The 107,518-nt window shown below is 41.9% G+C and overlaps 1 protein-coding gene across 3 annotated transcripts; it reads left to right on the forward strand.

Annotated features, from left to right (window-relative positions):
- Positions 1 to 249: 249 nt before the first annotated feature.
- On the forward strand, positions 250 to 58,710 carry BLVRA (biliverdin reductase A). Of its 3 annotated transcripts, XM_057550512.1 has the most exons (9): positions 250 to 653; positions 3,950 to 4,018; positions 14,982 to 15,014; positions 34,636 to 34,757; positions 37,697 to 37,816; positions 39,356 to 39,453; positions 52,643 to 52,750; positions 54,836 to 55,007; positions 58,349 to 58,710. In XM_057550512.1, the coding sequence occupies exons 3-9, from the start codon at positions 15,003 to 15,005 to the stop codon at positions 58,605 to 58,607; spliced, it is 891 nt and encodes a 296-aa protein (XP_057406495.1). In that variant the 5' UTR covers positions 250 to 653; positions 3,950 to 4,018; positions 14,982 to 15,002; the 3' UTR covers positions 58,608 to 58,710. The 3 variants fall into 3 exon arrangements, with proteins under 3 accessions (XP_057406495.1, XP_057406494.1, XP_057406493.1); XM_057550511.1 differs by lacking the exon at positions 3,950 to 4,018 and having other exon boundaries at positions 306 to 658; XM_057550510.1 differs by lacking the exon at positions 3,950 to 4,018 and having other exon boundaries at positions 323 to 653.
- Positions 58,711 to 107,518: the final 48,808 nt, after the last annotated feature.

Genomic DNA, 107,518 nt, shown 5'->3' on the forward strand with positions numbered 1-107,518 from the left:
AACTGTACACTTAAAAAATGGTTAAGATGGAAATTTTATGTTATGTGTATTTTACGAGAGGGCGGGGGAGAGAGAGAGAGAGACAGAGAGAGAGAGAGAGAGAGAGAGAGAGAGAGATGGAGAGAGAGAGAGGCTTCCCTGCTTGTTCCACCAGGGCCGGGGCTACTAACCCAAAAAGGATCTAGCGGGTTCCACGTGGTGTGAGTGGGGCCGGAGGACTGGGAGGCGATGCGCACCACTAGCGGACAGGGCACACCGAGCACAGCCCCAGACGCCTCTATAGGCCCGGGAGCACGCGCCTAGGGTTCCCCCTCCCCTGTGAACGCGCGCCCTCGGCCCACTCGCGCAGGGACAGGGCAGGAGCTGGGTTGCAGACACTGCCCGGACAAGTTCACAGCCAGTCCTGCGGGTTCCGTAGGCCAGCAGAGTGCTGGGGCCGTGCAGTCCCGGGAGCAGGCGGAAGGCGGGACCCCTCCCCTCACCCCACTCCCCCGCCCCGTTTCTCCTCCTCCTTCCCCGGCTCCCCTCCCCCCGCGCCCCCGAGTCCCGTAGCCGGGCAGCCAATCCCAGCCGCGCTTCTGCCCGGCTGCTCAGGGTGGTGGCACGGAGCCCGGAGGCGGCTTGGAGAGCTCGAGCTTTGTGCCCAGCGGCAGGTAAGGTGCGCGGGGGGATCTGGGTCGCGTCGGGCTTTTCTAAAACCCTCAAGCAGGAGCCTGAAAACTGATGCTAGTGGGAGACCCGGCGCCTGCCCCGCTGCCGGGCCCGCGAGCCCTCGGCGCCGCCCACCTCGCCCCGCCCGGGCCCGGCGCGGAGCTGGCTTTCTGGAGGCTCCGCTGGCCCGGGATCCCGACGTGCTCCCCAGGGAGGGCCTGTCTCAAGTAAACAAAGACCAACTATTAAAAACATTACATCTATGTTTCATTTGTAAAATGGTGATGGTTTCGGTTTTTATGCAGAGGTATTCGGCTCCTGCTGCGGGCGGGTGTCGAGGGCTCGGCCGGAAGGGAATCCGGGGACCCGCCGCGCTGGGGTTCAGCTTCTCGGTAGGAACCCTGCGTAGGTCCCTTAAGCTCTCCTGGCCGCGCTATCCTCTTTGGAAACTGGAAACTCTTATGATGTCAGATGTTGTTCTGAGGGTTACATGAATTAAATGCACTCTTTAAAAAAAAAACTAAGGCTGAGCTCCCAGCAACAACAGGGTTATCTAGACACAGCTATTTCAAAGTACTGATAACCCTGAATTGTTCCACAAAGGAACTAAGGTAGTTTGCAACAAAATCACGTAGAATAGTAACAAGTCAACATAGAATAAATGTAACCAGATATTGGGAGCAGAGATAATGTAAGACAGAAAATAAGTCCAGCAGAAAAAATAAAGTGTGAACTTGCTGTGAAAATGGAAATGTTCTGTATTTAATTAATTTACATTTAAATAGTGTGTGTCTATATGGAAAACAATATGGAGGTTCCTCAGAGAACTAAAAATAGAATTATTGTATGATCCAGCAGTCCCACTCCTGGGCACATACCGGGACAAAACTATAATTCAAAAAGATATGTGCACCCCGTGTTCATAGCAGCATTATTTACAATAGCCAAAACATGGGAGCAACCTAAATGTCAATCGACAGGTGAATGGATAAAGAAGATGCGGTGCATATATACAATGGAATACTACTCAGCCATAAAAAAGAGTGAAATAATGCCATTTGCAGCAACATGGGTGCAACTAGAGACTATTATACAAAGTGAAGTAAGTCAGAAAGAGAAAGACAAATACCATATGATATCACTTATATGTGGAATCTAAAATACGACACGAATGAACCTACCTACAAAATGGAAATAGATTGACAGACATAGAGATCAGACTTACAGTTGCCAAGGGGGACGGGGAGGGAGAGGGTTGGACTGGGATTTTGGTACTGGTAGATGCAAACTATTACAGTTAGAATGGATAAACAACAGGGTCCTACTGTACAGCACAGGGAACTATATCCAGTCTCCCAGGATAAACCATAATGGAAAAGAATATTTAGAAAAGGAATGTACTTATGTGTATAACTGAGTCACTTTGCTGTATAGCAGAGACTGGCACAACATTGTAAATCCACTATACTACTTCAATTTTAAAAAAGTGTGTGTCTAGTGGCTGCCTTATAGGACATTGCAGGTCTATATTGTTTTTCTAGTTGAGTCTCAATTTTGTCTCTAGGAAAGTAAACTTGGTCATTTGCATTGTTCCTGTTGTTTGAAACATACTTCATTCATTCATTCCTCAAATATGAATGGCCTTGGAGGAAGTAGAGCCATTCCTTATAATTAGCTAGAAAGACAATTTTCTGTACTTCATTATTAGAGCACCCTGATATATTGCCATGTGAAAGTCTACTCATTTGAGGAACTGGGGCTGGGAGGGATGGAGTCAGTGAATATGGCATAATTTATAACTTTTTTTAGAGTTTTGAATGAAAATATGTTAACTTACCTTTATAGCAAAATTTAAAATATATAGATAAGCAAAAAGAAACAAAATCACTAAAAATGTCACCACTCAGAGACATAATTGCAGTTAAGATTTTGATGTGTATATTTCCAGACCTTTGCCCCATGTGGCCATTTTATTTTGCTTGGTAGGCCCCAAAGTATCAGCTCCCTCCAAGAAAGGAAAATCCAGTCTGGGGGCAAGGGTCACTTTTACCTTAAACTTTGGACCTCTCAGGCCAGCACCTGGCCCCATCCGAGAAGATCACTGTCTCCCTAATCCTTCTCCCGTACTTCTGCCAGGGGCCTGGCTTTGGGGCAGTGGTTTATAGGCATCTGAGAGCATTTCGGAGAGGAGTCACAGCTGTGGTTCATTCCGCATGAGGAGTAATCCAGGGTTTCTCATCCTTGGCACTGTTGATATTTGGGGCTGGATAACTCTTTGTTGGGGGAGGGCCGTCCCGTGTATTAGAAGATGTTTAGCAGCATGCTGGCTTAACCCCCCCCCCCCGCTTCTCATCATGACAATCAGCAGTGTTGGTTGAGACCACTTGGGTTAACGGAAATTGCTAAATTATTCATGACGTGCACTAAAGAGGTTCATATTCCAGTTTGCACGTAGGAGAAGGACTGAGATCGAAAGAGAGGCATAGCTTAAGCTAAGGAAGCTGTTTAGTCCTGGCTGTACGATCCACTTACGGTGAGATTTTGGTGGGCAAGTATATCAGTTAGGATGGAAACAGGAAAAAACCACAAAAATGCAAGACACTTTTGAGGGGACTCCATAGAAGAGGGGGTAGGATTCGGGGAACCAGCAAATGACAGTGCGACACCCGGGGAGGACGGCTGGCGGGATGCCATCCCCACCCTGGCCGGAAGGGGCAGGGAAGGGACTGGGATACCAGAGCTTGGAAGTGGGGGCCGGGTGGGTGGGTTGGAGCACTGGAGGAGGAGCCGCCCTCCAGGGCAGCTGTGGCCCTGGCAGAATGTGGCCACTGTCAGAGCGGCAGCCCAGCAGATGGGGGATAAGTTCACCAGCCTCTCCCTTTGTTACGAGTCCAAGTTCGTACTGCTCAGCCGCATGAGTTCGTACTGCTGAGCCGCATGACAGGCCACTAAATTGAGAGATAAAGTGTTAGGGCAAGGCATAGCAGCTTTTTTTGGAAAGCCAGCAGACAGAGAAGATGGTGGACTTGCGTCCCAAAGAACCATCTTACCCCCAAGTTAGAATTCAGGCTTCAGAGGGGAGGGGGTGTGGCAGGTTGTTTAGAACTTCTTGGTGGGCCAGACCCGGAAGGGGATGTGCTTGCAGCTGTACAGGTAGGTCTGCTGTAAACCTCCAACAAGACCAATGTGATTCTCTGTTGTGCAACTTTTTATCTCTGTATGAATGAAAATTGTTATACATTTAAAGGTCAAGCCTGGGAGGCAGAGCCTTGAGAATGTGTTATCATGTGTATTTCAGGCTGTAGGCAACATTCTTTTACAAAGAAGTAGAGCCAGCATAAAGAAGCACCCGCAGCTGAGTGCAAAGGTGAGAGCTAAAGGAATAGATCCAATATGGAGTCAGGTTTGTTCTTCTCTGTTACACCTTTCCCCTCCTGTACCCACGGATCTCCTCCTCTGGCCAGTCCCTAGTGGAAGCTGGAGGGCGAAGCAACCCAGGTGATGCAGCTTGGGAAGGTCAGCCAGCTCCCGAGGGGGTGGGGGCAGGGCAGATGGAGAGCCACCAGAACCACGAGTAGCATGTGATCTAAAGTCTTCTGCCTCTGTAGAATGAAAGTTTGAGGGCTCTAACTCTTAAGGGTTACCAGGGGAGGAAAAGGAGATAGGCAAAAAATGTTTTTGAAAATTAAAACATACAACACACTCAGGCCACTGCTGCTTCTGACCTCTGACTCTGTTTCAAGCAGTAAGGTCAAGTCATGCTGTTTTAGCAACTACAGGATTTTTTTTTTTTCCAGCTTTATTGAGGTATAATTGACCAAAAAATTCTGAGATGAAGTATACAGTGTGATGATTTGATATACAGATACATTATGAAAGTATTCTCTCCGAGTAAATTAACACACATGTTTACTGGTTTTGGTTTTGGTGAGAACATTTAGGTTCTACTCTCATCAGATTTCAGTTATTCAAGACAGTGTCATCAACTATAGTTACCATTAGATCCTCAGACCTTATTCATTTTGTAACTAAAAATTTGTGCCCTTTTATCAACCTCTTCCTATTTCCCCTATACCCCAGCCCCTGGGAACCACTTTTCTAATCTCTGTTTCTGTGAGTTTGGTTTTTTTTTTTTTCTTTTAGATTCCACATATAAGTGATACCATGCAGTATTTGTCTTTCTCTGCCTGGCTTATTTCACTTAGCATAATGCCATCCGGGTTCACCTATGTTGTCAAAAATGACAAGATTTCCTTCTTTTTTAAGGCTGAATAATATTCCATATATTGTCATCCCTTGGTATCTGCAGGGAATTGGTTCCAGGAGCCCCCGTGGATACCAAAATCCTTGGATGCTCAAGTCCCTTATATAAAATGGTATAGTCAATGAATATAGTTGGTTCTCCCTATCTGTGGATTTCACATCCTCACGTATGGAGGGCTGACTGTATATGGATCACATTTTCTTTTTCCTTTCATCCGTCAACACTTAGGTTGTTTCCGGGTCTTGGCTGTTCTCATAATGCTGCAGTGAACATGGGAGTACATATATATCTCTTCAAGATAATTATTTTGTTCCCTTTGGATATATACCTAGAAGTGGGATTGCTGGATCATACAGTAGTTCTATTTTTAATTTTTTGAGGAATCTCCATGCTGTTTTCCATAGTGGCTATACCAGTTTACATTCCCATCAACAGTGCACAAAGGTTCCCTTTTTTCTACACCCTCACCAGAATTTGTTATCTCTTTTCTTTTTGATAATAGCCATCCTAACGTGTGAGTTGATTTCTCTTTATGGTTTTGATTTCAGTTTCCCTCATGATTAATGATGTTGAATGCTGAAAACCTTTTTGTGTACCTGTTGACCCTTTGTATGTCTTCTTTGGAAGAATGCTTATTAAGTTTCTCTGCCCATTTTTAAAAATTTTTTTGGCCGCAGTGCGTGGCATGTAGGATCCTAGTTCCCCGACCAAGGATCAAACCCATGCCCCCTGCAGTGGAAGTGCAGAGTCTTAAGCACTGGACCGCCAGGGAAGTCCCTCTGTGCATTTTAGAATTGGACCATTTGTGGTTTTTGCCATTGAGTTGTATGAGTACCTTGTATATTTTGGCTATTAACCCCTTATCAGATATGTGGTTTGCAAATATTTTCTCCCGTTCCATGGCTTCCTTTGCTGTGCAGAAGCTTTTTACTTTCATGTAGTCTGACTTGTTTATTTTTATTTTTGTTGTCTTTGCTTTTGGTGTCAAATCCAAAAAAATCATTGCCAAGACCAATGTGTAGGCGCTCACCCTTTATGTATTCTTCTAGATTTACAGTTTCAGATCTTAGGAGGCACCATACAAACTTTAGGATTGCTTTTTCTGTTTCTGTGAAGAATACCATTGGAATTTTGATAAGGATTGCTTTGAATCTGTAGATCACTTAGGGTAGTATGGACATTTTAATAATATTAAGTCTTCCAATCCATGAGCACAGAATATCTTTTCATTTATTTAGGTCTTTTTCGATTTCTTTCATTCATGTCTTACAGTTTCCATTGTAAAGATCTTTTTTTAATTGAAGTATAGTTGATTTACAATGTTTTGTTGATTTCTGCTGTACAGCAAGGTGATTCAGTTATACATACATATACATTCTTTTTTTTTTACATTCTTTTTTTTAATGTATTCTTTTCCATTATGGTTTATCACAGGATATTGAATATAGTTCCCTGTGCTATACAGTAGGACCTTGTTGTTTGGCTCAGCCTTTCTTACCTGTTTTGATGTGGATATTTTCTCATTCACCAGATGTGTAGGAGTCGCTCAGCTAGTTTCTGGATCTCTTTCAGAAGGGATTGCTCCCAGTGTAGCTGTACATTCAGTGTGTCTGTGGCAGAAGGGGAGCTCAGAAGCCTTCTGTGTTGCCATTTTGGTCAAATTTACTGCAGGATTTCTTTAAACTTCTTAATCCTGCATATTCCAACTCAGTTGTGCTGTTTGGTGTACTATTATAAAACATATCTTTGCTGGTGCCTGAATAAATAGTTGGATATTTTCTATATATCTTGTACAGAATGATTTTTCTTGTAGCTTAACTGTTTACTTTTTTTTAATCATCACAGAAACCATATCATAATACCTCAGAGTTTGAAAAGGCCTTATAGTTTCTCACCTGATATCTGAGAATTTGCAGGGTCTTAAAAAAAAAAATGCATGAGAAATATATACATGTATCAAATTATCATAGGTACAGCTTAAACTTATAGGATGTTATCTGTCAATTACATGTCTATAAAGCTGGAAGAAAGCTGCATAGGAAAACAAAATAGGCACAAAACAGCAGAAAAGCATCATATGCTCAGTGTAGAGCATAACATGATTTATGCAATTAACATCAAGGTCACAAATAACACACTGTGCAATCTTGCTTATAAAAAAAAAAATCTTGACTGAGCTGCTAAGGAAAGAAAATACATTCTTTCTAGCGAGTTTTTAAACTGTTAAAGACAAAAGTTACATTTACAGGGATTCCTTCTGGGTGGAAGATTTATATTCCTTTGGCCCCCACCACACACACTTGTCATTTGTGCTGTGCTCGGATGTTCCAGCAGTTTGTTGTTTCCAAAAGCACTTGGCCAGAAAGAACTAGTCTTTCAGCAATAGGAGACCAAGGTTTTGACCTGGACTTTCTGGGGGATCAGTGCCTAACGACATGTATGGGCCCCCCTGGAATGTCCTGGTCTCACCCCACTTTTAAAATTTAGTTGCACTCCAGTTGCATTGTTTGCAATTATTTGAGTTAATAAGCTGCTCTTTTAAAGAATGGGCACACCCTGATAAGCCTAAATACAGGATACCAGATGTTCATTCCTTAGTAAGAGTGCTTTGACTCCTGGTATAACATTTCTCTTCTGTTATGTCAAGATCACTCTCAGTAAAAGGCAAAAGGTTTTGAAACGGCCACGAGGAGAAACATGGAGCAGGTGGGAGGGGCTTGAAAGTTGGGGTGGGAAGGACAGTGGCTTCTGTTTGGAGAGAGTGCCAAGGAGAGCTTTACCTGTTCAGCACTGTTGTGCCTGGCGTCTCAGGGCAGCAGCTTTACTAGCTCTGATACCCTGAGCTTTGTCCTAGTTCACGTGTGTCTGTCTGCCCCTGAGAGAACCAGAAGAGAAGCTAATAACCTCCAGTTAACCAAGCCAGACATGGAAGAAAGCTGAAGCGAAGGAGAACAAAATAATAGAAGTGAGTTAGAATTTATGGTACATCAGCACCGGAAGAGTGTGAAGGGGTCATTTAACTTTGTCTGAGCTCATCCCCCCGACCCCCAGCTTTTTCAAGGTGCAGGACCCGAGTTGCTCAGAGACCATGTGCCCTGGCCTCTGTCACAGAGCTAGTGGGTACCCAGGCCAGGTCTAGAACTAGTCTCTTTTTTAAAAAATTTATTTTATTGAAATATAGTTGATTTACAATGTTGTGTTAATTTCAACTGTACAGCAAAGTGGTTTAGTTATACACGTATACACATTCTTTTTCATATTCTTTTCCATGATGGTTTATCACAGGATATCGAATATAGTTCCCTGTACAGTAGCACTGTGTTGTTTATCCATTCCATATATACTAGTTTGCATCTGCTCACCCCAAACTCCCACTCCACCCCTCCCCTATACCCTCTTCCCCTTGGCAACCACAAGTCTGTTCTCTATGTCTGTGCGTCTGTTTCTATTTCGTGGATAAGTTCATTTGTGTCACACTTTAGATTCCACATATAAGTGATATCATATGGTATTTGTCTTTCTCTTTTGAACTTACTTCACTTAGTATGATAATCTCTAGGTCCATTTCCCAGAGGGTAGCTTGTCTGCTGCAGGAGATACTGGGGAAGGAGAGGCCTATTTGAAAACGCTTTAAGCAGGTTATTTATGCAAAAGTGCTGACTTTTTTCCTTTAACTTTCTAGTGAACCACCGCAGCCTGAGCTGTTGTTTGTAATTATGCAGTAATTCAGGAACTAACTTGAGATTCTTCTCTTTTCTTTAAGTGGCTTCCCCTAGAGAGGCATACCATATATTTCTGGGTGGGAAGGCTGAATGAGCAATCCTAATTTAATTTACAGATTTGATGCAATCATAGGTACAGTTCCTATGGAATTTTTTTTTTTTTTTTTTAACTTGACAGAGCTGTTCTAAACTTCATCTAGAAGTCTGAGCGAGCAAGACTAGATAAGAATACTGAACAAGTTAGTGAGAGAACTTGAACTACCGGATAGCAAAACATACTGTAAAGCCACAGTCAGGTAAACAACATATTATAGGCATGGGAAGCCGGGTCAGTGGCACAGCCCAGAAGGTGAAAGAAAGAATAACCATATGCATAAGAATTTAAGTATGAGCCATTGGGGGAAAGAATGAAAGAGTCAATAAATGATGTGAGAACAACTCAACTATTTGGGAAGATTACAGGAGAGTCTTATCTCATGCCGTATACCAAAATATAATTTAGATTGATTAAAACTAAACATATAAAGGGGAAAAAAGTTAAAAATCTAAGTGAAAATTAAAATGTATATATAAGTCTTTCTAAACATAATACTAAAAGTCAGAAACTTAAAGCCTTTTAGGCTTTTAAATATTATTAACAATATTTTCAATATTGTTAAAAATATTAAACCCTTGAAATAAAAAACAAACAAAAGTAAATCTTCTTGCACCCCAATGTTTATTGCAGCACTATTTACAATAGCCAAGACATAGAAGCAACCTAAATGTCTACCAGCGGAGGAATGGATAAAGAAGATGTGGTACATATATACAATGGAATATTACTCAGCCATTAAAAAGAACAAACTAATGCCATTTGCAGCAACATGGATGGACCTAGAGATTATCATATGAAGTGAAGTTAGTCAGACAGAGAAAGACAAATATTATGTGGTATCACTCATGTGTGGAATCTAATTTAAAAATGATACAAATGAACTTATTTATAAAACAGAAACAGACTCACAAATTGCTAAAACAAACTTAACGGTTACCAAAGGGGAAACGTGGGGGGAGGGATAAATTAGGAGTTTGGGATTAACATACACGCACTACTATATATAAAATAGGTAACCAACAAGGGCCTACTGTACAGCACATGGAACTCCACTCAGTATTCTGTAATAACCTTATATGGGTAAAGAATCGAAAAGAGAATGAATATTTGTATGTGTATAACTGAACCACTTTGCTGTACACCTGAAACAAACACAACATTGTAAATCAACTCTACGCCAATAAAAATAAATAAATAAAAATAAAATACACTACAGCACAGGGGAAAAAAAGTAAATCTTCTTGTTATAGGGTTAGGTCTTAGATCTTTTAGAATGTATTAAATGTAGAATAAAGTTCTCCCTGGGTTCTGTTCAGACTTTAACAGGTCTTGGCAGGACAGTGGGGAGGAAGGGAGAGATGTGTGATGGGCAGGGAGGGTGCTGAAAGGTGGCCTGGGGTTGCTGCCTACCACGACAGTGCCATCTTATTACAAGGGAAGTTGAAAGCTGGAGAAGGAGGAGTATAGAAAGAATCCTGGCCAGGATACCCCTGTTAAACGTGCTTTATAAGTAATAATGCAATTCACCCTTGGTAATTGACTGCTGGTGCCTAAGGTGGTAAGGTTTCTAGGTGGGGTCCTTTCTCATCCATGTGCATCTCTGCAAATTGGTTTGGTTTGGTTTTGCTTTCCCCAGATTCTGTGGGAAAGGTAGTAAAGTTCATAAGTAATGTTTTATTGACTTTTTATAGGAAAGCTTTTCTGGAAGTTCCTATTAGAAAGGGAAGGCAAGCAGCAGTAATGTTTCTACAAGAACAAAGGACTCAGGGCAATGTAGTGATTTCTCCTGTGGAGACTGGAGACAGAATTGGAAAGCAGTGGTTATTACAAGATACTGAATATGTCAAGAGTTCCCTGTGCTCTACAGGAGGTCCTTGGTTATCTATTTTACATATAGGAGTGTGTATCTGTTGATCCCAAACTCCTCATTTATCCCTCCCCACCCATTTCCCCTTTGGTAATCATAAGTTTGTTTTCTGTGTCCGTGAGTCTATTTCTGTTTTGTAAATTAGTTCATTTATATCATATTTTAGATTCCACATATAAGTGTGATATCTTATGATATTTGTCTTTCTGTGACTTACTTCACTTAGTATGATCATCTCTAGGTCCATCCATGTTGCTGCAAATGGCATTATTTCTTTCTTTTTTATGGCTGAGTAATATTCCATTGTGTATATATATACCACATCTTCTTTATCCATTCATCTGTTGATGAATGTTTCGGTGGCTTCCATGTCTTGGCTGTTATATACATATCACATATATGTATAATATATATATAATATGTATGTATATGTGTAAAGATAACTAAATCACTTTGCTTTACACCTGAAACTAACACAACATTGTAAATTAACTGTACTGCAATAAAAAGGTTAAATCTTGGGGCTTCCCTGGTGGCGCAGTGGTTGAGAGTCTGCCTGCCAATGCAGGGGACACGGGTTCGAGCCCTGGTCTGGGAGGATCCCACATGCCGCGGAGCAACTGGGCCCGTGAGCCACAATTACTGAGCCTGCGCGTCTGGAGCCTGTGCTCCGCAACAAGAGAGGCCGCGATAGTGAGAGGCCCATGCACCGCGATGAAGAGTGGCCCCCGCTTGCCACAACTAGAGAAAGCCCTCGCACAGAAACGAAGACCGAACACACAAATAAATAAATAAATAAATAAATAAATAAAAGGTTAAATCTTGAAAAACAAATTTTTAATTAAAAAAGAAAAATGGGAAGCAGTGGAATTGCTAGGTCAGAGTTCGCTTGCTCACATTTGGAATTTTAATAGATGTTGCTAAACTGCCATCTGTAGAGATGATACCTACCTATAGTTCCCCAGTAATAGGTAGGAGGAGTTCCCTGGTGGTCCAGTGGTTAGGACTCTGAGCTTTCACTGCCGGGGCCTGGGTTCAATCCCTAGTTGGGGGACTAAGCTGTGCGGCAAGGCCAAAAAAAAAAATTTAAAAAAAATCAGAGATATTTGACCAACATGTGGGAAATGTTTTGATCTCTGTCAGTCTGACAGAGCATCTAGGTAAAGTCATTTCACAACTGAGGTTGAGCACTATTTTAAGAGTCACCAGATTTTCCTTTTCCGGGAATCAGAGAGCATTTTAGAGTTGGAACAAACCTTAGAGATGAAGTCCAGCCATTCAGCCTACACGTGGAGAACCTGTTTGGCTGTGGTCACTTGGCTAGTCCGTGACTGAAGCCAGACCAAAACCCCAGGTCTTTTATTTATCATAAAAGCTCTCTGGGTGTGTGTAAGACAGCCCTGGAAAGGTCTCTGGGGCAGTCTGGGTTTGGCTCCATAGCCAGGAAGCTGGAAGTTACAGCACAGGGCCACAACACCGTGACTGTAAGGCCAAGTGCTTTAACCCACCCTGAACTTCAGATCCCTCATCTGTAAAATGGAGTTAATATTAGCCTTTTTGCCAGGGTTTTAAGGATTAGGGATCATGTAGATAAAGCAGCCGACACAAGCTGTCTCACAGCTGTTACCATCCTCCTCATATTTCGTTGTCTGACTTCCCCACCCATGTGTAAGGGACACTTAACACTAACATTTTTTTTTTTTTTAAGTTTTATTAGGACACAGCCAGACCCATTTGTTACACATTGTCTACGGCTCTTCCCGTGCCTCTTTTTTTTTTTTAATAAATTTATTTATTTATTTATTATTATTTTTTTGGCTGCGTTGGGTCTTTGTTGCTGCGTGCGGGCTTTCTCTAGTTGCAGCGAGTGGGGGCTACTCTTCGTTGCGGTGCGTGGGCTTCTCATTGCAGTGGCTTCTCTTGTTGCGGAGCACGAGCTCTAGGCACTTGGGCTTCAGTAGTTGTGGCACACGGGCTCAGTAGCTGTGGCTCGCAGGCTCTAGAGCGCAGGCTCAGTAGTTGTGGCACACGGGCTTAGTTGCTCCGCGGCATGTGGGATCTTCCTGGACCAGGACTCGAACCCGTGTGTCCTGCGTTGGCAGGTGGATTCTTAACCACTGCGCCACCAGGGAAGCCCACCACTAACATTCTTAACAATATGAGTAAAGCGCAGTAGAGTGTTGGAGTGGGCATCTGTGCACGGCGGGCAGCCCGGCCAGGCCCTCCGAGGAGCCCCTGCAGTCCAGACTGTTGCCCAAGATGCATCCTTGACTTACTTCTGGCTTTGTCGGCAGCGTCCTGGTTATCCTTCGGAGGTATTTTATGCACGAGAAGACATCACACCCATACTGACTCCCCAGGACCTGAGAAGAAAGCTCACCCGCTTTGTCCTCACTCTCTGCTTTATTTAGTGTCTGGCTTCTAGCAAGTTCCTTTTTCTCAGATTTTCCAGGAAACTTGAAAAGGCTCCAGATGGCAAAAGGAAAGACAGCATGTGTGCTGGCCAGGTTGGGTCACGAGACCCACTGTCAAAGCAGGAAGGAGGAACGGGAAGGGAGGAGGGAGGGGAATTGCTGAAAACGAGTTATTTTCAACCCACAGCCCAGGTGATCAGCCCAGGTAATCTTAGGATTGCCAAGAGTCGAAGTTTTTAAAAATGGGTGCTATTTTCGCTATTGCTAGTCACGGTTAACTTCACTATGCCTAGTCCTTCCTATGTTTTGAAAGAGAATAGGATCAAATGCAGGGCCGGGTCCAAGGATGGAGGCTGCCTCAGCCTCCCTTCGCGGAGGCCCTGGAGGGCCCTCCTTCCCCTCCTCGGCTTCTCGGGTGCATCCTTTATGTTGGCTTCTCGGACAGCCCCCCAGGTGGAAGAGCCAGAGCGGCTTCCTTAGACCCTTCTCCGTCCCCTCTGGCCACCCACCTACCATCCTAGTCAAAATAAAGTGGCAGTTCTAACAGCTCTGAAAGTGAATGAGAACGTTCATTCTTAGGGGCCCATCTGTTCTACTCTCAATTCTAGCGGTGCTCTGAGAGTGGCTCTCGGACCATCTGAGCACGACCTCCTGGATGCCTGTTGAAAATGGACATTCTTAGCCTCCCTCCCCTGTAGAAACTCTGGGGGTGGAACCCAGAAAAGCACATCTCCAACAGGCCGCCCCAGGAGTCCATTAATGTTTGGAACCCCTGTTATTCCGCGCCAGTTCCTTATTTCTTTTCCTTCTCTCTCCTGTTTCCCATCATCTTCCCGTTTTCTTTCCCTGTGACTCATGCTTGCTTGTTTACTCTTCCCTTCCTCCTCCTCAATGCTAAGGCTTCAGAGTAGCCCACTGAACTGGTGGGGTTGTTTTTTTTTTTTTAATTTTTATTGGAGTATAGATGACTTACAATGTTGTCAGTTTCTGCTGTACAGCAAAGTGACTCAGTTACACACATGCATCTATCCCCTCTTTTTTAGATTCTTTTCCCAGATAGGCCATTACAGAGCACTGAGTAGAGTTCCCTGTGCTATACAGTAGGTCCTTGTTAATTATCTATTTTATATATAGTAGTGTGTGTATGTCAGTCCCAATCTTTTAACATATTTAAGTCCCTTGGAAACTCAGCGAGGAGAGAAGAAGTATGTATTTCTTACTGCCTTGCTTGTCCCCATGAAAAAAGGACAGACACAAAGCTATCCTCTCCAAGCACCGACTTTGGGGAATGCATCATTCTTTTTTTTTAATAAATTTATTTTATTGATTTTTATTTTTGGCTGTATTGGGTCTTCGTTGCTGCACACGGGCTTTTTCTAGTTGCGGCGAGCAGGGGCTACTCTTCATTGGGGTGCACAGGCTTCTCATTGCAGTGGCTTCTCTTGTTGCAGAGCACGGGCTCTAGGCATGTGGGCCTCAGTAGTTGTGGCACACGGGCTTAGTAGTTGTGGCTCGTGGGCTCTAGAGCACGGGCTCAGTAGTTGTGCTGCATGTGCTTAGTTGCTCCGCGGCATGTGGGATCCTCCCGGACCAGGGCTCGAACCCGTGTCTCCTGCATCGGCAGGTGGATTCTTAACCACTGTGCCACCAGAGAAGCCCTGCATCATTCTTTTAAGTATACAGAAGCATCCCTTCTAGTATAAGAGGGGGACCGTGGGGGTTGGCAGTGTTCTTTAGAGAAACATTACTGTTGTAATGTCCCGAGGGGGGCCAGCGACCACCTGCCTCAGATCAGTCACCGGCCTGGGTGCCCTCACTGGAGGGCACAAGGTGGTGAAGGCATTTGGGGAAGATGGGGCCAGTGGGACAGGAAATGGGGGGAGAAGGGGGGTAACCAGGGAGAGTGTCAGCGGGGAGTTTGGGGCAGTGCCCCCAAGGTCCTGAACTTCTGCTTTTGTCTTCACAGCTCCTGCAGAAAGAGACCAAGATGAACGCAGAGGTGAGTCCTCTAAAAGGACCCGTTTAAGGATGCTTTTTTTGCAGTGTCCCTCATTTCTCCTTCACAGAGTGTCTTCTTTCCTCCAGAGTTTTCGGAAACATCAGCACAAGCTTGAAAACATGTCCCCTCCTTCCTGCCACCACACGTGGCTCCAGGTGATATGGGAGGAATTAGGTCCCTCTGAGTTCTTATCTGTGTCAGTCCAGCTTCAGTGAGATGAGGATTTATCTACTTCAGTTAATCCTGAAACAACACTCCTGGGTTAGGGGTGGAGTGGGCTGGGCCATGGGGGCTGCTGGGCCCTTGTGTTATTCTGGGGACACTTAACTCTGCTTACAAGGACCTTTTTCTGCATCATCCCCCTGTCGTCTCACTTCCACTGAACCTGTTCTTCCATCCAACGAGATGCCTAGTCTCTCTGTCCCTTTGTTTTTTCCTGACCAATCAGCCCCTTCTGCTCTCTCTCCCTTCCAGGTCCAGCGTAGATGGTGGGGTCCACCTCTTCAACTGCTCTTGTGCTCACGTCTCCAACTCCTTTTCCCCTTGTCCTCTTGATCCCCCATGGCCAACCCAGAGGCTGTCCCCACAGGACGGTGGTCTTGGGTGACTGGCGCAGCTTCATGCTGTTTGCGGCTGGCAGCGGTCTCGACCTCATCTGGGTGCTCGGCACCCCACCAGCCCCGCTCCGTAGCCCCAGGCGGCTCTCTTTCCCTTTGCCCTGAACAACCAGGTCTGGTCTTCCTCACTCCTTCCAGCTCCCTCCTCACTCTTAGCACCTGGGTCACCTTTTACTTGACGGACAAAAACTGGAACCATCAGCCATCATCTCTCTCAATTCCTGACTCCCTGTTTGTCTTGTTCCTTTTTTCATGGTGGAAGGGGTGCTTATCAGTGACAGAGCTCCAGGCTGCGAGTACAGGAAAACGCAGTTTAACGTGGTTTTTATCCTGGAAGTCCAGAGGGAGGGCAGGCTTCAGGGCGGGTTGATCCAGTGGCTCAGCCATCTTATCAAGGATGTCCAGGGTCTTGTCATCTCTCTCCTCTCATCCAAGTGTTGGCTTCATCCTTGAGGTAGCGCCCCTCGGGGCTCTAGGGTGGCTGCCAGCAGAGGTTGGGACTACACGCTTTCTTGTTCACTCTGAGCGGGAGAAAGAGATGGCTTCCTGCAGCTCTCCCAGAAAAGGGGGAAACTCCTTTCTTGAAGCCTCCACCAAACTCCTGCTTAGGTCTTACTGGCCAGAACCAGGTCACATGCCTGTTCCTGGACTGATTCCTGTGTCAGAGGAGCCAGGATTTTGCCAACTGGCTTAGACTAATCAGTCCCAACTGGTGCAGCTTCCCCCTCTACTCCAGGGCTGGATCTGGGAAGAAGGAAGGGGAGTGGACACTGGGAAAGGACCCATCGCATCCCGTCCCAGACATTTCTGGTGAAAGCGTATTGACTGAAAAATATGCACAAATAAAGTTGAGAATTATGTTTTATTCTGCTGACTTACGGAGGACTTAAGCCCGGGATACAGCCTCTCAGGAAACTCTGAGGTACTGCTCCAAAGAGGTAAGGGACAAGCCAGGATATATAGGGTTTTTTGCCCCAAAAAAAAAACCCCCAGGCAATTGGAACATCAAAAGATTACTGTTAAAGGAAAAAGGACATCTCAAGTTAATGAATTTATCCCTTTTCTATGTATGGGAAGATGCAAGAGTCTAGGCTTATTGAAATCATTCCCTTGATGTGCACCTTAGCTATCCAGGGTGCCTAAGAGCAGTATCCTGCTGTTTCCCATCCTGAGTCCCCTCTGGATGCACCTCGGGGGCGGCTGCAGTGGCTGAGGGCTTGATGGCCTCAATAGCCTTTCTTCACTGAAACAGCAGGCGACACTCTTTGTCCGCACTCTGAATTGCAGACTCTGCTGCCTGTTCAGACCTTGTACTGCCTCCCTGATTACCTCCTTGACCAGCTGCACTGCTGGGCTCGTTTCTCCTCGATCTTTCCCGTCAACATTTCCAACTGCTTTAGTTTTTACTTTCTTCAGAACAAAGCAACACATGAGGTCTTGTCAAGCTACCGTCATCCTATTTTTCTCATGCCCTTCAGAAACTCATCTTTAATAGTAGTTTTTTAATATAATTCAAAAAAGATACGTGCACCCCTATGTTCATAGCACTATTCACAGTAAACAACCTAAATGTCCATGGACAGAGGAATGGATACAGAAGATGTGGTACATATAGACAATGGAATACTACTCAGCCATAAAAAAGAATGAAATAATGCCATTTGCAGCAACACGGATACAACTAGAGATTATCATACTAAGTGAAGTAAGTCAGAAAGAGAAAGACAAATACCATATGATATCACTTATATGTGGAATCTAAAGTGTGACACAAATGAACTTTTCTATGAAACAGAAACAGACTCACAGACATAGAGAACAGACTTGTGGTTGCCAAGGGGGAGGGGGTGGTGAGGGAGGGATGGATTGGGAGTTTGGGATGAGCAGATGCAAACTATTATATACAGGATGGATAAACAACAAGGTCCTACTGTAGAGCACAGGGAACTCTAGTCAATATCCTGTGGTAAACCATAATGGAAAAGACTATAAAAAAAGAATATAGATATGTGTAAAACAAAAAAAAAATAGCTTTTAAAAAATTTAGTTTTGTAATAATGTCAATACACAGACCTAGTACAAAACTCAAAAGCTATATACAAAACATTAAATAGTCAAAAGCAAGTCTCCCAACTACCCCATCCCCCCAGCCTCCTCCACCCCAGGGCTGACCTCTGTTAACCATTTTCTGGGGCCTCTGCCGCCTTATCCGAAGGCCCCGTAACTCACTCTAATTCTCATGTTCTTGGAAGTTGTGAAAAAAAAAAAGAGTAAAAACTTAGCATTAATATTAAGCTCATACAGCCTGGCCCGGTAAGAATTCTATCAATCATCAGCCACCCCTTCTGTTGTATAATTTCGACCTTTCCTTCTTTGGTGCCTTTTGTCTCTCAACCTTTTAAAAATATTCCCAGACCTTGGGTCCCCCTCTAACTATTCTGCCTTCTCTTCTGCCTTCAACACCCTGTGACCACCTTCTAGTGGTGGTGGTCACCCTTCTCACTTCCCTCTCCTGTCTCATCCCAGGGCAGCCTGACGTGGTCCTCGCTGCTCCAGTAAAACTTCTCAGAGCTCGCTCTCTGGAAGTGGTACCTCCCTCGTGTGAATTTCCATCACCCTTTATGTATCACTTCTTTTGTTACCTTCCGTTCTTTGACTGGGAGTAGAACTGTCTGTGTGCCTTGTTCATCTTAGCATACCCATAGCACCTGGCGTGATGCCTCAGACACCGTGTGTCCTCACTAAATGGCAGTTGACTAAATGATGGGATGATTCAGAGACTGTTTAGTCATCTCGTGATGCATTCCAGAGCTTGGGTGGATCAGTAAAAATGTAGAGGAAGGAAAACTTGCAGAGACTTGAGGCTGGCTGGAGAGGGAGAGAGGAGCAGGATCTCAGCCGTAATCAGCCCTTGGGTCTCAGAGGATTTGTCCAGTGCAGGAATGACTCCCAGGATTTCCAGCATGTCAAGCTGGGTGCCTGACAGAATTTGCAGAGCCACTGACCTTTGCCCAGAAGTTCAGAGCACAGCCAGTCAGGTGGGGTGGGTGGTTGGAGTCTAGCACAGAACGTGATGATCTAGGTCAGGGTGGGACGGCCAGGTGGAAATGCCCAGTTTGCATTCCTTCCTGGGACTGGAGCTTGGAGAAGAGGATGGTTCACAGTGCATGATGTGGGAGACTTCCACATAACGGTGGTCCTGGAAACCTTAAGAGTGAGAGACACCCCTCCCCCACTCTGGGAATATGGGGAAAAGAGGAGAACAGAGGGCCAGGATTGAGCACTGGGGAATGTGCAACACTAGGGCGCAGGATGAAGTGCGAGAAGGAAACCTCGCCTTGAGACGAGGGAAGACAGGGAAGGAGTGAATTTAAAGAAGGTCCCCTTAAGTGTCAAATACGAGTTGAGGTCCGGGAGAATGCCGCTGAGGGAAAGCCCTTGAATTTGGCAGTGAGAAGATCTGAGATGCCCTGTGATAAGGCAGAGAGGTGCGGTAGTGAAAACCAGCTTACAGTTGGGCTGGAAGGGTGAGTCGAGAGAGCAGATGCAGCCCCGGGGTATGAGGAGCCGGCTGATTTGGGGGCAGTGGACAGGCCCCAGGCAGGGCCAGAGCGTACTGAAGACCAGGCAGCAGAGGACGCCCAGCTCTGTAGCTGGAGCCTAGGACGGGAGCAGTGAGTAAGCCCAAGGCTGTACAGACTGTAGCGCTCTGATCTGCTCAGAGTATCCCTCGGATTTTTATATCTATTTTAAGTGTTTGTATTTTGGATAACATGCGTTCACATGATTCAAAATTTTACAAGAATTTAGAAAGAAAAAAGATTTACTCCGAGAAGACCTCTTCTTTCCCAGCTACTCTGTTATGCTCCCAGGCAACCAGTGCTACTGGTTTCTTGGCTATTCTTTCAGAGAGATTCTAAACATACACAAGTATTTTTTCCCTTCAGCTGCCTCCCCCCCTTGTTTTTTTTTTTTTTTTTACACAAACTAGAGCGCACATCTTACACTGGTCTGTATTTTGCTTTTCTCAGCCAACAATATATCTTGGAGATCAGTCCCTTCCAATACATAAAGAACTTCCTTGTTCTTTTTTATAGCTGTGTAGCATACCATAATTATATAACCAGTCTGCTATTAACAACATATACATTATTTTCAGTCTTTTGCTGTTACAAGCAAGGCTGCAATAAACCTGAGTCATTTTTCTTGCATATATGCTTTAGAAGTGGATTTCTCTGAGCAAAGAATATTTGTGTGATAAACATTTCCAAGTTGCTCTCCACAAAGGTTGCCTGTTTTTCTCTCCCTCTGGCAACGTACGAATATGCCTGTCTTCCCAGGCCAGCCAGTGTGTTATCAAACTTACTGATTCTTGTAAACAAGTGAAAAACATTAGGTTGTCCTTCCTGACTATTTGAAATCTTCATACCCCTTCCTGGAGTGGAAACCCAGCACCTGCCCTCAAACCTCCCACCTTGAAGTTCTATAGTGATTTTACATTTTCTTCTACTCTCACCTCAGAATAATTTTTTTTCCGAGTTGGCCTTGCATGTGTTCTGAATCCGAACTTTCTCTAAATTCCATCGTCAGATCTTGAGCTCCAGACACTCAGCTTCTCTGAGTCCAAGACAGGGAGAGCAAGCTCACTCTGTGACTATAATTTGGTCCCCAGTTAGTTTTTGAGTCACTTTGCTGTTCCTTATGTCTGTCCCTTTTCTACTGTCTTGAAACTGCTGCTGTTCCTTTGTTCCTTAAAATACCACGTGTACAGGACTGGATATATAGTGCATTTGATCAAGGGTTCAAGACAGCAGAGCACAGCAGACAACTGAAATGGAATTTTAGACATCCTGGCTTCTAGAAATCCGTTGCCCACCTGTCTGCTGGGCATGTCTTACTGCCTTCTTTCTTGCCATACTTCAGCCTTCTCATAATCTGTGTGCACGTTCCCCTTCCGGCTCATCTTTCTTCCCCTTTCCTCTGCTTTCTGCTGGTTCTCGCCGCCAAAGTTTTAGCTACTAAATTGCAGAGCAGTTTAGGCATCTCTTTGACTTGTTTAATCTCCTATAGTTGGGGATTTTCCAGTTATTGTTCTAATTTCTAGTTTAATTCCACTGTGGTCTCAGAGCAGACATTGTATGACTTCTGTTCTTTTAAACTTGTTGAGGTGTATTTTATGGCCCAGAATGTGGTCTGTCTTGGTGAATGTTCCATGTGTGCTTAAGAAGGATGCGTTTTCTGCTGCTTCGGGGTAAAGTAGACTATGGATGTCAGTTATGTCCAATTGACTGATGGTGTTGAGTTCAACTATGTCCTTCCTGGTTTTTCTGCCTGTTCAATCTGTCCATTTCTGATAGAGGGGTGTTGGAGTGTCCAACTATGATTTTGGATTCATCTGTTTTTCCTCACAGTTCTATCAGATTTTGCCTCATGTCGTTTGGTGCCCTGTTGTTAAGTGCACAAATGTTAAGGATTATTATGTCTTCTTGGACCCCATTATTATTATGTAATGCCCATCTTGCAATTAACATAGCTATTCCTGCTTTCTTTTGCTTATAGTGTTAGCATGGTATATTTGTCTCCATCCGTTTACTTTTTTTTTTTTTTAATTTCTTTATTTTTTGGCTGCGTTGGGTCTTCATTGCTGCCTGTGGGCTTCCTCTAGTTGCGGCGAGCGGGGGCTACTCTTCGTTGCGGTGCACGGGCTTCTCATTGCAGTGGCTTCTCATTGTGGAGCACGGGCTCTAGGCGCATGGGCTTCAGTAGTTGTGGCACACGGGCTCAGTAGTTGTGGCTTGTGGGCTCTAGAGCACAGGCTCAGTAGTTGTGGCACACGGGCTTAGTTGCTCCGCGGCATGTGGGATCTTCCTGGACCAGGGCTCAAACCCGTGTTCCCTGCATTGGCAGGCGGATTCTTAACCACTGCACCACCAGGGAAGTCCGATCCATTTACTTTTAATCTATATGTGTCTTTGTATCTAAAGTGGACTTATTTTAGACAATATACAGTTGAGTCTTGTTTTTTAATCCGCTCTGACAATCTTTATCTTTTAACTGATGCATTTAGACCATTAACATTCAAAGTGATTATTGATGTAGGTGGATTAATATTTGTTACTGTTTTCTATTCATTGCCTTTGTTCTTTGGTTCTATTTTTCTCTTCCACTCTTTTTCTGCCTTTTGTGATTTAAACTGAGCGTGTTCTATGATTCCATTTTCTCTTTTTTCTTAGCATATTGGTTATACTTCCTTTTTTTATTGGTCGCTCTAGGGCTTGCAATATACATTTACAACTAATCCAAGTCCACTTTCAGATAATAACTATACCACTTTACAGACAGCGTGAGTACTGTAAAATAACATAATAACCCCACTCCTTCTTCTTGTCCTATGTGTCACCGCTGTTACTCATTGCACTTATGTATAAGCATACATAAGCATATAAATACATACAAAGTATATACATAAGCATAAATAATTGAATACTTTGTTGCTGTTATTATTTTATTCTTATTCAGATCAATTAAGAATAAGAAAAATAACGTTTTTGTTTTACCTTCACTTAATCCTTCTTCCTTTCTTTAGGTAGACCTGAGCTTCTGACCTGTATTATTTTTCTTCCTCTCTAAAGAAATTCTTTTAACATTTCTTGCAAGATAGGCCTACTGGCAACAAACTGCCTCAAATTTTTGTTTGTCTGAGAAAGTCTTTATTTCTTCTTCACTCTGGAAGGATAATTTCACAGGGTACGGAATTCTAGGTTGGTAGTTTTTTTTTTTTTTCTCTCAACACTTTAAATATTTCACTTCACTCTCCTCTTGCTTGCATGGTTTCTGAGGAGAAGTTGGATGTAATTCTTATCTTTGTTCTTCCGTAGGTAAGGTTGATTCCCTCTGGCTTTTGTTTTTTTTCTTTTTTTTTTGGCTGCGCCACGCGGCGTATAAGATTCTAGTTCCTATACGTGCCACACGGCATATAGGATTCTAGTTCCCTAATCAAATTTGCGCCCCCTGCAGTGGGAGCACGGAGTCTTCACCACTGGACCACCAGGGAAGTCCCGTCTCTCTGGCTTCTTTCAGGATTTTTTTCTTTATCTTTGCTTTTCTGTAATTTGAAAATGATATGCCTAACATCATTTTGTAGGGGTCGGGGGGTATTTATCCTGTTTGGTGTTCTCTGAACTTCCTGGACCTGTGGTTTGGTGTCTGACGTTAATTTGGGAAAATTCTTAGTCATTACTGTTTCAAGTATTTCTTGTGTTCTTTTCTCTCTTCCTTCTCTTTCTGGTGTTCCCATTACATGTATGTTACACCATTTGTAGTTGTCCCACAGTTCTTGGATATTCGCTTCATTTATTCAGTCTCTGTTCTCTTTGCTCTTCAGTTTGGGGCGTTACTATTGAGATATCCTCAATTTCAGAGATTCTTTCCTCAGCCATGTCTAGTCTACTAATAAGCCCATAAAAGGCATTCTTTGTTTCTGTTACATTGTGTTTGATCTCTAGCATTTCTTCTTCATTCTGTCTTAGAATTTCCGTCTCTCTGCTTACATTGCCCATCTGTTCTTGTATGTTGTCTGCTTTATCCATTAGACCCTTAGCATAGTAATCACAGTTGTTTTAGATTCCCAGTCTGGTAATTCCAACACTCCTGTTATGTCTGGTTCTGATGCTGCTCTGTCTCTTCAAATTGTGTTTTTTGTCTTTTGCTATGGCTTCTCATTTTTTTCTTGATCGCCAGACATGATGTATCGTGTAAAAAGGAGCTGCTGTAAATGGGCCTTTAGTCATGTGGTGGTGAGGTGTGGGGAGAAGGGGAAGCATTCTCCAGTCCCATGATCAGGTCTCAGTCTTTTACTGAGCCTGTGCCTCTGGACTGTGAACCACACAAGTATTTCTCAGTTGTTTTTTTTCTTCTTCCCCTCTTAGGTGGGAGAGTATGGCTAGAATGGGCTAGAGTTGGGTGTTTCCCTTCTCCCAAATGGAATTCTAGAGTAGTCTGGAGTTTTGTACAGTTGACCCTTACACAACACCAGGGTTAGAAATGCTGACCCTCTGTGCAGTTGAAAATCTGCCTGTAACTTACAGTCGGCCCTCCATATACACGGTCTCTCCATATCCACAGTTCTGCATCCACAGATTCAACCAGCTGCAACTGTGTAGTACTGTAATATTTACTTTTTAAAAAAATCCATGTGTAAGTGGACCTGCACTGTTCAAATGCATGTTGTTCAAGGGTCAACTGTTTTTCCCTTCCCTGCAGTCAGATAGGGTCTGATAATTCCCCAGCAGGTTAGGGTCTGGTTAGCTAGCTTTCTGTGAGGTCAGGCCTTATTCGGAAGAACAGCACACTCTGGTATATTTCAGAGTGGTGCTTTTTCCCCACTCCTGCTAGAAGCACAAGGGGAAACATCTCCAGTATTTACTGTGGGAACCTGGTCAAGCTCTTGGAGGTAAATCTCACAAAATTGAGAGGGTCTCCCCGTGACTGGGTCCCCCTGGAGTTTTTAGGTCTCCAAGTTGTCCACACTGAGCCCCCAGCAACTCATCCATTACAGTTCAGGCTTTCCTACTGGTTCTGGCGTCTGGTTCCTGTGGTGGTTTTTACTCTTGAATCTCTGCTCCGCTAAGTTATTCTCTGCATTAGTCCCTCTGTCTGTCCAGTCTTGGGGGCAGCGGTTTGCCTTGTGTCCTTACCTCTCTTAAGGATCCTGGAAGACTTAGTTTTAGTTAGTTTTTCAGTCTGTTTAGCTGTTTACCCGTTATCAGGATGGAGTAGCAACTTCCAAGCTCCTTCCATGTGCAGTGGGAAACCAGAAGCCCTCACCTCTTTGATTTGCAGTTTCCTTTCAGAACATGCCTTGAAGAAGCCTCGTGTAAAATAAGCAGGTGAAGGTAAAATGGTCTAGCAAAGTCATTTTTCTCAAAAACAAAGTTCTTTCCCACAGAAGAACTCAGCTGTTAATATGTCAGCATTTTCACCCATATCTTGTCCCTTTGTGTCAGTTTTGCAAAGGAATGTTGTCTAAACCAAACTCAGAAGCACTTTCAGTCTGACACCATGCAAGCCAGGTTTTGTACACAAGTTTGTGTGTATTGTTAATTACTAAAATAGAAAAAGTAACTTGGCTTCTTACAGATAATGAAGCTGTTTCTTAACCTCGTGGCTCTTTTAAAGCTAATAGAAACTTATGTTCCTGGTTATTTTCTGAAATGTAGTAATTTAGTAGTTAATCTTAGGAATGCTGTAAGTATTCAGCCTCATGAGGAGATTGCTTGTTTCCTTTTCTGGGTGAAAGAAGAAACAAATATTTGATCAGGCGTGTGTGTTTTGGCTGCTACAGTACAGATTTCACTAAAGACTGTCTTTCTGCTTTTTGTATATGAGACTGTCAACAATTAAAATTAAAAGGGTGAACTTGTAACCCAGAAGGTACTCACTGGGCTAAACTGCCTGTTGTCAGTTGGGCATTGTGGCCTCTCCTTCCCACACTCTCCCTGACTCAAGGAAGACAAGCCTGGAACTACATTGCCCACTGGTCCATTTCATGTGTGAAGCTGGCCAGTTAGAAGCAGTCTTGGGAGATTTGGAAGGCTGAAGAAAGAGACACTGTTATTGAGAGAGCACAGTTGCTTCTTCCCAGCTGCAGGCTGCAAAAGGCTGCAGATGCTTTCCCTGAGGTCTTGGCGTCCAGGCAAGCTCTTGAGAATCACTTGCTTCAGTACGGCAGGGAGATGGTCAGTGATGGCTTCTCTGGCTTTAGCTCCCCCGTGGTGGCAATGGTCATGTAACCCAGGGGTCCCCAACCCCGGGGCCGCAGACCAGTACTGGTCCACGGCCTGTTAGGAACCGGGCCACACAGCAGGAGGTGAGTGGCGGGTGGGCGAGTGAGCGAAGCTTCATCTGCTGCTCCCCGTCGCTCCCCGTCGCTCCCCATTGCTCCCCATCACTTGCGTTACTGCCTGAACCATCCCCCCTCCCACCGTCCGTGGAAAAATTGTCTTCCGTGAAACCAGTCCCTGGTGCCGAAAAGGCTGGGGACTGCTGATATAAGCCTCTAATTCCCCGTGTTAAAACTCTGTGCTTAGAACACACTGAATGGTTTCTCTTTTCCAGACTGAACCCCGACTGGTACCTTGAGGGGTTTATGAGTAAGTTGTGGAACAACAGTAGTACAAAGTCTGGGAGAGAGGAGGTGGAAGTAGCTGTTGGAAGGTTCTCATGTGTGAAATGGTATGATGTTACCTTAAGGCAGGCTGTGCTAAGTAAAATATATATCATATAAAGGCCTTAATAAACCACTAAAAACATTACAGCTACTAGCCACCAGGTGAGATTAAATGGAATCATTAGAAATACTTTATTCATCTGAAAAGAAGTCAGAAGGAGAGGGAAAGAAGCACAGATTGGACAGATAGAAGACAACAAGACGGTAGATTGGAACCCAACCATATCCGTAATCATAGGGTAAATTGTTTAAACACTTCACTGAAAGGCAGAGATTGTTAGACTGAATGAAAAGCGAGACCTGACAATATGCTGCCTACAGGAAACTCACTTTAGATATAAAAGCACACATTGGTTAAAAGTGAGGGGTTGGAAAAAAAATGTACTATGCTAACACAAATCAGCGGAAACTGGGAGTAGATTGATGATATCCGACAAAATAAATTTCGGGGCAAAAAACACTACCAGGAATAAAAATGGTCATTTCAGAATGATAAAGTGGTTAATTCATCAAGACACCATAACCACCCTAAAAATTTATATTCCTGACAATAGAGCTCTGAAATACATCAGTCAGAAAGTGATAGAACTGTAAAGAGAAATACACAGATCTACAGTTATATTCAGAGATTCTAGTACCTATCAATGATTGATAGAACAAGTAGACAGAAAATCAGTAAGTATATAGAAGACTTGGATATCATTATCTACCAACTTGATCTAACAGACCTGTGGAACAGTCCAGCCAACAACAGTAGAATACACATTCTTTTTAAGTGTGCTCAAAACATTTACCAAGATAGACCATATTCTGGATCATAAAACATGTTTTTAAAAATTTAAGGGTTCAAATCATTTAAAGGATGTTCTCTGACTGATACTTCTCTGGAATTAAATGAGAAACCCGTAGTAGAAAAATATCTGGAAAATCCCTAAACATCTGGAACTAAATAACATACTTCTGAATAATCCATAGACCAAAGAGTTAATCACAAGGGAAATTAGACAGTATTGTTAACTGAATGAAAATGAAAGCATGACATTTTCCAGTTTGTGGGATGCAGCTAAAGCACTGCCATCACTTACAGGGAAATTTATAGCACTAAATGTCTGTTTTTGAAAAGAAGAAAGTTTTTGAATGAATAACTTAAATTCCCAACCTCAGAGTTTTTTTTAAAAAAGCATATTAAACCCAAAATAAGCAGAAAATTTGAAGTAATAAGGATAAGAGCAGAAGTCAATGCAATAAGGAAACAAAAAACAATCAAGAAAATCGGTGAAACCTAAAGATAGTCTTTTGGGGTTTTTTTGACATCATTAGAATTGATAAAACTCTAGCCAGGCTGCTTAGGAAAAAGAGAGAGAAGACACAAATTACCAATATCAGAAATGAGAGAGAGGATATTACTGCAGATTCTACAGAGAGTTAAAGAATAATAAGAGAATACTATGAATACCTTTGTGGCTAGGAAATGAGTAATTTAGATGAAATGGGCATATTCCTTGAAAGACTCAAACTTCCTAAGCACTTTGAAAAAGAAGTGGCATTCCAACTATACCTATTAAATAAATTGTCTCTGTAGTTAAAACCTTTCCACAGAGGGGAATTCTGCTGGATTGAAGAAGCAGGCTGCTATGATGTCAACTGCCTATATAGAGGGGCATTTGTCAGGAACTTCAGGTGGCTTCTAAGAGCTCTCCATCCCACAACCAGAAGGAACTGAATTCTGCTGGCAACCACATGAGCTTGGAAGAGAACCCTGGGCTCTGGTTGGGAACGTAACCTGCCAGCTCCTGACTGCAGCCTAGTAAGACCCTGGGCAGAGGACTCTGTTAAGCCACATTCAGATTCCAGACCCTCGGAAACTGTGAGATAATAAATTTGACAAAGGATCAGAGTGCTCTACTTGGGCAGACTCCTTCCTGATCATTTGCCACTGAAAGATGATCAGAAAACAAAATGAGTGTCATATGGTTTATCATTTGTGTATTTTTCGTGAACTCATCCCAGTACTCCAAACCCAGTGCCAATAGAGAAAGCCATGAAACGCCAGCATCCAGCAGCAATTCTAGCCCAGATGATTCAAGATCAGCCGCTCCATCATGCAGTCAAGAAATCGTGTCTAGAGCTGCCAGTTCTTTCTCAGAAAGACTGAGACAACACACGCTTCCACAAGCACAGATGGATTCCTGTATAGTTATCTGTTTCCACACATAATACAAAGAAACGTAGACAACCAGTTTCTCGGGCAAGCTGTTCCAGCTAGATTGCCAGTGTATCTTGCTTTTAGTCCATTGCAGATACTATGGTGGCAAACATCTGTATGCTCATTAGTGATATGTGATATTTTGTACAATGTCAAGCTGCCGTTTCAGCTCAGGCCACATCAAACGCCAACCCAGCCCAAACTACTGCTTCACAGCCTCTAAATTGGCACATGTTCCTGGAGAATAATCGCCACCGGCTCCAAACTCAGTGGTCCAAGAAAGCTAACCCATGAATGAGAATGCTAAACAAAGAAGATGTCAGTTTGAGACTGGCCGGATTGGATGTACATGTCCTCACAAGCTGCAGTTCTCTTTAGCATTGTGTATTTCTTTTCTTCCTTTAGTCAATTTATACGGTAATGGAAGCCATGCCGCTGCTTTTTGTACAGCAAGTTGGATGATTTCCTGTTAGGCATGAGGAGGTTGGCCGCAGGCTCCCTAAAATAGTGCCAAGTTAAGGATGATGGGAAACAAGTAAACAATCTAAAACTTGAAGAAGTGTGTCATTTTATGGATGATGGGCATGGCGATGAGGGTGGGAGTGGGGAAGGTGCAGGTGAGGAAGCCAGTGCAATTCAAAGACCTGGATTAATGGTTTCAGCTTGATCTTATCACCACCTTCTTTACTTCACTAATGCCAGAGGGCCACCCCCTGTCAAGAGTTAGGCTTGAAAAACCGTGCCAGCTGGAAAGGAGGGTTTGACTTTAGGAAAATGTTTAAACAGTAGTGTAATTTAAAAGTATATATGAGTATAAAACCTTTTTATTATCGTGAGATTTTTTTCCTTTAAGCTCATACGTATGAATATTGTAAGCACAAATGGATTACTAATTGTACGATTAAAAAAAAAAAAGACTAACAGAACATAGTGTTACAATATTGGTCTTCCAGATTTTATTCATTTCAATTATGTATGTTATCCCAAGACAGACATATTTGTGGGTCTTATTTCTTTAAAGAGCTGCTTCATACATAAATTTCTATAGTTGTAGATTGACCATTCAGTGTGTAATTTAATATATTATCTATTTTCTATGAATTATTCTGAAAGTTTCAAATGAATGATCTCACAGTGTTTAGTAAAGAATGTTATTTAGGGCTTCCCTGGTGGTGCAGTGGTTGGGAATCTGCCTGCCAGGGCAGGGGACACGAGTTCGTGCCCTGGTCCGGGAAGATCCCACATGCCGCAGAGCAACTAGGCCAGTGCGCCACGGCTGCTGAGCCTGCACTCTAGAGCCCACAAGCCACAACTAGAGAAAACCCGCGTGCAGCAGCGAGGACCCAATGCAGCCAAAAATAAATAAATTGGAAAAAAAAAAGAATGTTATTTACCTAAAATGTGCTAGTAGCAACTTGCCCAGCCCTAAAGCCAAGAAACTTATCAGTAATCTTAATTTTATTGGATAAAGGAAACCTATTTTAAGGGCATGTATTCCATCAGTCGGAATTCATACCGTAAAGAAAAAGCAGTTCTTCAGTAGAATTAACAGTGATATAAAATGTTTTATACAGGCAGTATAAAAGGGAATACTTTTATAGAATCAGAAATACTAGAAATAGTTTGGCATTACAAGAAAAGAGAATTACAGACCAGTAACTCTCATGAACACAGATGCAAACATTTTTAATAAGATTTTAGCAAATAGAATCAACAATATATATAAAGGATAATACATTATGACCAAGTGAGGTTTATCCTGGGAATGAAAGATGTCACTATATCAACAGACTTTAAGAAGAAAAAGATCACTCAATCATCTCAATAGACATAGAACAGGCACTTGACAAAATTAGACCATTTATGGTTTTTAAAATGTAAGCAAAATATGAAAAAAAGGAAATATCCACATCCTGATAAAGGGTATCTACAAAAAATTCTACAGCTAAGATAATTCTTCTTGGTGAAAAGACCAAATGCTGTCCTCTAAGATTAAAACGTGAGCAAGAATGTCTGCTCTTGCTACTCCTATTCAAAATCATACTGGAGTCCCACCCAGTGCAATCAGGCAAGAAAAATGAATAAAACACATACAGATTGGAAAGGAAGAAATAAAACCATCTCTGTTCACATCTGACTCTGTGGTCTATGCGGAAATCTAATGGAATCTACAAAAATGCTGCTAGAAGTAATAAGTGAGTTCAGCAAGGTTACAAGATGCCAAGTCAGTATACAGAAATCAATTGTATGTCTATATACTCACAATGAACAATTGGAAATGGAAGGTTTAAAAAATACTATTTATAATAGCACTAAAAATCATAGGAAAAACAAGTATAAGTCTAACAAAATATGTGCTAAACCCATATACTGAAAATGACAGAATGAAAGAAATCAAAGACCTAAATAAATGGGGATATGTACCACGTTCATGGATTAGAAGATTCATTATTGTGAAAATGTTGGGTTTTTTCTCAAACTGATCCATATATTCAACATAATCGCATTCAGAATCCTGGCAGGAATTTTTATTTTATTTCATTTTATTTTATTTATTTAATAATTGACAAGCTGAGTCTAAAATTTATATGTAAAGGCAGGAGAACTATAATTTTGGAAAAGAAAAAGTTGGTGGATTCACAGTAATGGACTCCATACTTACCATAAAACTATAGTGATCAAGACAGTTTCCTTTTGTACAAAGGTACAAAGGCATTTCAATAGAAAAAGGATGGTCTTTCTCAATAAGTCATATTGGAACAGTTGGGTATCATATGCGGAAAAAGAAAAAATGAACCTTGATGGCTTCCAGAGAAGAAGGCACATGAGCTGGGTTTAAAGTCCTGGTACGTTTAAATACAGGGCTGGCATAGCCCTGCCTAGTTGTAGATAGTTGATACAGCCTGTGGAATGAATACATATACTAGAAGCTGCCTCTCTGCTCTAAAAAAATTTTTTAAAGAAACTGATTCATACCTTACTCCATATGGAAAAATTAATTCAGAACATAAACTATAAAAGTAACTAAGGACTTCCTTGGTGGCACAGTGGTTAAGAATCCGCCTGCCAATGCAGGGGACATGGGTTCGATCCCTGGTCTGGGAAGATCCCACATGCTGCGGAGCAACAAAGCCCGTGTGCCACAACTACTGAGCCTGCGCTCTAGAGCCCACAAGCCACAGCTACTGAAGCCCGCATGCCCTAGAGCCCACATACCACAACTACTGAGCCCTCACGCCACAACTACTGAAGCCTGCACACTCTAAGGCCCGCATGCCACGACTGCTGAGCCCGCATGCTGCAACTACTGAAGCCCGCGTGCCTAGAGCCCGTGCTCTGCAGCAAGAGAAGCCACTGCAGTGAGAAGCCCGCGCACCCCAACAAAGAGTAGCCCCCACTCGCTGCAACTGGAGAAAGCCTGTGTGCAGCAACAAAAACCCAACGCAGCCAAAAAAAAAAAAAAAGTAACTAAAACTAAAGTAAGCTAAAACTGTGAATCTTAAACTATAAAATGTCTAAAAGAAAACATAGAAGAAAATATTTGTGACACTGGAGTAGCCAGAAGAATGATCCATTGAAAAATTTTTTTGATAAGTTGACTTCATCAAAATTAAGAACTTTAGCTCCTAAAAAGTCACTCTTAAGAAAATGAAAAGACAAACTACAGACCAGGAGAAGTTGTTTGCAAATTACATATCTGACAAATGAATTGTATCAAAAATATATAAAGAACTCTAAAAACTCAATAATAAGAAAATAACCCAGTAAAAAGTGGCAAAAGATTTGAACAGACACTTTACCAGCAAAGATTTATAGACGGCAAATAAGCACACGAAACAGTGCTCAACATCACTAGTCATTAGGGAAATGCAAATAGAAACCTCAGTGAGAGACCACAACACACCTGTTACAATGGCTAAAACAAAAAGAGGAGAAAACCTGATAATACCAGGTGCTGGTGAGAATGCAGAACAGCTGGACCTCTCAGACATCAGTGGCGAGAATGCAAAACAGTATAGGTGTAAAGGTACACTTTGGAAAAACTCAGTTTGACAGTTTCTCATAAAGTTAAGCCTACACTTGCCATAGGACACAGCAAACTCATACCCAGGTATTTACCCAAGTTTGAGAACTGTGCTGACACAAAAAGTAGGACATGACTATCTATAGCAGCTTTATTCATAACTGAATTATGAGTTCATTTGAACTGGAAGCATCAGAAATGTTCTTCAACTGCGAAATGGATAAACAAGCCATTATGACTAGTACTTAGTAATAAAAAGAAAGAAATGATTGATACATGCAACAACATAGTTGAAAAATGCCTTGTGCTAGGCAGAAGATAGACTCAAAAGACTTCATATCGTTTGATTTCATTTATATGACATTCTAGAAAAGGCAAAACTGTGGGGATGGTAAACAAATCAGTGGTTGCCTGGGGTTGGGTAGGGGTTGACTACAAAGGGGCACAGGTAATTTTGGAGGGGGTGATAGAACTGTTCTGTATCTTTTTTTTTTTTTAATTGGAGTATAGTTGATTTACAATGTTTTAGTTTCAGGTGTACAGCAAAGTGAATCAGTTATACATATGCATGTATCCACTCTTTTTTTTTTTTTAGATTCTTTTCCCATATAGGCCATTACAGAGTATTGAGTAGAGTTCCCTGTGCTATACGGCAGGTTCTTATTAGTTATCTGTTTTATATATAGTAGTGCATAGATGTCAGTCCCAGTCTCCCAATTTATCCCTCCCCACCCTTATCCCCTGGTAACCATAAATCTTTTTTCTACATCTGTGACCCTACTTCTGTTTTGTAAATAAGTTCATTTGTTCTATATCTTGATTGTGGTAGGTATATGAGTTTATGTTGGTCAAAACTCATAGAACTGTACACTAAAATGGGTAGGTTTTATTATATGCAAAAAAAAAAAATCTAACTGATAGTATCAGGAAAAGCTTCATAGAGTGTAAGATGCCCAAGTCTTAAAAGCTTTGAAGGTGTGGACATCCACCCTGTGGACAGCGGGGAAAAGCTTGTTCCAGGCAAAGGGAACAGGATTTGCAAAGACTTAGAGGGAGCAAACAGTCATGTGTGTTCTGCGTACTTTGAAGTTGTTTGGAAGGTCAGAAGCCTAAACTTACACAGTGGGGGAGTTGACCAGAAGGTGTTGCTGGAGAAGCAGGCTGGAGCTGAGTTGTGAAAGACCTTATGTGTTTGGTAAAGAACGTGGACTTGGATTTTTTTTTTTTTTTCCCCTTTAGTTGGTGTCCTACAAACTCTCTTACAGTTTGGGCTGCTGTAATAAAGTACCACAGAAATTTCTCTCAGTTCGGGGTCTGGAAGCCTGAGATCAGGCTGAGATCTGGCGGGAGGGCTGCCCTTCCGGGCTGCAGACTACCGACTCCTCATCCTGTCCTCACGTGAGCGGAGAGCAAGGAGAGGAGGCATGCTCTCTCGTGACTCTTAGAAGGGCACCAACCCCATTCATGCAGGCTCCACCCTCATGACTTCATCTCATCCTAATTACCTCCCCAAAGCCCTATCTCCTACTACCATTATGTTGCGGGACAGCGTTCTCACTTCTGGGGGGGAATAATCATTCAGTCTGTAACAGCTGGGAAAATGAAGGGCTTTAATCGGGGGAGGGGACTTAAGTTTTCATCTGAAGCATCTCCTCTGGCAGGCCTGGGGACGACACATGGGAAGGGTGAGACCAAGTGGTGGTTTGTCACGTCGTCAGGCAGGAGGCAAACAAGTCCTGGGCCAAGACTAGAGCAGTGGACGCAGGAAGAGGGGTGGACTCAGTGGGAAATGGTGACACCCAGATGACAAAGGTGAAAGAAAGGGGCTAGATGCTAGCGGCTAGGGAGACATTGGAGTTTCTGTGCTTGGAGACGTCCAAGAAGAACTGGGTTTGAGGGATGTGTAGAGATAATTTTTATCAGTTTGGATTATAGTGAGTTGCTGTATAACTTGAAAAAGTCGACTTGACTTTTCATTGTAATGCTGTACGCATCCAGCCTCCAGCAGTGTACCTGAATGATGAGTACGCTGCCACGGTAGGATGAGTGACATTGGTTGGAACCCAGAAAGCCATGGTGAGGAGTCTGAGTAAGGTGACTGTGTCTGGTACCCATGGGCCCTGTCTGCCCACATCTCACTGAGCAGCTGTGGCCTCTGAATGACTCCCCGCTGTATCAGATTCGCACATCCACTGGAGGAGGGATTTGGGGAGGACAGAGGTGCCAGACTAGGGCTGGGTATGGCTTAAAGAGGAAGATCTCTCATCCTGGGGGAGGTGGCAGTAGAAGCGGAGAGCCTTTTCCGTGGACGACACAGGTCAGCGCACCCACAGAAATGTTCTGGGGGGAGCTGACTTCTCTCCGAGCCCGCGTTTCAGGGAGTGCCTCATCCCCCCTTACCTGCTGCAGCTTCCTGTGTGTTCTGGGTTGGCTCCTTGCTTGCTTGTCTGGACCCTGACTGGTCCTGCCCACATGTCTTTGTTTTGCTGCACTTTGCTAGACGCCTGGACCGTTTCTAAACCCCACCTCGATCCCTTGCGTTTCAGCCTGAGAGGAAGTTTGGCGTGGTGGTGGTTGGCATCGGCAGAGCTGGCTCCGTGCGGATCCGGGACTTGCGGAATCCACACGCTTCCTCGGCGTACCTGAACCTGATTGGCTTCGTGTCCAGGTGGCTTTGCTTTGTGCCTTGTAATTCACGGGAAGCCCGGTGAGATGGATTAGGCCTTGGGCCACGGAGCTCCTCCAGACCCGGGAGAGAGCGAGCCAGCTCCAGGGTCATTCCAGGGAACCGTGCAGGGTCAGCCCCACAAGATCACAAGTTTGGACGGGTCTGGGAACTGACGAGTAACTAGACCTGCAGCTGGGATGTACAGTGAGTGTGACCACCCTCAGCTCCTCCGTAGAGGGGACTGTGGGCAGAGGCAGGGAAGATGAGCACAGGGCCTGACGGTTACTGAAGCGGCACAGTGAACACATGGGGGTCGGCCTGAATGAAGGCTTTAGCTGTGATACATCAGTTACCGTGTAACTGTCACATCAGTTACCATGACAGCCACCCATGCAGGGCCCTGGGCTTTCCAAGCCTGACCAACTATTTGACGTAGATGTCAACCCACTTGACAGGTAAAGAAGCTGAGCCACAGAGAGGGTAAGTAATTTGCCTGAGGTCACACAGCTGGAAAAATCTAAGAACTAGACGTCAGCGCAGGTCTGTCTGATTCCAAAGCCCATCTTTTAAACACCATGTGTTCTTTTCCCCTTCGATAATTCTGAGCCCCGCTTTTAAGGAGTACCATTTATCTCCTGTAACTCAAAACCAAACTTTTCAGCGCATTTCTTCTTCCCCGCCCCACCCTCAGCTCCTTCCTCCACCCCGACCACTTCCTCACATACACACCATTCACCAAACTAACGCCCTGTAACATCACTTACCAACAGTCATTGGGAAGCAGAGGTAGGCCCTGTGTCGGCAGGTGATGCGTCAGGGAGCAAGTCAGGCACGTCTCTGCTTCCTCGTGCTTTAGAGGAATCAACTAAATATCAATACTTAAACAGAGCGTAAGTAACTATGCTGACGGTCCTCATAGAAGTTCTTTCAAATTTTAATTTATGGGACCTGCTTTCTTCCAATTTGCCTGTCTCTCTCGAAACCTGGCCCTTCCTTAAGGATTTAAAGTGGCGGCACTAAGGTGACCCAGAAGCGCTGGGAATCTGCCCTTGGTCAGTCTTCCCCTCCCAGTAAGATTCTAAGGGAGGGCTTCCCTGGTGGCGCAGTGATTAAGAATCCTCCTGCCAATGCAGGGGACACGGGTTCGAGCCCTGGTCCGGGAAGATCCCACATGCCGCGGAGCAACTAAGCGCATGTGCCACAACTACTGAGCCCGCGCACCTAGAGCCCATGTGCCACAGCTACTGAAGCCCGTGTGCCACAAGTACTGAAGCCCATGTGCCACAACTACTGAGCCCGCGCACCTAGAGCCTGTGCTCTGCAGCAAAAGAAGCCACCACAATGGGAAGCTCGCACACCACAACAAAGAGTGGCCCCCGCTCGCCGCAACTAGAGAAAGCCCACGGGCAGCAACAAAGACCCAACACAGCCAAAAATAAATTAATTAATTAATTTTTTAAAAAAGATTCTAAGGGAGCAGCACAGATGGGAGGCTTGACAGGACGATTAGCCGGCACCGTTCCTCCTGCCGCTCCCCTGCCGGCAGCTGGGATCGTGCACGACACGGGCTCCAGGCTGAAGTGGGCCTCTGCTCCCCCTGCAGCCCCGCCCTTGGCAGCTGGCGCTGTAACTGCTGCAGCGGGAATGCCGAACCTACCCAGGTCCCTCGGGAGGACGGCCAGCTCACCCCCATCCCTGCTTTACTGCACCCCTGCGGTTATTACACTGTCCCCTTCTCACGTGCCCTGTTCCTCACGACCTACCTGCTATGTCCTATCACCTCCCCGGGAAGCCTCTCCTGAAACCCTGAAGCTTGGGGTTCCTTGCCTTCCTTGACCCTTCACCTGTACCCCCGGCACGGCATTCCTCCTGTTGGTCTCGTGTTGTTGCTATAGGTGTGTACGTGTCTTCCTCCCTCTAGCTGACTTGTTGCTATAGGTGTGTACGTGTCTTCCTCCCTCTAGCTGACTGAGCTCACTGGAAGCTGAGGACTTTGGTCCGCTCTGCACATACTCCCTACAGGGCAGGCACACAGGAGACGAGCAGGGAGCTCTGGTCAGACTGAGCCGTGTAGGTCGGTGGTCCCCACGGGAAGAAACCCGCCGTAATGTCCTTCCGCAGCCCCGCTTCCCCAGACGCCCTCTGGCTGCTGCTCGGGTGGAGCTCTGAGCCGGCCCGAGCCTCCTGCCGGCTGCCGCGTCTCCTGTGTGGCAGCCGCCGTTGGAGGACTGGTCCTCTCCAGCCTCCGCTCTGGGGCAGTGCGCAGACAGCCAGGGCTCTCAGCTCTCCTAAGGCAGGGGTCCTTCTGAATGTGCAGGAGCCAGAAGGCTCAGCTCCTGTCCTGCCTCTGCTGCTCGTTAGCCGTGGAGCCCCTGCCTCTCTGGGCTTTGTCAGCTCGGCTGTAAGTGAGGCAGTGACACCCACCTTCCACTTGACCATCACAGGCCATGATGAACATGAAGGAGCTTGAAGTCACATGGCCGTTTGCCCCTTAAAGATGTTAGTGTCTTGGATTTGGATTAGGTTAGGCAGTCCTGGTGTCTGGCCAAGTGCTTGAAGTTGGCAGTGACCGTGGAGATCGTGTCTCATGACATTACAGGAGATCAGTTCTTTTTATCTTAGAGATGAAGTAATGCAAAGAGTCCCATGTCATATGGGCTGTTAGCGGTGGTGTCGGCACTCTATGCCAGGTCCCCGACTTCACCCCAGAGGCTGTGTTTCTCGCTGCGTGCTGAAAAATGCCCTGGAAGTGGGAGGCAGGAAGTTCATCGCTTCATTTCCGAAAGTCGATCACCAGGACATTTTTGGGAGATGGGGAGAAGGATGGCACTCATGTTTTCTCAGCCGATGTTTTCTCAGAGATGAGAAAACATGTTCTCAGAACATGTTTTCTCAGTTCTGCCTACTTTGAGCTCCACTTGTCTGTTCCTCTCAAATAGACGAAAGCTGGGAAGCACTGATGGGGTGCCGCAGATTTCTTTGGAAGATGCTCTTTCCAGTCAAGAGGTTGAGGTTGCTTATATCTGCAGTGAGAGCTCCAGCCACGAAGACTACATCAGGTGGGTGTTCAGGTCCTTGCGTTGCACAGGAGTGCGGGACGATAAAAATGCCTGGGCAGGCTGACATCTAGCAAAGGGGTCTTAATTATTGATGGGAAGACTACATTGGATCCATGACCTTTAAAAACTGTCAAAATATGAACTTTCACTCTGGGTTATAAATGTATAAGGACACGAAAAATATTGTAGAACTAATATTTATTTAGTACACCATAATTTAAAACATTAAAAACATTAACAATTAAAGTATCTTATTTCTTTGTAAAAAACTTATTGAGTGTGGTTTGAACAGTGCCTGCCTTTTTCTGGCGGTTTAACTTAGCCACCATCTTTTCTGTGCCTTAGGAGAATTGCCATAGTCCTTTCAGTTTCCAACATTTTATCCTTTGCCCTTTCAACAACATGAGATCTCTGAGAAGGTCTCTAGGAGTTGCTTTAATATGAAGAGTTTTTGCCACGAGATGAGTAAGGAGATAGTGGTGGCATCAGGGTGGGGAGATCGCATTATTCGTAGAGCAGGAGAAGTGAAGTGTTCCCCCGCCCCACCTTTGAATGCAGAGCCTAGAGCCCTCCAAGCATTTGGTAGGACTGAGCCTGGCAGGAGGAGCCCCACTCAGGACCTGGCAGTTGACAAGGCAGGGCCAGCCGCCCCCAGAATCTCAGCTTCCCTTCTGGGTCCTTACCTTAAACTACAGCTGCTTCCACCACGCCGTTCCCCAGAATCAGCCGCTCCCTGTTTATCAGGCCCACTCTTAAGTGTGGCCAGAAACACCTTTCTGTCGTTCCCCTTAAACTTCTGTGGCCCCAGAGGGTATGTCCTTAACAAAGTGATCACGTAACTCCCATGCTTATCAATGTTTGTTTCCTGGAATATCTAGAGAATAAAAGCCAGACTTCTGAGCACAGCACTCTGCGTCCTTTACATCAGGCTCCCAGCTACTTTTAGGACCTAGTTTTCCCTCCACTCCCTGTAGCCCACTCCCCTGCCATGCTGAAATGCTGAAATTCACACCACGTCCCAGTGGACAAAGCCCCGTAAACACCCAAGCCCCCTGCATGTGCCGCTCAGAGTGCAACATCCCTGTCCCCTGGCACCTGGAAAATGCCTGTTGATACTTCAAGACCCAGTTCAGCGCCTTAGTGAAATCTTTTCCGATTGCCTCAGGCAGAGCTGGCTGCTGTGGGTTTTTATTTATAGCCGTCATGTGGTACTAGGCAATTTCCCTGCTAACATGGCTGTATTTCTCCTCCAGAGTAACTGGTACATAGTAGCTGGTTGAATACGTGAGTAGACGAATGGGTGAGTGTTCAGATGAACACGTGACTAGAAAGCCTTTCTCTTACCGCTTAGTAGAAAATCACGTGAGACGCAGTTCATTCTCCTCATCCTCTGGCCCTGACTCTCACCCGTGTTCCGTCATGACACATTTACATGGAGACTTATGTGCATTTATAACATTCTGTTCTCTGTCATGCGGGGCACTTAAGTGAAGTTTAATTGAAGTGCATTTTCTCTGTATTTATCCCTTTTTTCCAAAGACAGTTCCTAAACGCTGGCAAGCACGTCCTTGTGGAATACCCCATGACACTGTCTTGGGCAGCAGCTAAGGAACTGTGGGCACTGGCTGAGCAGAAAGGTGACGTATGTTCTGTGCATCTAGAGCACAGACCCTCTTCCTAAGAATTCCTGCCTCTAAGATTTCTGTGGTACCATCTTTATGCCTTTAAAACTTAACCCCATGTCAGATATGTTACTGGTCCCATGGGCTCCCACACCGCCACCCCACACCCCATACTGTAGGCACATAAAGGGGGCGTGTGTGGAGGGCCCACAGGGCAGAGGGATGGGTGGGAATTTGCAAACTTTTGTTCAAAACTTAGCTTCTTTTACTCTTATGAAAAGTATGAATTAGCTTCCACCTATGCTAGTGTTATAGATTATATATTATTAATATTTATATATTATTTTATATAATAATGTATATAATTATATTTCATTTTGGTTTTATTCATGTGATAGTTGTATTGCTAATGGAAAAATGCCCAGATCAGGGTAATTGATTGTCTTATGTACATAGTTTGTAGTTTTCATTGTTTCTCAAGAGGAACACTGTTTATTAAATATTTATTATATGCCAGGAACTTGAAAACTCTGCTAAACACTTCATATGTTATTTTGCTTAATTCTCTTAGAAATCGTTGGAGGTAGGTATTTTCTCTAGCTTATGTATAGGAATCCATGGCTCAGAGAAGTTAAAAAATTGTGCCAGAAATGGGGTATAACCTTTAAAAATTACGAATCTCTATATTGTATACCTGTAACTTATGTAATATTGTACATCTACTATACTTCAAAAAAATTTTTTTGTGCCAGATCACAAAGCTAGTAATATGACCACTAAATGGGAGATGGAGATTTGGTTTCAATCTTTCTGGGCTCTGAAGTCCACATTCATTCCTCTGAGCCATGCCGCCCTCCAGAGATTTTTCTGTTTTTATGGTAACTGGACAAGTCCCTCTACGGGGGGCAATTAGAACTAACTAGAATGTTTAGGGATTAATGGAGCTAGTTAAATGAAGTTTAAGTCAAAAACTCTCTCTGTTTCAACATTTGCTATTTTAAATCTTTAAAATATGAACAAAGTATGGTGAATGAAAATCACCAAAGAAAGGACCTTGTCCTTTATCACCAGTATAGACAGATCACACTACTGAAACTCTTGATTGCCTTTCTCTAGTACTAGGCCGTGCTGCTGGAGGACAGAGCCCATCTTTCCTCTCTGTAGCCCCAGCAGCTAAAGCTAAACACCGCCCAGAACTTAGTAGGCCTTCAGTAGATGTTTGTCAAATGAAAAGATGGATGAATGACTACTGATGTGAACAAGAGGTTGGGGAGCTCTGGGGCCATCACCTTTGTATAGTACTTCTCATGACACAAACGTCCCTGGACAAAGTACAAGACGCCAAAGATTTCTTGCTGATTGCAAAGGAAAAAAATGTCCTTTTACAATGAAGAGCTCCACTGTTACCATCCTAACCAAGTGATTGCTGGGTAAGAATGACATCACAAGCCATCTGGTGGGATGTGTGTAGCATCAATCCTGTAACTGAGATTTTAACCAAACTTCTTACTTCACAAGAAATACAGGGATGAAGGAACAAATTAAATGACAGCAAAAAAGATTAAGTGAATAGAATGTGGAACACTTTACAAGATAACAGACTAAGTGTCTTCAGGAAGATAATGTCCTGTGCATAGTGACTTCCTTCCAAAGAGCACAAGATGGAAAGAAGGGGAAAAAGAGTTAACTCTACACTAGAGAAACCAAACACTACCCCTCAGCCAGATGATTGAGGTCAGTGTGAACAGTGATAAGTCATGTTAATAGGATGTACTTGTTGACTGAAAACAAGTAGACTGCCACTTATTTCTCCAGCAAAGATGAGTTTATTCAGAATCAGCAGAGAATTATAATTCAAGGTCTGCAACCGTGGCAAGCCACGTGCAAATCCCTGCACAGCCAGGGCAGGAGAACACTTTTATAGGGAAAAGGAAGTTTGTGGGGGGAATAGTAAGCAAAGAGTCCGTGGCTTTTCATTGGCTGAGTCCTTGCCAGGACAGAAGAGGAGTCGTCTTCTTCCTGTGGGGCTCTACTATCATCGCAGGGTATGGGAGCTCCCTGTGCTGGTCTCCCAACTCTATTTAATGGAGGTTTCTGTTTATTAATGTCTTATGTACGCTTAATATAATGTGATGAGAATGGCCCATTACTTCTGTAGTTTTCCTGTCCAAAACACATAACCCCAGTCTAACCATGAGAAAAACATCAGAAAAATCCCAGCTGAGGGGCATTCTACAAAATACCTAAACAATACTCTTCAAAACTATCAAGGTCATTAAAAAACAAGGAGATTTTGAGAAACTTTCTAACCTAAGAAGGGCCTCAGAAGACATGATGACTAAATGTAAATGAAACACAAAGAGCACATTAGGTTAAAACTATAGAAAACTGAATCAAATATGGACTGACTTTTTTAAAAATGAGAAACAAAATATTGTTATATTGGAGCCTGGTATTAGCTCCTTAAGCAAACAGAATCTGGATGGCTTGCTTACAGATCATGCATGGCTATGAAATAGAGAAAAGCCCTTAACACCAAGAGTGACCTTTGTTCTCTAGGCAAGTATTCATAACTCATACTAGAATATTCATTAAGCAGCGTTTACATGATACTTATCACTATGTACGAGATACTGTCCTTGATAATAGGGGATAACAAAAAGATGACCCTTGCCCTTGAGGAGCCCACAGTGTCAAATGTTCACAGCTAGCAGTATTAACTTAACCTGCTGAAAGTGAATTGACACAGTAATTATAGCAATTACACTGTAGCACAGGAAGGAATAATCTTATTCAATTCAGCATACCTAATGTTATATCATTTTGGACGGCAAGAGTTATGGATAATTTGGGAGTGATGTCAGCAAGGTGGTGGACTAAGAAGCCTCAGAAGAACCTCATTCCCCACAGAGACACCAACTTAACAACAATATATAGAACAAAATACCTTAGCAAGTACTCCAGAAATCAATTAAGTGGTTGCAGTACCCCCAGGCAAGCACAGAGCCAAGAAGAGCTGCATTGAAGTGGATAAGAAAATTCATTGCATTTGCTCACCATAGCCCTTCCCCTTCTAATTCTTAGATTAGAAGAATCTAAGGGGGGGAAAGGAAAGAGTGGAACATGTGTCCAATGTTCTGGCTTTTCAAGGGCTGCTTGAAGGACTGATTTCTGTCTCTCCTGACTGGGAATGCTGAAGGAAACAGTAGTAGACACTGGATGCCAGGGTCAGGGCAGCTAATAATGAAGTGAGCACTGTAGTTTGTTATAGCACCAGGGAGACTGCAGTACTTTGAACAGACACCACAGGGAGCAAGAGATTACAGGTTCTTGAGAACAGGGGCAAGCCTCTTTAACTTGGAAATTACATGTGCAAGCCCAAAGAAGATACATCTCCAGAAAAGGTTTGAGTGGCCTCCAGAATTTCTGGCCTGGCTGATTGGTGAAGGTCTTCCCCTGTACAAAGCAAGTCTATAAAGACTGGGAGAGGTGACTGTTTTTTCACATACTCAAATCTCAGTACAGGCATATCTTGGAGATATTGCGGATTCAGTTCCAGACCACAGCAATAAATTGAATGTTGCAGTAAAGTGAGTCAAATGAATTTTTTGGTTTTCCAGTGCATATAAAAGTTATGTTTACACTGTACTATAGTCTATTAAGTGTGCAATATCATTATGTTAAAAAACAATGTACATACCTTAATTTTAAAATACTGTATTACTAAAAAATGCTAACCATCATCTGACAAGGCAGGGTTGTCACAAACCTTTAATTAGTAAAAAATGCAATATCTGCACAGTGCAATAAAGCAAAGTGCAATAAAACGAGGTTTGCCTGTAAATGATCACAAGGAATACAAAGAAACAGGGAACTATAGCCCACTAAAAGGAATGAAATAAATCTGCAGAAACTAACCTTAAAGAAATGTAGACCCAAGAATTACCAAAATAACTGTCTAAAATTTGCTCAGTCAGCTAAAACAAAACATAGACAAGCAAATGAAATCAGGAAAACAGTGCATGAACAAAATGAAAATATATCAACAAAGAAATGTAAACTATTAAAAAGAACCAAACAGGACTTCCCCGGTGGCGCAGTGGTTAAGAATCCCCCTGCCAATGCAGGGGACATGGGTTCGAGCCCTGGCCTGGGAAGATCTCACATGCCACGGAGCAACTGGGCTCGTGCGCCACAACTACTGAGCCTGTGCTCTAAGAGAGCCCATGAGCCACAACTACTGAATCCCGCATGCCTGGAGCCCGTGCTCCGCAACAAGAGAAGCCACCACAGTGAGAAGCCCGCACACCACAACGAAGAGTAGCCCCTGCTCGCCGCAACTAGAGAGAGCCCACATGCAGCAACAAAGACCCAACGCAGCCAAAAATAAATAAATAAATAAATAAATAAATTTATTTTTTAAAAAAAGAACCAAACAGAAATTCTGGAGCTGAAGAATAAAATAACTGAGTTGAAAAATTCACAAGAAGGGTTCAATAGCAAATTTGATCAAGCAGAAGAAAGAACTGGCAAACTTGAAGGTGGGTCATTTGAAATTTGAGTCAAAGGAGCAAAAAAAAAAAAAAAAGAATGAAGGAAAGTGAAAAAGGAACCTCCCTGGCAGTCCAGTGGTTAAGACTCCACACTTCCACTGCAGGGGGCGCAGGTTCGATCCCTGGTTGGGGAGACTAAGATCTCGCATGCCACGTGGCGTGGCCAAAAAAAAAAAATGAAGAAAACTTAAGGGACTTAAAGGACACCATCAAGCAGATCATTATATGCATTATGCAAGTCAGAGATGGAGACGAGAGAGAGAAAGGGACAGAGAACTTATGTGAAGAAAGTATGGCCAAAAACTTCCTAAATTTGGGGGAGGAAATTCAAGACAATGAACTCCAACTAGAATAAATCCAGAGACCCACACCAAGACACATTGTTATAATGACAACTTGGAATAGAAAGAAACTACCTCGGGCTTCCCTGGTGGCGCAGTGGTTGAGAATCTGCCTGCCAACGCAGGGGACACAGGTTCGAGCCCTGGTCTGGGAAGATCCCACATGCCGCGGAGCGACTAGGCCCGTGAGCCACAATTGCTGAGCCTGCGCGTCTGGAGCCTGTGCTCCGCAACAAGAGAGGCCACGATAGTGAGAGGCCTGCGCACCGCGATGAAGAGTGGCCCCCACTTGCCGCAACTAGAGAAAGCCCTCGCACAGAAACGAAGACCCAACACAGCCATAAATAAATAAATAAAACAAAATTTAAAAAAAAAAATTAAAAAAAAAAAGAAAGAAACTACCTCATCATAATAAAGGCCATATATAAAAAGTCCACAGCTGATATACCAAATGGTAAAACACTGAAAGCTTTTCCTCCAAGATCAGGAAACAAGATAAGGATGACCACTTTCACCACTTCTATTCAACATAGTACTGGAAGTTGCAGCCAGAGCAGGTAGGCAAGAAAAAGAATACCAGGCACCTAAATTAGAAAGTATAATACCCCAAAACAAAAACAAATTTTAAAAAGTTACACATAATTTGGACGTATCACTAGAGTTTAAATATTTAATGTAAAGGAGAAACATTTTAAGATGTATTAAAAGCTCTCCACAGAAAGAGAAAATAAATTTATGTTGTATTGCTTCTGTTGGTAGGGGGCAGAATTATAGAGATGGAGAGCTCATCTTCATATAAGAAAGAGTTTTCTAAGAACCATAAATGTTCTGACATATTTACCCAGGATGCCATAGAAAACAGTCCCAGCATTGGTTATCATATAGCTGACTAGCGCGTGGTTAAGGGTACTTTTTGCATTTTCAAATATCAGAAATGGAATGGAAAATCATATTTTTGTTTTCATGGACACATGTAAAATGAATCACTGTTGGCTCAGGGCATCGCATGGCCTGCTGTTCCTCTGTTTCTTCTCAGAATCAGTGTTTCTCCAGCCCCATCTGTCACCCCACCAATCAGATGGGATAGCTTGCCAAGTTTGACACATTTAATAACAAGTGAGACAACTTTTTCTAACATTTGTATCAATGGTTAAACTAGTTACAAAGGAAGACCTCTATGACACAAGAAGTTCTGAGAAATGTCATTTCTTTTACAAAAGCAGCTCTGAATAGGCCAACAGCAAAGCCATTGAAGAAACTGAATAATAATTCTGGTACTCATCTCACTAAATTAATTACCTTAATAAGTCCTTATCCTTTTGTAAATTGAGATATAATTTCCTTATGATAAATTCAGAGATTTTAAGTACAGAGTTAAATGAATTTGGACAGAGTATATACCCATGTAATTATTACTCCAGCCAAGATACAGAACATTTTTATTACTCCAGAAAGTTCCCTAGTGCCCCTTTCCTGTCGGTGACTTGTCCCCTCAGTGATATCGATTACCTACTACCAGACTTCCCTTCAGATTATCTCTCAGCTAGGATCTGAGACCGTTCCTGTATTGCTGAATCATCAGTATAAACATCATGTCACATATATGCAAGGAAAAAAAAAAGCAAATGAAACAAAATGGTAACAGAGATTAGCTAGTAGAATTCTGGGTGGTTTTATTTTTTTCTTTATATTCTTCCACATTTTCTCAATTTTCTTCAATGACATGAATTTATGTTTACACATAATGCTAAATGTAAATACTTGTTTCTACCATATGATCACAACCATGAAAAATAATTCACAGCAGAATGACAAGAAAGAAGGAAATATACCAATATATCTTAGTAGTGGTTCTTTCTGGTAAATAGGATCATGGGTATTTTTATTTCTTCTAATTTTCCCCCCAAATTTAAAAACACTTATTTATTATTTCTGAGATACACAAAACACCCTATTTCAAAAGATGAGGCCAGAAATGTTTCTTTGAGAATTTCATAAAATACTGCTTATGTCAGAAAGCTGCTGAAATCATGTTTGAGGAAATAAATGAGTCGAGAATTCAAGTCTATTAATTGCAAGTTGCCTTTTCATTTTCTCCTAAGAAGTTATGTCTTATTTCATAATCCATGAGTGTTTCTGGCTTGCTGTCATATTTTTGGTGCTATAACTATTTATTTGGTTTGGTTTTTTTTTTTAATATTATGTTGAAATAACCTCAAACTTATAGAAGAGTTGTGAATACAGTACAGAGAACTCTTTTTTTCTTGAGAATCATTTGAGAGTAAATTGCCAACCTCATCCCCCAATAATCTCATGCGTATATCCTGCAAATAAAAACAGTCTCTAGATAACCACATACAACCATCAAAATCAGGAACTGTTACCAAGACACATTTTAACCAAGCTCACAAAAATCAAAGACAAAGAGAGAACTTTGAAAGCAGTGAGAAGAAAAAGACTCATCACACACAAGGGAATCCTGATAAGGCTGTAAGCAGATTCTTCAGAAATCTTGCAGGCCAGGAGAGAGTAGGCTGATACATTCAACATGCTCAAATTGTTCTTCAGAAATGAAGGAGAAATAAAGACTTTCCCGGACAAATAAAAGGAGAAAGAATTTATCGCCACTGGACCTGCCTGAAAGGATGTTAACTAGTAACATGAAAATATATGAAAGTGTGAAATTCAGTGCTAAATGTAAATACTAGGTTGGCCAAAATGTTCGTTCGGGTTTTCTGTAACATCTTATGGAAAAACCCAAACAAACTTTTTTGACCAACCCAATATATAGTCAAATTCAAAATACTCTATTACTGCAGTGGTGGTGTGTAGATCACTTTGAACTCTAGTATATAGGTTAAAAGACAAAAGTATGAAAAGTATAGCTACAATATTTTGTTAATGGATACACAAGATTAAAATACATAAATTGGGACACCAATAACATAACTCGTTGGGGGGAGGCAAGTAAATATGTAGAATTTTTAAATGCAATTGAAGTTACGTTATTGTCAGCTTAAAATGGACTGTTATAACTATAAGATGTATTACAAAAGCCTCATGGTACTGTTAGTACCACCAAGGAAAAAAATGATAAAGAGAAAAGAATCAAAGGATACCATGACCAAAAACCATCAACTCATAAAGAAAGACAGTGAGGGACTTCCCTGGTGGCGCAGTGGTTGAGAATCCACCTGCCAATGCAGGGAACACGGGTTCGAGCCCTGGTCTGGGAAGATCCCACATGCCACAGAGCAACTAAGCCCATGTGCCACAACTACTGAGCTTGTGCTCTGGAGCCTGTGAGCCACAACTACTGAGCCCATGTGCCACAACTACTGAAGCCCATGCATCTAGAGCCTGTGCTCTACAACAAGAGAAACCACCGCAATGAGAAGCCTGTGCACTGCAACAAAGAGTAGCCCCTGCTCGTCGCAACTAGAGAAAGCCCGTGCGCAGCAATGAAAACCCAGTGCAGCCAAAAATAAATAAATAATTTAAAAATAAATAAAAAGAAAGACAGTGAGAGGAAGAAAGGAACTATAAAACAATCAGAAAGCAGGTAACAAAATGGCAATAAGTTCTTACCTATCAATAATTACTCTAAATGTAAATAGTTTAAATTCTCCAATTAAAAGACAAAGAGTAGGGGCTTCCCTGGTGGCGCAGTGGTTAAGAATCCGCCTGCCAATGCAGGGGACACGGGTTCGAGCCCTGGTCCCGGAAGATCCCACATGCCGCGGAGCGGCTGGGCCCGTGAGCCACAATTACTGAGCCTGCGCGTCTGGAGCCTGTGCTCCGCAACAAGAGAGGCCGCGATAGTGAGAGGCCCGCGCACTGCGATGAAGAGTGGCCCCCGCTTGCCACAACCGGAGAAAGCCCTCGCACAGAAACGAAGACCCAACACAGCCATAAATAAATAAATAAATAAATAATTAATTAATTAAAAAAAAAAAAATAAAAGACAAAGAGTAGCTCAATTCATAAATAAGACCCAACTATATGCTGCCTACAGAAGACTCACTTATGCTTTAAGGACACTCATAGGCCAGAAGTGGAGGCATGAAAAAATATTCCACGTGGATGGAAAAATACTCTGTGCAAATGGAAACCAAAAGAGAGCAGGTGTAGCATATTACACAAAATAGACTTAAAGTCAAAAGCTGTAACAAGAGAAAAAGAAGGTCATTATATAATAAAGGGATCAATTCCTTAAGAGGATATAAAAATTGTAAATATGTATGCTCCCAATATTGGAGTACCTAAACAGATCTGAAGATAAAAATAGGCAGCAATGCAATAATAGTAGGGGACTTCAATACCCTGGTCTCAACAATGGATAAAATATTCAGACAGAAATACATTATGAACTAATGAATTTGAACTACACTTTAGACCAAGTTGCCTTACAGACGTATACAGAACATTCCAACCAATAGCAACAGAACACACATTCTTCTCAAGTGCACATGGAACATTCTCCAGGATGCATCATATGTTAGGTAAGAAAAAAAATTTAATAAGATTAAAATCTTATTAAGTATCTTTTCTGACTACATGGTATAAAATTAGAAGTCAGTAATGGGAGGAAAGCTGAAAAATTCACCTATATATGGATTAAACAACACATTCTGAAAAAACAATGGATCAGGGGTAAATGTTTTAAAAATTTTGAGGTGAATGAAAATAGAAACACAAATACAGAAATTGATGGGATTCAGCAAAAGCATTTCTGAGAGAGTAGTTTACAGTGATAAACACGTTTCTACATTAAGAAAAAAGAAAACACTCAAACAACCTAACTTTACATCTCAAGGAAACAGAAAAGGAAGAACAAACTTAGTTGATGGGGAGAAATAATAAAGATTAGAGCAGAAATAAATGAAATAGAGACTAGAAAGACAATAGAAAAGATCAATGAAGCTAAGTTGGCTTTTTGAAAAGAAAAAATTGACAAATCTTCAGCTAGACTTACCAAGAGAAAAGAGAAATGACCCAAATTAATAAAATTATAAATGAGGAAGGAGACATTTTAACTGATACCACAGAAATACAAAGAATCGTAAGAGACTATGAACAATTCATGCCAACAGATTAGATAATTTAGGAGAAATAGATAGATTCCTAGAAACACACAACTTACCATGACTGAATCATGAAGTAAAAGAAAAACTGAGCAGACCAATAACAAGCAAGGGGATTAGGAGATTGAATAAGTAACCAAAAACCTCCAAACATATAAAATCCAGATGGCTTCACAGATGAATTCTACCAAACACTTGAAGAAGAAGTAATAACAATCCTTCTCAAACTCTTTCAAAAACTTGAAGAGGAAGGAACACTTTCTAACTCATTTTATGAGGCCAACATTACCCTGATACCAAGCCAAGCAAAGACACTACAAGAAAAGAAAATTACAGGCTGCTGTCCATGATGAACATAGATGCAAAAATCTGCATTAAATTGAAGAGCACATTAAAAGGATCATACACTATGATCTAGTGGGATTCGTCCCTGGGTTGCAAAGATGGCCCAACATATATAAATCAGTAAATGTGATATACCACATTAACAAAATTGAGAGATAAATATATGATCATCTCAATAGATGCAGAAAAAGCACTTGACAGAGTTCAACATCCATTTGTGATAAAATCTCTCAACAGATTAGGTGTAGAAGGAATGTTTCTCAACATAACAAAGATGATATAGAGCACCCCACAGCTAACATCATAATCAATAGTGAAAAGTTAAAAGCCTTTCCTGTGAGATCAGGAACAAGACAAGGATGCCCATAATAACCACTGTGTCCTATTTAACATAGTAAACTGTAAGCTGAAGCCAGAGTAATTAGGCAAGAATAATAAATAAAAGGCATCCAAATTAGAAAGAAAATTAAAATTGTCTTTTTGCAGGTGACATGATCTTATATGTAGAAAACCCTGAAGACTCCACTGAAAACTGTTAGAACTAATAAATTCAGTTAAGTTACAGAATACAAAATTACCATACAGAAATCAGTTGCATTTCTATACACCAACAACAAAGTATCTGAAGGAGAAATTAAGAAAGAAATCTCATTTACAGTACCATCAAAAGCAATAAAATACTTAGGAATAAATTTAACAAAGGAGGTAAAAGACATGTACACTGAAAACTATAAGACACTGGTGAAAGAGATTCAAGAAGACATGAATAATGGCTGAATACCCTGTGTTCTTGAATTGGAAAGATTGGTATTGTTAAAATGTCCATACTATCCAAAGCAATCTACAGATTCAGTGTAGTCCATATCAAAATTCCAATGGCATTTTCCACAGAAATAGAAAAAACTATCCAGAAATTTGTATGGAACCACAAAAGACTTTAAATTAAAAAAAGCATTCCTGAGACGAAAAACAAAGCTAGAGGCATCACACCACCTGATTTCAACCTATATTACAAAGCTGTAGTAATCCAAACAGTGTGGTACTGACATAAAAACAGGCACATAGATGAGTGGAACAGAATAAAGAGCCGGGCATAAACCTATGCATATACAGTCTACTGATTTTTGACACCAAGAACACACACTGGGGAAAGGATAGTTTTCAATCAGTGGTGCTGGGAAAACTGGACGGCCACATGCAAAAGAATGAAACTGGACCCCTATCATACAGCATTCACAAAAATTATCTTGAGATGTATCAAGGACAAATAGAACTGTTTTTTTAAAAAAAAGGGACTTACCTGAAACTGTAAAACTCTTAGAAGAAAACACAGGGAAAAATCCTTGACATTGGTCTTGGCAATGATTTCTTGGGTAAGACACCAAGCATACAGGAAATGAAAGCTGAAATAAACAAATAGGTCTGCATCAAACTAAAGAGCTTCCACACAGCAAAGGAAACAATCAATAAATTGATACTTTACAGAAGAGGGAAAGTATTTGCAAGCTATATATCTGATTAGGGGTTAATATCCGAAGTATAAAGAACTCAGAAAACTAATAGCCAAAAAGCAAATAATCCAATTAGAAAATGGGCAGAGGAACTAAATACACATATTTCCAAAGAAGACATTCAGATGGCCAACAGATATATGAAAAGTTGCTCAACATCATTAATCATCAGGGAAATGCAAATCAAAACCACGAGACATCACCTCACACCTGTTAGAATTGGCTGTCATCAAAAAGACAAGAGACAAGTGTTGGCGAGGATATGGAGAAAAGAGAACTCTGGTGCACTGTTGGTGAGAATATCAGTTGGTGCAGACACCATGGAAAAGACTATGGTGGGTCTTCAAAAAATTAAAAATAGGACTATCACATGATTCAGCAGTCCCACTCCTGGGTATATATCCAAAGGAATTGAAATCAGTATATTGAAGAGATACATGTACACCCATTTTCATTGCAGCATTATGCACGATAACCAAGAGATGGGAACAACCTAAATGTTCTTCCAGAGATGAAAAGGATAAAGAAAAATGTGGCTTATATATACAATGGAATATTATTCAGCCATGAGAAAGAAGGAAATCCTGCCATTTGCTACAACATGAATGAACCTGGAGGGCATTATGCTAAGTGAAATAAGTCAGAGAAATACAAATACTGTATGGTTTCACTTATAGTGGAATCTAAAAAGAAAAAAAAGCCTGTTTCATAGAAACAGAGATTTGAATGGCAGTTGCCTTGGGCTGGGGGAAGGGGAAATAGGGCAATATAGGTCAAAGGGTACAAATTTTCAATTATAAGAAGAAGTTCTGAGGATCTAATGTACAACGTGGTTGTTATAGTTAATAATATGGAATTGTATACTTGAAAGTTGCTGAGAGTAGGTCTTAAGCATTCTTATCACACACACAAAGAGAGAACTGTCAGGTGATGGATGTGTTAAGTGTCTTGATCTTGACAATCATTCCACAATGCAAATGTACGTCAAAACAGCACGTTGTACACTTTAAATATATAGTTATATCTGTCCATTACCCCTCAATTTTATTTTTTAATAACTTTTTCATAAAATTCATTAGGATTTTTATAAAGGTAGAAATAAATGTGTGTGTTCAGTCAGCATCTTGAGTCCAAAGCATGGACGTAGCATTTTTGAGCAAATTAAATTTTTTTTTTTAATATATATATTTTTTCATCGAAGTATAGTTGATTTACAATGTTGTGTTAGTTTCAGTTGTACAGCCAAGTGATTCAGTTATACATACATTCTCAATTTTTAAAAATGAAAAAAATACAAGGAAATTAACAGGATTTAGGATGACTGCCTTTTTTTTTTTTTTTTTTTTTAAACCACATCCTTGTCGTGACAGGGAAAGTCTTGCATGAGGAGCACGTTGAACTCTTGATGGAGGAGTTTGCATTCCTGAAGAAAGAAGTGGTGGGGAAGGACCTGCTGAAAGGGTCTCTCCTCTTCACAGGTCAGCCCTTGGTGGGGTCACAGGTCATACGTAACTGGTGAGGCTGGTGGAGGGTTACTGGGTTCTTCCTGAGCTCTCTAGGATGTGAGCTTGGATTCATTTCTGCTAAAGACGTTCTGACTGAGGGCCGTTTTAATTTTCCCACGCACCCACAGACAATAAAAATAATCTATTTTTCTTCTTTCCTCAAATGAGATCTGATTGCTCAGTGGGCCTTGGGGAAAACGTGTTAGAAATCTCAGGCACATTTATACTTTTGGCCCAATCGATTAGGTAGAATTTTCTCTCATGAAATCTTGACAAGTTGGAGATTATTTTTCCACAGGAGGTTAAAAATGAAAGCTCTCTTTGCAAAAGGACCGAGAGAAAGGTTCTTGGAGAAGAGAACATGTTTATACTTCTCTGTGGAGCAAGTAGAATATGCATAGACCCTTTCTTCCTCCAACAAGTTATCAGGACCTTGGCTGCGGCCAAGATATTTGATCTACTATAAATTCAGCTATTTACTTTATGTTGGTCATTCTTTGAGCACCTCCATTAGCAGAAGGAAATGAACAGCCTGGAGCCTCAAGGTCTGCAGTCTCCTTTGGGTGGACTCCTTGGATTTGTCTCCACCCTAAGGCATCTGGGCCACCTTTCCCGAGGGCTTTCTTTACAGAAAGGAAACCGACATTGTCAAGTGGTAAAACCATTCATCTGTTTGTGAGTTTCCAGAATATATACAGTAGTGGAATCTCATTTCAAAATCCATCTTCAGGGACATCCCTGGCGGTACAGTGGTTAGGACTCCGAGTTTCCACTGCGGGGGGGGCATGGGTTCAACCCCTGGTTGGGGAACTAAGATCCTGCATGCCATGCGGTGCAGCCAGAAAAAAAAAAAGAATGGCACAAAATCCATCTTCATCCTTTAAAATGATGATATAATGAGAGTTGTGGAGACAATAATAACCATTAGTCTGCACAAGGAACTGTGCTAAGTATGTGACATTATTTTATTTCATGTTAATTCATATGATAATCCTATAAAGTGGGTATTTATTACCCCCATTATACAGATTTTTTTAAATGAGGCTCAGAGAGGTGAGTAGCTTCACAAAGCTGACCCAACAGTTAACGTGGCCAAGGCAGACAGACTGGAGCTCAGACCTGTAGCAGCTGTTCAGTCCTCTGCAAAGAAGGAGAGCAAACAGTAAGGAGCCCAGAGGGAGCCGCCTTTCCTTTGTAAGTTTCATACTTAGGTCCTAGTGATTTGAAACCATGCTCTCTATGAAACTTACAATCTTTGTTTTCTTTTATTTATCTTTTTATTTACTTTGCTTGTTTTCTTTAGAACGCACTCATAATTATTAGTTGTTTTAAGTCAATATCAAAGTTATAAGAAATCTTTGGTTTAAAGAGCAGTGTAACAGATATGAAGTCTTATAAATGTAGGTTATGTTTAAAATTTAGGCCGGGAAGAGAGGGGAGCAGTATCTTGACCAGATTTCTCAGACAGATACTCCTTGCAACATACTGTTGTACATGAGATTATGAAGACTGAGGAAACACTTAACGCTGTATCAATTTTCTTGATATTGACTACTTTATAGGTATTACTGTTTCCTCCACAGCTATCACAATTCCTTCACTCCCTTGTCATTTACACAGTTATATGGTATTTATAGGAATATAGGCTTGAGGGACTAAAATACGTTAATTCTTTTACTTCTTTAAGTCACTAACTGAAGGGGATATATATGTTTACATATGTGTGTGTGTGTGTGTGTGCTGTGTGCATACACACACACACACACACACACACGTTAGAAGCCTAAAACATTTTTATTACCCCGTGGGCCAGATGGACTGCAATTTCTAGTGAAATATTTTATTTTACCAACAAAGTGAATTTAAGAAACAGGAAAAAGAGGAGACGTTTTTATGCAAGTCTCCATCAGAATTAGTCATCTTGCACACCCCCGTCACAAGGTAGGTTGTGTGTCCTGATCACCCAGCCACATCTGTTCGCCCCCTGTCACATCCCCCGTGCCCCCCAGCTGTCAGCCCCTCCCCTCCAGCCCCCACCATGTCTGTGATTCCCCACAGCTGGCCCGCTGGAAGAAGAGCGGTTTGGCTTCCCTGCATTCAGCGGCATTTCTCGCCTGACCTGGCTGGTCTCCCTCTTTGGGGAGCTTTCTCTCGTGTCCGCCACTTTGGAAGAGCGAAAAGAAGATCAGTATATGAAGATGACCGTGTGCTTGGAGACGGAGAACAAAAGGTAGGTCATGAGAAGCTGCGAGGAGAAGGCAGCATAAGGACATCCACATGGGTTCACGAGGGAGAATACGGGGGACCCAGGGGCCTAGACCTGCACCTTCGACTCCCGAAGGGCCGTCTGCTTATGCCAGTGGGACGGGTGCTGGGATTTCACTTATGCTACCCCATGCCATCCTCCCAGCAGCCCTGTAAGGTTAAGAGAAGCTTACAGATTTGAGCCGGCTGTCTAAGCCACACAAGTGAGCAGTATCCGGTTGTGTCTATGGCCTGAATTGTTGCCAACATTTTATGGTGAAAGATTCAGGCACTGGTGAGTTGAAAGAATTTTGCAGTGAGCATCCGGCCAGCTACCTAGATCCTGCCATTAACATTGTACTCTGCTTGCTTATCACATGCCCAGCTATTTCTCAGCTTTACCACCACATCATATGTCATAGTGTTCCCAAAATGTTGATTCTTTATTTTTCCTACCAAGTCTTTTTTTATTATTTAAAAATGTTCAAGAGACTTTAAAATGGCCCAGAGACCCAAAGATGTTCGTGTCAAATATAAGCTCACACTGAGGTGGGGTCTGTTGGTTCCACCATTGCTAAAGCCTCCGTTTGATCCTGGTTCATGACACACCCTGATAATTCTTCTAGGTGGGTAGTGGTGATACCCTCTGATTCCCAGCATCTTCCGTAAATGGCCATCAGTCCCCTAATGACAAGAAATGCAATCCCAGAAATAATACGCTTCCAGATTCTACTTGAACGTCCTTCCTGTATTATTTTTCGAAACCAAGTCCTCTACTCATCCATCTGGGAGGCTGAGATAATGAGTCCCATCTGACAGTAAATGTAGATCTTTCACCAGCAAACACCCTTCAAGATAAAATGCCTCTTACCAAGTCTTTTTAAACATAAGGAGCCTCTGCGAGTCGTTTGCCGACACAGTTTCTTAAGTTATAGCTGCCTTCCAACAACCTAGTGGAACAGAGCAGAACCTCAGCAGAGGCTGGGGAGGAGGGCAGACATGACCTTGAAAGGTCACAATAAAAGGACCAGCAAGACCAGGATCACTGCTTGAATCCCGGTTGTACAAGTGCCAGTACTTGCTAACATTTACTGAGTTCTTACCAGGTGCCAGGGCCTAGTCCTTTTATAAGGATTTTCTCATACAATCTTTATACCAACTCTCTGGAGTAGGCATTATTATGGTTATTATTATGATCACCTAGGCAACTATGAGGCTCAGAGAGGTTAAGAAACTCGCTAAGGGCACACAGCTAACAAGTGATTGTGTGAGAATCACGCTCAGGCAGCCTGTCTCTGGTCCCCAGATGGTCACACCTTCTCCACAGAAATGCACAGGAAGGGCACGAGAAGGGAATATTATTGAAAACATGCCAGGCCTTGTCTTTACTTCATCCTAGTCCTCACCTGTCAACGAGGTTGGGTATCATTAGCCTCAGGTCCCAGATTATCCAGGAAAACCCAGTGCAATTTACTCCCAAGCCCGTGTTCTTCCCATTTTACCAGCAGTTTTCAAACTTTGTAAAAAAAAAAAAAAAAAGCATTAGAACACCTTTTCAACCCAAATCTATATAGAAGAGATACGCGTTTCAGGCCTCCTGTTGAAGCCAGTTGGTAGGAGTGGTGGCAGAGCCAGGCGTGCCCTACCCCCCATGCCCTCATCCTCCAGGGCAAATAATTTTTTAGGACCACAAGATGAGGAAGTTATTCTGTCCACATCTCTCCTGACGGCTCCCCCTTTATGTACTTCAGATCTTTTCCTCTTAAACATTCACCCCACACTCTAATGTAGGTCTGGGTGAGCTGGTTGGCTGAAGGGGAGGGCTCCTTTACCCAGGTTGGAGGTACCCCTGAGCTTCCTACAGCACCCAAAACAATCTTAAGTGACCTGCCTGGGCCCCTTTCTTGCAACTCCGCACCGACACCATTAGCCGTATTACGGCCCGTCCCTCTAGAGGCAGAGAACAAACAAACCAAAGGTAGTTCCCCTTCGTTCCTTAGCCACGCTGATCTAGCCTGCCCACGCCGGGCCTGCCCCACTGCAGCCCACGGGGAGAGGAAGAGGGAATCCGAGGAATGGAGACAAGAGAAGGCCAGGGACCCTGATGCCTGCCCGGCATTGAACCCTTTCCCTATTCACACTAAAAACTCCATTACTTAGCACGGCGGTCCAACCAGATTGCCTGTCCTTGACCCTGACTCTTCCCTGTAGGATAAGAATAAGGAGGGGAAAGCAAAGAAAAGTAGCCAGAGCCAGTCCTCTCATTCCTGAGACTTCGTTCCCAGAAGAAGGAAGGAAAACTATATATGTGTATATGTGTGAAGAGGTTGAATGCAGGATATCCATATTAAAGTTGGAAAGAGCTTGAATATTTGGCAATAATGAAATAATGAATTATATAATCAGGTGTCCCCATGATATGCAGATAAAAATATCATAATAGCAGTATCTGTAGGATCATAAAAATATTTTAAAATAAGTAAACATAATAAAAAATTAGTTATACTTTAGGATTTATATTCCATATACATATAGGCAAATATCTGAAAGGACTGTCTCAAACTGAAGATTATTTAGGCAAAAGAATTATGGATTTTTTTCCATCGAAAGTCCTTAAATCAATGCTGTATTGTTTTTAGAATACATTTTTGAAGAGCAGATTTTATATTTTTCCTGTCACATTATTCAGTGAAGCTTCTAACTTTACATCGAATCTGCTTAGATTTCTCTGTGTTTCATTAAGCAGATAACACAGCTTTTATCTACTGTAAAGACAGAAAAGATAAATCCGGAAAAAGAAGAAGCTTTAGCGGGGGTCTGTCCTATTTGAATTGTAGATTTTTGTGAGTGCTGACCTTGGCCTGAGGGGCAAATGTGAAATGGAAACAGGTGCTTTGTGAGTGGGCAGGCAGCATCTGGCCTTGGTATGTGCCTGGGGTCATAGACCTCTTTGAAAATGTGATGAAAGAACGCTAAGAATCCTTTCCCATAAAAATGCACATACACTTGGAAACAACAGTTTGCACAGGATCTCAGGTCTGGATCCTCCAGAGGGATCTGGTGAGATTCAGGGTAAAAACTCCTAAATAACAACCTGATACACCAGAATCTTTGAATTCCCCTGCCTGGTGGCAAAATTGAACAAAGGACCTTTGGGCAGTAAAGTTGCCAACAATCACCCATGGCGTCTGGGAGGCTGGTGGAGGTTGGGATGCAGCAGCTGCAGGGAAAACGGGCACAAAGCGAGGACCTGGCACTGGGTGCTCAGGTGCCAGCCCGCATCCGCGCGCCTCTGTGAAATTAACCCTGTGCCTCTTGCTTCCACAGCCCGTTGACGTGGATTGAAGAGAAGGCGCCTGGCCTAAAGCGGAACAGACATTTAAGCTTCCATTTCAAGTCTGGGTCCCTGGAGAATATGCCCAACGTAGGCGTCAATAAGAATATTTTCCTGAAGGATCAAAATATATTTGTCCAGAAACTCTTGGGCCAGTTCTCTCAAGAGGAGCTGGCTGCCGAGAAGAAACGCATCCTGCACTGCCTGTGGCTGGCGGGAGAGATCCAGAAACACTGCCGCTCGAAGAAGTGAAGGGAGGGGGCAACACGGCCCTGCCCAGACGAGACCCGAGCCTGATTTTTATCAAGAGTTGACCTTTATCTCTATTCTTACCATTAAACGTGTCTTGGGTAAACAGGATTCGCTTATTGTCACGAGCCGCGTTGGGAGTGATACTTGGGTAGGGGCACATGTGGTGGGGATGAAAAGAGAACCACCCTTGGTTGAGCGGCACGGGATGCTTTAGATGTCCAGTTTCATTCACTTTTCCCAACGGCCCTGTCGGACGAGTATTACCAGGCTTGTTTTCCTTAGTATATTGAAAAAATCTTGTTTGAAGTCACCCAGATAGTAAATGGCAGAACCAGCCTTTAAATCCCACTCATGCGCTAAATCACTGCAAAACAGTGCCTGGAACCCTCCTTCCTGCCTTAAGGAATTTTGTTTCGCCCCCACAGACTATCACTGGGCGACCGTGCCCCGTGCCCGGTGCTGGGGATCCTAAAAATGAATAAGGCATAGCCGCTGCCCTCAGTAACTCCCAGTGTCGGAAGGGAAGCGAGTCACACAAACTGGTCATTGTAACGTCGGAGGTTCAGGCTGTCCCTGGCCATCTGGAGGAGGGTTCAGGGAAGATGTCCAAACCAGGTCCTGATGATGAAGAGATCAGCAGCGTGAAGGTCAAAGAAGGGCTTTCCTGGCCGGGGCGGTGGGGGTGGGGGGGCAGTATGAACAGAGAGAAGTAAGAAGCAGCCTGGCCAGTGCCCTGGGACAGTGTCGCTGGAGCACTGGGTCTGGAGTGGGGAGTCCCAGGGAGGCAGATCTGATGGGGGGGGGCCTTGTAGGCCAGGTGAAGAGCTGGGGTGTTGTTTATCAGGCTGTGCAGAGGCACCGAAGGGTGTTGTTTAACGTGCCGGGGGCGTGGGGTGCGTGGTCATGTTTCTGATTTAGGTAGAGCGCTCAGAAGGCTGCCTGGAGAGGAGACCGGAGACCCAGGAGACAGCCAGGGAAGCCACACGTGTTTGCACTTGGAGTCTTGTGCTTGTCTGGACTCGTGGCTCACGTCCGGTCCAATCTGCTTGACCTCAAGGCAGAGCCGAGTCCCAGGAAGCTGCTCTTTCGTTTCACTGGTGGTCCTGTTGCATCTTCTTCTGAGCTTGTGTTAGATTTCTTGCTTCTGTAAATGTCTCCCTCTTGGTTTTTTTCCCTGCTCCCCACTTGCTATTATGAGCCTTAACTAGTTTAGAAACCATGAGATGGAGGCAAACTCCGTTCTCTACCTCTGTTTCTATTATTCCATCACCAGAGTATCTCCCGGTAAAGCAGGAAAGTATATTAAATCTGAGAAAAACCCATAAGGTTATTCTTTCATTTGCCATGTAAAATAATTTGTAATAAATATTGGTTCATTTGTTCTCTTGTTTTATTATCACATCAAGTGTCCCTCAAGGCCAGGAAATATTGTATGCTCTATGTTTTTGTATGCTCCCCAGTATCTAGCATGAGATAAATGTTACATATTCAATGATTAAAATACAGTGCAATAGTCTCTCCCATTTGGGCTTGATAACTGCTGTTTCAGAATATTGGCCCTATTTGATATTAGAAGTAGGACAGGGCTTCCCTGGTGGTGCAGTGGTTAAGAATCCGCCTGTCAATGCAGGGGACACGGGTTCGATCCCTGGTCCAGGAAGATCCCACATGCCGCGGAGCAACTAAGCCTGTGCGCCACAACTACTGAGCCTGCGCTCTAGAGCCTGCGAGCCACAACTACTGAGCCTGCGCTCTAGAGCCTGCGAGCCACAACTACTGAGCCTGCGAGCCACAACTACTGAGCCTGCGAGCCACAACTACTGAAGCCTGCGCACCTAGAGCCCGTGCTCTGCAACAAGAGAAGCCACCACAATGAGAAGCCCGCGCACCACAACAAAGTAGCCCCCGCTCGCCGCAACTAGAGAAAGCCCACGCGCAGCAACATAGCCAAAAATAAATAAAATAAATTTATTTTTTTAAAAAAATGGGTGGATGTCAAAGAAAACCAGAATTGGACAGTGAAGTGGTATAAGCAGATTTTATTCAGGACAATTGCAAAAGGGGAAAAGAGACCTTGGTATAGGACTGGGCTCAGTTCTCCACACAGCACTGGCGAGTGGCAATTTATAGCCAAGGAGCGGGCTTAGGGGTCGGTGGATGGAAACTCACTGAGGGGAAACATCAGGGGTGAGGGGATTCTGGCTACACCGACTTGACGAGATTCTTGCTGAAGGCAGCTGGCGCGATTAGATACCGAGGGGTGAGGGATGAGGAATTTGATCAGATATTGAGGGACTTAGTAGAAGTTTTGCTAAAACTGGGTGATGCAAGGACAGACGGGGAAGCCCGAAGGTCGAGGCCCAGCTGAGCAGGGGGCTCAGAGCAGCCGGACTAAATGTGGTCCAGGCAGGAGTCTTCGCCACGGGCTGTGTGGTTACTAATTGATGCTGTTAACCGCTCACCTCCAGCCTGCTTTCTGTTCGGTCAAGAGATCCAGAATGAAAACATCAAGTCTACTAATTCGTAGGAATTGCAAAGGGAGAAGGACTAGGAGACGGGAGAAAACAGAGCCGGGAGAGAAGATGCAGCAGAAGCCTCTTCCTCTTCTGCCTACAGCTGCCCTCACCTTCCTCTGGGGCAGCTGGAACCATCCCGGCTGACCCCCCACTGACGCATTTCCCAAATACTCCTTCCTCTGAAGGCCACGCCCCACCCCTAATCACAACTTTTCAAAGAAGGAGCCGCGAGTAGAATCTGAAAATACAACAAACTAGTGAATATAACAAAAGAAGCAGACTCACAGGTATAGAGAACAAACTAGGGAATTCCCTGGCGGTCCAGTGGTTAGGACTCCACACTTCCACTGTGTAGGGCCCAGGTTCAATCGCTGCTCGGGGAACCAAGTTCCCGGCAAGACTCGAGGCCTGGCCAAAAAAAACAAGAAACTAGTGGTGGGACTTCCCTGGTGGCGCAGTGGATAGGACTCCGCGCTCCCAATGCAGGGGGCCCAGGTTCGATCCCTGGTCAGGGAACTAGATCCCACGTGCATACCACAACTAAGAGTTCGCATGCCGCAACTAAGGAGCCAGTGAGCCACAATAAGGAGCCCACCTGCTACAACTAAGGAGCCGGTGACCTGCAACTAAGACCCGGCACAACTAACTAAATAAGAAACAATTAAAAACAAAAACAAAAAAACTAGTGGTAACCAGTGGGCAGAGGGAAGGGGGGAGGGGCTGTAAGTATGGGGGAGGGGGAGGTACAAACTATTGGGTGTAAGTAGGCTCAAGGGTGTATTGTACAAACAGGGACTATAGCCAATATTTTTTAATAGCTGTACATGGAAAGTGGCTTTTAAAGTTGTATAAAAATTAAAAATTATTTTTAAAATAAACTAAAAAGATAAAAATACGATATATTCCTACAAAAAAAAAAAAAGCCACAACTATTCCTGAGCCATTTGGTCAAAGTACCCAAAAGATGGTGACCCTCCTTTGCTCCCTTGCCTTAAGGCTACCTGGACTTCCTTGGAAGGTCTAGTGAGAAGACGATTTGAGCGCTAAGATTTCAGAACAAAGTAGGCTTTCTGTTCAACTTGAAGGAAAAAGCCCTCTCTCCCACTGTACTAATGCTCGTAAGTGTTGGGGGTCCCTCTAGGAGGAAGGTAACTTACATAGTGCCCTTGACCCCTCTCGGCCCCTCACCTACTTCTCCCATAGTAACCTGTCCTAAAAAGCTGCGGGAGAGACGAGGCAGCAAAGTCCAGCAGAGCCCAGCCACCCCCCGATGCACCTGAGTTCTACGCTTGCCTACACGAAGGTGGCTGGGATAGAAACTTCCTTTGCAATGGGGTGGCCTGCAGCTTTGAAGAAGAATTAAGTTACTCTGAGGGGACAGATTAGCAAACCTCTTTGGCTGTAGATCCCAACCACATTCCCCAATCAGCTTTATTGGAATAAAACTGATTCTTTTTTTTAAAAAAAGTTCATCTCTCACCTGCATCTATAGCTTAATTGGTCCTCAAAATTGAGGAGAAAAAGAAAATGTTTCTTGCTGAAATCCCAGCAATGCGTGATTGCCTTATGGTCTTCTGACTGAAGGAATCGAGTGGAAAAAAAAAAAAGAATATTTTAGCCAATGACACTAGATTTCTTCAAGAGAAAGCTATTTGGGGGGAAATTCCTTGATAAGCCCGTGCACTAGTAGTGGTGACGTTGGAGGTTGGGGGTTATAGGGGAGGGGACTCTAATGGAATGGACAGCCTTGGGGACCTAGGTGGATGGGTGAAGGGGAAAAAATAGACAAACCTCTCTGCAAAAGTCATGAATGGGAATTGAAGCGGGAAGGAAGGGAATAAGAGGTCCAAGAGAGCTAAACCCTTAACACTCAAGGTGTGGTGTGCTGACTGGCAGCCTTGGCTTTGGTACAGCCTGGGGGCTTCTTAGGCATGCAGATCCTCAGGCCTGCCCCAGACCTGCTAAACCGGGACCCGCATTTTAATAAGATGGCCTGGTGATTCCTGGGCACCCCCAATTCTCTCAGCTTGTAGACTAGTAAGGAAGAAAACGCTATTCAACTAATAAATGTTAAAGCACAACTATGAAGAATGCTACGAAGAGGATTTAAAAGCTGGTGTAGGGAGATTTTCTAGGCAAGAAATCAGGGAAGGCTTCCCAAAAGAATGTGCTGAACCCTGGAGGTTGAGAAGGACTTGCTGCAGGTGCAGGCAGGTGAGGCAGGGGAGGGAAGGGCATTCCAGGCAGAAGGAACAGCATGTGCAAAACGTGTGTCCAGCCAGTACTGCCCCTGGATGGAACAGGTTCAGGCACCTGAAATTCTTTTTTGTTCATTCCAATTGGCTTTAAGCCTAGCTATTTTAAGTTGTGGAGTGAGAATGAGCTAACAAACACTTAGGAAGTCTTTGGCCGACTTTAAAAGATCATATGAATTACTATTTTTTTTTTTTTTTTTAAATTTTTATTTATTTATTATTTATGGCTGTGTTGGGTCTTCGTTCCTCTGCGAGGGCTTTCTCTAGTTGCGGCAAGCGGGGGCCACTCTTCATCGCGGTGCGCGGGCCTCTCACTATCGCGGCCTCTCTTGTTGCTGAGCACGGGCTCCAGACACGCAGGCTCAGTAATTGTGGCTCACGGGCTTAGTCGCTCCGCGGCATATGGGATCTTCCCAGACCAGGGCTCGAACCCGTGTGCCCTGCATCGGCAGGCAGACTCTCAACCACTGCGCCACCAGGGAAGCCCCCATATGAATTACTATTGACTAAGCAAGCAGACGGGGGGTGAGGGGGAAGTCAAGATGGCGGAATAGGAGGACGCGGAATTCATCGCTCCTCACAAGTACACCAAGAATTCATCTACAAATGGAACAGTTCCCACAGAGCACCTGCTGAACATGAGCGGAAGACTTTGGACACCTAAAAGAATGAAAGAAGAGACAAAGAAAAGAGGAAGCAAGCAACATGTTCCAGGCCTGGAGCGTACCTCCCCTAGTCCAATTACTCTATCATTCCCATACAAGGCCATACGCAGGAAGCACTTTCCACTCAACTTCTTTTTTTTTAAAAAAAACAAATGATGAAACAGATCCAGAATTTAAGCCACGTGGCCAGGTTCCCTCACTTAAGTCTGGAGTCATCAAAGTACAGCCTGCAGGCCAGGTTTGGGGCTCATGGCCTGTTTGTGTAAAGTTTCATTGGGACACACTCACATTCAGTGACATAGTGCATATGGTTGCTTTCATGCTGCAGCAGAGCTGAGTCGTCGTGACAGAGTAGTTGTATGGCCCATAAAGTCGAAAGTATTTACCATCTGGCCCTTTACAGCAAAGGTTTGCCAACCCCCGTTCTGGATGGGGGAGCCCAGCATTGAGCTCAGGCCCCTCTGGCTGCACTTTTCTGTTTAGTCCCCCCAGGTGCCCATTCACGTCAAGGTGAAGGGTATAGCCACTGTCATAAAGTCCAAAATACAGAGTCTGGAAAGCACAGTGAGCAAGCAGAACACACTACCCGACTTTCATTGTAACTGTTCCTGGTTCCAGTATGTGTCAAAGATTCATCCGTTTGTGTTCCGCTAACATCTGAGAGACCTACACTGTGTGAGCGCCGCTGGTGCCGGGCTCCAGGGAGACTGAAGTGATGAAGACTTGACTCCTGCCTCTGGATGCTGACGGCTTACTGGGGAATGGCTCACACCAGCTGGAGAGTCTGATGTCCTAGGACAGGCACCGCCTGAAGCCAAGGGACCCCAGGAAGGAGGGAGCACTTCTGCGTGGGAATCCTGGGAGAAAGTGGCATCTGGGTTGAGCCAAATAAGGAAGGAGGAAAACAAGGAACGTTAGGGATTTGACAGCACAGAGGAGCAGGGTGGGAAATAAGGCCGAAAGGCAGGAAGGGGCTGAGCCTGGAAGACTCCAGGGCCAGAGGGGATGGAAGCTCAGGAGATAGTCAGGAGGCTGGCTGCAGCCCCCAGGTACTCTGCTAAAGGGGGTTGACCTCGGTTAAAAAAAAAAAAAAAGAAAAAGTCGATGTCTCTGGGGTGCTGTTTCCTCATCTTAAAAGAAGGGGTAGGACCAGATCATCTTCAGAGTCTTTGCATGAGGGTTTTGAGCAACAAGGTAAGATGAGTCGAGCTGCATCTCAGGCTGATGGGCCCTGAGGAGAGAGGGGTTGGGATCCACGTTTCTCCCCAGGCAGGTGACTTCAAGAGGGGCTCTCCCCTTGGAGAGAAAGAAGCCTTCACATAATGACAGCTGCATTATTGTACAGACACAGGACCAAGACACTGGACCATAAAATGAAGTCTTCCATAAAAAGGAGGAGGCCCCAAGATCACTCTTTCCTGATGAATCTTGATCAACAGAACTGACCTTCATAGAAAGATTACTTGGGGAATTTCTATGGAGAATATAGGGGTCTCTGAAAGAATGAGTTTGTGCAGCTTCAAGGAGAAGCAGTGGCAGTCAGATGTCAAGAGGCTGCAACTTGGGCCCAGGAAGTAAAGGGCTTTTTTCTTTATTTTGGGATCTAGAAAGCTCAGGCTTTCTAGAGGTAGGAGGAAAAGTGAGGCAAAAACGCAGAGTCGCCTCCACGACCTCTGGGTTCACGGCCACCGCTGCTGCAGTTGTAACGACCGCCAACTCATGGAGGACTGACCCTGGCCAACCATCTTTGTGCAAGGCCTGGGCGAGAATGCTACGACTGAGTCTGTAGCCAATTACTTCAAGCAGATTGGGATCATTAAGGCAAACAAGAAGACGGGACAGCCCATGATTAATCTGTACACAGACAGGGAAACAGGCAAGCTGAGGGGAGAGGCAACAGTATCATTTTTTTTTTTAACATCTTTGTTGGAGTATAATTGCTTTACATTGGTATGTTAGTTACTGCTGTATAACAAAGTGAGTCAGCTATACGTATACATACATCTCCATATCCCCTCCCTCTTGAGTCTCCCTCCCACCCTCCCTATCCCATCCCTCTAGGTGATCACAAAGCACCGAGCTGATCTCCCTGTTCTATGCAGCTGCAAGAAAAACAAATACCGTATGCCAACACATATATATGGAATCTAAAAAAAAAAGGTTCTGAAGAACCTAGGGGTAGGACAGGAATAAAGACGCAGATGTAGAGAATGGACTTGAGGACACAGGGAGGGGGAAGGATAAGCCGGGATGAAGTGAGAGTGTAGCATGGACATATACACACCACCAAATGTAAAGTAGATAGCTAGTGGGAAGCAGCTGCATAGCACAGTGTCATTTGATGACCCACCTACCGCTAAAGCAGCTACTGACTGGTTTGATGGTAAAGAATTCTCTGGGAATCCTATCAAGGTCTCATCTGCTCCCCGGTGAGCAGACTTCAATCGGGGTGGTGACAGTGGTCATGGAGGCCGAGTGCGAGGAGGACCCACAGGCCGTGGAGGCTATGGAGGCGGTGGCAGTGGTGACAGTGGCCAAGGATTCCCAAGTGGCGGCAGTGGCAGACAGCAGCGAGCAGGGGACTGGAAGTGTCCTAATCCTACGTGTGAGAACATGAACTTCTCTTGGAGGAATGAATGCAACCAGTGTAAGGCCCCTAACCCAGACGGCCCGGGAGGGGGCCCAGGGGGGGCCCAGGAGGCTCTCATATGGGGGGTAACTATGGAGATGCTCGTCGTGCTGGCAGAGGAGGCTATGATCGGGGCGGCTACCGAGGCCAAGGCGGGGACCGTGGGGGCTTCCGAGGGGGCCGGGGTGGTGGGGACAGAGGTGGCTTTGGCCCTGGCAAGGTGGACTCCAGGGGTGAGCACAGACAGCATCGCAGGGAGAGGCCGTATTAGCCTGGCTCCTGAGGTTCTGGAGCAGCTTTCTTCCTGTCCCCAGTGCTACCCTCATTATTTTGTAACCTTCCGACTCCTGATCACCCACGGGCTTTTTGTGTCGGACTATGTAATGTAACCATATCTCTGGTTCCCATTAAAAAACATGTTAGTTAAAAAAAAAAAAAAAAAAAAATGCAGAGTCGCTTCAAATGAGGGCGTGGCCACAGAAAAGCACGTCAGAAAGAGTGTTCACTTCCCAAGCCTTGTACTTACCTTCCTGAACCCCTGGCATATTTCTTCACACAGATGGAAGGCTCCCATGGCGGTGCCCACCTGTACCCTGTATGGGAACCGCAGCCAGAGACAAGCGCCAGGGCCAGGAATCCTCTTAGGGTACTTTCTTTGCAAGGTAGTCATTCTACAGCTTTCCACTTGGGGGCGCCAGAGATTTACCGGGACCAATGCTGACCCACCTCCAGTTTGCAGCCTAACTAGCCTTGTCACTTTTCAAAATCACTGTCTGTGCCGCCATGGGCTGGAGGACTAGCTTTCAGCAGCTCAGAGAGTAAGGGATGATGATACAGGTGTCTAGGCTCTCCAGGGACCCTGGACTCCTGTTCACAGCAGGACACTTGACTCAGATTTCCAGGAAAAACTAAAAACTTACAACTGAGACGCTTGTCTGGATTAGGGCATGGGTAACCTCATCCCTGAGTAAAGGGAGTACAAGAAAATTCTCTGAAGAAGCTTTAGCCTCAAAGGAAGGACCAGACAGAGCCGAGTTGAACGGATGAACTTCTCGAAGCCCAAGGGGAGCAAAGGACCGGGAAGGGCAGCCCGCCACCAGCTATATACACATGGTGCCCCCGCCTGTAAAAGTGTCTTCAGATGGAGGTTGGGGTCAGGGTTGGAAGGAGGGGACACAGATGCGTAAGCAACTCAAGAGCAGACTTCTTGAGCTAACTACCTTGGATGTGGGAGAAGCTGGAATTCATCACAAGCAATTAATGCAATGCTTGGCAAGGAGGGGGGATGGGTGGGTGGGGCTCCAGTGATGAAATCTGCATTTACAGAAAGATGGTGCTGAACCCACTCCCTGCTTTTGTGTCCCAAGGGACCAGGTGGGGAAAAGATGCTGCAGGGCATTTCCACTTGGCAGGTCTTTCTCTGCCTCAGCACAGAGCAATTTTGTGCTGATTAATTGACCTGCACAGGCATCAGCTCTTTTTCCCGTTGCTTCTTGTCTGCAGACTGAGCTGCTTCTCCAGGCTTTCGGAACATGCATTGTTTTTCTGGGATAACAAAAAAGTGGTGCTCCTATTTAACTAGTTCATCCAAATACTGAAACCAATGTGACATACATGCAGGCTGAGAAGAATGGGTTGGTTTAAGTTCCAGAAATCCCAAGTATAAGAAGTTACAGAGTGAAAAACCTCCCTCCCGTCCTTGTCCCCATCCACCTATTTTTCTCCTGTCTGCTGTCGTGAAGGTTACTGATGTTGAAATTAGCCTACCATTTCACCCACTTTAAAGTGTATGGTTCAGTGGCATTAAGTACATTTGCAATGCTGTGCAACCATCGCCTTTATCCAGTTCCAAACCATCCCCAAAAGAGACTCTGTACCCATTAAGCAGCCATTCTCTGTTTCTCCCTCCCCTGTTCCCTGGCGTTGGGGTGGGCTCTGCCCCACAGGCCTGCAAGCCTCTTCATTGCCCAGCCACAAGACTGAAGAAAGAGCCCGGAGACAGCGACAGAGACATCAATGCCTTATTGGACAGGGGAATCTCACTCATCTGAAGCAAAGGGTCCTAAAGGAACTCCCCACTGGCAGGATGTGGCAGCAATCTTCGCTAATTGGGGGGAAAGGAGGCTACCATTTATAGGGGGAATTGATGTCAGGTTGGCTCATCAGTTACCAGGGAAACCAGCGGCTGGGGCAGGGGGCAAGCGTGTAGGCAGTTACTGATTAAGCCCTATGATTAAGGGGATTGGATAGTCATGTGAGTGAAGCAGGGACGGGTCAAGCAGGGGATGTAAAGAGAGCAAGAGAACAGCCACCCTGAGTGGTCTGACCATACACTCCACCCGTACAGCACTCTACCCAACCCTTACAATCTTGTCCACGCCTCTCCCGCGATATCCCTGGGGTCAGGCAGGTAGAGGGTCGCTGCAACCAAATACCACAAATGCACTACAGACACCAGCAGCTAGACAGTATCAAGCGTAAGATACCTATGCTAAAAATAGCCATTCACCAAGAGGTGGGCAAACTTTGGAACCAGATGCTAATCGGGTCAGTTTCTCACGGAAGTCCGGAGGAAGATAACAATGACTTCTCACTATAGACCCAGCAATAAGACTCATTTCACAGCGAGGCCACCCTTGTCGCCCAGCCCGTGAACAGATTCCCTCTGCTCAGACCAGGGATGAACTGTAAGACGTTCAACAGGCACAGTACAGGGGAGATCACGACCATTAAAATACAAGCAGTGACAGCATCCTGAGATAACACCACCCTGCCTGTGGCTTTTGTCCTGGCCTGCAGTACCATACCAACCATCTACCCTCGGTCCCCACAGCCGATGCTGAACACTGGAGAGGCGGTGTAACCACAGACCACATGGTTAATAAAAGGGGGCTTAGTTGCGGCCAGGGAGAAGACAGGTGAGATCTTTCAAATCCTATTCCCCACGGGGGAGCAAACCCAAATCACCGGGGACTTACCTGCCAGTCCCAGGCCGTTTTACCATGTGTTTTCCTGGGGGTGGATCCCGCGGCCAGGGCAAAAGCAAGTTACTGTCCTGATCGATAGCTGGCAATGGTCCTTCAGTGGTCAATAGCTGAACTTGGATGGTGTTGACTAGTTGCCTCTGGGTTAACATGGCTTAGCCACAGGGATGGTTACTCCTGCGACGTTCAGCTAGGGTTCATAGGGCTTGAGTTAGCCTCCTGGGCCACACGTTGAGAGCGGGTTTCATTCTCTATTAAGTAGTCCATTCATCCTTTCATTAGCCCGGCAGTAGTGGGGTCATAAGGCAGGTGGAAATACCAGCATATGTCATTTTTTGTTTTTGTTTTTTTTTTTTTTTTTTTTTTTTTTGCTTTATTTATTTTTTTTTTTTTTTTATTTTTGGCTGTGTTGGGTCTTCGTTTCTGTGCGTGGGCTTTCTCTGGTTGTGGCGAGTGGGGGCCGCTCTTCATCGCCGTGCGCGGGCCTCTCACTGTCGCGGCCTCCCTTGTTGCGGAGCACAGGCTCCAAACGCGCAGGCTCAGTACTTGTGGCTCACGGGCCCAGCCGCTGCGCGGCATGTGGGATCCTCCCAGACCAGGGCTCGAACCCGTGTCCCCTGCATTGGCAGGCGGACTCTCAACCACTGCGCCACCAGGGAAGCCCCAGCATATGTCATTTTTAATCAGCCCATTCCTGAACTTCCTGGTCAGTAAAGTGGGTTCCTTGGTCACTATCGATGTCCATGGGGGTCCCTATGTTATGCACAGCTGTTCTAGACCCCGCACTGTTTTTCTGCGTTGCTTGACGACTCGGATAGACCTTCTGTAATGTCTCCCACCTGTTGTAACACACTGTAGACGGCATATAGCTGTTCCATCCCACTATATCGTTGCTCTGACCCCTTTCGTAGCTGGGACCAGAAGCCCAAGGGTACTCATTATTTTGCCGTTGCCTCAGGTCCCAACCAAACCCTTCCGGTTAACTAGCCACATCCAGCTCACAAGTCTATCCCTGCGTTAATAACCCTAAAGCCTGTGTCTGTAATCCCTTAGAGGTGGTGGGTCAGGGGTATACTTGTCTTACCGGACCAGATAACGCCCAAACGTCTGATAGATAATCCAGGTCACTGCATTTTGTCTGTATTCACCAGCCATCCCCGTGCAGTGAGATGAGCCACGAGCACCGGGCTGCCACTTTGAAAGTGGAAAGAGACTCAGACTTCCGGGTCCCACGTGCTAGTGGACGGCCACCTTAGGATTTCCCCTACAACTTTCCATTCCCGTCCTTATTTCCTGACATCGCGGCACTCCTGGGAGTTTCCTCGGCTTCCCAGCTGGCTCACCAATTGTTGGGCTGCACCCCGCAGGCCTGCAAGCCTTGTAACTGCTCAGCCTCAGGACCAGAGAAAGAGCCCGCAGACAGTGACAGAGACTTCAACAGTTTACTAGACGGGAGAATCTTACCAGTCCGAGGTAAAGGGTCCTGGAGCAATACTCCACCGCGTACGACCAACGGAAGCAGGACGTGGCAACACCCATACTGCTCTGGGGAGAAGGAGGCTACTATTTATAGGGGGAATCGAGGTCAGGTTGGCTCATCAGTTACCAGGGAAACCAGCGGCTGGGCAGGGAGCAAGTGCATAGGCAGTTACTGATTAAGCCCTATAATTAAGGGGATTGGATAGTCATGTGAGTGAAGCAGGCACTGGTCAAGCAGGGGATGTACAGGGAACAAGACAACAGCCATCTTGAATGGCCTGACCATACACCTGGCAACCACTAATCTCCTTTCTTTCTCTATGGATTTGCCCACTCTTACCACTGCATATAAATGGAACCATACAATATGTGGCCTATTGTGCCTGGCTTCTTTCACTTAGCATAATGTTTATATTAGTCTCTTATGTGTCCAACCATATTCAAACAAAAATGAATTCTGACATATGTTCTTCTGTCCCTTTAAAAAAAATACACAGAAACGGTAGCGTACTATTTTCACTGTCTGGGAAACTGCTCTTGGGTTCTTTGTGACAGGAGCTGGCTCTCCTACTTCAGAACACTTCACATCATGTTCCCAAAATGGCAAGGGCTTCAGCTGGAGAATATTCTAAGCATCTTTGTTGAATCAGTCCGTGGCCGCTTGCATGGAGCACCCTGCCCGCTCTCTGATTGGGCCAGGCTGCTGGGATTTATTGTCCCACTGCCCAATGAGGCAGCAGACCTGCAGCTCAAGGCCCGCCCCCCATGCTGTGTCTCAGAGGATCCAGTGGTCCCTGAGCACACCTGGGCCTGACCTCTCAGGACTCAAAAAATAGGGGGAAAAACACTTACTTTAGGTCCCTCTGTGTTGAAAGAACAATTCATTTGGAGTGGTAGAAGATTCCAAGTGAAGAAACAATTTGGGGGCCTCTGACTCACATTTCCTTAGCAACAGTTTCTTGATTTCAACAAATTTTATGGACCAATTTCACTGATCTTTACAACACCCAGCAGGTGTGGAGAGGGAGGGATAATCACTCCTAGTTCTGGGTAGAGGCCCGAGAGACGAGTCTGAGACATCAGAAGAGAATTGGGGTGGGGTGGGGCTTTTTTTAAGCCCAGGATGTGTATCATCGCTATCATGATCAAATAGCAGGCATCTCCTAGGCAACTAGTAACCTTGGACTCTGGAATCTGGGCCTATCTAGGAACGATGAAGGAGTGAAGGATGACAGATCCAAGGCATGTTTCTTCAATGCACAAATGACTGGATGAACGGGTCCATAATGGGGTGTGCAGGCTAGCTAGGGAGACGGAAAAAAACACAGAACATAAATAAAAATAGTATAAGATAGCATAATCTCAATGTCAATTGGTTGGTATTGCTGGGATGTTTTTGTAGGAGTGTCAGAGGACAGTTAAACTGAGGAAGAGTTGTATTTATAAAGGGTAGTTGAAGTTGAAGCCCAAGAGTTGAATCCAGCATTTGGGGGGACCTCCAGCTTATCCACTTTGTGGAAGGTAGCCCTTTAAGGAAAGGAATATAAACTTATGCACAAAAAATTAGGTATAGAAGTGAATATTTATTAAAAACGATTTAAAAAAAAACACAAACTACAAATTTACAAAATTTGAGAAATTTCACATTAACAAAATCTAGAAAAATAACATACTATTTTTATTAAATAACTTTCTGAGACATTTCCATAATATTTTTTTCTCACATTTTTTGGCAGCATACTTTTTTTTAGAAAGATTTAAATTTTTTTAGAGCAGTTTTAGGTCCATGTCAACATTGGAATCATAAAGAATGCAGCCTTTTCAGATTGGCTTCTTTCTCACATAGTAGTATGCAATTAAATTTCCTCCATTTTTTTTTATGGTTTGAGAGCTCATTTCTTTTTAGTGCTGAATAGTATTTCATTATTTGGATGTACCATAGTTTATCCATTCATCTACTGAAGAACATTTTGCTTGCTTCCAAGTTTTGGCAATTATAAATAAAGTTGCTATAAACATCTATGTGCAGGTTTTTGTGTGGACATAAGGTTTCAAATTCTTTGGGTAAATATCAAGACTGTTGGATCATATGGTAAGAGTATGGTTAGCTTTGTAAAAAACCACTAAACTGTCCTCCAAAGTGGCTGTACCGGGGCTTCCCTGGTGGTGCAGTGGTTAAGAATCCGCCTGCCAATGCAGGGGACACGGGTTCGAGCCCTGGTCCAGGAAGATCCCACATGTCGCAGAGCAACTAAGCCCATGCACCACAACCACTGAGCCCACGCACCACAACTACTGAAGCCCGCGTGCCTAGAGCCCGTGCTCTGCAACAAGAGAAGCCACTGCAATGAGAAGCCCACGCACCACAACCGAGAGTAGGTTCTGCTCACCACAACTAGAGAAAGCCCGCGCACAGCAGTGAAGACCCAGCGCAGTGTCTTTTCCAGAGCGGAAGTTTTTTATTTGAATGAAGTCCAGCTTATCCATTATTTCTTTCATGGGTCATGCCATTGGTGTTGTATCTAAAACTTCATCACCATACCAAGATCATCTAGATTTTCTCCTATGTTGTCTTCTAGGGGTTTTATAGCTTTGCATCTGTGGTCCATTTTGAGTTAATTTTTGTGAAGAGTGTAAAGTCTGTGTCTAGATTTTTTCTTTCTTTCTTTCTTTCTTTTTTTTTGCATTTGGATGTCCCATCGTTCTAGCACCATTTGTTGAAAAGACTCTCTTTGCCCTATTGTATTGCCTTTGCCCCTTTGTCAAAGATCAGTTGACTATCTTTGTATGGGTCTATTTCTGGGCTTTCTGTTCTGTTTCATTGATGTATTTTTTTGCCAGTACAACACTGTCTTGATTACTGTACCTTCATAGTAAGTCTTGAAGCAGGTAGTGTCAGTCCTCCAACTTTGTTTTTCTTTAATATTGAGCTGGCTATTCTAGGTCTTTTGCCTCTCCATGTAAACTTTAGAATCAGTTTGTTGATCTACAAAATTATTTGCTGAGATTTTGGTTACATTGAATCTATAGTTCAAGTTGGGAAGAACTGACATCCTGACATTATTGAATCTTCTTATCATTGAACAAGGAACATCCCTCCAATTATTTAGTTCTACTTTGATTTCATTCATTGGAAGTTTTTATATTCCTTATATAGATTTTGTACATATTTTGTTAGATCTATACCTAATTATAACTTTGGTGGGGGGGGAGTGGGTGTTCATATAAATGGAGTTGTGTTTGAAATTTCAAATTCTACTTGTTCATTACAGGTATATATAGGAAAGCAATTCCTTTTTTTAAAATTATTTTTCCCCGACATTATTGAGGTATGATTGACAAATAAAAATTGTATATATTTTAGGTGTACAACATAATGTTTTGATATATGCATACATTGTAAAACAATTAGCTTGATGCTAGCATCAAACTAATTAACATATGCATCACCTCACATCATTACCAACACTTGAGATCTACTCTCGGAGCAAATTTCAAGTATGAAATATATTAACTATAGTCACTATAATCACCATGCTGTATATTAGGTGTTCAGAAGTTATTCATCATGTAACAGGAAGTATGCACCTTTAACCAATATCTCCCCTTCCCCCTAACCCCGGTCCCTGGTTACCACCAGTCTATTCTCTGTCACTATGACATTTTTTTAAAATTCCTCATATAAGTAATACCATACAGTATGTGTCTTTGTCTGGCTATTTTCCCTTAGCCTAAAATGCCTTCTAGGGGCTTCCCTGGTGGCACAGTGGTTGAGAATCTGCCTGCTAATGCAGGGGACACGGGTTCGAGCCCTGGTCTGGGAAGATCCCACGTGCCGCGGAGCAACTGGGCCCGTGAGCCACAATTACTGAGCCTGCGCGTCTGGAGCCTGTGCTCCGCAACAAGAGAGGCCGTGATAGTGAGAAGCCCACGCACCGTGATGAAGAGTGGCCCCCGCTTGCCACAAGTAGAGAAAGCCCTTGCACAGAAACGAAGACCCAACACAGCCAAAAATAAATAAATTTAAATAAATAATTTTTTTTTAAAAATGCCTTCTAGCTTCTATAAATAGATAGATTTATATATACCTCATTTTCTTTATCCATTCATCTGTTGATGGACACTTATATTGTTTCCATATCTTAGCTATTGTGAATAATGCTGCAATGAACAGATATTTCTTTGAGATATTGATTTATTTTCCTGTGGATATATACTCAGAATGGTATTGCTGGATCATATGAATAGTTCTACTTTTAACTTTTTGATGAACTTCCTTACTGTTTTCTATAATGGCTGCACCAATTTACATTCCTACCAACAGTGTATAAGGCTCTCCTTTTTCCCACTTCCTCACCAATACTGGTTATCTCTTGTCCTTTTGATGATAATCATTCTAACAGGTGTGAGGTGATATCTCATTGTGGTTTTGATATGCATTTTCCTGATCATAAGTGATGTTAAGCACCTTCTCATATACCTATTGGCCATCTGTACGTCTTCTTTGGGAAAATGTCTAATAATGTCCTTTTATCATTTTTATTTTTATCTTTCAGTTTTAGTGAGATATAATTGACATACAGCACTGTATAAGTTTAAGGTATACAGCATAATGATTTGACTTACATAGATTGTGAAATGATTACCACAATAAATTTGTTAATACCCATCACCTCTTATAGATACAAAAAAAAATGTTTTTTCCTTGTGATGAGAATTTCTAGGATCTACTATCTTAGTAACTTTCAAATATACCATCCAGAAGTATCAACCATAGTCACTATTGTACATTACATTCCCAGTACTTATTAATCTTATAAGGAGTTTCTACCTCGACCACCTTCATCCAGTTTCCCACCTCCCACCCCCCGCCTCTGGTAACCACAAATCTGACCTCTTTTTCTGAGTTTGGTTTTATTTTTTAGATTCCACACTGAAGTGAGATCATACAGGATTTGTCTCTCTCTGCCTATTTCACTTAGCATGATGCCCTCGAGGTCCCCTCATGTTGTCCCAAATGGCAAGATTTCCTTTTAATTTTTTGAGGAAACTCGATGCTGTTTTCCATAATGGCCGTAGTAACTTACAATTCCACCCACAGTGCACAAGGGTCCCCGTGTTTTGGTGGTTCTCCATGGTGGTATGAACAGTTCCAATAATAAATATGTATGCACCCAACACCTCAGAACCTAAATATAGTTTGGGTGTATACATATTTATCATTGTTATATCTTATAGATGTATTGATCCCCTTATCATTATACAATGACCTTCCTTTTCTCAGGTCATCATTTTTGTCTTGAGTATTTTGTCTGCTATAAGTACCCCCACTTTCTTTTGGTTTCCAGCTGCTTGGAATATCTTCTTCCAGCCCTGCATTTTGATCTGATATTTGCTTTAAATGAATCTCTTGTTGGCAGCATATAGTTGGGTCTTACTGTTTTTTAATCCATGTGGCCTCTCTGTGTCTTTGGTGAATTCAATCCATTTACATTTAGAGTGATTATTGATGTATAAGAACTTATTACTGCCATCTTATTGTTTTCTGCTTGTTTTGTATTTCCATTCTTTCTTTTTTCCTCTGTTTCTGCCTACCATTGTAAATTGGTGGTTCTTCATGGTGGTATGTTCAGTTTCCCCCTTTTGTTTATGTTTAATGAATCTACTCTAGATTTTTGCTTTGTGGCTACCATGAAGCTTACATACAACATTTCATAAAAAGTCCATTTTATGCTGATAGCAATTTATCTCTGTTTGTCATAAAGTACACACTTTTATTCCTCCCTTCTTATATTTTTTTCTTTCTCGATCTCTCTTTTTTTTCTTCTTTTGGTCGCACCACACAGCTTTCAGGATCTGAGTTTCCCAACCAGGGATTGAACCCGGGCCCTCGGCAGTGAAAGTGAAGAGTCCTAACCACTGGACCACCAGAGAATTCCTCGAGTCCTTCCCTCTTATATTTCTGATGTCACATTTTACCTCTTTTTATACTGTGTATTTGTTAATGAATTATAATAGCTATAGTTAATTTTAATATACTTTTCCTTTAACTTTTACACTATAGTTGTGTTTAACACTCCATTCTATTATAGAGTGGAGTTTTCTAAATCTGTCTATGTATTTTTCACCTTTACCAGTGTACTATATACTTTAGTATGCTTTCATGTTGCTGATTAGCATCTTTCTTTTCAGCCTGAAGAACTCCTTTCAGCATTTCTTGCATCACAGGTGTAATGATAATAAACTCCATCAGCTTTTGTTTGCCTGGGAAAGTCTTTTTCTTTCTTATCTGAAGGATAACTTTGCCAGATAGAGTGTTCCTGGCTGTCAGTTTTTATCTTCAGCCTTTTGCATATGCCATTCTACTCTCTCCAGGCCCTTAGTGTTTCTGCTGAGAAATCCACTGATATCCTATTCCTTTGTAGGTTACATTCTGTTTTTACCCTGGCTGCTTTTAGTACTTTATCTTTGATTTTTTATAGTCTCATTATAATTTGTCTTGGAGAAGATCTTTTGTCATTAGATGATAGGGTGATGTATTAGCCTCTTGAACTTGGATGTTCAGTCTTCATCCAGGTTTGGGAAGTTTTCAGCTATTGTTTCTTTAATTAAAATTTCTGTTAAAGACCTAAATGTAAGACCAGATACCATAAAACTCCTAAAGGAAAACACAGGCAGAACACTCTGACATAAATCATAGCAATATTTTTTGGATCTGTCTCCTAAAACAAAGGAAATAAAAGCAAAATAAACAAATGGGACCTAGTTAAACTTAAAAGCTTTTGCACAGCAAAGGTAACCATCAATGAAATGAAAAGATGACCTACGGAATAGGAGAAGATATTTGCAGATGATATGACTGATAAGGGGTTAATATCCAAAATATATAAACAGCTCATGCAACTCAACATCAAGAAAACAACCCAATTAAAAAGTGGGCAGAAGAACTGAATAGACATTTTTCCAAAGAGGAAATGCAGATGGCCAACAGGCACATGAAAAGATGCTCAACATCACTAATCATCAGAGAAATGCAACTCAAAACCATGAGATGTCACCTCACACCTGCCAGAAGGGCTATTATCAAAAAGAACACAAATATCAAATGTTGGTGAGGATGTAGAGAAAAGGGAACCCTAGAACACTGTTGGTGGGAATGTAAATTGGTACAGCCACTGTGGAAAACAGTATGGAGGTTTCTCAGAAAACTAAAAACAGAACTACCATATAACCTAGCAATTCCACTCCTGCACTAATTTGAGAAGATACATGCACCCCAATGTTCATAGCAACATTATTTACAATTGCCAAGATTTGGAAGTGACCTAAGTGTCCATCAACAGATGAATGGATAAAGAAGATGTGGTATGTTTATACAATGGAATACTACTCAGCCATAAAAAAGAATGAAATTTTGCCATTTGCAGCAACATGGATGGACTCAGATGGCATTATGGTACATGAAAGGTCAGACAGAGAAAGGCAAATACTATATATATGATATCATTTATATGTGGAATCTAAAAAATACAACACACTAGTGAATATAACAGAAAAGAAGCAGACTCACAGATATAGAGAACAAACTAGTGTTACCAGTGGGGAGAGGGAAGGTGGGAGGGGCAATATGGGGGTAGGGGAGTAAGAGGTACAACCTATTAGGTATAAAATGAGCTACAAGTATGTACTTTACAACATGGGGAATATAGCGAATATTTTATAATAACTATAAATTGAGTATAACCTTTAAAAATTGTGAATCACTATATGATACACTTGCAGTTTATATAATATTATGCATCAACTATACTTCAAAAAGTTTCTACACCCTTTTCCCTCTCTTCTCCTTCTGGATTCTTGATTATTCAAATGTATTCCCTTTCGGTTGAGTCCCATAGAACACGTAGGTTTTCTCCCCTCATTTTTATTCTTTATCTTTGTTCTGGTATAACTCTTTATTTCAAAATTCCTTTCTTCTAAGTCACTATTCTATATTCTATCTGCTCTACTCTGCTACAGATGCTCTCTGTTGCATTCTTCATCCCATTCATTGAATTCTTCAGCTCCAGAATTTCTGTTGGGCCCTTTTTTGTATTTTCAATCTCTTTTACAAGTAACTCATTTTGTTAATGTATCCTCTTCCTAATATCCTGAGCTGTTTTTAATTCTTCTTGTAGCTTATTAAGTTTCTTCAATACTGCTATTTTGAATTCTTTATCAGATAGATTGCAGTGTGCTGGGACTTTGGGCTCAGCTGTTGGAGAATTGTTGATATCTTTTGGAGATGGCATACTTCCTTGATTTTTAAAGTTCTTTGTATTTCTGCATTGCTGCTTTAGCATTTGAAGTATCTTTACTTGTTATCTTTGATGAGGTACTGTTCCTTGGTGTTACTTCTCTGAGGAATCCCTGGTTTATAGGGGATTGACCTGCTCCACTCTTGTTCTCTCTTGTGGTAGAATTCTTACCTTTGTGTTTCCTCTTCTCATAAATCACCCAGCTGGCTGCAGGAAACCTCTCTTTTGTTTTCCAGAAGGTGGCACTGTAGCCCCAGTTTGTTGAGTCTCCCTTGTCCACAGACCCTGGTCCATCTTTCTGAGGGTATTCAGATTACCTACCCTGCTCTCACACTTGGGAGCACACACAAGGAGCTGGCTCCAGACTTGGGGGGGGGGGGAGGGGGAGGGACGTGTGGGTTTAGCACTTGGAGCTTCGCGGTGCCAGTGGGGCCAGGGGAAGATCCTCCAGTGGATACTCCCAAAGGCTTGTGGGTGGTCCTGCTGAGGTCCTGAAGCAGCCAGCAGGACCCGTGCTCCTTTCATGCCCGTGGGTGTTATCACGTGCTTCCTTTCCTTTCTCCTCCCTCCCCCCTCCTTCCCCATTATGGAGGTCGCTCCTGGGAAATCCCAGCGCTGCTGGAGAGAAACAAGCTTCTCCAGCTACAACCTGCAGGTTGAGCCAGGCAGTCGCTCACCGTTTTCACTTTCCCTCTCCTCCATCGAGAGGTCGCCGCTTTCAACCTACTCTGCCAGAGACGTTGCTGCTGCCGCTGCCAGAAGGCCAGCCTATTACAGCTTTGCCCTGGGGAAGGAGGCTCCCTTGGCAAGCTCTACCCTTTCCCCTGCATCCAAACTCATCTCTACCCCATTCTGATGGCATGACAATTCTCCCTTTAGGCAGACTGGCCCTCCTCAAATTCTCTATTGCCCATGAGTATCCACCTAGTTTTTTTGTTTGTTTTTAAAATTTTCTTTACTTTTGGCTGCATTGGATCTTTGTTGCTGCACACAGGCTTTCTCTAGTTGCGGCGAGCAGGGGCTACTCTTCCTTGTGGTGCGCGGCCTTCTCACTGCGGTGGCTTCTCTTGTTGTGGAGCACAGGCTCTAGGTGCGTGGGCTTCAGTAGTTGTGGCATGCGGGCTCGGTAGTTGTGGCTCAAGGGCTCTAGAGCGCAGGCTCAGTAGTTGTGGCGCACGGGCTTAGTTGCTCCGCGGCATGTGGTATCTTCCCGGACGAGGGATTGAACACATGTCCCCTGCATTGGCAGGCGGATTCTTAACCCCTGCGCCACCAGGGAAGTCCCTCCACCTAGTTTTGTACTCATCAGATTCCCTTTTACCCAATCACAGGGTATGGGGGTGGGGGAGGCTTGCTGACTCCTTTGGATCCATAGGCATGACCGAGATCCAATGTGTCCACATGCTGATGAACAGGTGGGTGAAAACCTCCTGGATGTCCAGGTGCAACGTGCAGAGGCACTTTTGTTTGGTTAAGGGTGCCCAAATAGTTACTAATCAAAGGGGAGAGAAAATAGGAACCACTCGCACCACCTAGATGCTGACATCCAGGGACACTTGTAATAAAGACATCTCTAAGAACTCCTTGCTGGCAGCGTTGGGAACAGTGTTGCATCAGTGAATGGAGCTTATAACCTTTCTGCAGTGCATAGAGAGATGAGTTTAAGAACAATTGTAATAAAGGCGTTTCTAAAAACACAATCTGCTTACCAAGTTGAGAACGGTTTCTATCAGTGAGTGGCAGGTACAGGCATCAGTGCATATACAGAAGTTGGGGGGGGGGGTTGTTTGGGTTTTTTTTGTTTTTGGCTGCACCATGTGGCTTGTGGGATCTTAGCTCCCTGACCAGGGATTGAACCCGGGCCACAGTGAAAGCATGGAGTCCTAACCACTGGACTGCCAGGGAATTCCCCAGAAGTGTTTAAGTACACTTGTATTAAAGAAATTTTTAAGAACACTAATGCTTGCTGCATTGAGAACAGTGTTATGTCAGTGAATGGATGTAATGCCCATTCGGCAATGTATGTACAGAAATGTTTGAAAATGCTTGTAATAAAGATTTTTCTAAGAAACTACTTGCCTGCTGTGCTGAGTACAGTGTTATATCTGTGAATGAAAGTAGAACATGTTCTGCGATGCATGTGAAGTGCTAAGAACAGTTGTAATAAAGATGTTTCCAAGTACACTTTTTTTTTGGCTGCTTTGACCACAGAATTATATCAGTCGATGGAAGTGGAACACATTTCTCATTGAGAGAAGTATTTGACACCATTTGTAAAAAAAAAAAGATGTTTCTAAGAATGGTACTTTCTTTCTTAATGGAGGACAGTGTACACTGGTGAATGGGGGTGGCATCATCTGTAATGGATGTAGAGAGTGTTTAAGAGCACTTGTACCACTATGGAAAACAGCATGGAGGTTCCTTCAAAAACTAAAAATAGAACTACCATATGACCCAGCAATCCCACTCCAGGGCCTATATCTGGAGAAAACCATAATTCGGAAATACACATGCACCCCAATGTTCATTGCAGCACTTTTTACAATAGCCAAGACATGGAAGCAACCTAAACGTCCATTGACAGATGAATGCATAAAGAAGATGTGGTACATATATACAATGGAATATTACTCAGCCATAAAAAGAATGAAATAATGTCATTTGCAGCAACATGGATGGACCTAGAGATTATCATACTAAGTGAAGTAAGTCAGACAGGGAAAAAACAAATATCATATGATATCGCTTACATGTGGAATCTAAAAAAAAAATGATACAAATGACTTTATATACAAAACAGAAATAGACCTATAGACATAGAAAACAAACTTATGGTTACCAAAGGGGAAAAGGGGGAAGGATAAATTAGAAGTTTGGGATTAACATATATGTACTACTATATATAAAATAGATTAAACAACAAGGGCCTAGTGTATAGCACAGGGAACTATACTCCATATTTTGCCATAACCTATAAGGGAAAGCAATCTGAAAAAAAATAGATATATGTGTATGTATAACTGAATCACTTTGCTGTACACCTGAAACGAACACAACATTGTAAATCAACTATACTTCAATTTTTTTAGAAAGTGAAAGCATCTAAGGCAATGGTAGCTATACAAAAACAAAACAAAACAAACAAACAAAAAAACCATTTGTAATACAGATGTTTCTAAGAACACTGCTTGCTTGCTGGAAAGAGAATAGTGTTATAAAAGTGAATGGAGGGCTTCCCTGGTGGCGCAGTGGTTGAGAATCTGCCTGCCAATGCAGGGGACACGGGTTCGAGCCCTGGTCTGGGAAGATCCCACATGCCGCGGAGCAACTAGGCCCGTGAGCCACAACTACTGAGCCTGCGCGTCTGGAGCCTGTGCTCCGCAACAAGAGAGGCCGCGATAGTGAGAGGTCTGCGCACCGCGATGAAGAGTGGCCCCCGCTCGCCGCAACTAGAGAAAGCCCTCGCACAGAAATGAAGACCCAACACGACCATAAATAAAAAAAAATAATAATAAAATAAAATAAAATAAAATAAAATAAAATTTTAAAAAAGTGAATGGAAATGGCACCTCTTCTACAGTGCATTAGAAAATAGTTTATGATCATTGTAATCTGGATGTTTTTTAAAGAAAGCTACTTGCATGCTGCCTTGAGGAGTGTTATAAAAGTGAATGGTAGTGGTACCATTCTGGCAATGCGTGTAGAGAAATGTAAAATCATACTTGTAATAAAGCTGTGTCTAGTAACACTGCTTATTTGCTATGTTGAGAACAGTATTATATCATTTAATGGAATTTATACCTATTCTGAATATCATGTAAACAAGTGTTTAATAACTATAATAAAGTAAACAGATGTTATCGTGAATGCTATTTGCTGGCTGCATAGAGAACTGCATTATATCAGTCAATGCAAGAGGCACCCGTTCTGCAGCACACATTGAGAAGTGAAAGAACACTAATTATGAGATATTTCTCTACTTGATGCTGCATTGAGAAGACTGTTCTGTGAAAGAAAGGAGCCATCACCCGTTCTGCAATCCACGTGGAGAAGTGTTTGAGACCAACTGTAACAAAAAGGATTTCTAGAAATGCTCGTTTGCTATGTTTAGAACAGTGTTATGTCAGTCAAAGGTTATACCCATTCTATAAAGCATGTACAGAAGTGTTTAAAACACTGTAATAAGGTTGTCTGTGAAAGGCTAGTTACACTCTGCATTGAAAAAAGTGATACATCAGTGGAGGGAAGGGGCACTCATTTTGCAATGCATGTGGATAGGTGTTTAAGAACCCTTGTAATAAAGGCGTTTCTAAGAACGCTACTTGCTTGCCAAGTCGAGAACAGTGCTTCTTCGGTGAATGGAAGTGGCAACATTTCTACAATGCATGTCAAGAAGTGTTTAAAAATACGTGTAATAAAGATAATTCAAAAGGACACATGTACCCCAATGTTCATTGCAGCACTATTTACAATAGCCAGGATACAGAAACAACCTAAATGTCCAACAACAGATGAATGGATAAAGAAGATGTGGTACCTATATACAATGGAATATTAGTCAGCCATAAAAAGGAATGAAATTGGGTCATTTGTAGAGATGTGGATGGACCTAGAGACTGTCATACGGAGTGAAGTAAGCCAGAAAGAGAAAAACAAATATCATATATTAACGCATATATGTGAAATCTAGAAAAATGGTACAGATGAACCTATTTCCAGGGAAGGAATAGAGATGCAGATGAAGAGAATGGACATGTGGACACGGTGGCGGGGAAGGGGAGGATGGGGTGAATTGGGAGATTAGGTTTGACATAAATACACTACAACATGTAAAATAGATAGCTAGTAGGAACTTGCTGTATAGTGCAGGGAGCTCAGCTCAGCGCTCTGTGATGACTTGGATGGGTGGGATTGGGGGGATGGGGGGGATGGGGGGTGGGAGGGAGGTCCAAGAGGAAGGGGATATAGGTATACATACAGCTGATTCACTTCATTGTACAGCAGAAACTAACACAACATTGTAAAGCAATTATATTCCAATAAAAAAATAAATTTAAAAAAAAGATATGTCTAAACACAATGCTCAGTAGGTGACTTCAGAGCAGTGTTACATCAGTGATTTGAAGTTATGCCCATTCATTAAGGCATGGACAGAATTGTTTAAGAACAATTTTAGAAAGATTGTTCTAAGAACACTACTTGCCTTCTTTATTGACAAGTGTTATATCAGGAAATGAATGTTATTAAAAAAAGAATGTATATATGTGTATAACTGAGTCACTTTGCTATACAGCAGAAATTAGCACAACACTGTAAATCAACTATACTTCAATAAAAATTAATTAATTAATTTCAACTAAAAAAAAAAGGAAATGAATGTTATACACATTCCACAAGGTAGGAATGGAAATTTATAGGAACACTTGTTACAAAGATGTTTCTGAGAACACACTGCATGCTGTATTGAGAATAGTGCACTGCCAATGAAAAGACATCGTGCCCATTCTCAAAGGTAGTTCAGAAGTCTTTCTGAACACCTATTAAGATGTTTCTAAGAATCCTACTTTCATCTGCCTTACAACACTGTTTTATCGGTGCATCGACTTAAAGAAAAAGGCACAACCTAAGAGTTGTGAGTTTAGGGACTTCCCTGGTGGCTCAGGGGTCATGAATCTGCCTGCCAATGCAGGGGACACGGGTTCGAGCCCTCGTCTGGGAAGGTCCCACATGCCACAGAGCAACTAAGCCTGTGCACCACAACTACTGAGCCTGTGTTCTAGAGCCCGTGAGCCACAACTACCGAACCCGTATGCTGCAACTAGTGAAGCCCACGCGCCTAGAGCCCGTACTCCACAACAAGAGAAACCACCGCAATGAGAAGCCACCACAATAAGAAGCCCGTGCACCGCAAGGAAGAGTAGACCCAGCTCGCCGCAACTAGAGAAAGCCCGCGCACAGCAACGAAGACACAACACAGCCAAAAATAAATAAATAAATAAATTTTTAAAAAAGAGTTGTGAGTTTAAGTTTTATTCAGGGAGCTTACTGGGGACAATAGCCCAGGAGACAGCCTCTCAGTAGCTTTGGGGGAACTGTTCTGAAGAGGTATGGAGGGAAGCTAGTTTATGTATGATTTTGGGCTAGGGAATGCTTAGAGCCTAGCATACATCTTGGTAAAAGATTACTGCTAGTCACAAAGAACAGACATCTCAAGTGAATGATCTTAGTACTTTTCTATGTTTGGAAAGATGCAAAGAATCTGGGTTCGTTAAAATTCTTCCTGGGATCTAACTATCTAAGGGGTCTGCTTGTCCAAAGCACAGAGAATCCTGTGATTGTCTTAATTTCCTCTCGGAGTGCACTGTCGGTCAGCAACTGCAGTGGGTTAAAATTAGTCCTTGTAGAATTGGGTGGTGAGTGAAAACACTGTGTGTTCTTTGTTTACAAGTAAATGGAAGTGGCACCCATCTGCAATGCGTTTGGAGAACTGTTTCAAGACACTTGTTACAAAGATGTTTCAGAGAATGCTACTTGTTTGCTGCATTTAGAATAGTGTTATATCATTGACTGGAAGTTATAAGCATCTGTAATTCATGTAGAGAAGTGTTTAAGAAAACTTGTAATATAGATATGTCAAAGAATGCTATTGCATTGAGAAAAGTGATAGTCATTTAATGGAAGTTATACGCATTCTGCAAAGAATGTATAGACATGTTTAAGAACACTTGTAATAAACATGTTTCTAAGAATGCTATATACTTGCTTGCTGTGTTGAGAACAGTATTATATCATTTAATGGAAGTTATACTTGTTTGGAAAGCATGTAAAAACGTTTTAAAACACTTGTACAAGAGATGTTTCAAAGAACACTACTTGCTCGTTGCCTTGACAAGAGAGTTTTATCAGTGAATGAAAGAGACACATATTCTGCAATGCATTGTAGATTAGTGTTTATGAACACTTGTAATAAAGGTGTTTCACAGAAACAGGCTCACAGACATAGAGAACAGACTTGTAGTTGCCAAGGTCGGGGGAAGGATGGATTGGGAGTTTGGGATTAGCAGATGCAAACTATTGTATACATGATGGATAAACATCAAGGTCCTCCTGTATAGCACAGGGAACTATATTCAATATCCTGTGACAAACCATAATGGAAAAGAATATGAAAAAGAATATATATATATATATATATATATATATATATATATATATATATCTGAATCACTTTGCTGTATACCAGAAACTAACACAATATTGTAAATCAACTATAATTCAATAAAACTTTTAAAATATAAAAATAGGGATTTCCCTGGTGGTTCAGTGGTTAAGATTCTGCATTCCCAATGCAGGGTGCCTGGGTTTGATCCCTGGTCAGGGAACTAGATCCCACATCCCGCAACTAAGACCCAGCACAGCTAAATAAATAAATATTTAAAAACAAAAGGTGTTTCAAAGAACACTACTTGCACGCTGCATTGAGAACATGGTTTTATCAGAGAAAGGGTAGCACCCATTCTGTAAAGCATGTACAGAATTTTTAAGAACACTTGAAATAAAGAGATTTCTAATAACGCTACCTGTTACATTGAGAGCAGAGTTACATCACTGATGGAAGTTGTAGCCGTTCTGCCAAGCATGTATAGAGTGTTGTTCAAGAACCCTTGTAATACCCTCTTTCTGTTTTGGTGGTGGGCTGGTTGAAGATGGAATCCACTGAGGAAGGAAGGCCTAGGTCTTCAGCACCATGTGTGCCAGTCCAGAAGCAGCACTGTGAAAGCCTCTATAACATCCGCTGCAGACCCCTAAAAATCAAGGGGGCTTGGATTTGGACATTCTCAGTAGGAATGGTTAAAGGCTGATGAGATCATAAAGAGATGATGCCAGCTAGTTAATAAATCCTATAGTTCAACTTGATTCATAGATAGAAGCTGGATTCATTTGATACCAGAGAAATGAAACTTCAGGAGACTAGATTGGAGTCTCACTTCTTTCCCAGCCTGGAACTCTTGGGAGGTGTAAGTCTTGGATATACAATAGATAACAGCATTTTTGTTTTATGCATGAAGGTAGATGATTCTTCAAATTAAAGATGGACACTGACTTTTCTCACCAGAAATGGTTTATAGAATCAACTTGCAAAAATGTAAGATGCAACAACAACAACAAAAAAGAGTAAAATATTTTCTTCTATTATTCTTTGATTCTTTGCTAGATTGCAAACTCCATGAAAGCAGGACAACTTGCTTATCCGTAACGCCTGGCCCAGAATAGATACTCAAAAAATATTTGAAGTTAATTAAAATTTCCATAGAATTTTTCTTTGAATCCCTGGAAAATAACAACCATTTTAATGGCATTTCAGCAAGACATTTATATGGAATAACTGGGACTTAAATTTTGACTCTGATATATAAACTATCTGGATACCAATGAGACTATTTAATATCTGATTATGATGCTTGATCCTTTAAGAGGCAATGAAGAATGGCTGCCAAAACAATCTGTGTATATGAGGAATAGATATATAAAAGCTTACTAATATTTAATAGGAAATCTTTTATTATGTACATTTTATTGGATATTTTTCATTGATTTAAATTGCACATACCACTCAGGTATGATTAAAGTTGTTTTTTTTTTTTTTGCTTTATATTTAATGTTGAAATATTCTCAATTGTTTTGGCTAAATTATACTTCGCAGACTTTTTTAAACCTGTGGAAAAGCAAAGACTATGACACTGGAGTAGACATAAAGCACAAAAAGGAAAGATCGATAATTTGTGTACACTAAAATTCAAACTTATGTTTGCGTATCATGTAACTGACAAGGTCTCCATTTAAATCAAGAGAATGATCAAAGGATATGAATGGACAATTCATAGATGAGTATCCCTGAGTAGTCATTCACAGGACAAGATGCTTTATCTAACTAGTAATAAAAGAATTCCCCATTAAAACAACACTGAGATACCATTTCACTGCCATCAGATGGGCAAATATGAAAACAAAGCAAAACAAAACAACCTCGACACTTAAACGTGTTGCTGAGGTTCACGTGGGCTCTCATCTTTGCTGGTGGCAGTGAAATTTATGTTATTACTTTAGAGAACGGTTTGGCAACATCTAGTTTATTGGAAGATGCTTATACCCGGTCTTTGGGTATTATATTCTATAAGAATTCTTGACATGTGTACTCAAGGAGACATGTACAGAAAGTTCACTGAAGTAACATTTTTAATTGTAAAAGCCTGGAACCAATATCCATTAGAAGAATGAATGAATAAATTGTGGTTGGTAGCATTTGGTTGTTAAAATGAATTAATACAAGGTATGTATATTAACTTTACATATCAAAAACAATGAATTAAAAAAATGGCCAACTGATATGTGTTGTGTGAGACGATTTAGTAGTTTTAGAACATGCAAAACAAAGTTTGATGTATATACATATATTAAAAGTATAAAAGCACGCATGAGAATGATAAACACCAAAGTCTGGCTTGTTTACCTCTGAAGAGGTAAGAGTAAAGTGGATTGAGGTGTATACAGGTGAAGCTTCAATTGTACCTGTAATTTGTTACCTCATTAAAAATTATCAAATGTGAGAAGGTTTGTGTTTATTAAAGCTGAGTGGTGGTCATTCTCCATACATTTTTGATATGCTTGATATTTAATAATAAAAACCAATATTTTAAAAAAAAGAACCTTTGTAATAAAAATGTTTTTTAAGAATAATACTTACGTACATCATTGAGAGCAGTGCTATGTAAGTGAATGGAAGTGGCACCCTTTCTTCAATGCATGTAAAGTGTGTAAGATCATGTAGTAAAAATGCTTGTAAGAACAGTACCTGCTTGCTGCTTTGAGAATAGTGCTGTATCAGTGCTTGTAAGTTTTAGCCAATATACAGTGCATATATAGAAGTGTTAAGAAACACTTGTATGAAAGGTATTTGTAAACACTTTACTTGCTTGCTGCCTTGATCTGTGTTACTGTAGTGTAAACCCTGACCATTTTTTCCCCTTTTTTGTAATGCAAGTGCCTGACTTAAGCTTAAATTGATGAGGCATCCACTTCCAAGATAGCCATCTTGAATAAACACATTGCCAGCCACACACTAGATACAGAGCCAGGCCTCCTCCCCACACTGAGGCTCCTTTGTTTTAGAGATCTTGGTTGACTTCAATAACTGACCATTTGGGCCACTTGCTTTTTTCTCCTCCTGTGCTTTAAATTTCCACTCTTACATTTTAAATTCACCAATAGTGAGCCCACCAAACCCTGGGCCTCCACCCTCAACCCCAATAAAAGCAGTACCCCAGGACTGTGTGCTATCTCTCTACCTGTGACCTCGCTGTGTGGTTCCAGGCATGCCATGTAATTTCCAGGTCATATAAGTAATAAACCTTTACTTTCTCAAAGTTTCCTGATGGTTATTGCTGAATGGCATCTTGTAGTCATAAGAACCACAAGGACTGATCCAACTTCAACATTGGTTATTGATAGGCAGAGACCAGCACAAAACAGTTATATTATTTAATGGAAGATTTACCATTTCTGCAAAGGATGTGTAGACGTGTTTAAGAACATTTGTAATAAAGATGTTCCTTAGAACGTTACTTGCTCTTTGCATTGAGAACCATGTTATACCAGTAAATGAGTGTCATACGCACTCTGTAATGCATACAAGGAAGTGTTTTTAAAAAAAAAAAAACACTTGTAATAAAGATACTTCTAAGAATGCTAGTAGCTTGCTGTGTTTAGAGCACTGTTATATCATTGAATAGAGGATATGCCCATTGTCGACTGAAAGAAAAATGCACGACATAGAAATTGTGAATTAAGTTTTATTCAGGGACCTTATAGCCCAGGAGACAGCCTCTCAGATAGCTCTGCGGAACTGCTCCAAAGAGGCAAGGGAGGAGCTAGGATATGAAACCATGGGTATGGAGTCAAATCCATTTCACCTGCCTTCATTAACCAAGGTCGTTCAAGACTTCAACGTCTTCCATGTAGCCTAAACAATAAAATGTTTGCCTGAGTTGTTTTCCAGAAACTTGGCGCCAGCTCTGTCTACTTCACGCGGAGCTGGTTAAGACTGGATAGGGCAGCACGCATGTCCATTCAGTGACCTTTTGACATCAGAGGGCTGAAAACTCCACCCTCAGATTGTGCTAAGCGCCTCCGTTTTGAACGTGCAGAGACCTGTAGTTTGGTTACACCTGAATAGAATGACGATTACCACACCTTTTCCAATCACCTTTCCCCACAGTCCCCCTGCCTCAGACTACCCTGTTGCTTTATTCTTTATCCCAAAAATAATCCAAGTCCCTCACCTTCAGGGAGATGGATCTGAGACTTGTTCTCCCACCTCCTCATGGGGCTGCCTTGCAAATAAACCCTCTCTTTGCTGCAAATCTCTGCATCTCAGCGTTTTGGCTTGCTGTGCATTGGGCAAAACGAATCTAGTTTGATAACAGATACATATGAATTTTTTTGCTAGAAAAAACATGTAGTTGAAAATCAAAAGATTACTGCTAATCAAAAGAACAGACATCTAGAGTTAACTTTAGTGCTTTTCTATGCATGGGAAGATGTAAGAATCTGTGGTCACTGAAATTTTTCCTTAGATAGCCATCTTAACTATCTAGGGGCCAGTATATCCAAAGCACAGAATGTTTGCTGTTTTTCCTCATCCTGAATTCCCCTCAAGGTGCACTGTCAGTGGGTGACTGCATTGGCTAATGGTTTGATCCTTGTAGGACTAGAATGGACGGCGACATTCTTTTCTTTACACTATTCTGCATGGCATGTACGGAAGTGATTAAGAACACTTGTAATAAACTTGTTTCTATTTGCTTGCTGCATTGAGAACAGGGTTATATCGGTAAATAAAAGTGGTCCCAACTGTGCAATGCATGTAGAGAAGTGTTTAAGGACATGTAATAAAGATGTTTCTAAAACGTCTACTTGCTTGCTGTGCTAAGAACAGTGTTATCTCTGTGTATGGAAGTGGCACTAGTTCTGCCACTGAATGGAGACAAATATTTAAGATCATTAGTTATAATGCTGGCGAGGGTGTGCAGAAAGGGAACCTTCCTACGCTGTTGATGGGGAATGTAAATTGGTGCAGCCACTATGGAGAACAGTATGGAGGTTCCTTAAAAAACTAAAAATATGATCCAGCAATACCATTCCTGGGCATACATCCAGAAAAGATGAAAACCATAATTCAAAAAGATAAATGCACCCCATGTTCATTGCAGCACTATTTACAATAGCCAAGACATGGACGCAACCTAAATGTTCATCAACAGATTGAGCATTTGTGTGCCAGGGAGTTTTAAGAGCTTTACCTATATTAACTCATTAAACCTCACAACAGGGATTAACCAAGATGGCGGAGTAGAAGGACGTGCTCTCACTCCCTCTTGCGAGAGCACCAGAATCACAACTGGCTGCTGGACAATCATTGACAGGAAGACCCTGGACTTCACCAAGGAGGACACCCCACGTCCAAGGACAGAGGAGAAGCCACAGTGAGACGGTAGGAGGGGCGCAATCAGAGTAAAATCAAATCCCATAACTGCTGGGTGGGTGACTCACAGACTGGCGAACACTTATACCACAGAAGTCCACCCACTGGAGTGAAGGTTCTGAGCCCCACCTCAGGCTTCCCAACCTGGGGGTCCGGCAAAGGGAGGAGGAATTCCTAGAGAATCAGACTTTGAAGTCTAGTGGGAATTGATTGCAGGACTGTGACAGGACTGGGGGAAACAGAGACCCCACTCTTGGAGGGCACACACAAAGTAATGTGTGCATCGGGACCCAGGGGAAGGAGCAGTGACCCTGGGGGAGACTGAACCAGACGTACCTGCTGGTGTTGGGGGGTCTCCTGCAGAGGCGAGTGGTGGCTCTGTTTCACCGTGGGGATAAGGACACTGGCAGCAGAGGTCCTGGGAAGTTCTCCTTGGCGTGAGCCCTCCCAGAGTCTGCCATTAACCCCACCAAAGAGCACGGGTAGGCTCCAGTGTTGGGTTGCCTCAGGCAAAACAACCAACAGGGAGGGAACCCAGCCCCACCCATCAACAGTCAAGTGGATTAAGGTTTTACTGGGCTCTGATCGCCACAGCAACAGGGAGGGAACCCAGCCCCACCCATCAACAGTCAAGTGGATTAAGGTTTTACTGAGCTCTGACCGCCACAGCAACAGTCAGCTCTACCCACCACCAGAGCCTCCCATCAAGCCTCTTAGATAGCCTCAACCACCAGAGGGCAGACAACAGAAGCAAGAAAAACTACAATCCTGCAGCCTGTGGACCAAAAACCACAGTTACAGAAAGACAGAGAAGATGAAAAGGCAGAGGGCTATGTACCAGATGAAGGAACAAGAAAAAACCCCAGAAAAACAACTAAATGAAGTAGAGATAGGCAACCTTCCAGAAAAAGAATTCAGAATAATGATAGTGAAGATGATCCAGGACCTCGGAATAAGAATGGAGGCAAAGATTGAGAAGATGCAAGAAATGATTAACAAAGACCTAGAAGAATTAAAGAACAAACAAACAGAGATGACCAATACAATAACTGAAATGAAAACTACACTAGAAGGAATCAATAGCAGAATAACTGAGGCAGAAGAACGGATAAGTGACCTGGAAGACAGAATGGTGGAATTCACTGCTGCGGAACAGACTAAAGAAAAAAGAATAAAAGGAAATGAAGACAGCCTAAGAGACCTCTGGGACAACATTAAACGCAACAACATTCGCATTATAGGGGTCCCAGAAGGAGAAGAGAGAGAGAAAGGACCAGAGAAAATATTTGAAGAGATTATAATCGAAAACTTCCCTAACATGGGAAAGGAAATAGCCACCCAAGTCCAGGAAGCGCAGAGAGTCCCATACAGAATAAACCCAAGGAGAAACACGCCGAGACACATAGTAATCAAAGTGGCAAAAATTAAAGACAAAGAAAAATTATTGAAAGCAGCAAGGGAAAAACGACAAATAACATACAAGGGAACCCCCATAAGGTTAACAGCTGATTTCTCAGCAGAAACTCTGCAAGCCAGAAGGGAGTGGCATGAAATACTTAAAGTGATGAAAGGGAAGAACCTACAACCAAGATTACTCTACCCAGCAAGGATCTCATTTAGATTTGATGGAGAAATCAAAAGCTTTACAGACAAGCAAAAGCTAAGAGAATTCAGCACCACCAAACCAGCTCTACAACAAATGCTAAAGGAACTTCTCTAAGTGGGAAACACAAGAGAAGAAAAGGACCTACAAAAACAAACCCAAAACAATTAAGAAAATGGTCATAGGAACATACATATCGATAATTACCTTAAACGTGAATGGATTAAATGCCCCAACCAAAAGACATAGACTGGCTGAATGGATACAAAAACAAGACCCATATATATGCTGTCTACAAGAGACCCACTTCAGACCTAGGGACACATACAGACTGAAAGTGAGGGGATGGAAAAAGATATTCCATGCAAATGGAAATCAAAAGAAAGCTGGAGTAGCTATACTCATATCAGATAAAATAGACTTTAAAATAAAGAATGTTACAAGAGACAAGGAAGGACACTACATAATGATCCAGGGATCAATCCAAGAAGAAGATATAACAATTATAAATATATATGCACCCAACATAGGAGCACCTCAATACATAAGGCAACTGCTAACAGCTATAAAAGAGGAAATCGACAGTAACACAATAATAGTGGGGGACTTTAACACCTCACTTACACCAATGGACAGATCATCCAAAATGAAAATAAATAAGGAAACAGAAGCTTTAAATGACACAATAGACCAGATAGATTTAATTGATATATATAGGACATTCCATCCAAAAACGGCAGATTACACGTTCTTCTCAAGTGCACACGGAACATTCTCCAGGATAGATCACATCTTGGGTCACAAATCAAGCCTCAGTAAATTTAAGAAAATTGAAATCATATCAAGCATCTTTTCTGACCACAACGCTATGAGATTAGAAATGAATTACAGGGAAAAAAACGTAAAAAAGACAAACACATGGAGGCTAAACAATACGTTACTAAATAACCAAGAGATCACTGAAGAAATCAAACAGGAAATAAAAAAATACCTAGAGACAAATGACAATGAAAACACGACGACCCAAAACCTATGGGATGCAGCAAAAGCGGTTCTAAGAGGGAAGTTTATAGCTATACAAGCCTACCTAAAGAAACAAGAAAAATCTCAAGTAAACAATCTAACTTTACACCTAAAGAAACTAGAGAAAGAAGAACAAACAAAACCCAAAGTTAGCAGAAGGAAAGAAATCATAAAGATCAGAGCAGAAATAAATGAAATAGAAACAAAGAAAACAATAGCAAAGATCAATAAAACTAAAAGTTGGTTCTTTGAGAAGATAAACAAAATTGATAAGCCATTAGCCAGACTCATCAAGAAAAAGAGGGAGAGGACTCAAATCAATAAAATCAGAAATGAAAAAGGAGAAGTTACAACAGACACCGCAGAAATACAAAACATCCTAAGAGACTACTACAAGCAACTTTATGCCAATAAAATGGACAACCTGGAAGAAATGGACAAATTCTTAGAAAGGTATAACCTTCCAAGACTGAACCAGGAAGAAACAGAAAATGTCAACAGACCAATCACAAGTAATGAAATTGAAACTGTGATTAAAAATCTTCCAACAAACAAAAGTCCAGGACCAGATGGCTTCACAGGTGAATTCTATCAAACATTTAGAGAAGAGCTAACACCCATCCTTCTCAAACTCTTCCAAAAAATTGCAGAGGAAGGAACTCTCCCAAACTCATTCTATGAGGCCACCATCACCCTGATACCAAAACCAGACAAAGACACTACAAAAAAAGAAAATTACAGACCAATATCACTGATGAATATAGATGCAAAAATCCTCAACAAAATACTAGCAAACAGAATCCAACAACACATTAAAAGGATCATACACCACGATCAAGTGGGATTTATCCCAGGGATGCAAGGATTCTTCAATATACGCAAATCAATCAATGTGATACACCATATTAACAAATTGAAGAATAAAAACCATATGATCATCTCAATAGATGCAGAAAAAGCTTTTGACAAAATTCAACACCCATTTATGATAAAAACTCTCCAGAAAGTGGGCATAGAGGGAACCTACCTCAACATAATAAAGGCCATATATGACAAACCCACAGCAAACATCATTCTCAATGGTGAAAAACTGAAAGCATTTCCTCTAAGATCAGGAACGAGACAAGGATGTCCACTCTCACCACTATTATTCAACATAGTTCTGGAAGTCCTAGCCACGGCAATCAGAGAAGAAAAAGAAATAAAAGGAATACAAATTGGAAAAGAAGAAGTAAAACTGTCACTGTTTGCGGATGACATGATACTATACATAGAGAATCCTAAAACTGCCACCAGAAAACTGCTAGAGCTAATTAATGAATATGGTAAAGTTGCAGGTTACAAAATTAATGCACAGAAATCTCTTGCATTCCTATACACTAATGATGAAAAATCTGAAAGAGAAATTATGGAAACACTCCCATTTACCATTGCAACAAAAAGAATAAAATACCTAGGAATAAACCTACCTAGGGAGACAAAAGACCTGTATGCAGAAAACTATAAGACACTGATGAAAGAAATTAAAGATGATACCAACAGATGGAGAGATATACCATGTTCTTGGATTGGAAGAATCAACATTGTGAAAATGAGTATACTACCCAAAGCAATCTACAGATTCAATGCAATCCCTATCAAATTACCAAGGGCATTTTTTACGGAGCTAGAACAAATCATCTTAAAATTTGTATGGAGACACAAAAGACCCCGAATAGCCAAAGCAGTCTTGAGGCAAAAAAATGGAGCTGGAGGAATCAGACTCCCTGACTTCAGACTATACTACAAAGCTACAGTAATTAAGACAATATGGTACTGGCACAAAAACAGAAACATAGATCAATGGAACAAGATAGAAAGCCCAGAGATTAACCCATGCACCTATGGTCAACTAATCTATGACAAAGGAGGCAAAGATATACAATGGAGAAAAGACAGTCTCTTCAATAAGTGGTGCTGGGAAAACTGGACAGCCACATGTAAAAGAATGAAATTAGAATACTCCCTAACACCATACACAAAAGTAAACTCAAAATGGATTAGAGACCTAAATATAAGACTGGACACTATAAAACTCTTAGAGGAAAACATAGGAAGAACACTCTTTGACATAAATCACAGCAAGATCTTTTTCGATCCACCTCCTAGAGTAATGGAAATAAAAACAAAAATAAACAAGTGGGACCTAATGAAACTTCAAAGCTTTTGCACAGCAAAGGAAACCATAAACAAGACGAAAAGACAACTCTCAGAATGGGAGAAAATATTTGCAAATGAATCAACGGACAAAGGATTAATCTCCAAAATATATAAACAGCTCATTCAGCTCAATATCAAAGAAACAAACACCCCAATCCAAAAATGGGCAGAAGACCTAAATAGACATTTCTCCAAAGAAGACATACAGACGGCCACGAAGCACATGAAAAGATGCTCAACATCACTAATTATTAGAGAAATGCAAATCAAAACTACAATGAGGTATCACCTCACTCCTGTTAGAATGGGCATCATCAGAAAAACTACAAACAACAAATGCTGGAGAGGGTGTGGAGAAAAGGGAACCCTCTTGCACTGTTGGTGGGAATGTAAATTGATACAGCCACTATGGAGAACAATATGGAGGTTCCTTAAAAAACTAAAAATAGAATTACCATATGACCCAGCAATCCCACTACTGGGCATATACCCAGAGAAAACCGTAATTCAAAAAGACACGTGCACCCGAATGTTCATTGCAGCACTATTTACAATAGCCAGGTCATGGAAGCAACCTAAATGCCCATCAACAGACGAATGGATAAAGAAGTTGTGGTACATATATACGATGGAATATTATTCAGCCATAAAAAGGAACGAAATTGAGTCATTTGTTGAGAAGTGGATGGATCTAGAGACTGTCATACAGAGTGAAGTAAGTCAGAAAGAGAAAAACAAATATCGTATGTTAATGCATGTATGTGGAACGTAGAAAAATGGTACAGATGAGCCAGTTTGCAGGGCAGAAGTTGAGACACAGATGTAGAGAATGGACATATGGACACCAAGGGGGGGAAACTGCGATGAGGTGGGGATGGTGATGTGCTGAATTGGGCGATTGGGATTGACATGTATACACGGATGTGTATAAAACTGATGCCTAATAAGAACCTGCAGTATAAAAAAACAAACAAAACAACTAATACTAAACTTTCATTGGGTTATTTGTATGGAAATATGTTAATATAAATGTTTCAGACATTACATGAAATTTCTAAAAATCTTATATTTGTATTTGTATGGAAATATGTATGGAAATATGTTAATATAAATGTTTCAGACAGTACATGAAATTTCTAAAAATCTTATATTTGTATTTGTATGGAAATATGTATGGAAATATGTTAATATAAATGTTTCAGACATTACATGAAATTTCTAAAAATCTTATATTTGTATTTGTATGGAAATATGTATGGAAATATGTTAATATAAATGTTTCAGACATTACAGGAAACGTCTAAAAATCTTATATGTTCTGGTATAATGTTATAAGTAATAATCCTAGTTATTACTTTAAAATGTATATCTCAGAAATAACTAATTTTCTTGTCAACTGCATTATTATGAACTTTCATCAAATCTTTAACCATGGTCATTTTTAAGTCTTTTGTCATTTACAGACAGTTCTGGGTGTACTCTGATGATTTTGCAAATATGTTCCTATAAAAGAGTTTCATCTTCAAGAAATTCATGGAAAAGACTCTGACAAGTACAGGTTTCTGGTAACTGACTGTACTGCTGAACTGAATGAATAAGCATTTTCAGAACTCTAATGAAAAACTGATGAACTCATAAAAGTGCTAACAAAAGATCAAGATGAAAAAAAAGAAATTAATTACATGGGACTGAGTGAACTGATGAGGATGAGTATAATTTTTGTGACTTTCTGTCTGAATTAAAAAAAAAAAAATCCCACAAGGACTCAGAGGAAAAGAATATACAAATCAATTTTCACTGCAAAGTAAAGGAGCTGTTACAGTGGAGGATTACTGGACTGAATGTCAATGTTATGACATAGTATAAGTGTGTTTCATGTTTGGTAATTGCAATCATTGTTGCTTTTGTTGTGGTCATCCATGTACAATGCTTGGTGTCAGTCTATCTATCTCTTGTAAAAATAAAATACAGTGTGTGTGTGTGGAAAAAAAAAAAAAAAAAAAAAAAACCTCACAACAATCCTATTAAAAAAAGAAGAAAGAAAAGAAAGAAAATGTGGTATGTACACAATGGAATATTAGCCATAAAAAAGAATGAAATAATGCCATTTGCAGCAACATGGATGGGCCTAGAGATTATCATACTAACTGAAGTCAAAGAAATACAAACATTATAGGATATCTCATATGTGGAATCTAAAAAATAGTACAAATGAACTTACAAAACAGAAACAGACTCACAGACATAGAAAACAAACTATGGTTATCAAAGGACAAGGTGGGGAGGGATAAATTAGGAATATGGGATTAACAGATACACACTACTATATATAAAATAGGGGACTTCCCTGGCGGTCCAGTGGTTAAGACTCCGTACTTCCAATGCAGGGGGCATGGGTTTGACCCCTGGTCAGGGAACCAAGATCTCGCATGCCACGTGGCACGGCCAAAAAAATTTTTTAAATAAAATAATATAAAATAGATAACCAACAAGGACCTACCGTATAGCACAGGAAACTATATTCAGTATCTTGTAATAACCTACACTGGAAAAGAATCTGAAAAAGAATTTTCAGATAAAACTTTTTTATATGAAAGTATAAATCTCACTGGTAAAGGTAAATATACAGTAAAGGTGGTGATTTAATCACACATAAATCTAGTATTAAGATTAAAACAAAAAAGCAGTAAAAATAACCATAACTACAATAATTAGTTAAGGAATTCACAAGATAAAAAGATATAAAGTGTGAAAAAGAATATATATATAGAATATGTATATCTGAATCACTTTGCTGTACACCTGAAACTACACAATATTGTAAATCAACTGTAGTTTAATAAAAAAAAAAGTAAAGGTGGTGGTTAAATCACATATAAAGCTAGTATTCAGGTTAAAACCAAAAAGCAGTAAAAATAACCATAACTGCAATAATTAGTTAAGGAATTCACAAGATAAAAAGAGGTAAAATGTGAAAAAGAATATATATATATATATAGAAGAATATGAATATCTGAATCACTTTGCTGTACACCTGAAACTATCACAATATTGTAAATCAACTATAGTTCAATAAAAATATTTTTTTAAATCCCTAATTATAAAGACTTTTCTAGAACTCTTTGTACTTGCTGTGTTGAGAACAGTTTCATATCAGTGAATGGAAGTTATATCTATTTTGTAATGCATGTACTCATATGTTTAGGAAAACTTGTAATAAAGATTTTCTAAGAATGCACCTTGTTCGCCACATTGAGTACAGTGTTATACCAGTTTTACCCACTCTAAACATGTACAGAAGTGTTTAAGTGCACTTTTAGTAAAGATGTTTCTTTAAAAAGTATTTGCAGCTTGCATTGCAAACAGTGTTGTTATCACTGAATGAAAGTTATACCCATTTTAAAATCATTTTTAATTGACAGATAACATTATATTAGTTCCAGTTGTACAACATAATTATTTGATATTTGTATATATATTGTGAAATGATCACAACTCTAGTTAACATCCATTGCCACACATAGTTTCAATTTTTTTCTTATGAGAACTTTTAAGATCTACTCTTAGCAACTTTCAAGTATACAATACAGTATTGTTAATTATAATCACCATGCTGTACTTTACATCCCCAGTATTTGTTTATTTTACAACTGGAAGTTTGTGCCTTTCGACCCCCATCAACAATTTCTCCTCCCACCCCCTGCCTTTGGCAACCACCAATCTGCTGCTTGTATCTATGAACCTGGGTTGGTTTGTTTGTTTGTTAAATCCCACATATAAGTGAGATAAGGTATTTGTCTTTCTTTGTCTGACTTATTTCACTTAGCATAATGTCTTCAAGGCCCATCAATATTGACAACAAATGGCAAAGATTTCCTTCTTTTTTATACCCATTTTGTAATGCATGTAGAGAAGTGTTTAGCACACTAGTTATAAAGATTTTTCCAAGAACAGTACTTACTTGTTTCATTGAGAATAGTGTTATATCTGTGATTAGACATTATACCTATTCTGTAATAAATATACAGAAGTGTTTAAGAACCCTAGTAATAACGATATTTCTAAGAACACTACTTGCTTGCTGTGTGGAGAACAGTCTTATACCAGTGAACGGAAGTTATACCTATTCTGCAATGCCTGTAGAGAAGTTTTTAAGAACACTCATAAGAAAGAGATTTCCATTTTCACTTTAGACATTTTATTCAAAACTTTTATCCCCCAATCTTCTTTATCTTATACCATTTTGAAAACTAACCAATTGCCTGGAATAGTTATGTCTAAAGAAAAAGCAAAGTTACTATGGAGAACACTTGAACAAAATAATTTTACTCACTATGAATTTGAGGAAAATATACATTAATACTACTTCTTTAATTCATTAAGCTAAAAAAATTAAGTTTTTTTCCTGCACAAAATAAATGTGCACTGAAAAAAAAAAGAACTATTCAAATTTTGGAGAGTCAATGGTTAAGAACTTAAAAATTTGGTTCCCTACATCTGACATCTGTTTGCAATTATCCCTTTGGCGGGCTCTCAACACCCCAGGCAAGCCTGGGTTTACAAACTATGCTCTAAGAGTTAGCTGTTTTTAAAGAAAAACTGTATTACATTAATTTATAATATAGGCAACCATTTAACAAAAGTATGATTTGGGGCCTACTAAAAGACTTTTTTTTCCATGTAAATTGATGGAAGATGAAAGATCAGCCAAATTAAAGAAAACTGCAACCATTGTTATTTGTTGCTTACCACCTGGGTGCATATAGTAGAAAAGAGAAGACAATAAATTCACATGAGAGAGGGTTAGAGTGGGGAAGTGAAGCTTGAGTAGAAATTACCTACTAATCAGGTCTTCTTCTAACCCTGAAATTCTATGGTTCTGTGAAAGGGAATGATAGACATAAATCATAAATGTCTATTCTGGTCCTTTGCCCAATTTTAAATTGGATTATTAAAAAGACAACCCTCAGAATGGGAGAAAATATTTGCAAACGAAGCAACTGACAAAGGGTTAGTCTCCAAAATATACAAGCAGCTCATGCAGCTCAATATCAAATAAACAAACAACTCAATCCAAAAATGGGCAGAAGACCTAAATAGACATTTCTCCAGAGAAGATATACAGACTGCCAACAAACACATGAAAGGATGCTCAACATCACTAAACATTAGAGAAATGCAAATCAAAACTACAATGAGACCTCACACTGGTCACAATGGCCATCATCCAAAAATCTACAAACAATAAATGCTGGAGAGGGTGTGGAGAAAAGGGAACCCTCTTGCACTGTTGGTGGGAATGTAAATGGATACAGCCACTATGGAGAACAGTATGGAGGTTCCTTAAAAAACTAAAAATTAAAAAAAATTAAAAATAAAAAGAATTAAAAATAGAACTACCATATGACCCAGCAATCCCACTACTGGGCATATACCCTGAGAAAACCATAATTCAAAAAGAGCCATGTACCACAATGTTCATTGCAGCTCTATTTACAATAGCCAGGACATGGAAGCAACCTGAGTGTCCATCGACAGGTGAATGGATAAAGAAGATGTGGCACATACATACAATGGAATATTATTCAGCCATAAAAAGAAATGAAATTGAGTTATTCATAGTGAGGTGGATGGACCTAGAGTCTGTCATACAAAGTGAAGTAAGTCAGAAAGAGAAAAACAAATACCATATGCTAACACATATATATGGACTCTAAAAAAAAAATTGGTTCTAATGAACCTAGGGGCAGGACAGGAATAAAGACGCAGACGTAGAAAATGGACTTGAGGACACGGGGATGGGGGAGGGTAAGCTGTGACAAAGTGAGAGAGTGGCATGGACATATATACACTACCAAATGTAAAATAGATAGCTAGTGGGAAGCAGCTACACAGCACAGGGAGATCAGCCCAGTGCTTTGTGACCACCTAGAGGGGAGGGATAGGGAGGGTGGGAGGGAGATGCAAGAGGGAGGGGATATGGGGACATATGTATGCACATAGCTGAATCACTTTGTTATACAGCAGAAACTAACACAGCATTGTAAAGCAATTATACTCCAATAAAGATGCTAAATAAAATACATAAATAAATTGGATTATTACTTTTTGAATTTTAATTTTTGCTATTGAGTTCTATGAGCTCTTTATATATTTTGGTTATTAATCCTTTATCAGATATATCTTTTGCAAATAATTTTCCCCATTCAGTAAGTTGTGCCCACTTTTGTTTATGGTTTCTTTTCCTGAACAGAAGCTTTTTGGTTTGATGTAGTCTCACTTGTTTATTTTTTATTTTGTTGCTTATGATTGAGATGTGATTTCTAAAATATCATTACCAAAAGCTATGTCAAGGAGTTTTTTTCCTGTTTTCTTCTAGGAGTTTCATGGCTTCAGGATTCACATTTAAGTCTTTAATCATTTCAAGTTAATTTTTTGTGAATGGTGTTAAGAGTCGTTTCACTCTTTAACATGTGAATATTCAATATTCCCAACACCATTTATTGAAAAGACTGTCTTTTCTCCATTGAGTATTCTTGGCCCCCTTGTCAATTATTAGTTCACTGTATATGCTTGGGTTTATTTCTGGGCTCTTAGTTATGTTCTATTGGTCTATTTGTCTGTTTTTTATGCCAGTACCATATTGTTTTGATGCCTATAGCTTTATAGTATAGCTTGATATCAGGAAGTATGATGCCTCCTGTTTTGTTCTTCTTGCTCAGGATTTATTTGGCTATTTGGGTCTTTTTGGTTCCATATAAATTTTAGGACAGTTTTTCTTTTTCTTTTTTTTTTTTTGGCTGTGCCACACAGCTTGTGGGATCTTAGTTACCTGACAAGGGATTGAACCCAGGCCACAGCAGGGAAAACACCAAGTCCTAACCACTGGACTGCCAGGGAATTCCCTAGGACAGTTTATCTATTTCTATAAAAAAAATGTCATTGGAATCTTGATAGGAATTGCATTGACTCTATAGGTGGCTTGTAGTAGTATTGACATTTTAATAATATTAATTATTCCAACCCATGAACATAAGATACCTTTCCATTTATTTGTTTTTTCATTTGTTAATCTTAAAGTGTCCACTGGAGGGGCAGGGGCCTGTTGGGAGACTCTCTTGGAGCGGAGGCACTGGTGAGTGCCATTTTCCTGCTCTCCCTCTACCTTGCTAAAGCCTGAAGGTGGTGGGCACCACTTTTTTTCTCAGTGGGTGCCATCTTACCCCCCAACCTGAGGGTGCCATCTTTGTGCTCTCTCTCTGTCTTGCTAAAACCAGTGGATCTCATCTTTGTTTTTTCTTTCTTTTTTCCTTGGTGAATGCCATCTCCACAATCTCCCTTTGCAGTACTCCACGGTGCCAGTATCTCCCAGAGGGGAGATTTTAGACATTCTGGTGTCCCAGTTTATTTGGTTTTTTTTTTTTTTTTATGTCTTGTGCCCCAGTTTTTGTAGCTGCAGCCCAGGGGACAGCTCTTGTGTGTTTGGCTTTGGAGGCCAGGGGGACTTCTGTTCCTGGGTCCCACAGAACTGTAACAAAAGGAGACATAATTCTTAGCAGACTACCACCCCCAGGGTCTACACAGACAGCAGACTAAAACACACCCCTGAGAGGCCTATTTACTTGTCCTGGAGCTTCAGCCTGCAGGACAGGCTATGGGTTTACCACACATCTAGAGGCTACGAAGGTGCTCTCAGGAAACATAAGCCAGGGGATGCTATCTTTGTACTCACCCTCTGCTTTGCTATAGCTTTCTGGTATCTCCCAGAAAAGAGGTTATACATTTGTCTGGAGCCCCAGATTTTGCAACTGTCACCCAGGGGCCACATTTAGATCACTTGGTCCAAGGCCAGAGTTTACTATTACAGTCTCACAAGACTGTATTTATTTGCATACTTTAGAAGTTGCTGCCTGAGGGTCTGGATTCCAATCAGCCTAAAACTAGGTGCAGACTGAGATCTCTCCCTCTGGGGCACTGACAGGTCTTGGCACACCCTCAACTACTGGAAGCTCTTAAAAATAAAATAGCCTGCTTGGACAATCACAAAGATTTGTGAGACAATGAAGAGCTAGGGCAAGTTTGAACAATAAAGTTTATCTCCTATACAAGAACACTTCTTTAAGATTAGAAGAGGTAGCTGTTTCATCTAATACATAGCAACAAACAAAGAGGGTCAAGCAAAATGAGGGAACAGAAGCACACATTCCAAATGAAAGAACAAAACAAAACCTCAGGGGAAAAAACCTTAATGAGATGAAGATAAGCAATTTACCTGATAAAGAGTTCAAAGTAATGGTCATAAAGATGCTCACTGAACTTGGGAGTTGAAAGGATGAAACAGGTGAGAACTTCAACAACCAGAGCAATAATATAAGAAAGTACCAAACAGAAGTCACAGAGCTAAAGGATATAATAACTGAACTAAAAAAAATATTCCAGAGGGGTTCAACAGCAAAATCATCTAGTTTGTTAGCCAAAGAAATGATTAGTGATCTCGAAGACATGGCAGTGGAACTCATTTAATCAGAGGAGAAAAAAAGAATATAAAAAAGTGAAGATAGCCTAAGGGATGTACAGGACAACATCAAATGGACTAACATTTATGTGTATAGGGGTCCCAGAAGGAGAAGAGAGAGAAAATGGGGCAGAAAACTTATTTTAAGAAATAATGGCTGAAAACTTCTATAACCTGGGGAAGGAAACAGACCTCCAGATCCAGCAAGCCCAGAGACATCAAAATAAGAGAAACTCCAAAAGATCCACACCAACACCTATTATAATTAAAATGTCAAAAGTTAAAGAGAGAATCTTAAAAGCAGCAAGAGAAAAATAACTTGATATATACAAGGGAACCACCATAAGGCTATCAGCAGATTTTTCAGCAGAAATATTGCAGGCCAGAAGGGAGTGGCATGATATAGTCAAAGTGCTGAAAGATAAAAACTTCCAACCAAGAATACTCTACCCAGGCAAAGTTGTCATTCAAAATTGAAGAAGAGATAAAGGATCTTCCAGATTCACAAAAGCAAAAAGAGTTCATCACCACTAAACTGGCGTTACAAGGAATGTTAAAGGGACTTCTTTAAGCTGAAAAGAAGGGGAGATAATTAGTAACAAGAAAACATATGAAAGTATAAATCTCACTGATATACAGTAAAGGTGGTGGCTTAATCACATATAAAGCTAGTATTAAGGTTAAAGCAAAAAAAGCACTAAAAATAACTGTAGCTACAATAATTAGTTAAGGGATTCACAAGATAAAAAGATGTAAAATGTGACATCAAAAATATAAAATGTGGGGGTAGTAAAAATGTTAAGTTTTAGAATCTGTTGGAACTTAAGTTGTTATCAACCTAAAATACATTGTTATAAATATAAGTTATTATATGTAACCTTAATGGTAACCACAATGCAAAAACCAATAGTAGATACACAAAATATAATGAGAAAGGAATCTAAGTATACCACTACAGAAAGTCATCAAACTACAAAGGAAGAGAGCAAGAGAAAGTGAAAGAAACAGAGAAACTATAAAGCAGCCTAAAAACAAGTAACAAAATAACAATAAGTACATATTTATCAATAATCACTTTAAATGTGAGTGGACTAAATCCTCCAATCAAAAGACAGAGAGTGGCTGAATAGATTTTAAAAAAAAAACTACCTATAGGCTGCCTACAAGAGACTCACTTCAGATGTACAGACACACACAGACTGAAAGTGAAGGAACTGAAAAAGCTGTTTCATGCAAATGGAAACCAAAAGAAAACTGGGGCATCTATTCTTATATCAGACAAAATAGACTTTAAAACAAAGACTATAATAAGAAACAAAGAAGGTCATTACATAATAACAAAAGAGCCAATAACAGTAAGAGGATATAACATTTGCAAATATTACCAGACATAAAGGGAGAAATAGATAGCAATACACTAATACTAGGGGACTTTAATACCTCACTTACATCAATGGATAGATCATCCAGACAGAAAATCAGTATGAAAACACCAGGCTTAAAAACACATAAGGTCAGATGGACTTAATAAATATATTAAAATATATAGAAAAAAATCCATCCAAAAGCAGCAGAATGCATGTTCTTCTCAGGTGCACATGTAATATTCTCCAGGATAGAGCATATATTAGGCCACAGAACAAGTTTTAATAAATTTAGGAAGACTGAAATCATATCAAGATTTGTTTTTGACCACAGTCGTATGAAACTAGAAATTGATTACAAGAAGAAAACTAATTCACAACTATACGAGGTTAAACAACATGTTACCAAATAACCAATGGGTCAACAAAGAAACCAAAAGAGAATTCAAAGAATACTTTGAGACAAATAAAAATGGAAATAAAACATACCAAAATTTATGGGATGCAGCAAAAGCAGTTCTACAAGGAAAGTTCATAGCAATACATGCCTAACTCAAGAAACAAGAAAAATCTCAAACAATCTAACTTTACATCACAAGGAACTAGAAAAAGAAGAACAAACAAAGCCCAAAGTTATTAGAAGAAAGGAAATAACAAAGATCATAGCGGAGATAAATGAAATGAAGACTAATAAGATGATAGAAAAAAATCTAAGAGCTGGTAAGATGTAACTAAGAGCTGGTTCTTTGAAAAGATGTAACTAAGAGCTGGTCCTTTAACTAAGAGCTGGTTCTTTGAAAAGATTAACAAAATTGACAAACCTTTAGCTAGATTCACCAAG

This window comes from Balaenoptera acutorostrata, chromosome 7 (assembly GCF_949987535.1).
Source record: "Balaenoptera acutorostrata chromosome 7, mBalAcu1.1, whole genome shotgun sequence".
Classification (NCBI taxonomy): domain Eukaryota; kingdom Metazoa; phylum Chordata; class Mammalia; order Artiodactyla; family Balaenopteridae; genus Balaenoptera; species Balaenoptera acutorostrata.

What these genes read in the sequence shown, in the direction of transcription:
- BLVRA (XM_057550512.1), top strand. An exon ending in AGGGTCTCTCCTCTTCACAG is followed by an intron (nt 52,751 to 54,835) that starts GTCAGCCCTTGG and finishes GATTCCCCACAG; the next exon opens with CTGGCCCGCTGGAAGAAGAG. An exon ending in TTGGAGACGGAGAACAAAAG is followed by an intron (nt 55,008 to 58,348) that starts GTAGGTCATGAG and finishes TTGCTTCCACAG; the next exon opens with CCCGTTGACGTGGATTGAAG.